General features: G+C 41.5%; 2 protein-coding genes across 4 annotated transcripts; both read right to left on the bottom strand.

The window, feature by feature from the left end:
• Positions 1 to 31,507: 31,507 nt before the first annotated feature.
• Positions 31,508 to 113,920, bottom strand: JADE3 (jade family PHD finger 3). The gene is made up of 11 exons (XM_083361505.1): positions 113,431 to 113,920; positions 79,006 to 79,065; positions 76,683 to 76,765; positions 75,572 to 75,729; positions 74,375 to 74,565; positions 71,817 to 72,028; positions 67,556 to 67,723; positions 62,538 to 62,654; positions 61,468 to 61,938; positions 60,621 to 60,738; positions 31,508 to 34,623 (listed from the first exon to the last, which is right to left on the bottom strand). Exons 2-11 carry the CDS (start codon positions 79,052 to 79,054, stop codon positions 33,731 to 33,733), a joined length of 2,460 nt encoding a protein of 819 aa, XP_083217631.1. The 5' UTR covers positions 79,055 to 79,065; positions 113,431 to 113,920; the 3' UTR covers positions 31,508 to 33,730.
• Positions 113,921 to 125,048: 11,128 nt separating this feature from the next.
• On the bottom strand, positions 125,049 to 138,025 carry RP2 (RP2 activator of ARL3 GTPase). Of its 3 annotated transcripts, XM_083361998.1 has the most exons (7): positions 137,786 to 138,025; positions 132,289 to 132,385; positions 131,720 to 132,063; positions 131,143 to 131,250; positions 130,373 to 130,487; positions 127,919 to 128,004; positions 125,049 to 127,251 (listed from the first exon to the last, which is right to left on the bottom strand). In XM_083361998.1, exons 1-7 carry the CDS (start codon positions 137,918 to 137,920, stop codon positions 127,168 to 127,170), a joined length of 969 nt encoding a protein of 322 aa, XP_083218124.1. In that variant the 5' UTR covers positions 137,921 to 138,025; the 3' UTR covers positions 125,049 to 127,167. The 3 variants fall into 3 exon arrangements, with proteins under 3 accessions (XP_083218124.1, XP_083218122.1, XP_083218123.1); XM_083361996.1 differs by having other exon boundaries at positions 131,720 to 132,385; XM_083361997.1 differs by lacking the exon at positions 131,143 to 131,250 and having other exon boundaries at positions 131,720 to 132,385.
• Between the last annotated feature and the right edge of the window lie 6,154 nt (positions 138,026 to 144,179).

Raw genomic sequence — 144,179 nt, forward strand, 5'->3', positions numbered from 1 at the left:
TTAATTTGAGTCCAGCCTCTCTAAATTTCCCTAGTACCTGTTCCAGACGCTCAGCTAAAATTTCTTCAATTCTTCCAGCTATCAGGACATCATCAAAGTAAGGGCATACACCAGGTATGCCCTTTAAAGTCCTCTCCATCACCTCCTGGAAGATGCCTGGAGCTGCTGCAATACCAAATTGCAATCTGTGGACTCAGAACGCCCCCTTGAGGGTAACAATAGTTTGAGCTTCAGCAGCTTCCCTGGAAACAGTGAGTTGCAAATACGCCTGCGCCAAGTTGAGCTTGGCAAAGATGGCGCCGTCCTGGATCGTCGCGAGGACCTGTTTCACCGTCGGGACGGGGTAAGCATGCTTTTTCATTCCTAAGTTCAGGGTGGCCTTGTAATCAGCACAAATCCTCACATCCCCATTAGGTTTTAGGGGTGTGACGATTGGTGTTTCCCACAAGCCACCCTCTACCGGTTCTAATACGCCTTGGCCTACAAGCTTTTCGAGCTCGGCCTCGATTTTTTGCTTTAGGGCAAAAGGCACCCGTCGGGCCTTAAGCCTAATGGGTTTTACTGCCGGGTCTAGATTAAAATTAATTGGGGGCCCTTTATATTTACCTAAAGACCCATCAAATACGTCTGCGAATTCATCGCAGACAGATTTGAGGGTCTTATTATTAATGGTATTTATTCCCCCGACCCAAATTCCCAGGGCTGGGAACCAATTAAGACCAATTAAACTAGTTCTATGGCCTTCGGTGACTAATAAGTCTAAGAAGCCATTAAACCCTTTATAATTAACTTTAAGGGTGACCTTCCCTTTAATATTTATTGGGGTTTTTTGAAAATCCGCTAATTGAATTTTAGTTGAACTAAGTGGAATTTTACGGCCACTTTTAAGTTCAATATGTTTAAGGGTCTCACTGGAAATTATTGATACTGAGGCCCCAGAATCGACTTCCATTTTGCAAGGAATTCCTTGCAGATGGACTACGATTTTTAATTTTGGCCTCAGAATATGGTTTATTTTTGACTTCCCTATGTGGTTGACCCGCGCCACCTCCCCGCGGTTGGGGTAACGTGCCAAAGGTCTGGGGGTCTCATTGCCACTATAGTAGGGGGTTACCTTACCTTCGGCCCAAACGTCGATTTCGTGAAGACGATTGTCGCGAGGACGACCCCGGCAAATGGCCTGAATGTGGCCGGTCTTTCCGCACATTCTGCACTTAGCAGAGCGGAATCTACATGTTGCTCTGGGGTGGTTGCCCCCGCAGCTTCCACATCTGGTGTCACTGTCGCGCGGTCTGGTCGGGTTGTCTCTTGGTTGTCGTTGCGGTGCTGTTGTTTGAAATCGGCGTCCCGGTTCTGGTCCTTCGCTGCGAGAGGGTCTTGCCGCCATTTTCCCAAACCTTCGGGTGACTTCGGCTATGTCGGCTTCCCATTGTTGATCCACCTCCCCACTGTCCACACGGCTTTCTAGATTTATTTCGGCTGAAGCAGCCATGCTATTGCGGGTGGGGGTCACGACTTCCATAAGTTAAGTTAAAAGTTCGTCAAGGACTTCTTGTAGATCGCCGGTGGGCTTAGCGATAATACGATAATACGATTTTGTAACTGTTGATCTCGCAAGCCCAGCACCACTCTATCTCGAATCCTAATTTCAAGATTATCATATTTACAGCATAAAGCTGCTTCTCTGACCGCAGCAACAAATTTCGTGATTGACTCGCCCGGTCTCTGATTGCGTTTTTCGAAAATACGCCTCCAATAGAGTTATGATCTTTTCGGCGTAAAATGTACTTTTAATTTGGCTAGTAAGTCAGCGTATGAGACGCTAGATACCGGCATAGGTTGACAGAGTCCAACGGCAACCCGGTACACGGGTGTGCCACTGATGGTCAATAAGGCAGCAGCCTTCTTCCGGTCGTCGGTTATGCCGTTAACGAGCAAGAACCCTTCGACCTGTCCAACATATTCTTCCCAATCCTCTGGGTAGTTTGGATCGAACTCTTTCAAAGAGCCAAGTTGCGCCATTCGGAGGTTTGTTAAATTCCGCCGCGGCCGCTAGCGGTTGACTGTGTATTTTTAAATTTTACCGCCTTATGCTCAGCTGATTGTCGCCGATCCTTCACTAGTCCGCCGTCAATCCCACCTTCGTCGCCACTTGTTAGGTTCAGACAGACGAATGACTCAGTGAGGTTTAACAGTAAGAACGTTTATTAATACACATATGTCAACTGTCAACTGTCAGAATAACTCCGGCTTATATACTCGGGCCGTTTGAACTGTATCCAATCCCCAGCCCAGAATTTCCCATCGTTAAAACATTAACCAATAATTGCAACCGGGCTTCCCGCTTCAAAGAAACCTTTTGCATATAAGCTACTGACACAACAAGTACCATGTTTAAAAGATGAAAGACAAAATAAGGAATAGCTTCCTTTAACCATCTAGCTGTATTCTTGAGTTAAGCATTGGGAATTGATGTGGCATTGTTGTTAGTTGCAAAGTCGTGTCCGACCCATCGCAACCCCATGGACAACATTCCTCCAGGCCTTCCTGTCCTCTACCATCTTCTGGAGTCCATTTAGGCTCACGCCTACTGCTTCAGTGACTCCATCCAGCCACAAAATCTCTGACGTCCCCTTCTTCTCTTGCCCTCAACCTTTCCCAGCATTAGGCTCTTCTCCAGTGAGTCCTTCCTTCTCATTAGGTGGCTAAATTATTTAAGTTTCAACTTCAGGATCTGGCCTTCTAAAGAGCAGCCAGGGTTGATCTCTAGGACTATTTATTTAGCGTATGGCTGGTCACACACAATATTAAAAACATTTCATGTTTACAAGTTAAAACAGTTAAAACAATTAAAAAGAAGCAGTAATAAAACCTAAGAGGAAAACAGAAATAACATTTCAGAGTTTGATGTCGAGTTTGGAAATCCAGTCAGTAGCTACTGTTGTTACGCAGAGGAAGTCCTTAAAATCTCCTGGGTATTTTCTATTAGTGCATTCCCTCACTATATGTTGAATAGTCTGTCGGGGAGCCCCGCAATCACATTGCACTGAAGATGTCTTCCCCCATTTATACAAAGAATCGGCACACACCCTATGAGTCGTTCTAATTCTATTGTATGTCACCCATATGTGTCGGGGTAGATTAAATCCTGGAGGTATACTATTAGGATTAATATGCTCAGAAATATTTTGGGAGGTATAGCTACTCCATACTTCCATCCACTTTTGTGTGATGCTCTGATGTTCGGCCAGCAGCTTAAGCGCTGTGAGGAGTGGTGGATTTCTTGACTTTAATCGACATTTTAAGAGAACAGAGGTATAACCATGAATGGGTAGGGAGGAGTTTAGCAGGATCTTACTATACTCCCGAATGAGAGCTTCTTGTCGTCGTAAGTGCGGGGGGAGTATATGGCTAAGAACTGGTAGCCAGTGAATAGGTGTAGATTTTATGCACCCAGTAATTAATCTCATTGTATGGTTAAGTTGAACATCGACAAGTCTTGTATGTGGGCTGTTTATCCATACAGGTGCACAATATTCCGCTACAGAGTAGCAAAGCCCAAGGGCTGCGCATCGAAGAGTTGGAGCTGAAGCTCCCCAAGTTGTTCCACATAGTTTTTGCAGGATGTTGTTTCTGCTGTTAACCTTGGCAGCCAAATTCTGAATATGTTTTTTAAAAGACCGAATCCTGTCTAGGGTGACCCCCAGGTATTTTGGCGTAGCCTCATATGGGAGCAATTTATTATTTAGGTATACATTGAGTTCTCTTTTTGCCAATTTATTATTAAGGTGGAAACATGATGTAACTGTTTTGCTTACGCTTAGGATTAGCCTCCATTGGTGGAAGTATGTGCTCAGAGTTGTAAGGTCGGCTGTAAGTACACCTTCTGTAGCTTCGATGTCCTTGTGGCTATATGCTAATGCCAGGTCATCAGAATAAGAGAACTTTGTTGATAGCGTAGATGGTATATCGGAAATATATAAGTTGAATAAAGATGGGGCCAGTACAGAGCCCTGAGGGAGTCCATTATTCAGGTGTCTTTGCTTACTAATTTTATCACCCATAATAATTTAAAAGGTCCTTGCTGAGAGCATGTTATTTATTAGGCGGCCCATGGTCCTACAAGGAACAGCGTGGAGGAATTTGCTTAATAGTCCATCCCTCCACACTGTATCGTATGCTGCTGTGAGATCCACAAATACAACAGATGTTTTCAATTTATTCTGGTAACTGCTTTCAATGTGGCTAGTAAGACTAAGGACTTGATCGGCACAGCTCCGATAAGATCTAAACCCAGCCTGTTCAATCGGTATTTGTTCGTTAATTTTCTGTCCAATTCTGTTAAGTATCAGCCTTTCAAGTAGTTTATAACAAACATTAACAGAGCAATGGGGCGATAGTTTTCTGGCTTGTTGCTTTCTTTCCCAGGTTTTAATATGCCGATTACCTTGGTTCTCTTAAATTCTGGAGGGAGCTTACTGGAAGTTAGGATATCTGTGTAGAATTTTGCCAGCCATTCTCTTGTGTGAGGCCCAGAGTGGATGATAAATTCAGGCATTACTCCATCAAAACCAGGAGATTTTCCAGCTTTGACATTCTTCAGGGCAGTATCTATTTCAGCCGCTTGGAAGGTTCGAGCATATTCCTGGCTAGGCAAGCACAAAATTTTTAAGTGCTTTAATTCTCTTTTCACTAATCTAGTATGTTTCTTATCATGGGGTACTCTAGTTAAGTTGACAATTCGAGTTGCTATTTGATCTGGAGTAACCTCTTGTTGTTTACGTTGAGCTGGTTGGCCTCCTTCCAGTTTTTTCAGTAGGCTCCATGCCTTCCTGCTTGAGTGTTTAAAGTCTAATCCAGACATAGTTTGCTCACATTTCTTTCTGCGTGCCAGGTCAAGGTTATGAAGAAGTTCATCGGCTATCTCAGCATCACCATTCTCTAGATGTTTTTGGTGCAGGTTTTCGCAAGTTTCATTCCATCCTGGGATGTATTCCTTACGGAAGCCACATGGGATGGATTTTTTAGCCGATGACATAATTGCTCCGACAAAGCGATAGTAGCTTTTACTAACTGCTGGGATACGTCCTATTATGTTCTCAAGGTCCATTATAAACTTTTCCCAGTTAGCCATCTTTAAGTTCCACCTTGGTCGGGGTATAGATCTGATAATAGGTATCTTTATTCCTGTCTTAATGGTAATAGGTCTATGTTGGCTATGGGGGAAGGTTGGCAGCACTTGCCGAGAGGCAGGTATAGGTTTGGTTTTATCTTGTGTAACAAAACATAAGTCTGGGTTATACTCTTTCTTCCATGCAGCTGATTTAAAAGTGCCTCGATCTTTAGCATCAAAAATTAAGTATAGGTTATTCTGCTCTGCCCATTCGCAGAGGGTCTCGCTGTTATCATTAAGCATATATCTCCATTGAATATGATGGCTATTGAAATCTCCTATATAGATGCCCAGGTATGGAATCCTTGGGAGAACTGTGTTAGGCCAAGAGATAGTAGGGGGCTTATAGATGTTCATGACTTGGGTATCTCCAATCTTAATTGTGATAGTGTAGATATTATCCTCACTGCTTGTTTCCAATAAATATGCATTTTCAATGTTATTACGCACATATGTTATCAGGCCATAGGTTTGATGAAAAATAGCGCCTAAGACGTCATATCCAGGTATTCTTCCTCTGCTTTTAAGCTGCTGTTCATTCTCAATGCATGTTTCCTGGATCACAGCCAAATCGACATAATTTTCAAGTAGTAGTTTGGAGAGATGTTCACATTTTGATCTACTACTGCCTTCGATGTTAAGTTGGCATATACATATTGAACTTCCAATATTCCTAATCATTTTGGTATTGGTATTTGTTATATCTCTTATTTCTGCTATTTTTTAGTCCTTACAAGGACTGTGGACTGTAGGGTTGTGTGTGAAGCCAGGAGATCCTCATGGATGTCTGGCTGCCAGTCCGTCTGTTACTCATTTAGCACCACACAGGAGGCACGTGTGGCTTAAAGATTGCCACAGACGTGAGTAACTTTGCCTCCCCCTCTAGGACTGACCAGTTTGATCGCCTTGCAGTCCAAGGGACTTGCAGGAGTCTTCTCCAGCACCATAGTTCAAAGGCTCAGCCTTTCTTATGGTCCATCTTTCACAGCCATACATTGCAAACGGGAAGACCGTAGCCTTGACTATATGCACTTTTGTTGGCTTTTTAGTATGCTGTCTAGATTTGCCATGGCTTTCCTCCCCAGAAGCAAGTGTCTTTTAATTTCTTGGCTGCAGTCCCCATCTGCGGTGATCTTGGAGCCCAGGAAAATAATATCAGTCACTACCTCCATTTCTTCCCCATCTATTTGCCAGGAATTGAGAGGGCTGGATGCCATGATCTTGGTTTTCTTAATGTTTAGTTTCAACCCAACTTTTGCACTCTCCTTCTTCACTCGCAACAAGAGGCTCTTTAGTTCCTCTTCATGTTCTGCCATTAGAGTGGTATCATCTGCATATCTTAGGTTGTTGATATTTCTCCCGGCAATGTGGCATAACTAGTTATAGTGTATACCTTTTTTTAATGAAAATTATCAGCACTTTTGATCAGTGACGTCATCAAAGTAAACAAACCAATGTGGTGTTGATTATGTCAGCAGATCAGGGCCCTATGCGGAAGTAACCGCCCTATTTTCAGATGAGGCGAGCGGAAGTGACGTGTTGGCCTAACCCCATCAGGATAAGCAAGAATAACCCTAGCAACCCTATTTCCAGATAAGGCATCTTGAACCTAACCCCATCAATAAGTCAAGGCAGTCAAGCCTCTGGGTACATGATTAGCTTAACCCTAGACTAATTCTATGGACATTCAAAACAAACAGAATAAGCTAAATAAAGTAAATAATTAACAGAGGCCTGTGCTTTTGGGAAACAAGCCCTACTTTGGGGAGCTGTGAAATAATAATTAAAAAAATGCTTTTTATTTCTAATCATTCTAGCCTAATGATGCTTTTAATTTTTGTGGAGTTTTAAAAATCAGCGCCTCAAAAGCAGGGAAAAAAGGAGGCCCTAAAAGGCGGTCAGGTCTTGCATTTAACCCCCTTTTTACTAAAAGGTATTTATTTCTAGGAGGTTTTAAAATCATTTTCTCGAATGCAGGGTGGGGGGGGGAAACCATTTAAAATCCGCAGCTGGTTTTTACCTTTGTAAAAATCTAAAGTCACATATTTTGTCAATTGAGCCCTCAAATCCACATGTACATGTAACCGTATGAAGCACAGCCTTAATAAAATTTATTCTGCACCCCCTACAGCTAAAAGACAAGGAATATTAACAGGAATTAAAATGCTCGCAAGGGGCAACCAGCCAGGTGGGAAGTAGACTTGTTCGGGCATGTTAGGGCTGCGGATCCGGGCATGGGTATTTGTGCCTGATAGTAAAAAAAGGGGGTTAGGCCTTGTTCGGGACTTGCCTGAGCATGTCATACCCCGTGATTCTGGACAGGCGCAAGGCTCAAGGACGTGTCATAGCATGCGCAGAGGAGATTGTACAGGCAGGTCTGAACAGCTAGCGATATAATTCCAGCAGTCTTTTGAAGATGGCAGCGAGTGTCACATGGGCTGACACAAGGCCCCAACCAGAAGAATGTGACAAAATCTGTTGCAGGGGTTATGATAAAGATATTTTTTTATTCAGGCCCATTTTGCCCGGCTGTAGCATGATGTAACTTCAACGATCAGGTGCAGAGTACTTACCGTACAGCCTGTGAAATGATGAATGACATTACATTATGTCCCTGCAATGGTAAATAAAATATGTTTTTATTTATGTTAATGTAAATGCTGCTGGCGCCGATATCACACTAGCAGGATGTGCTTTATATTTTGCAGACTCCGAATTAATAACGCCTAGACAGCAAACACTTCAAGACACCCCGATTTTATATTCCTGTGGTAATCGCAGCGGTCACAAAGCTTCTGCAGATTTTTCTGATCTAGACTATAACTGGGGTTCTGAGCTATGACAGAGACCACGCTACCAACCCTGTGAGTTAAAGAGCTGCAATTTGTGTAAAGACTGGCTTGCTTGCGACTGTGGACATGGATTGGGGGCTACAGGCGGGTCACCGTTGTAAAATAGTGTGTTATGGGGGTTTATCTTCTGATTCTGATAGTGGTGATGAGGGGTATTTTTCTGATGGTGAAGCCATGCCACCCCTCTAAACTCTGTATAACCAATAAAAGACTGTGTTAATGTCAACGCTTGACCATTTGTCAGTTTTCTTTCAGTATAATGATGCATGAAAAGTTTCTAAGCCATATTTATTATACACCAGGATGTGTAAGTAGTTATGGAGGTGTGAATAGCCTTTTTCAGGAAGCTAGAAAACATGATTAAAACCTGACCATGAAACAAGATGTGGCTGTCAGGCCAAGACGCTTATACGCTTCATAAGCCTGCAAGAATTAATTATCCTAGAAATAAAACAGTAGTGTCTGGCTTAGATCATCAATGGCAGGCTGACCTCATAGATGTCTCCAAGTTTTCTAAGGAGAACCATGGAAAAAAGTAGATCTTAACAGTTATTGATGTGTTATCTAAATATGCCTGGGCCTCCCCTTTAACTGATAAAACAGGGAGGGAAGTTACAGCTGCCTTCCAGAATATCTTTGAAACAGGACGCGCACCCCGAAAAATACAGACAGATGCAGGTAAAGAGTTCTTGAATATCCCGCTGAAGAAACTTTTAGCACATTATGGCATTCATCATTTTGTCACTCATAGTGAAACTAAAGCAGCCGTTATAGAGAGGTTTAATAGAAACCTAAAAAACAAACTCTGGAGATATTTCACAGCTAGAAATACACATCAGTATGTAGACATTTTGGCAGATACTTTTCAGGGGTACAATAGCATTTACCATCATAGCATTGGGACTGCTCCGAATACCGTAAATTTGTCTAACGAAAGGGATGTGTGGATGAGGCTTTATGGGGTAGCTTTAAAAAGTAAAAGAAAGAAAAAATGTCTTAAGGTGGGGGATCATGTCAGAGTATCCAGACTGAGGGGTAAGTTTGAAAAGGGCTATCAGCAAACCTATACAAATGAGATATTCATCATCAAAGAACTAGAGACAAGGGGCGAAAGAGTTGTGTATAGATTAAATGATTACACGGTTGACCCAGTAAAGGGGGCTTTTTACTTTGAGGAGCTCCAAAAGGTTCCTGCTGACCAACAGCGCATATACAGAATAGAGAAAATTATCCAAAAGAGAGGGTGGGGGGGAGACACAGAGAGTTTCTAGTCAAATGGACTGGATGGCCAGAGAAGTTCAACAGTTGGGTTAAGGAGACTGAAGTACAACATCTTTGATATGGAGGAGTTTTACATCACCCTACCCAGCAATGCATCAGCAGCAATTTTCCCCCAAAACAAAAATTCTAATTTTACTATTCAATTAGCGAGATCATTGGATCTTCCAGGATCGTGGGAAGTAGGGCTAGCAGAGATACAGTATCCACATAGTTGGCACACATTACCTTCTCCTGAATATTTTGAAATTGCTAACGAGAGAAAGAGATGGCATTTTTCTTTGAGAAGCGGGTACTATAACAGCATCCGACATCTGTTAGAAAATATGAACAAGCTTATATCAAGCATCAAGGATGGACCTAAAACAACCCTACATTATGATTCAGTGGGTCAAAAAATTAATCTTAAAGGAGATGAACTGCACACCATTCTAGTTAGTGGAGAACTTGGACATCTGTTAGGTATGTTCCCTGGATTCAGCACCTTATATGTTTACACAGACATTGTAGAGCTCCAGATAGTGGGTGACTTCTATGTGCCATTACTGCTCTGTGTGCCTGTGCGAGGGCAAGACAATGATTTTGTCACAATGACCTATGACCATCCACATTATGTACCGGTCAGCAAACATCACATCGATACCATTACCATAGAAATCAAAACTGATCAGGACAAAAATGTGCATTTTTATCACGGGAAGGTGATTGTTAAGCTTCATTTTAGGCCTCGGAAAAGTGAAGGATGGTTGTGATCAAGGAGCACGGGAACCCTCAAGACTACGTGGCTTACTACAGGGCACAAGCTGGTGGCGGCCTTCCAGGCTTCCGAGGAGCCCCTATTATGTACGGGACAGGTTTAGGGGGTCTGTTCCGTGGGCTTTTTTTGAAAAGCAATGCCTTTTTTGAGGTGAGGATTAGAAATCATTAAGCCGCATGTGAAATCTGCTGGCAAAAACATTGCCAGAGATGTTGCGGGTCATCTTGTATCCCGTGTTGTTGAGAGTGGGCAGGATGGATCAGGGATGATCATAGCCAGGAAAAATTATGCATTGGGCCCGCCTATTCTGTTTAAAAAGAGAAGACTTGTGAAAAAGACCCACCATACCAAGAGGAGACATGCGCAGAAGAGGAAGCCCTGTGACAAGGAAGACATATTCTAATACAATATGGCATTTATTCATTCTGCTTCAGAGGAATGTGTTAAATCAGAACTGGATCTTTTTCAACTGGCGCCTACACAGACCAATATTGAAAACAGTACCTATGTCGAGATCCCACCTTTATCAGCGCTGACACCCAATGCTACCCTAGAATTTTTTATCATGGGGCATGGTGAGCATTACATGGATTTAAACAACACCGTGCTGTATGTGAGTTGCAAGACTGTAAAGGCTGATGGATCGGATATTGATGACGGGGCTAGGGTGGCCCTGACCAACTACCCCATAGCATCACTGTTTAAATAGCTGGATGTTACCTTGGGAGATCAGCTCATTACACAGAGCCATCATTGCTATTCTTACCAGGCCATGATTGAACTGATTCTGAACTTTGGTGGTGATGCACTAGGTACCCAATTTACAGCTGGTGGTTTTTACAAAGATGACTCGGACCTCATGGAGAGTACTCTACTGACAGCCGCTGGGAACTCTGGTTTCAAAGCAAGAGCAAGACACACGGCCGGTAGTCGTAAATGGGACCTGCTAGGGCCTCTGCATAGCGATCTGTTTTTTCAAGACAGACTGCTAATTAACGGTGTTGATGTGAAAGTCAAACTGACAAGAAGCAGAAATGAATTTTGCATGATGAAGGATGGCAATGAGAATTACAAAGTGCAACTCTTGGCGGCTTCTCTCTTTGTAAAACATGTAAAAGTAGCCCCAGGAGTGTGCCTTGGTCATGCAGAAGCTTTGCTCTCCTCCAATGCCAAATACCCCATTGATCGAGTGGGGATGAAGGTTTACAGCATTCCTGCAGGTAGCCTTGTGTGTAATCAGGAAAATCTATTTCTGGGTCAGCTACCTAAACAATTAGTGATTGGGTTTGTGGACAATGCATCTTTTAGTGGGGATTATGAAAGAAACCCGTTCAATTTTCAACACTGCAATGTCAATTTTGGTGCCTTGCATTGTGATGGCAAGCAGATTCCTGCAAAGCCTCTTCAGCCTGATTATGAGCATGGTCTTTTTGTGAGAGAGTACATGCAGATGGTGCAGGCCACAGGCAAAGGCATGAAAGACAGGCCGCTGTTAATCAGCAGGGAAGAGTTTAACCGAGGGTATACTTTGTATTGTTTTGACTTGAGTCCTGATCAGGGGTGCTCTGAGCACTATTCTTTGATCAGGAACGGTAACCTCAGAGCTGAAATTAGATTTGCACAACCCCTCCCCAACACCGTCAACATGATTCTCTATGCAATCTTTGAAAACCTTATTGAAATAAGTCACACAAGGAATGTGCTCTTTGATTATATGTGAGTATGGACACACTGCAACTCCGCCACTTGTTCTCTGGAAATAAAGCCTTTCTAGGGGTCTACCCTTGTGACCTGCTACCCCAGAGACAAATCTCCAAAAGACCTTTTGGATTAATTGTAAATACCCACCCTCACACTCTGCCTGGTGAACACTGGCTGGCCCTCTACTTCCCATCTCCTGGATATGGCAAATTTTTTTATTCTTATGGAAGACCGCCAGATAGCCCTGACTTTCCTGGCTCCATAGTGATGTTTTTAGAGCAGCAAGCTGAGAAGTACACATTTCACCAACGCCAACTGCAACACCCCAGCGCTGTGACCTGCGAGCAACACTGTGCGTTTTTTCTACTGAACCAGACTAAAGGAGTAGACTATGAAAATATTTTAAAGATGTACTCCAATGTTGATATTAAAAATGATCAAATGGTAAAGCTGTTTGTAAAAACTATAAAGGTGGGAAGGGGACTTGGAACCTGTAACCGTCACCAGTGCATGCAGACATGCCTGCCTTACTGTAAAATAAAGAAAAAGACTTAAACGTTTTTACTTGTTTCACTGTGTTTTTATTCATTTTACAAATTGAGCCAGTCACCAAACCTGAACCTACTTCTAGGGTTTAATGTCCAAGGGCTAGAAGGGGCACCGGTAAACAGAGGCTTCTGAGTCCCAAAAGGGGCTGTCATAACAGAGTCGGGGCTAGTAGCAGTTTCATCCTTAACAACCAGAGAATCTTTCAACTTTTCTATTTGCTCTTTAACAGCTGTAGACCCCAACACAGAGGTCGGAACATTCACCTCAGCCATAGCATTCATAAAGTCATCCCAGCCTTTAGGTTTCCACTTCTCAGTAGGGGCTCAGTGCTGCGAGGCTCCTTTCACCAAGTCTAAAATATTAGTACCAGGAATAGGGACCCCTTTGTATAAAAAGGTACCGCGATCATCCCAGGTTGAGATGTCCTGATGCTGTTTCATTTTGTTCAGCAAAAGTTCCACATTTTTCCTGTAACGGGTGCTCACACAGCTTAGGATCTCGGCCATCGCTGTGTCCTGCGGAGATGACTGTGGCGGTTGTTCTGGTAATGTTGGAAGTGGCCAAGGTTCTTCCGGTGGGTAAATGAGATTCAGTCTGTCCTTTTCAGACTCATTTTGCCTGGTTAGTCTTAGATACCTCTGCAATGCAGAACTGTAGAGCTTAATCTTGTCATCCTCACACAAATCAGCTCTCTGAAGAACGGCACACATCTCAGCATCCATCTGGTTAGTGGCTGTAGCCCCCATAGTAGGGGGCCTGCCCTGTAGTTGCTCCATCTGATGACGACACCAGATACATTTTCTCGGCATGATCCATGGTTTATCCAGCTAACAGGCTAGTCAACAGCGGAATAGCTGCCCCTAGTAAGGGACCGATAAAACCACCCGACTGAAGTATGATCTGCTTCTTCTTTTTGAGTGAGACCTTTCTATCGCTCAACTTTTTAATGACACCTTTCTTTCTCTTTAGAGACCGGAATTGTGAAGGTTGCAGAGGAAGGTTTCCTTTTAGGGTGTTCAGAGCTATTTCTGCTATTGCCCCCACCAGGTCATTATTAGCATTGCATAAGTTGGCTTTTCTCTGTCTTGCTCTGGCCTTTACTAAGATTTTTAAAAGCCCCCAATTTCTACGTACCCTCTCTGACATCTTAAATGATCTAGTGCTAAGGTAACCGAGCTACTGCTTTTTACACTTCTTTTTCATTGTGTAAACAGCAGGCCAATCAGGTGGGAAGAGGCCTGTTCTCAACCTGTAGGATTCTGGAGTGGTGGCTGCCAAATCTACCAAAAGGTACCCATGTGGTTTGCGAGTGGCATCTTGGAATACTTCTAAAAAATACTTTGTGTTAGTGGGATACATCTGCCTGGCCAGTGTGACAATTTGCATCTGATCACGGGGGTTGCTGAATAAAACCAAATATTTGGAATTCAGAGCTATTGTTCTCATTTTCTTACCTTGAAAAAACAGGTTTTGTAGTATGAGAATAATGCTCAGGTTTCTGTGATGAACGTACTGTGTAAGCCTTCTCTATTTGATCGCTCTCACTGGCCGGCTAGAGTAATTTGATTTGGCGGAAACAAATCATCATCTTCAAAAGAAGATGGAAGCCCCTCCATAAACTTAATATAAGGGAATTTATTAAGCAGTTCTTTGTACAGAGGTTGCCAACAGCTATAAAACCATACAATATTTTGAGGCAATTGAGACAACGCGACATCACCATGTTCTAACATTTGTTTGATAAAAAAAGATTTGCCAGAATTGGACGGACCGCTTATAATACAGGAGAAGGGATGTACAAATTGTGCAATATTTTCCACCATCCTTAATAGCCGTAAGGCACCATACAGTAATCCTCACTCTTTAATAATCTTTTATTATACACTACTGTTAGGGTTTTATGGAGGACTCTCATTTCTAGGGTCCACTGTTTCTTAACCTAACAATCCCCAACTGTTCTACCCTGATCTCTTTTTTTCTTTCTACAGAGACAGACAATAATCATCTACCAAATCTTTCAAGCTGTCAAAATTAACCTTATTGCTATTGCCACAGTTTACTGTGATTCCCTTCACCTTTAGCACCGCTTCACCATTGGACAAAGCATAAGCATACATTTTGGGACCAGCCGCAACAAACTCTGTTACCGTAGTGTTTGGCGGAATCTCACTTGTCAGTTGACCTAAATAATCACCCAAATCATGTCCCCTCTCTACTTATAAAAATGACTGAATCAGTGTCATGGTACAGGCACCTATCGCCCAGCCCATCCAGTAGCCTGTATAATTCCAGCCGTGCATAAGCTGTTGTAAAGCTGGCAATGAATACATTAGTGCATGTGGTTTTGGTGGGGTGGTTCTTGGCTGTTTTCCACGTCACAACGGCTGTCTCCGTATCCACAAACTCTCATGAGGAAACATCTTAATAGGGTATAAAAAGATATTTGAATGGTTCCTCAGGATTTGTTGCCACGAATGTGGTCAGGTGATTGGTGCTCTGCCCAAACTTGCCCCACAGCGAGTTTAAGAAGAGTTTTGCAATCTGCCTTTTAGCAGGATTTACTTCAATGTGGTCACGTCGTAAGTGGACACCTTCCATCTTTTCATAATCCTGAATATATTGCTCTTTATGCTGTTCTGTTTTGCACCAGTCAGGGTAACCACTGGCTTCCTGTTTCTGTCTGAGATGAGTGTTCATATAACCTGAAAATAGCCCATTTGATGTTCTTTCAAAATGCCAGATCTCATAGATTTCAACAATTCTGTAACCTTTTTCTAAAGCTACATTCAATTCAACAGTACACCATGTCCCAGTCACAGCTCTTTCCTCATCACTGTGTTTACAGGGGGTGGTTTGCAGTTTTTCTGTGCAGGTTGCGCACAAACTAAACATTAATTTGCCCCCTGATTTGTGGGGTAGGACAGGGAAATAGGGTACACTTTGACTTTGGCTAACCCAAAATATTGCTTTATGTCCCCAAAGTGTTGGTAGATGATTTGTGGATGGCCGATTGGGTACTCCTTGGTCTTATACACAAAAGGGTACAAACTGGTGAAATCGTTGTATAAGATTTGTTCACCAGGTTTTGGTTTGTAGTACAGGCATGTGGCATTTGTTTTGCCACCAAAAAAAGCATCTCGAGGATTCAAAGGAGTTGGGAGCTTATTCTCAACTAGGAACTGCTTCAAAGAGGTGTCAGCCTCCACCGAGGCCCTCCATTCGTGTTACCAAATGCAGCACACAGCATAACCCCGGCTCCTGAGGTCCTCTTCTTTAATCCTAGTATGATTGTGCAGGCTACCATATGTTGAATCAAGTAATTTATTGAAGTCTTTTTCAGAGTAGCAGACAGGGCACCCATGAAAAAAACAACCATGAAATTCAAAAGGTGTGGGAGTTCCATTTATGACAGCAAAACCATCCAAAAAATATTTGCCTACTTGCTTTTCACCCCACTTCAGAGCATGCTGAATACTGAGATTCTCAGTGCGCTCTATATGCATCAACCACTGAATCGCTGGAGATGAATACCTTTTCTGTGTCTTGTGATAAATGTCCAAAGGTGCTAACGCAATGGTATCGGTCTTCAAATACATGAACCGGTACTGTGCCATGCAGACAGATGCCAATGTGATATATTGGAAGGGGTCAATGCATCAAATGTCTATCTCCTCAACAATATCCCCCCGCCCCTCTTGAGAAAGTCAAGTTTAGTCATTTCCATCACCTGTTCCCTAAATCGAATACAGGCCTCTCTTAATATATCTACATCTTGTCTGCAATAGTAAGCCAGAGCCTTCTTTAGTTTAAACACAGTACCTGTATTAGCAGCGTGCCATTTCATGAATTCTTCTTTCTTCCCTAGGCATCATGGTTTCAGGGCTATAATACTTGGCTTCAGGGAGTGGTCCCACATAGTCTTGATTGGCCATTGTATTGACCAAGTGGGGGAAATACCCTTTGCTGCCTCGAAACCCCATAGCTTTGGGTAATTTGCTTAATTTAAGGGCTAAAAATGAAAGACCATCAATAAACTGAATCTTATAATCCGGAAGGGTAATACACAGCAGTTTCCCCGCCCCCTTACTTATAAGTTAAACCCTAACCTTTTCACGGATCAGCTGCCTCAGTGCTAGGTACCTGTCATAACCTTTGGAGTTGTGAGCGATAAAAGTACATCCTTTAAAATTAAGATTTATAAACTCCTTTACAAACTGTTCCAGGCATCTAACAACATAACAATCCCAACTCACAACATCTTTATCATACCACTCCTTCAACATATCCCTGGCATAGACATAACTAGGTATATGGGTTCCTGTCTCTTGACAGCATTCAAAATCATAAATGATGTATCTTTCGCCAATTCGCGGTTGGACCAACGATTTTAGAAAGCATAAATGCCCATCCAAGCTTTCAACCTTCTCAGAGCACTGTCCGCACTTGATTTCCTTGCACTTTTTGTGGGGGGTAGAAACATAAACCCCACACATTTCACAATATGCTTTATTTTTACAGTCAACCTTCCCCTCCCTAGCGAGTTGTGTGTGTCTTTCAAGACACACCTTAGACCGGCAAAGCACTTTGCATCTACAACAGTGCGTCTTCTCTGCCTCTACCTCCTGACATTCTTGGTTGAGGCATGCTCTGCAGATATATTGACAGCCGTGACTAAATTTGTGGTGGTAGGGTGTGTGGCAGAATTTACAGAAATAGCATTCACCCAGGAAGCCCTTAATATTTTTGATGACATAGTAATGCTTGTCGTGTAACAATATAAACACTATTTTTTCTTGCTGTGGGCTACCTGTGACAAAAAACTTCCACGCACCCTGCATATAAAACAAGATCTTTATAGTGACCCTTAAATCTTCTTCAAAGAGGTGTATCTGAGAAAAGTCAATCCTGTTTTCTGTGGAAACACCCAGCCTGCTGTGAAGTTCCCTGGCCCTGGTAATAATTTCTTGATTTCTATCATCCACACCAATCAGCTGGCAAAACACAGAAATTCACCTTCCACATTGAAATCTACTAGGTGTTGTCTTTTTTTCTTCAGCACTCTGCTGAGCAGTACAGTGTTTAACTTCCTAAGACCACCCCCCTCCCTGTTCTTCACAATAGTAACCACTAACAGTAAATTACCACACCCCACCCCCCCCAATATCTCTGCCTTGCTTTGAAGCAGATTTTCAACAGTGGTCAGAAAATCATCAGCATTTAAATCATTCACACACCTCCTAAGAGAAAAGAGAGGATGATTTAGCCCTTCTGCATCCAACCAAAGTTGAACGAAATTGTTTGGACCTATGTCCCTGGCAACATTATTCAAAAGAGTCTGTACCGCATTATGAATAGCCTCTATAGCATCTACAAAAGACTGGATTTGGTCAAGGTTAGCAAATCTATATCAATGATAGTGTTCCACAGCCCTGAAATTTCAGATAGGTTTCTCCCATGCCTGCACCATATCCAGATAAACATCGTTCATATTCTGAGCGTTTGCAGAGTTAGGGGCTTGTAGCGGGGGCATAGAATGACATGTCTCCTCTTCTGGTGGAGATACAGGCATAGATTCACAACTATCGCTGCCTGCTGGGGATGCGGGAAGTTCACCTCCATGCATTTTTGCTTTTTTGCAGGCCGGCTCTGGTGAAACAAACAAACAAACAAACAAACAAAAGGCTATCACCAACATTCCTAATAACGTAATACCACCCCTCTTCCCTTTTGTTTCTAAAAAATAATAATAATGGTTTTGTAGTTGGATAAAATGCTAGATATTATACCTCCTAACAGCATTCGTGCTGTGTAGCTTGTGGAAGGCTTTTGGAGATCACCTTGGACTCCTTGGAACTCTGTTGGAATTGTGAAATCCACAAATGGCTGGTCGTCCTCCCATTCTGAAGGAAAAGAAAAAACCCCAACATTCAGAATTGCTGCAGAAATGCTTATAAGAATCTAAATGTATGAAAGTATGAAAGACAAATACCTTCATATACCCTGAAACATTCTGAGTCTGTCAATTCATTCTAGTGAAAGAAAACAAGCAATCAGACAAACAAGCAAGCAGATAAGAATGTTACAAACTCCATTTTGCATCTAAGTGTTTCAAAAATTAGGCATACATTAGTAGGATTCATTCTGAAAAGGTTCTTCTTAGCAGATCAAATGGCTCTGAAGGTATGGGTATGACAGAAGCCAGCAGACATGACTGTCCCAGTAAGGGACATGCTTTTATACAGGCTGATGATGTCACAAATTAATCCCATCAGAGTTAGTGAGTTCTTCTCACCTTTTTTTGCAATACTGCCCCCCTGCCTCATCAGGAAAACCTGATTGGATAATATCACATGAGCTTTGATTAAATTGTATCTCTGTGTTTAACACCTAACAAGGTTAAACAGGGGGCCACCAAAAGAAAAAAACATAATACATCTTTCATGTCATTTGTAAAGCACATTTTATTATAAATTTCATAGCGTTAACAGTTTCTTGTAATTAATTTCTGTTACATTCTGACATATGAACCTCTTCAGAGACAATGGCATTTCAGCTTCAATCTTCGACATTAATGACAGTGGGTTACGCATAAGTGCTATATGATGTATGAATTTCTTGAGCTCACCAAGGGAATCTCTGGTGAAATATAAGTTATTCAGTTTGTCAGAAATACTGATGATGACCCAGAGAACATGAGGCATAGAAAGTCTAAAGCATAAGCTGCTAATAAGCTCTGTTTCACTGGTACCATCCGCATGGTCTTCATCTGATTGTAGACACCCCATTAAACAATGGTGTAATATTTTAATGATACACGCTTTCAGAATCTGAGGCATGTTGACATTTTGAGATTCCACTGTTTCTAAAACAGGAAATAAGGTAGAATTAGTCTAGCCGTTTCAACTACCGGTAATCAATATATTGTTTTCTTAATTTTTATATGTACTTACCATTTGAAGTTTTGCAGAATCTGCAACAACAAAGCTTTATATGTTTGTTGTCTTCAATGAAGACATATAGCTCGTGTCCTTTTCTTATTCTACGCCCACGCTTGGGAGGTTTGGGGGTCAAATTTACATCAAACAAATCTCCATCAGTATTTGCCATCTTCAAAAGACTGCTGGAATTAAATCGCTAGCTGTTCAGACCTGCCTGTACAATCTCCTTCGTGCATGCTATGACACGTCCTTGAGCCTTGCGCCTGTCCAGAATCACGGGGTATGACATGCCCAGGCATGTCCCGAACAAGGCCTAACCCCCTTTTTTACTATCAGGCACAAACACGCTTGCCCGGATCCACAGCCCTAACATGCCCAAACAAGTCTACTTCCCACCTGGCTGGTTGCCCCTTGCGAGCATTTTAATTCCTGTTAATATTCCTTGTCTTTTTGCTGTAGGGGGTGCAGAATAAATTTTATTAAGGCCGTGCTTCGTACGGTTACATGTACATGTAGATTTGAGGGCTCAATTGACAAAATATGTGACTTTAGATTTTTACAAAGGTAAAAACCAGCTGCGGGTTTTAAATGGTTTTTTTCCCCACCCTGCATTCGAGAAAATGATTTTAAAACCTCCTAGAAATAAATTGCCTTTTAGTAAAAAGGGGGTTAAATGCAAGCCCTGGCCGCCTTTTAGGGCCTCCTTTTTTCCCTGCTTTTGAGGCGCTGATTTTTAAAACTCCACAAAAATTAAAAGCATCATTAGGCTAGAATGATTAGAAATAAAAAGCATTTTTTTTATTAAAAAGTTTTACAATACATTTTATTTTTAACAAAACAAAACCCCTCCCAACCCCCTCCCCTCTCCCCAACCCTCCCCAACACCTCCCTCCCTTCCCCCTCCCCCCTCCCCGACTTCCAGAGCTAAATACAGGGTATAAAAATACAAACAATCATAATCTACCTTATGCAAACAACAATAAACTATTAAATCTATCGCACTTTAACTCTTATAAAATAACTACAAGCAATATAAATATCACATCAATACTTATTCAAATGCTAGGTGAAACTTTTTAGTCCCATATTTATACTGGGTATAATCAATCCATTTTTTCCAGTCCACAATATATCTCTGTTGCGAATGGTCTTTCAAGTATGCTGAGATCTTTGCCATTTCTGCCAGGTTGGAAACTTTTAAAGTCCATTCTTCTATAGTCGGCAGTTCTTCCTTCTTCCAATATTGCCCTACTAAAAGTCTTGCTGCCATAATTAAATTCAACATCAACTTAGTGTCCACAACAGTAGTATCAGTAATAATGCCCAGTAAAAACAATTGCGGACAAAACTTTATCCTTTTCTTAAATATCTTTTGCATGTTCCACCATATTTTAATCCAAAAAGCTTTAACCTTTTTACAGGTCCACCATATATGAAAATACGTTGCATCTTCACCACCACACCTCCAACATTTAGGCTGGCAGTTCGGATACATACTTGCTAATTTTTTAGGATCTAAATGCCACCTATAAAACATTTTATAAAAGTTCTCTCTTAAATTTTGAGCTTGCATAAATTTTACATTTCTCACCCAAATCTTTTCCCAAGTATCCATTGTAATGACGTCTTAAAAATTCTGAGCCCACTTTATCATACAGTCTTTAACAAGTTCTGTCTCTGAATCAATTTCTATCAATGCAAGATATATCCTTTTAATATGTGCTTGACCTTGATCTCTAATTTGCTTTACCAGATTTTCATCAGTCATTGAAAAACCAATTTTCTGGTCTTCTTTCCACCTGGCCTGTAATTGCCCATACTGAAACCAAGTTTGTACAATCTTTTCTTCTCTTAAGATAATATACAGCTTCAAATACCATACATTCCTTTCCAAACTTAAAATTTCCTTATATGTAGTCACATCATGTTTAAACCCAACACTTATATTTTCTATTGCGTGTTTCGGTATTGCCCATATAGGTATCTTATAATTTAACTTATGTCTATACTTTTTCCAAACTCGCAACAGAGCATGTCTTAAAATATGTACCTTGAACACATTATCCACCTTCTTATCATACAATAAATATGCATGCCAACCAAATAACAAATCATGGCCTTCAAGATTTAATAATCTCACTTGTGTTAAATTAATCCAATCACTTATCGCTGACAAAGCAGCAGCTTCATAGTATAGTTTAAAATTAGGCATTTTAAGACCACCTCTCTCACGCGTATCCTGCATAATCTTAAATTTAACTCATGGCCTTTTCCCTGCCCAGACAAATTTATTAATACCCTTTTGCCATTCCTCCAAGTTTGAATCCTTTTTAAGAATAGGTATCATTTGAAATAAAAATAAAAATTTCGGCAAAACATTCATTTTCACTGCTGCAATTCTTCCCAATAAAGATAATTGTAGTTTTTTCCAGCTATCCAATTATTTTTGAACTTTTCCCCATAACTTTTCATAATTATTTTTATATAGCTTTACATTTGAGGGTGACAAATATATCCCCAAATATTTAACCCTTTTAACAATTTCAAATCCTGTTAGCTCTTCTAAAACAGCCTTTTGTGATACTGTCATATTCTTAGACAACATTTTAGTTTTTTGTATGTTAACCTTGAATCCAGAAACTTTCCCATATTACATTATTATCTCCATCAGTTCTACAACTGAATCTTCAGGCTGAGTCACCGTAACAACCAGATCATCTGCAAATGCCCTCAGTCTGTAATCCTGATCTCTTATTTGAATTCCCCTGATTTTTTCCGAATCCCGTATTTTAATCAATAATATCTCCAATGTTAAAACAAATAGTAAAGGTGACAACAGACACCCCTGCCTTGTACCCTTTTCAATGTTACATACTTCCGTCAAACTATTATTAACTATTATACGGGCTGTTTGCTTTTGATATAGTGCCCTAATTGGTTGTAAAAATTTATCCCCAAAATTCATTTTATCTAATACTTTCAACAAAAATTGCCAATCCAATTGATCAAAGGCTTTTTCAGCGTCCAAAAAGATCAACGCTGCAGGGATCTGATTGTTTCTTTCCAGAAATTCCAACAAATCAACTATATGCCTCACATTGTTCTTCATTTGTCTACCACTTATAAACCCAGTTTGGTCACCATAAATTACTTGTTGCAATACCCTCATTAATCTGTTAGCTAAAACCTTAGCAAATATCTTGTAGTCCGTATTCAAAAGTGATATTGGTCTATATTTTTTTGCTTGGGTGACATCCTGATCTTCCTTCGGAATCAAAGAAATAAAAGCAGTTTTCCAGGACGGGGGCACCCCTCCTCCCATTTGAATTGTCTGAAACAATTCCCTTAATGGCTTTACCATCTCTAACTGTAAATTTTTATAATACACAGCAGTCAATCCATCCGTACCTGGCGCCTTACCCACTTTCAATTGTTTAATTGCTGAAAAAATTTATTCCTCAGTTATCAATTGATTCATCTCTTCCTTTTGTTCTTGTGTAAGAACAGGAATATTAGCATTCATCAAATATACATCAATATCTGCCTCACTAATCTTATCTCTAGCATATAACTTAGAGTAAAAATCAACAAAAGTCTTCTTAATAAGACTCTGCTGGTACACTACCTTACCCTTATGTTCTATTCTATCTATATTAGAAGCCCTTTGTTTCTTCCTTAACAAATAAGCTAACCATCTACCTGGTTTATTGGCATTGCAAAAAGTATTATGTCTAGCATACCGTAAGTTAGTTGTCACTTGATCAGCCATCAACTTGTCAAACTGTCCCCTTAATAAATTAATTACCTCTTTAATCTTCACATCCGATGGATTCAAAATTAAGGCCTTTTCTTTTTCCCTAATTTCATTATCTAATTCCTTCCTCCTGAATTCCAGATTGCGTCTATATTTGTTATTCAAATATATTAATACACCTCTCATATAAGCTTTACTAGCATCCCAAACCATTTCAATAGAAGTACCCTTATACATATTAATTTTAAAAAAATCCTTCATCTGTTTTTTACATTCTTCCACATTTTCCTGATTTCTAAACAGGTTCTCATTTAGACGCCAGGAGCGCCTATCTCTATTATCCTTGTCTATCTCTAACCAGACTGGACTATGATTAGACATAGTTCTTGGACAGATCTTAATCTTCTTAATCCTGGAAAAGAAATCATTAGTAGTTAGTATAAAATCAATCCTAGAAAAAGATTGATGTCTATCAGGAAAAAAAGTATAGTCCTTCTCTTGCAGATTCCTTTCTCTCCAAATATCTCGCAGTTCCAAATCATCCTTCATTTCAAAAAAGGATTTAGGCACTTTAGCATGACTTGGAACACTTTTAAAAAAACCACTCTTGTCCATTTGTACATCCAAAACACCGTTCCAGTCTCCCATAAAAATAAAAGATTTATAATCCCACTGAGTAATCTTGCTGTGTAGTAAACTATAAAAGTCTGCTTGTTGTTGATTAGGAGCATATAATCCAACCAGAAGTGTTTTCTTGCCTTCTATTAACAGTTCAATTATAACATATCTTCCTTGTTTATCTGCTTCAATTAACTCCGCTGTCAAGGTATTCTTAACATAAACAACCACTCCATTTTTCTTATCTGTTGCAGAGGCAATAAATTGTGTACCCAGTCTTGAATTTAATAAGTACTTTTGATCCGTAAATCTAATATGTGTTTCTTGTAAACAAATAACATCATTCTTAAATTGTTTTAAATATTGAAAAACTTTCTTTCTCTTCTGTGGTGAGTTTAAACCATTAACATTCCAGGTTAGAAACTTTGTCGCCATCCTTCGCGACCCAAAGCTTTTGGAGCGCTTCTTCCAGGATCACCTGCACTTTCTTAGGTCGCGCTCCTCCCACAGCTTCACTATAAGTAAGTTTAGGAGGTGCCATCATGACTTTCTGCTGGTCTTGTTCTTGCTCTCGTCTCATTCGTCTCGAAGCAGCACGCGTCATCCTCTGGTCTCTGGCCTCCTCCGATGATACTGAAATTTGATCCACTCCTGTAGCTTTCTCATCCATCTGTGTTGTTCCTTCCTATCTGCATTTTTTTAAATTATTATTTCACAGCTCCCCAAAGTAGGGCTTGTTTCCCAAAAGCACAGGCCTCTGTTAATTATTTACTTTATTTAGCTTATTCTGTTTGTTTTGAATGTCTATAGAATTAGTGTAGGGTTAAGCTAATCATGTACCCAGAGGCTTGACTGCCTTGACTTATTGATGGGGTTAGGTTCAAGATGCCTTATCTGAAAATAGGGTTGCTAGGGTTACTCTTGCTTATCCTGATGGGGTTAGGCCAACACGTCACTTCCGCTCGCCTCATCTGAAAATAGGGCGGTTACTTCCGCATAGGGCCATGATCTGCTGACATAATCAACACCACATTGGTTTGTTTACTTTGATGACGTCACTGATCAAAAGTGCTGATAATTTTCATTTAAAAAAGGTATACACTATAACTACTGACATACATGTGCTGTTATGTTATTGCATGCACTAGTCAGGATTGGAAGCTTACCTGGCACTTTGCTTATTGTCCTTGCCTGAAATGACTGACATTTTGGATTTACAAAACTGGAATTTGAGACTAAGGCATGTTACATGGAGGAGTGTGAGATGTTTAGGATTAGGATGATTTGCAAATTAGCAATCTTTTTACTGTGCATGTCATTAAAAATTATTTGGGTTATCTGTAGCTTGGAATGGACTTAAAGTAACATGAGGTTGGGACATCTGAAAGTTCTTCTGTTACAGAAAAGCAGGCAGCAAACTCCCAACTGCTTCAAGAGATGGCCTGCAAAATAATCAGGTAGTTGATCGTGGCTGCTTGATACAGGATGAATGTGCAGATTTTCCACCCCTGTGATATTTTGCAAATAGCATCTGCTTTGAGATCTGCTAAATCTACTACTGGCTTTAAACTTTCCATTTCCAGTAACTTTTGCCAAATGGCCAATGAGAAAATATGTTGAGAGTTGCAATACAGTAGTAAATATAGAGCCACATGTTCTTATCTCTGCAGGATACAACCCTTCCAAGATTAGAATTTGAGAACAATGACTGTACTGCACATACTTCCAGAAAATTAGTCAGAAATTATTCAAGAGTGCAAAACTCTATGTTACTAAACTAAAAAACAGATATCAGCATTGCTTGTGTTATTTATTTTAAAACATAACCCTCACCTCCAATAGCTACTTTATTCACCATTGAGCTGTAACACAATTTCCAATTTCTTTCTTCTAATACTATGTATTTTTCCCCTTAGAATGAAGCTTCCTTGGGTAAAGCAAATGATCAGAAAGAGAATGGTCTGATCTAGCAAAAAGAGCAGCTTTTTATCAAGTGGCCCATTCTAGTAACTTAATTACACAGCTGTTACACACAAAGCATGTACTGTATGTGTATAGTTGAGTTAACTAGAACAGGGATCCCCTACCCCTGGTCTGTGGACCAGCAATGAGCTAGAAACCGGGCCACTCAAACAAGTGAAGCCCCATCCACGGGATGCTAGCAGCTTGCGAAACCATCCCCCTCCAGTCTGCGGAAAACTCTCTCTCCATGGAACCAGTCCCTGGTGCCCAAAAGATTGGGGGCCGCTGAGCTAGAAGAAAACTTCTAATTTAATGCAGGAAGCTGTGAGAAAAACAGAACAAATTACTAATATTTTTCTTTTGTTTCCATTAACAGACTATTATTAATTATATTTCATATTTTTAAATTACCCATCTCCCTCATAGAGGGCTCTGGGCAGTGTACAATATAATATACCAATAAATAAAATAACGTAAAAAATAGCATTAGAACTTAAAAAATAAATTAGGATTAAAAATTAAAAATTAAAAGAATAATTGCAAACATCAAAAAGGGGGCAGAATACTAAAATGGCCATGTAGTGTTAGATTATTATAGGGAGGGGGATTCTCAAGGGACTAGCCAGCCCCATGATTGCATGGTCCTCTGTATTCCCACACAGGGCTGCAGCAATGTTTTGACCCTTTGTGGAAGGCCAAATCATTGAGACTTTCCTCACCTCTGGGAGCAAGTTATTCCACAAAGCAGTGGCACAGAAGGCTAGCTTCCCAGACCCCGCTGGTTGAAATTTTTTGATTGATGGGGTCTGTAGCATACCTTCCATGCCTCATCCCTTAGATGGGCTGATGGGATTGGGCAAAGCTGGTTTTGTAGGTAACTTTACAGGTGATGGCCAACACCTTGAATTGGACTTGGAAGCAAATAGGTATCCAGTGCAGTTCACAGAGCAAGGATGTTATATGGGCCCTTAATTGGACAACCAGTATGACTTATGCAGCCACATTCTGTACTAGCTGAAGCTTCTGGATACTTTTAAGGGGTAGCCTCATGTAGAATGTGTTGCAATAGTCCAATCAGAAGATGACCAGGGCATGAGTGACTCCCAGTCAGGCAAGGACATAATTGGCAACCAACACAGAATTGGGCAAAGGGCCTCCTGGCCACAGCTACTACATGTTCTTTGAGCAGGAGCCGTGAATCTAAGAGGACCCTCAAGTTACATATCTGGTCTGTCTAGAAAAGTGCAACCCCATTCAAGACCAAAGATCATAAACTCCTGGGTATAGAGGAGCCCACCCACAGCCACTCTGTCTTATCGGGGTTCAGTTGAATTCTGTTGTTCCCCATATAACCTTCAGGCATCATGAAGATTCCAACATTTACTTCATCTGGGACAGAGATATATAGATGTGTATCATCAACATATTGGTGATACATCATCACCAATATTTCATATTTCATGCACTGTACCTATATGTTTTCTTTAAATAAAACTGTATCTCTATAGGACTGCTCCAAAAGATGATTATGGTACAAATGCCTACTTCTGATGCATTTTTCTCCTTTCTCCCAGTTCGCCTTGCAGGACACAATATTTAACTGACAGATCTTTCCTAACAAAAAGTGATGAGGAATCTATTTCATGGTCTGCTCCTTCTCACATTCCTGTTAATGTTTATTGCCTTAGTAAAACCACCTGATGCAGCTGCTAGTCAACCTTGCAGAAAGGAAACCTGAACATTAGCACAGCTCTTTTCCCCATTGACAGACACCAGTAAAGGTACAAAGTAGAAAGAGCATGCATTTCTTCCACCATCTACCACATATCAAGGTTATTATCAGTCTAGATCAGAAATGTCAAACCCGTGACATCATGTGACATTGTGCAATGTATCAGGAGAGTTTTGCCATTGCCGGCAACGGGGTAGACATGGCTTCTGGATGACGCATCTGGCCCATGGGCCGACAGTTTAACAACCCTGGTCTAGATCATCTTTCCCAAATTATTGTTTTCCAGATGAGTATCTCCAATGATTTGTAACCAGTTATTTATTGGTTACTACAGTACTGTACTTATGTACTACTACATTAAAACTGTTGCTTTCTCTTGTACCTATTACAATTCTGGTATACTAATACTACAAAAAGAGAACATCTGAGAAAGATCTCTGTAGCTACATAATGTTAGTTCTCAGAAAGTATATAGAAAACAAAGCTGGAAAAAAGTGGGGGGGAAAGAAGCAAATATTTTAAAAGGCAGTAATCCTATTTTCCAAGGACCCCTTGGGAGCAAGTACAATCCAGTTAGTATTGTCTTGCAAATCAAATCTATGACATCCACATAGTGCAGTGCAGACACCCAATGTTTTTAATTTTACTATGACTAGTCAAAAACTGAAACTAATTTTTGGCAACTCATTTGATTAGTTACAACTAAAACAAAGCACAATTGGTGTTGCTTGAGAATAAAGATTATTGTATGTAGGTGAACTCTTGATGTCCCAGTTATGTGCATATCTATAAATAAATTTTAAAAACCAATTCAGTTCCTTGGGTTCCATATAGCGAATATTAACAGAACCTATTTCAGATACTTTGTTTAAATTAGAATAATATGAAGTTCTAATGCTTCTGAGTCCAAGCAGGGGTTGGAATCAAGTGATCTGAAAGTCCACTTCCTACTGTACTGGATTTGTTGTGTGCTGCACTTAATCACCAAGCCTCTGTTCCCTAGTATTGCATCTTTGAAAGGCTGCAGGAAAGTACAGGCTTTTGGTGGTAATATTTGTATGTTAGAATTATATTGCCTGCTCTTTCTGTCCAATTTAGGAGAGCAGTACATTATTACATGTAGTCCTCATGACCACAACTGAGCCCAAATTTTCTGTTGCTAAGTGAGAATTTGTTAAGTGAGTTTTGCCCCTTTTTACAACATTTCTTGTCCTAGTTGTTAAGTGAATCACTACAGTTTGATAAGTTAGTAATCTGCTTGTTAAGTGAATCTGGCTTCCCCATAGACCTTGCTTGTCAGAAGGTCATTAACCCCAGGACGCTGCAATGGTCATGCGAACCACTTTCCAAGCATCTGAAGTTTGATCACATGGCCACAGGGATGCTGCAACCGTTGTTAAGTGTGAAAAAATGGTCATAAATCACTTTTTTTTCAGTGCCATTATAACTTTGAATGGTCACTAAATAAACTGTTGTTAAGTCGAGGACTACCTGTGTTATTATTATTTATATATTGCCTGACTTGCAAAGACACTGAGTGGTTTACAAATTATGAAAAACATTTAAAAACACAAAAACAGCACAAAATAAAAAGGAACAAAAATGGCAGAAATAACAGATCCAGATGGGAACAAAGGAAAAGAAGAAAAGGGGCTTAAATCACACTGCCTGGACAAAGAGCCAGGTTTTTAAGGCTCTTCAGAAACACCCAATAGTATGGTAGACATTCAAATGTGGGGTAATCTATTTCCAGAGTATTGCTACAGAGAAGGTATGCCTCTGGGATATTAGTAGATTGCATTGTTTTAACCAGAGAAACCTGGACCACGCCAACCCTGACAGATTGAATCAGTCAAGCAGATACTATGGAAGACAGGTAGTCCTTCAAGTAACCAAGCCAGATGCCATGTAGAGCTTTATAGGATTGGATTAAAGACTTTCTGAGGGACCGGCTACAAACAGTGAGGGTTGGGTCTGTTTCATCCACCCCCGAAGCTTTGCATGGGCTCGCCACAGGGCTGCGTGCTTAGCCCCTACCTGTACTCACTGTACACATACAATTGTATATCGTCCAACTCATCCACCGCGATAATGATAAGTTCACAGATACCACCGTAGTGGGTTTTATTATAGGTGGAGATGAAACAGCGTACAGGGGGGAGATACAAAAACTATCCTTATGGTGTTTAGAGAACAAATTGCACCTGAACATTGGCAAGACAAAGATGGTGCTAGACTTCAGGAGGAAAAGAGAGGAACCTGCCCCACTTTACATCAGGTGGGGGGGCTGTGTGGAGTATCCTCCTTTAAATTCCTGGGAGTCTACCTCTGTGAAGATCTTACCTGGAAAGCCAATACAACCCAGGTGGCCAGAAAGGCCCAACAGAGACTCCACTTCCTCAGGATCTTGCGGAAGAACAGGGTAGAACAACGACTAATGACCTTCTCTCTACTATAGAGAGCGTCTTCTCGCACTGTATTGTGGTTTGGCATGCTGGCCTGACAGCTGTGGATAGGAAGATATTACAGAGGGTGGTGAACAAAGCACAAAACATCATGGGCTGTCCCCTGACACCACTGGATGACATTGCCAGGGCTCGCTGCCTTGGAAGAGTGAGGAAAATTCTCAGGGATGACTCACACCCTGGTCGGTACCTCTTTACTCTCCTACCATCAGGTAGGAGATACAGAAGTATAGCCAGCCGTACCAACAGGCTGAAGAACAACTTCTATCCATTGGCTGTCAGGCTCCTGAACGGGAAATAACTGTGCAATTAGTGTTGTGCAATTAGCTCACATGGTGTAACAAGATGGTGGGTTTGTTGTCACTGTGAGTTGGGGGGGGCACGGAGGGAGGCTCAGCCAATCTCATTGTACACATGTTGTGCTTTGATAATAAAGGTTCATTCATTCATTCAACCAGCACCTTAAATCGCACCCAGAAGCAAACGAAACCAGTGCAGCTCATGAAGCAAAGGTATTACATGGCATACTGAATCACGTCCATTACTGTCCATGCCACTGCATTCTGGACCAGTTGAAGCTTCAAGGTGGCCTTCAAGGGCATCCTTTTAGGGTATTTTGCAGTGAAGCTGTGAAGTGACCAGGACATGAATGTCTGAAGGGTCCCCAATCTAGGAGGAGACACAACTGGTCCATCAAATGACTTTCTGGTTAAAGCTGCCACTTGCTCACCAAGCAGGAGCTGAATCCAGGAAGATCCCCAAATTACATACCACTCTTGAATGGGGAAATGATAACCCATTCAAGGTCAAAGATGGAATACCCTCACATCTTGGTGATCCAAACCCCCCCCCCAGTCATTTGGTCTTGGAAGGACCAAGTCAGAGACAGTTCCTTTCCATCCAAACACACACAGCCTCCACACCTCAAGAATCTATTTGGCCAGACCAGAGTTAAAAGACATAATTGGATATCTTCAGTATATTGATGACACCAAACCCCGTATCAGCAGATAATCTCACCCATCAATTTCATGTATATGTTGAAGAGGAAAAAGAAAATAAAACCTTGTGGCAATCCATTCTTTTTATTTAATATATACTTTTTATGTGTGTTTTTAATTTGTCTTAGTTTCTTAGGTCATTATAACTGACCTACTTTATATTTAATATATTCCTCTTTTTAATTATTTAGTTTATTCTTCATTTAGAAGCTATCTTAGGATCCCTTTGTTAGGCCAAACCTGTATGTTACACATTTCCCAAAAGAAACAATAATGCCATGATCTTAAACTAATTGCAAGAAATAGTAGTAAGTAGTGCTCCAACATTCCTATATTACTTGGTGTAAAAGCAAGCAAATAAAAACTACTGCTCTAAATTAGAAGGTTGCATGTTTTTCTGAAAACAAGTTATCAAAAACTCGTAAGAGGCATTCCTTCTTTCCTTGTCTTACATAACATGGGATACCTTTGGCCTAGTAGTTAAGGCACCAGGCTAGAAACCAGGAGACTGAATTCTAGTCTCATCTTAGGTATGAAAGCCAGCTGAGTGAGTTTGGGTCAGTCACTCTCTCTCTCAGCCAACCCACCTCACAGGGTTCTTGTGCAGCAAATGGGAAGAAGTAGTATTAAGTATATTCATCACCTTGAATTATTTATCAATAAATGCAATAAATAAATGTCTTTTCTAGGGTAAGGTATTTTTAAAAATGTTTGATTCAGAACTTTTGTTTTATTCACGTACTGATTTAATAAAGGAACAAAATCAAATGCACAGAATTCATTAAAACTCATACAAACTTATTTATATTTATTTCATCTATTTTTGATCCTATAAAAATTAAGTCATACATTATCAAATCTTTATATGGAGACTATCCTGGATTATGTGCAAGTACTTTAAGGTCCTCAAGGCCACTTACACACACCTGGGGTTGCCCGTGTGTTTTTTTTTTGAGGAATGTTACTAGTTTTTCATGAGTTAATTAAAGCACTAAATGCAGTCTTCCCAAGTATTAGTCTCCAGATGATCACAATGAAAAGGGTAAGGTTAGCAGTTTCATAATTTAATGAAAAAAAGTATTGTAAAAAGGAGACGTCAGTACATTTTTCAAAAAAACTGAATTTGGGTATGTGTGTGTGTCAAAACAAGAAAACAAAAGGTAACACTGCAAAGTTAGCCAGAACATTTGTGAAAAGTAGCAATTATATTTTGGAGACAGATACCTGAAATTATGAAGTTAAAGGATCCTTCATGTATCTATGGAAATCATATAAAAGTATTACAGAAAACACTATTGCCTGATGAGATTTATTTTAAATCATTAACCTAAAATTTGCAAAACAGTTGTAGCTTGTAGAAGCACCTTTTTCCCCCTCAATGCATGAGTCATTGACTGTCACGTTTTCTCCCCCTGGCTACTGAAAAATTGTACCCCAATTCAGTCAGAACCAGTATGTAGAGAAATGTATTTTCTAGCACCATTCTGAATGGCTCAAAACATAAAGGCTACTCTTTCTCAACAAACTTAAAACAAAATACAACTGCATATTTACACCAAAGGAAATGTCTTAAAAATACAGCATTTTAAAGACAAAAAATAGATACAAAATTTGACAAAAACAATTTTAAATATGCTTAAAACAAAAAAGTACAGACCTGCCAAATTAATTATATAACTTTTATGAGTCAATTTATTTTCCTAACTACACTGAATAGTATTAAGGCTTTCAAGGACATCAAGGCCCTCATTTGTTGTTATTAGATTCCAGATGTACAGCAATTATTGTTGTTTCACATTATGGCATTACATTACTTAATAGGTGATTGCTCCAAAAATAAAATGATTTTTTATTCTGATTAAAAATCGGCTGTGCAGCAATGTATGCATTAATGAACAAAAGAATAAATTATGTAATGAAGTTGTGTGCATTTTATAATATTACAATGCGTTAGTTTAAAAAAAAATAAAGTAGCTATGAAGATGTTTGGGAATAAAAAATACTTTTTCACTTTTGATTATTTAAACCTAGAATTCAATGTACACAGACCTTTGCATAAACTGATTTTAAACATTTTGGCTCAGAAATCTGAACATATTTGTTAGCTTACAAAAAATACTAACACGTTGGGAAGGAGATAAAGTTTTAAGAATATATGGGAAAATCTGGCATCACCAGTCATTGCCTGAATATGTTAAAGAAATTAAGTACTTCTAGTGTTAAGCATTATCCATACAGCAGCCATTTTTACTGGCTGGCTACATACCCTATTTTACAAGTGAAATGCACAACATTACTATGTATAAAGGGATTAAAAACAATTTTGAAATACTAGAAGGTAAAAGGTATTTACAGAATACAGCAAGGAACACAAATTTTAGGAGTTAGCTATTGGGAAAAATCTAGAGGTCATTGTGTGTTTGGCAGCATTAACTGTGGAGTTTATAAATCTTCCTCAGTAGTTTATATGATATATTCTGATGATATATAATGCTTATTTGAAAGCAGGTCCCACTGAGTTAAAATTGGTCCTATTTCTAAGGAGTTAGGATCATATAATTTGTTCTAATATTGACTGAGAACATGATTTTTTTTCTAGTAGTCACGACTCAATTCAGGAAAACACTTTAGCAGACATTATCATTAATGTCAAATGTCACAATTCTTCCAAAAGCTGAGCTTGAAGCATTTTCATGAAATGAGAATCTATTGCAGCTGGAACAAGAATTATCTGGTCACTTTGTAGATTGTCACAGGATGATGAAAGAGCTTTTTGAGTTTTTGCCCACAATGGCTTGGGGAGGAGGGAGCAATCTCCTATTGTACAGTTTGGAGAAACACTGTCACTTGCTTGTGGACCCTGCACTCTTAACCTGGAGATTTCCCAAGGTTTATAATCACTACTTAGACACCCACAAAGCTGAGCTATTTTCATTTTCATGGATTTCTATCACCTTTGTACTGAACTATGAGAAATCAAGTTTCTTTTCTTTCTATTTTGACAATCTCTACTGAAGTCTTTATTTGGGCTTTCTCTGCCTAAGGTACTTTTCCTCAATTTGATCTGCCCTTTATTCTCTTCACTCTCTGTTTCAGAATCACTGAGTTCCAGATCAGGGCAATACCCATCATTGTCTTGATAAGGAGCACTCCCCATTTGATATTCAAAAGTTTGTTTGCCCCATGGACGCTCTCTCACTGAAAGCTTTCTTGAGGGTTTTTCACACCTGAGATCTTCTGTAGTCCTCACCAAACTGTTGGTTGCTTCTTTGAAGGACCTACTAAAGTGTTCCATTGTGGATTTTCTGAAGGTACTCTGGCTAGCCAGGTGGGAAGGGAGTACAGAATGTTGTTCATATGGTGTTTGGCTAGAGCTGTCTCTCTGATTGATATCTCCAACTCTGCTCATTAAGCCATTAGATTTTTCTAATTTAGAGTTGTGTTGAATTTTCCCATTTCCAACAGAAGACTGTCCATGCAATGCAGCTTGAAGTGCCAGGGATTTGCCAGATGATTGCCCAGGATAGATAGGTTCTGATAAATTCTCAGACCCAGTATCCTTTGCCTCAATTCTAGGTTTTGTAATGCCTTCCAGTAAGCCATTGCTTCTCTTTTCAAGCTGAAATCTTGAGTAGGACTTCATATTTGAAATAAACATACCCTTGGATAGTGTAATACCTCTTTTGTTATAAATCATGGCATTGTTATCAGGAGAAAGTGATTTGGTACCAGTTTTTAAGTTACTTTTGCAATCTCCCAGTGATTTTGGCATTTTTAATTTTAAAGTGATTCGAGGAGGAGGGTAGAACAATGTATTCTCTAGTGCATTTGTCAGGGAATGACCTAAAAGACATAAAAGTAAGAGAAAGATATTTAAGACCCAACATTTATCATGAAAACATATATATCCTTTATGAAACTGTTACATATAGAAACCTCATGCATATATAAATTGCAATTTTTGAACATTCCCTATTTTTCTCTTTTTATTTATTTGTTAAATTTATTTGCTGCCTATGTTGCTATGGGGCTACTCTAGGTGGCTTGCAACAATAAAAACAGAAATGAAATGTAAACATAACAGCAGCAAAGTAATTGAACAATACAATGAAAAAGAAAACAATGAAAACACATGATATGAAAATATGATGGGCAGGTGAGGAAGCAGGAAGCGAGGGGTGGGATTTGCTATCAATCTGGTAGCCACCTCCATCATAGTGCCTCCCCAACTGGATCCATAAGCCAACCGGCAGAACCAGGTCTTTAGGTATGGAGGATAGGAGGATGGAAACAGATCTCACCTTGGATGGTAGGATATTTATTATTATTATTATTATTATTATTATTATTATTATTATTATTATTATTATTATTATTATTATTATTATTATTATTATATGGTGGGTACAATGGCAGAGAAGGCTGTTCTACTGGATCCCGATACTCAGAGCTCTTTGACCAATGAGACGGTTTATCAGGTAGCCTGGACCTATGCCAGGTCATAACCAACACTTTGAACTGCATGTGGAAGCAGACCAGTAGCCAGTGAAGTTCACAGAACTGAGGTGTAAAATGGGCCATTCTAAGGGCCCCAAAGACTGCTGCACTGAACCAGCTGAAGCTTCAGAATGGATTTCAAGGATTTCAATACAGAATGCATTACAGTAATCCAGATGAGAGATGAGGGTGGATCTCTCACTCCCTATCAACACCAACTGGGACCAGCGAAAGGAGCTGAACCAGTGCAACTTGCATAGCTGGCCCAAAAGGTTACCATGGTTGATGGTATCAAAAGCCACTGAGAGGTCAAGGATAGCAAGAAAGGTTGCACTATTCCATCTCGCTCACACCAGAGACTGTCCACAAGTGCGACCAAATCTGTCTATCTCATAGTCATGCCTAAATCCTGACTGAAAGGATTCCCTACCAAGAAAGCAGAACTCTTGAAACTTGCTTCATTTCAAAAGGAACTTTTATTGGGAAGTACAGAGCAGGAAAGCTAGGCAGGATCTGAGGGTTTCCCACCCAAATCAATAGGTAAAACCCACATAATAATAACCCCACCCCAACTTCCATCCAGTCAGTTCAAACAGGCCAATCCATAGGTGACAATGAGCTGTGGGAAACGGACCAATAAGGAGCCTCTCTCAAGGTTCGCAGGTCTTCGCAGTTTCCTCCTTTCGCACCAAGATAAGGCAGATGGCACCAAGGCATTGCATTCACACCCCAAAGAGGATACATCAAAGCAGTTAGAGGAAGTATGCATTACAATCACAAATTCTTTCCCCCCCTCCTCCCCCCCAGGAAGAATGGCTGAACCCAACAGCTAAAGCACAAAGAATATCAGAAAGGGGGAATTAATAAATGAGGGTTCTGACATGCCACCCCTCTAGAAAAATGAGATATCTACTGGGAGATAGCGAAAATAATAAGGGGGAGAGAGCTGAAACAACAACGTTAATCAGGCTTATCCAGATAACAGGCATGGAACCTTTTTAGCAATCTAGGGGCTCTGACGTGTTTCTTGTATAGCCACTCATTTTGGGAAGATGGGAGGTCTTTCCATGCTACCAATTAGCATCAACCCACGATGTTTCCTGGAGTCTAATATTTCTTTAATTTCAAAATGTTGTTCCCCTTCTACTATAATGGGCTATGAGAGAGAGGCTCCTGCTGGCCTTAAGGCAGAAGTTAGCTCCCATTCAAGGAGGCTGCAGTGAAACACAGGGTGAACTTGTCTTAACGTTTTTGGGAGTTCCAATTCCACTCTTACTGGGTTAATTATGCATTTTGTTGGAAATGGTCCTACGAATTTTGGGCCCCGCTTTTTTGAGGGACTTTAGGAATTTGGTCAAGAGATATACTTTCCCCCCTATTTTGAATGGTTTTGGTTCCTTTCATTTTTTATCTGCCTGTGCCTTATAAGCTTCCCTCGCCTCATCCAAAGCTTTTCTAACTGCAGGCCATGTGTTTTGTAGCTGTTTAATCCACTCATTCAGGGAGGGAATGGTGGGTTCGCTGCCAGGTAACTCAGGCATCAGGTTGAAGCTTTGTCCTGTCGCCACCTGGAACGGGGTATAACTGGTGCTCGAGTACACTGCATTGTTGTAAGCTACGTCCGTGAAAAGCAGCAACTCAGTCCAATTGTCTTGTTCGTAATTTATGAAGCACCTCAGATATTCTAGTACTGAGTTCGAATGTTCTATCTCACCATTTGTTTGTAGATGATGACTAGATGACAGGCTTGACTGGTGCCAAGTAGGTCCAAAAAGGCTCTCCAGAACTCTGAAGTAAACTGGACCCCCCTATCTGAGATAATTCGTTGTGGGGCCCCATGTAGATGGTAAATATGCTGTACAATTTGGCCAAGACTTTAGTGGTAGGAATTTTCTGGCAGTGGGGCGCAGTGGTGTTTTCCCGGGTTTTCCCCCAGTCCACTTTCAGGATTGGCACCTTTGAACAGCACTCAGCTACTAGATGGCCTTCTTTACCACATCTGAAGCAGGCGGTCGAGCGTAGGTTCACGGTCGGGGTCTTAGCCATCTCCTCCTTCCATTCTGGGGGAGAGCACCTCCAAGTTCAATCCACTCACCGTTGGCTACGTACCAGGTAGATTTCTGCCTTTTTGTCCTGTACCAGCCTGCTACCGGCCCTGCAGAAAAGGCAGGGACAACCCCTTTTATAAGAAGGCAAGAGGCTGGAATTAAGCCTGCCAAATTTATTGATACAAAAACAAACGGAACAAGACACGAACCAAGAAACAGGAGCTTTTCAAGCGGTTGCCTTCAGCAAACCAGCCCTCCCACGCATTCCCCTTTTATACAGTTCAGGGCGTGGCTTCTCTCTGCCTCCTTCCGAGGTGCCTCATTGCCTTCCTCTGTTTACTCCTGATTGACTGCCTCCTGCGTCGGGCGTCCTTGAACAGGGCCAGCTGTGGGTCATCTTCATCCATGCTGTCAGGCTCACACAGCTGGGTCTCCGCCATGACCAGGTGGGAGGGGCCTGGCTGAGGGCTCTCACCAGCAAGATCTTCAACCCCCTCAGCAAGCTCTTCAACACCCCCCTCCTCCGCTGAGTCGTCCCACCCAACTGCCGAACCCACTGGCTGACCCTGAATCACAACACTTTTCTGCCATGATGTACCAACTGTGAAGGCGCGCTGGATCCCCCCCGAGTGATGCAGGCCTGGTAAAAGTCATCATTCAGCCCGTCTTTGAAAAGGCCAACCAGAATTTCTTCTGGCCAGTTAAGGCAGCTTGCCAGGTCTCGGAACTCCTCGGAGTATTCGACCACTGGTCGCCTGCCCTGTTTTATTGTTTTGATACATTCCCTAGGCTTCCAATCTGCTAGGGCAGGGGTGTCAAACTAAATTTCACTGAGGGCCGTATCAGCATTGCAGTTGCCCTCAGGGGGCCAGGTGAGTATGGCCAGGGTGGGTGTGGCCTACTGGGTGGGCGTGGCTAGAGTGAGTATGGCCTACTGGGTGGGCATGGCCAGCTCTACATTGTTCGCATCAAGGGTGCCTATGGGGGCCTGGGCAGGAGTGGGACAGATCGGAGGGTCTCTGGCAGAAGGAGGGTCTCTGGGCCAGGGCCAAGGCAGTGGGGGCCGTTCCCTCACTGTTTCCAGGATGGCTTCACGGGCCACATGAAACCACTTCACGGGCCGGATCCAGCCCCCGGGCCTTGTGTTTGACATGTCTGTGCTAGGGGCTCCTCAAATCTCCACCTCAGGGCTGCCATGAACACGTTACAATTATGGAGTTTAGGTGCATCAGCGTTATGCAGGGTCACCATCCACCTGGCCACAATGCCCTCCAGGGCTAGGGTTACAATCCTGACATTTCTGTGGTCCCCAGGGATGTCCTGCCCATATTTGCGCATGTAGCTCAAGACGTGGGCTAGGAAGAAGCCCAACTGCTGGGGCGATCCATTGTACTTTACCCCCAGGGCTGGGACTTTGCAGTCAGGTGGATGAAGTCTCTTCCTTCTAGTCTGGCATCGGTCCCCTCCAGCTGGGGTGACATGGGCTGGGGTGGTGGCCTCAGCTGCTGCTCCAACGATTTCTGAAGCGCTCGTAGAAGTGCCGGGGTTCACGAGCTCACTCTCCCAGATCTCTTCTTCCTCATCCTGTCCCATGGCTATCGAGTCACAGCAGGGATCGGCCTCTTCCTCCTGGAGGTTTTTGAATGCCTCCACCAGGATGCCGATGGCTTGCTTAAGAAAATGGTCGGAGCACGCTGGCCTCTAACCCTTTACTGATGTTGAGTGATCTCTCAATCTTGTGCTTCCAACCGGGTTGTAGGCTGCCATGTTTGAAGGTTACGTTTCTGCCTTTCGTGTCCCAGTTGTCCTTCTTCCCCACCTTGATTGACCATCTCGGTTTCCCCCGGGTGTCTGCCTCAACAGGACAAGTCTTCAGGGGAGCCTCCTCCAAGCACTTGCTTTCCCTCTTCTTACCACCATGATTAGACATTATCTTGAACAGTCCCCACAGTAGGAATTGTTCTCCAGGTTGACCACTTTGCAGATCCTGCCTAATGTAAGGACCTGCCTCCGTTTCCCTACCAAGAAAGCAGACCTCTTGAAACTTGCTTCATTTCAAAAGGAACTTTTATTGGCAGGTACAGACAGCAGGAAAGCTAGGCAGGATCTGAGGGTTTCCTACCCGAATCGATAGGTAAAACCTGCGTAATAATAACTCCACCCCACCTGTCCATCTGGTTGGTTCAAACAGGCCAATCCATAGGTGACAATGAACCGTGGTAAACGCGCCAATAAGGCACATCTCTCAAGGTTCTCAGGACTTTGCAGTTTCCTCCCTCCACACTGAGATAAGGCAGATGGCCCTGAAGCATTCCATTCGCACCCCAAAGAGGATACATCAAAGCAATTACAGGTAGCATGCACTACAAACACTTTCCCCCCCCTCCTCCCCTTCCAGGGACAATGGCAGAACCTGACAGCTAAAGCACAAAGAATATCAGAAAGGGGGAATTAATAAATGAGGATTCTGACAGGTCCAGAAAATCCATTTCATCCAGGACCCTCAAACTGCTAAGCAACCTCCTCTTCTACCTTTTTTTCTAAAAAGGGTAGATGGGAAACTGGGGTTGAATGATAGTTTTTTTAAGGAGAGGACAAACCAAGGCCTCCTTAAAAGATCTCAGAATGTCCCCTCTTGCAGTGAGGAATTTATCACTGAATGAATCTACCTGCTGATAATCATTCTGCAGGCTTTCCACAGCCAGGAGGGACAAGCATCTAATTGACAAGTAGTTGCACTGACAGCACAGAGGACCCTGTCCACTTCCTTAGATCCAACAAGACCAAACTGTTCCCAAATTACAGAGCAAGACATCTCCCTAGGCATCTCATAAGGACTTGCATGATGCATGAGTTCTAATTGGAAACAAATCCAAGCAATTTTATCCAGCAGGCATTCAACAATTCTTTTGCACAGCCCTAAAGATGATAATCTGAGCCCACCTGGCCTAGGAGGGACTGGGTGATCTGGGACAGGGCCAATGGGAAACACTGTAGAAGCAATAAGAGTGGACAATAGGAAAACTTCCAGTTTGACATTGTAGTGATAAAGACATGGGGAAAGCGATGCTCCATGCTCCACAGCTGATTTCTTTCTGCCAGGGGCCCCTAAAGGGCTGAAAATCACCCTGGAGAGGCAACAATAAAGGAGGGAACCCTCATCGATCATGGGCAGATGGCGGTCAGCCCGTTTGATCCAAGGAAATCCCTCCAAACTGACAGAAGACAGACCACATTTATACAAACTGTCCTATTGACAGTTGCAAAGGGCACAAATTAGCCCTAACAGATTAGTAACACCATGTCATAGAACTGGGTGAAAATTTTTTCTTCCTCTCTCCCATTTTTTTAACACTATTCCCTGGAACAGACAAATTCCCCAAAGGCAAGAATTCCCCAGGCATTTCCCCTGCCCAACCAGAGAAACAAAAATGGCAGGAAGAAAACTTTAAGAGGGATGGGAACAGAGAATACAAAACGATAAACCAGAATTAATATAAAGACATTGTTTTGCTAAACTAAACAATTTCAAAATCATTAATTTGTGCTTGAAAAATAGCAGGATGAGACTAATCTTATGAATAACTTTCAATTTAAATCTTTACTATTTGGGAGAGAGTGACATTTAGTGGTGAAACGGAAATAAAATCTTTTAGTAAGTTATGTCTGGGATAGACTTGGCATAGAACCCAGACACAGATAAGCAGCCAGCTGGATGAACTTGAAAACCTTTACAACTGTAATAAACAGCTGAAGACAGAAAGAAACATGACTCTATGTGATATTCTATCATCAGCATATAGAAATATATTGTTTACTGTGGATAACAAATGTCGGTTGATCTGGGATTTTAAGAAACATCTAGAGACAGAGGACAATATGGTTTTTTACCACCCCTGGTTTGGTGGGTCTTACTGACTGGTTTAAGACCTGCTGGCCATTCTGGATTACAAACATCGCTTATCTACAACTTTTGGATTCTGGATTCCGGTCACGAGGGCTGTAGTAGACTTTGCAACTTCCCCTCCAGACCTGATGCTGACAAAGCTGGACTACAAAACTCTTGTTTTCTGTGGCACACTAGACAAGAACTATAAGAACTACACAACATGATGTTAAACTTAAAACTGTGCAATGGTGTATTGAATATGAGATTTGCTTTTTTTGCAGATAAGGGGCACAACGGATTGATGATAGAGTAATTGGGGGGGGAATAAAAATAAAAATGACTGTCCCAAACCTTGCTAAAACTGCTAAAACAACAGCTTCAGCACCATCATCTGGGACACCCACTCCAGTATATCAGAGATCTATTGAAACAATACTTCAACAAGAAATAGTGAACAATTTTCAAAAGGCAATGCAAACAGCACTACAATCAATTCAGGAAGCAATCGTCTCACATAAAGGAAGACACAAGAAGAAACTATGAGGAGACAAGAAATAATCTGGACATGATAAATGAGCAGGTCTTCAATATAAATTCACAATTAGAAAACTTCCAACAAATGATTACAAAGAATTAGCAAAGAATCCAGAAAATGGAAGAGAAATCAGAAGAAACTGAGAAAAAGATGGAGGAAATAAAAGAAGAAAATCAAAGATTAGCACAGGCAAATAAAAGCTTGGAAGATACAGTTGCAGTACTGGAGATGGAGAAAGCATCACATTTTTTAAGGCTACAGAACATACCTGAAGACAAGGAGGAAGACCTAACAGAACTGATTACTAACTTGTTTGCTGAAGTGCTGAAAGGTGAAAAAAATGAAATGGAAGGAGAATTGGATCAAATATATGGAATTAACTCAAACTACGCAAGGAGACATAGAGTTCCTAGGGAGGTGCATGTTAAGTTTCATGAAAAAAACAATGAGTTCAAATACTGAAAAGAGTGAGAGATGAACGACTGATATATAGGAAAAAAAGAAATTGTGGCCCTGAAACAGATCCCTAGGAGTATAAGAGATTCTCGAAAATACTACCAATTCTTGACTACAAAATTAAATGAAAAAGGAGTGAATTTCAGATGGCTGGTCCCGGAGAGGATCCTACTTAATTGGGACGTGAAAAGATATAAATTGGACTCCATCTTTAAGATAGCAGAGTTCTATGAGAGACACATTTCCTTGAAGGAAAAACACAAGAATCACAAGGGAATATGAAAAACAGAAAAAGTTAGTAACAGAAGACACAAAGACCCACACAAAGAGAAGATGAAGAAAAAGAAAATACAAATCAAGAAGGAGAGAAAGTGATAAAAGAACAGAGACAGGAAAGGATCACTAGGAGAATAAAACCTAAATATAAGTAAAGAAGATAGAAAAAGAAAGTGGAATTCTTTCAATGAATATAAATGGATTGAATTCCCCATCAAAAAGAAAAAAAATCTTTACACGATTACGGAAACTAAAAATAGATATAATTTGACTCCAAGAAATGCACATAAAAAAACAAACCACCATAAACTGTTGGAATGCCCCAAAATTGGGAAATTTTATTTTACATCAGCACACCAAAAGAAAAGAGTAGTTTTATATGTAAAAGAGACACTGGAATCCAAACAGGTCTATTCAGATGAAGAAGGAAAAATTTTAATGGTAGAAATAATGATAAATCAAAAGCAGATATTGATGATAACAATATATGCACCAAATAACAAACAAGAAGAATTTTATCAAAAATTACATAGAAAATGGCTTCCGGTTCTGGATTTTCGGTGCTCCCAGACACATGAGGGAATTGCTCCTCATGTTGCCTGGATTTCTTCATCAGGGGGCCCCTGTAAAGGGGGTTGAAAGTCACCCTAGAGGGGCAATGAGCGGGGAAGAGGTCTCTCCAGTCGGCGGTAGAAGGCTGGCAGCCCTCCCACTGGCTCGGAGCTACTCTCCAAACCGAAGAAGCAAGGATCAGCCACTCCCATGGCCCATCATTTAGCCGTTTCCTGCCGAAGCCAAAAGCACAACAAAGCACTTGAAAGCACTTGAAAACTGGGTGAGAACTGCCTTCTTGTTTTCCTAATTGTCTACTTTCCTGGCCAAAAGCGTCTCGAATTTGCTTCCCCCTACGAGGAGAGAGGGACAGGATTTCTTTTCCCCACCGTTCTTAAGAGAGGCCTTTGTCTACATTGGGAGAGAAAAGAAAAAGCCTTCTTTATTTATTTATTTTAATTCCATTTATATCCCGCCCTTCTCCGAAGACTCAGGGCGGCTTACAAGCTTAGCTTCTACTAAATTATACTGATTTATTGGACTTACTGCCTTTCTACTTTTGGCCCAAAGTTCCTATATTTACAGAAATGGACTATTCTACTTATTAGTCTAAAAAGGGGGACAAAAAAAGAAATAAATAAAAATACTGTCTGAAAAGGATTTGAAGTACTCTGGGGATATTTAGTGAATACTATTGGCAAACAAGCTTGCTTACATTTTGGACTGACCTTGGCATTAAGATAAAAACCTGAAACAGCAGGAGATGAATTTGGCTTAGACTTGTGGAGGTGGACTATTACTGATTTTTGTTTGAAAAATAGCCTCCTCCCAGCACTATTTATAATTATTACAAAATGGAGAAGGATCAGCCACAAACCTCACTTGACTATAACCTTATACTTGAAACAATCTACAGTCACTGAGATGTCTATCTCCAGATTTAATAATTTACATGCCAACCTTAAGTCATAAATTGAAACCCAGACTGCAACTAAAGAATTTAGTTGAACTCCCCCGTAGCCTGGGCTGCTCCCAGCTGGCCAGCGCCTCTGCTCCTGATTTCTTGGAGCAGAGCCAGGCGTCTGCGACCACCCCTGCCTGAAGGAATGACTATGGATTAAAGGAGCAGGCAGAGCGGTACAAGAGGAAAAGGTGAAGAGATTATATTTTACTCTCCAGCTTGATGGACTTTTTTGGATTTTAAATCTGAAGTGAAAGTGCGTCACAATTGGTAAAAGATGGCGGCTAAACCACCCCCTAAAACTCTTCGGAGTGCTGGAACTTCTCCGGTGCAACAATCATTACTGCAGGCGCTGCATCCTCCTGATGTATTGACATCAAAGGACTTACAAGATGCTCTTGAAAAACACACCCAGGTAATTTTGGAATCAATTAATGATAGATTTGCACAGATGGAGGAGAAATTGGAGAAATTGGAGGAGAGGATGGAGGAGAGGATGGAACAGAAGTTCAGAGTGATGAAGGTAGACATCTTGTCTTCAGTGTATAAAGTGGCTGGATGTGTGGAAGAATTGGAGGAAAAGCTAGAAGATTTGACTCAAAAGAATGCTATATTAGAAGCAAAAGTATTGGAGAATGAAGACAAAATGGATAAGGAACTGAGTCTTGCTCAATATTACCAGATGCAGTTTGCCATTAGAATTAGAGGCTTAAAGGAGAATATTAAGGAAGATCTAAAGCAGCTGGTTTCTGAGGCTTTCGAAGTAGTATTGAAACAGCCAGCATCTGAAATAAAAGAAGGCATGGATAAAGTGTTTCGTGTGAATTCATGGATTGCTAGACAGAGAAAGTTGCCTAGAGATGTGGTGGTATATTTTGCAAAAAGGGAAATTAGAGATGAAGTTATACGAGCTGCTTATGATACTAAAGTTGTGATTGCTAATCAAGAAGTTTTGGTCTTAAAAGAAATTCCTCCAAAGATTTTAAGGAGAAGGAAGGATTTTACATTTCTTGTGCAAGAGCTCAAGCAAAGAGATATAAGGTTCAGATGGGAGATCCCAGTTGGGTTGATGGTGACGCACGAAGGTAAAAGGTACCGTCTGGTTACTGTGATGCAAGCGCGTGATTTCTACAATAATGTTTTAAAAGCAACGCCATTAACACTTCTGGAAGCTGAAAAGGGATCTGGAGAAGGAGTGCATCAAGAGGCCGAAGATGGTCAGATAGAAGACAACGGTGTTGGAGGAGATCAAGATACAACTTCGTCGGATGATCCTATAGAACAGAGGGTGACGCGTGCTGCCGCAAAACGATCTAAAAAGAGAAAATAGCAGGATTTGCAGAAGTCTATGGATTTTTTTACAACGTATTTATAGTCAAGTAATGGGAGGTGGGAAAAGATTTGGGTGTAGACGCAATATATTTTTATATGTGGTGGTTTTCTGGAAAGGGTGAGGTTTTTTGGATTAAAGTTTGGTGGAATATACAGAAGATTCTTAAATGGAGGTTAAAGTTTTGTTTGCAATCTTTTTTTTTGTTTGGAATAATTATAGATGTGGCACTGGAAGAGGAACTGCCGATTACAGAAGAGTTGACTTTAAAGTTTTCTGATTTGGTTGAGGTGGCGAAGATTTTGGTTAATTTGAAAGATTATCTGTAAGAACGTTATATCATGGAATGGACAAAATGGATGGAGTTTATTTAGGATAAGTATAGGGTTAAGAAGTATTATGTAGTATTTGAATAACTCTTTTTTCCTTTTTTTTTCTTTTTCTTTTTTTCTTTCTATCTTGGGGTTTTTTTTCTTTTTTTTTGTTTTTAATATATATTTAATATTATTAAGGTTTGTTTTATCCTATATAAGCTAGAGAGTGTTTCTTTTTCTATCTTAGTTTTTTATATATATTTAATATTGCTAAGGTTTGTTTTATCCTATATAAGCTAGAGAGTGATGGATTTTAGAATTTATAGTTGTTAGTATATGGTTGTTTATGTTTGCTTTTTTATATATATATATACCTTGTATTTAGCTCTGGGAAGTCGGGGGGGATGGGGGGAGGGGGGGAGGTAGGGGGGGAGGAGGGAGGGGGAAGGGGGGTTTTTTAAAGGAAAATTGTATCTTAAAACTTTTCAATAAAAAAAAAAGAAAAAAAAGAATTTACACTCCAGAATACAACAAAATTGGAAGGTATTACTATTGAGACAAAGGAATATAAGCAACAACTATCCAAAGTACCAACAACTTTAAAAGTACAAGGAACTATCACTATGGCAAATAACCTTAAGGACCAACAACAAACTATGGGAAAACCTATGTGCAAGATAGTGATGCTAACATAGAGGACGTGGAAGATCAGCAAAGACACTTTCCTGAAAGCCTGGATAGCCAAGCATTAATTACAAAATTGGATAAGACTCTTTACTTAAAGCAGATGAACCCAGATGGAAGAGGAATCCAGACCGAACTTAAGATAAAGTTTTTAGAGCAAATACAGAGACTAGAACTAACAGGGCAACAACATAATGATTACAAATGGTTTGGTTTTTGTGGACCATTGATGGCTAGATGGCCTCCTTCTATTCAAATAATATGTATTGGAGCGAAAGGAGACCTATCTGGCAATTCAAAGGCCTTGGTCTGGAAACGAAAAGAAAAAGAAAAGCCAGAGTTAGATTTAAAAAGTGAGTTCTTAGAGAACCATTAAAGAATATGCTTTTAGTAATCAGTGACCTATCAGGATCTAAAATAGAAAATGTTTATGAGATAGAACTAGAATGTGTTTATGTATCTATTAGGCGTACTTTAGACATTATAATTTGTGCACTGACATAATGGAAATTTGGTTTTAGATCTCACGTTTGATGTTAAGACGTTTGATTATTCTATTTAAGAATTAAGAATTAGCTAAAATTTAAAACAGAATCTGGTTGTGTATAAATAGTTGTAGATCGATAAACATAGGTTGTGGTCCTGTCAGTAACATGTGATGTATTAGAATGTGAAATGTTTATTAGGTAGAACATAGCTACTCAGCCACTGTGTACAAGTTAGATGCTATAGCTTTTGCTGTAATGAAATAAGGGAAATTTGGGTTGTGGATATTATTTGGGATGTTAATGGATAAATTTGAATAATATAATTAAAATTAAAATTAGGTAAACTTTAATAACAGGACATAGATATATCTTAATGAAATTGCACTGACAAATTTTTCAACTGGCCATGCTATTTCTAGAAATTTATTAGTTTAAACTGGTTGTATGAAATGTTAAGGGAAATTGAGAAGGATGTTTTTATAATGTAACCTGAATTATGTACTGAAAATGCTGTTACTGAATCTCTGATTACCCAGTCATCATGATGCTTTCTAAATATGTAGATTTTAACTGAAAAACCAATAAAACTTGTTTAAAAAAATTTCATAGATAATATTGGAAATGGAACATCAAAATATTTGCTTGATAGGAGATTTTAATGCCATTGTAGACAGAAAATTGAACTACAGAAGCAGTAAAATAGGAAAAAAGGGAAGAAAGACAATCCCTAAGGCGTTCATTAGAATGACAGAAGAAATTTCTGTACAGGATTCATGGAGGGAAAGAAACCCAAAAAAGACCCGGTACACATTTTATTTGAACAGACACAAATCTTGGTCTAGATTTGATGTGATATGGATGTCCCCTGAGCTAAGAATTAATATATATGAGATTGAAGTAGAACCTAATATTTGGGTGGCCCATAATCTGATAAAGTTGACTTGGAATGAGGTAAAGAAGAAACCAAGATGGACTTTGAATCAATCCCTGCTAAAAGAGAAACAATTTGTAGAATTAGCAATGAAATAAATGGAATTCTTCTTTAAAGAAAATAAAAAGGAAGAGACATCAACTCAGAATGTATGGGACATAGTCAAAGCATATTTTAGAGCAGGGCTTTTCAACTGGTGGTACGCGTACCACCAGTGGCACTTGGTAGGTGGTACATGACTATCCTAGAGAAATGGTAGCGGAAAGGAGAGGAATAAGCTGAAGTGGCGGCAGCGCCGCACAAGTCTGAAGGAGAGACAGCTGGAGCTGTAGGGCTGTCAAGGATTGGCAGAAGCCCCAGGATAAGCGCTGGGCTTCAGCTGATCAGCGCTTTTGGAAGCTGGAGGTGCCCTGAAGAGAAAAGGAGGAGGAGGGAGGGGGAGAGAGGAGACGATATAAAAGGAGGTATTGGTGGGAAAGGGCCAGTGAGCGGCTACCCCTGGCCTCTGGGCACACGAAGAGGAGGCGGCTGACCACTGAGAAAGAAAAAAGGCAAGAAAAGCTTCGCCACCTTCCCCGTGCACCCCCAGCGGGCTGGGGAGATGACAGCAGGGGGGCCCTTGCTGGCTCTAGGCCTGCCCCATGGATCTAAGGCTGTGCGCGTTCTGGCTTTGATGGCTCCCACCAGTAGATCAGTGCCACGCCTGCTCACTGACCTAGCCTCGCAGCCACCAGGCTTCCCTTTCACCAGGACCGCCCCTGCCTGCGTGGGATAGCTACAGCCAGCAGCAGCATGGCCACCGGCAGCTCTCCCCCTCCCGTCATCCCTTGGGAGGAAGGAAGGAAGGAGCTGGGAAAGGGAATGTGTTCTGAACGCTTCGCAGGCTTATTTTTTTAAGCTGCCTGAGGCTCCGGGCAGAGGTTTCCCATTTTGAGCCCTCCCCTCCGCATCGTTGCCTCTGTGCCTGAAGGGCCTCTGCGTGGCTCTCAGCTTGCCTCTCCCAGACCCATGCACGTGTTTGTGTGTGCGCATGCATGGGGGGGATCTCACTCCTTGCAGCCCCATGCTGTGACATTGGGAAGGAAAAGAACAGGAGAGACAAGAGAAGCTGCAATGGGAGCTTCTTGCAGCCTTCCACGGGGCTGGGGGTGGGAGCTGAGGGGGGTAGGACACGATGCAATTGGTGGCATGTTGAGAAAAAGAAACAAGTACTCCAAAAATAAGCTTTCATTAGTTTGCAGCCTGCCATCGCAGAAGATCTCTGTTGAGGGCCTGGGGCTGCTAGGGGTGAGACACCCACCCACCCATGTGCACACACACACACACACTCAGACACAAACACATGTGCAGGTCTGGGAGAGGTGAGCTGAGAGCCACGCACAGGCAACGACAGGGGAGAGAGGTCAAAATGTGAGGCCTCTGCCCACCGCTGCCTGCCTGTTCCTACCTGTGCCTGGAGCCTCTGGCAGCTTAAAAAAAAGCAGGGGAGGGAGGGAGAGAGGAAGATTATAATGAGAGGGAGGGAGGGTCTGAGGGAAGTTCTGCTTTAGCACTTGGCCACGACCAACCCTGCTGCCCTTTTGCCATCCCATTGTCCACTCCTCCTCACTCTCCCGGTGGTCTACCATCCTATTGCTGAGGATGCTTTGGTTACAAAGCCAGGTCTTGCATGGAGAGGGAGTGGGCCTCCCTCTTTACCCACATATTTTGCCCTCCCACACACACAATAAGCAACCAGGCCAAGGAGAGTGAGCCAAGCAGCAGCAGCCTTGAGGAGAAGGTAAGTGCAGCTGGGTGCTCCCTTGGAGAAGGCTGCGCTGAACTGGGTGCTTGCCCTCCACTTCCCAGAGCTCTGGGCAGCCTGAACTGTCAGGGGTTGTCCACATGGCCTAAAAGCAAAGGAACCGCCACTAACGAAATTAAAACCGGTACTTTTTCCCTTTTTTTTTAACTGTTATTAGATTATGGAAGAAAATACAGAAACACAAAAGCAAACAGGAGAACACAGTGAGCAAGAAGGGGAAAAAAGTAAGGGGGAGAAAGGGAAAAGAAAAGGCATTGACTTCCAACTTCCTCTGTTGCAGTAGAATGAAGCCTTAACATCAAACCTCAACTTTTTACTTTTCCATAATAGTATAAACTAGCTATTTCTATAACAACAAATGAATCTAATCAGTAAAACCCAAAATCCCACCCCTTTTTCAGTCATCAAATTTTTGACACCTTGCCAAGCACTGATGATACTCGAATATTGTCATGTCCTAAAAGTGGTACAATCTGTGAAAAGGTTGAAAAGCCCTTTTTAGAGGGTTAGCAATAACATATGACTAAAACAAATAAAGAAAAAACAACAACAATTTACAACATTAAGGGAAGAATTTAAGACACTGGAGCCAGAATTACAAATATATCCACAAAAGAAAACTGTGAAAAGACAAATGGAGACAATAAAACACAAACTAAACCTAATAGAGTCAGAGGAATTGACTCAACAAATTAAAAGGGCAAAAGAAAACTTTTTTGAAAATACAAATAACACAGGAAGATTGTTAACCTATAAACTGAAAAAAGAAAGAGAAAAGAAGATAAATAAACTGCAAGATGAAAAGGGCAGTTTACAATTTCAAATTGATACAGTAAAAAAATAGTTAAAGAATTTTATAAAAAAATTATATGATACAGAAGAAATTTCTCGGGAAAAAATAATACAATGTCTGGAAAATGCTAATTTATGAAAAATTCCAGAGAACCTGAAAAATATACTAAATGAAAAAATTACAATGATAAAAGTGACGAAAGCTATAAAAAGCCAGAAAAATGATAAAAACCCAGGAGGGGACGGGCTACCTGCAGAGATCTATAAATAGAGAAAAAACCAAATTATAGTTAAAAACCTTACAGATAAGCAAAAAACACAACTGTCAGAAAAAATAGACTTACAAATAGTTAAGAAAGTTAAATATTTGGGAATATATTTAACAGCAAGATGTACAATAAAAGACGATAATTACATAAAATTACTAAGTCAAATAAAAATAGACTTGGAAAAATGAAAAAATCTACAATTATCAGTGCTAGGAAGAATAGCTACTGTGAAAATGAATATTTTACCAAAACTTTTTTTATTCCAAACAGTACCTATAAAAATAGAAAAAAAGTTTTTTGATGATTTGAATAGATAGATGGATCTTGAAATTTATTTGGCAAGGAAGGAAAGCCAGAATTAAACTGAAAGTGCTGCAAGAAGCCAAAGAAAATGGAGGATTTGGACTACCAGATTGGGTCCTATACTACCAAGCATGTGCATGGCTAAAAGAATGGATAAACCTCAGAAACAAAAGGTTGTTATATTTAGAAGGACATGACTCACAACTTGGGTGGGACGCATTTTTATGAAAAAAATATAACCCATAGATACTTTCAAAACCATTACATAAGAAACACATTATTATCTGTATGGGGAAAGATAAAGCCAAAATTTATATGAAAATCCCAGGATGGCTATGAGCGATGGAAGCTTTTGCTCACCCAAACTTAGTTAAATTTGAAAAAAAAACATATAAGGATATTCTGAATATAGATGGGAAATTATATCTAAACAAGAGCTAGAAGACCAGGGCACTGATTTATCATGGTGGCCCCAATTGCAAATGCAATCGAGGTATGACAAAGATATTAAAACATATGCTTTTTATAAAGATCAGACAACGTTTGATCAGGTGTTCTTGACTTCTGATGAAAAAATGATTAAAAAATCATATATATTTTTATTGAATTTAAAAATGGAAGACGAACAAGTGAAAGAAACAATGATTATATGGGCAAATGTTTTTGGATATAATATAGAATTAGAGAACAGGCAAAATCTTTGGGAAAGAAATTATAAGCTGACAATGGCTATTTTGTATAAAGAAAACTTTTATAAAATGTTCTATAGATGGCATTTTCCACCTGTTAGATTAGCAAAAATGTTTAAAAATATGTCTGGTAAATGTTGGAAACGTAATCAAAGTCCCGGTACACATTATCACTTGTGGTGGACAAGTGTTGAAGCAAAAAATGTAGATTTTAAACCTGATTTTTTTTATTAGGCATAATTCCAGAAAAATTTGATGAACAAAATGTATACTTAACACTACATGTATTAACAGCAGCAAGGATGGTATTTGCGCAGCACTGGAAAATGAGATAACACCATTGGAGGAAGCGGTAATTAAGAAAATACTGGACTATGCAGAAATGGATAGACTTACATTGAGAATCAAGGAAAAAGAAGCTACAGAATACTTTCAAACACGGAACTTATTTTATCAATGGTTGGAAACACGAGAGAGAGAGTGTAAGGACCCACCTCAATCCACATCTTAGGAAATAAGAACTCTTGGATGCAAGTTTAGTCCAAAAGGAAAATGTTTACTAGGATGGAATCGATTGTGGCAATACAAGACGGAATCTAACAGTTACATTTCAATCCTATATAAAACATTCCCATTTCAGCCCCTCCCCTCATCCATTTGGTCAGGCTCCCATTATTTGCTTAGGTGTCAGGCCCTTCCGTGGGAAAGGGAACTCTCCTTGTTTTTATGGTTATTGCTTTCCTTTTCAGTTGTAAATGAAGATGCGATCCAGATCTGTCTCTCCCCCTCCCTCCCCCAGTTCAAACGTTTCCCTGTTGTTTGAAGATCGCCTTAAGTAACCATCCTCTCCCCCCCCTCGGAGAGATGGCAGAATCCCCAGAATAAGCACAATGTTCTACCTATACATTTATGAAATGTGATATAAATGGATTCTGACATTCGGCTCTCCTTTCAGAAAAAAGATGAGTCCTTCTGTGGGGAAAAGAAAACATATAAATGTTAGCCTGGTTTGTTCGGATATTCTGTATGAAACCTCTTAAGCAACTTAGGTGCTTTAACATGGAGTTTGTTAACCCACTCATTTTCTGAGGAGGGGAGGTGTTTCCATGCCACTAAACATTGTATCGTTCCATGGTGTTTTCTGGAATCTAAGATTTCTTTCACTTCATAATGTTCTCCTTCCACCATGATGGGTGGTGGTGGTGGGATTTTTGCTCGTAGTGGTGATTGTTGTTCTCTCTTTAATAGACTGCAGTGAAAGGTTGGGTGTATTCGTCTAAGATTTTTGGGTAGTTCTAATTCAACTGTTACTGGGTTTATGATTCTTTTAATTGGAAAGGGTCCAATATATTTTGGTCCTAGTTTTTTACAGGGTTGGAGTGATTTCAGGTATTTTGTGGATAAATATACCATCTCTCCTACCCTAAATGGTGCGGGATCAGTTCTTTTTTTGTCTGCCTGTGTCTTGTATGCTTTTCTGGCATCTTCCAACGCTTTCCTAATGATTGGCCATGTATTTTGTAATTGAGCAATCCATTCCTTCAGATCAGGGATGACCGGTTCTTTTGGGGTTAGTTCTGGTATTGGGTTGAAACTCTGGCCTGTAGCTACTTGAAAAGGGGTGTAACCTGTGCTTGAGTGGACTGCATTATTATATGCTACTTCTGCGAAAGGCAGTAGGTCCGCCCAGTCAGACTGCTGAAAATTAATAAAGCATCTCAGATATTGTTCAAGTATATTATTAAGTCTTTCAGAAGCTCCGTCTGTCTGAGGATGGTGACTAGATGACAGTCCTTGGGTGGTTCCTAAGAGGGATAAAAATTCTTTCCAAAATGCCGACGTAAATTGCACCCCTCTGTCAGATATGATGCGTTGTGGTACCCCGTGCAATCTGTAAATATGCTGTACAAAAAGTTTTGCTAATGCTTTTGCGGTCGGGATTTTTTGGCAAGCTATGAAATGTACTTGCTTAGAGAACAGATCTGTGACAGTCCAGACTACGGTGTTTCCATTACTTTCTGGCAGTTCTATGATAAAATCCATGGCTATTTCTTTCCATGGGGCTGAGGGGTTTGCCACCGGTTGTAACAGACCTGGCTGTTTCCCTTGCAGTCTTTTGGCCATCGCGCAAATTTGACAGCTACCCACATAGCTTTCTATGTCCTTTTTCATAGATGGCCACCAAAATTGCCTTAAGTTAAGTGTAAGGTTTTACAAAGCCAAAGTGTCCTGCTGATTTTGTATCATGGCACAGTTGCATGAAATTAATTCTCTGTGTGGCAGGTATATATAGCTTCTCCCCCACCCATGGCAGTCCATCTTTAATTGTGCACACATGTTTATTTTTCTGGAACCATTCATCACTTTCCAAAGATTTCCTGAATTCTATTCCAGTTTGGCTATCTACCTTCGGCTTCATTTTTTCTTGCGCCCTGGTGGTGACTGGTGCTGCCAGTTGTTGTTCCGGTACAAGTGGTTTAAAGTCAGTAACTCTTGTGCTGTTAGATTGGGGCATGCGGGATAATGCATCTGCCAGGAAGTTCTTTCCCCCCGGTAAGTGTTTGAGAGTGAAATTGAATCGGTGAAAATGTTGGGACCAGCGGGCTTGCTTAGGAGTGAGCTTCCTGGGCGTTTTTAGTGCTTCCAAATTCTTGTGGTCTGTCCAGACCTGGAAAGGTATTTTATTTCCTTCTAAAAATTGGCGCCATGTTAGTAATGCCCACCTCAACGAGAATGCCTCTTTCTCCCATATTGGCCAGCGTTGTTCTGTTTCTGTGAGTTTTCTGGAAGTGTATGCGCATGGTTGCAACGTCCCACCATCATTTTCTTGTAATAGTACGGCTCCTACCGCTACATCACTCGCATCTGCCTGTATTACAAAAGGTTTGTCGGGATCTGGGTGTTTTAGGACAGGTTCAGCAGAAAAAAGTCTCTTTAGCCTCTCAAATGCTGCTTGACATTCCATTGACCATTTTAGAGGCTGGCTGGGTTTCACGGGTGACCCCCCCTTCGTTTTCAACAAATTTGTGAGGGGCATGGGTATTTGGCCAAATGCGGGGATGAATTGGCGGTAGAAATTTGCAAACCCCAGGAAACTTTGCAATTGCTTCCGTGTGCGGGGGGGTGCCCACTCTAGTACTGCCCTGACCTTCTCAGGGTCCATTTCGATGCCCTCTGGAGATATGCGATATCCCAGGTAGTCGATTTTTTCCTGATGGAATTCACACTTCGATAATTTAGCATATAAATGGGCAGCTCACAACTACTTCAGGACTGCTCTGACTAGTTTGATATGTTCCTCTTTGGTTTCTGTGAAGATAAGGATGTCATCGAGGTAAACCAGGACCCCCTTATATAGGTGCTCTCTCAGCACGTCATTAATTAATTGCATAAAGACTGCGGGGGCCCCTTGCAGTCCGAATGGCAATACTTTGAATTGATAGCACCCCATTGGGCAGTTGAATGCAGTCTTCCATTCGTCTCCTTCCTTGATCCTAATACGGTAGTATGCTTCCCTCAGGTCTAGTTTGGTAAAAATCTTTCCTTTCGATAGGTGGGGTAGCATATCCTTCATTAGGGGAAGGGGGTACAGATTACATTCACTAATTGTATTTAGATTCCGGTAATCCACACACAAGCGGAAAGACCCATCCTTCTTCTCCCTGAACAGAACCAGGGCGGCTACTTTGGGTTTGGCGGGCTCAATAAATCCTCTTTCTAAGTTTTTCTTTATGAATCTTTCCATTTCTGCCATTTCCCTTGGGCTCATGGCATACATCCTGGGTTTTGGGAGTTTTGCCCCAGGTTTGAATTCTATAGCACAGTCAGTGGGGCGGTGGGGGGGAAGAGCTCATTTGCCCGTTCCTCACTGAAAACTTCAGCAAGGTCCCTGTATTCCTCCGGTATCTCTGGTAACCTCTTCTCTACCCCCACTGCTGCTGCCTCCTCCCTCCGGTTTGGGGTGTGTGTGCTTTTGGAGTCTAAGTTCTTCTGCCCCCCCTTTTGGAAATTGAGTTCTGCTGTCCTCCAGTTTATCCCGGGGTTCCATTTCTTCAGCCATTCCAGTCCTAGAATCATTGGGCATTCCATGCCTGGGGCCACTATAAACGTTATGTCCTCCTCATGGGGCCCCAGTGATAGGTGGATTGGTAAAGTGGCTAGGGTGGCTGGTCCCCCACGCTATAGTCCCATCTAATTGACTAAAAGAGATTGGTTTTTAGCCTCCTCACTGGGATGCTCAATCTCTCCACCAGCGTTGGGCTGATAAGGCAGCGGATGCACCCAGAGTCTATCAGAGCTTTTATTTTGGCTGCTTCAGGCATAGGGGAAGCTAATATAGTCACTGTCTTAAGTATGGGTGGAAGGGGTCCACTTACCAATGGTTCTCCCTCTGAGCTGTCTTCCGAGTTGTCCACCGTCCCTGCAGTGCAGGCCGGAGTCCAATCCCAGTTCCTGGCAGGAATTGTGGACTCTACAGCCTCTGTCCCCTTCATGGAAGATTCTTTTGTGTTGCCTTGGGGCTTCCCCGGCTTCTTGGAGGATGATGCCTCTGGTTTTCGTGGGGGGGCTTTTGAACGACATTCTGCAGCACGGTGGCCCTCTCTCCCGCAGTTGAAACAACCCGTTGATTTTTTGGCTGTGGCTGGTTTTTCCCCCTCACGTGTTTGCTCGGGTGGCAGGCGGCCCCATGGTTTTCCTCTGCGGTGTCTCTTCAGTAGGTCTATTTCCACTTCCTCCGCCAGGATGTACCAGTCGTCGAGATGGGGTGGGTCTCCTTGAGGCAGGCAAGCGTCATACAGGTCGTAGTTTAGACTGTCTTTGAAGTGGCTAAGGAGTATGTCTTCTGGCCAGTTCAGCTTGCTGGCAATGGCTCGGAATTCTTGGGTATAATTAGCCACTGCTCGCCTGCCCTGCCTCACCGTTTTGATTCTCTCCTGGGCCTTACGGTCAGCCAAAGGATCCTCGAACCGCCGCCTCAAAGATGACATGAATCGGTTGAAGTCGTCGAGTTCTGGGGCGTTGGAGTCATGCAAGTTCACCACCCAGTCCGCAGCCGATCCGTCCAGGGCGGATTGCACAATTCAGATGCGTGTTTTGTCACTAGGGATATGCCGGCCAAACTCTTCCATGTAGCTGAGGACTTGGGTTATGAAGAATCCCAGTCGTGATGGCTCCCCCTTGAATTTGACTTCCAGGGGCGGGAGTCTTTGGCTGGAGCATTGTCTGCGCCATGGCCGGTATCGCTACTCATCCTGGTCCCCGTCTGTGGTTCTGGGGGGGGTGGGTACTGCTGAGGCAGCAATTCCTGTTCCATTGGACGGCCCCGGGGTTTCAGGTGCTGGATCCCCTCTGTTACCTTTCCAGTTGTGTCCCCAGGCGCTGCCTCAGTTGCGATTTTCAGTTCTCTCCTCCCTTAGTGAGCTCAGGGTTGCTTTCATCAGATCAATGGCCTTTTCCAGGATCCGCTCCTCCTCACTTGCGTGCAGGGAACTCTCCATCTCCTGCCTCCATTCCGGTTGGTGGTTACTCCGCCTCAGGGTCACTTCTCCCGAAGCCTTTTCCCACTCACTTTTCCTTCCAACGCTCATCGACCACCGGGGTTTTCGGTCGTACCGCTCCACCGCTTCTTCCCCGGGGAAATATGCTGCTTCAGCTTCCCATCGTCTCTGGGATTCCATTTGGGGGGAAGACCCCCTCTCCATGGGGCCTCCCTCCTCTCTTGCTTCGTCGCCAGACATTGTATTTGTTGCAAAGTCCCCCGGTAAGGTTTTCCCTTCCAGGTTGACTCTTATAGCAGATTCCGTCTACTGTCAGGACCCACCTCAATCCACATCTTAGGAAATAAGAACTCTTGGATGCAAGTTTAGTCCAAAAGGAAAATGTTTACTAGGATGGAATCGATTGTGGCAATACAAGACAGAATCTAACAAAGTTACATTTCAATCCTATATAAAGCATTCCCATTTCAGCCCCTCCCCTCATCCATTTGGTCAGGCTCCCATCATTTGCTTAGGTGTCAGGCCCTTCCGTGGGAAAGGGAACTCTCCTTGTTTTTATGGTTATTGCTTTCCTTTTCAGTTGTAAATGAAGATGCGATCCAGATCTGTCTCTCCCCCTCCCTCCCCCAGTTCAAACGTTTCCCTGTTGTTTGAAGATCGCCTTAAGTAACCATCCTCTCCCCCCCCCTCGGAGAGATGGCAGAATCCCCAGAATAAGCATAATGTTCTACCTATACATTTATGAAACGTGATATAAATGGATTCTGACAGAGTAAGAACTTCACTTTTTTGACTAAGCAAAAGTCAACCCAGACAACACGTTGTTCATTAAGCACTAATGAATTGTAATGATAGAAAACTAATAAAATACTTTTTTTAAAAAAGAGTGGACAACTAGTCTTGTTTTATGAGACAGGCCTTAATAGTTCTCTAAGTCGTGTCCAGTTTGAGTCATCATTCATTTTTCTCTAGCGGCACGCTAAGCATCTCTTAACCCATTTCAGAACCCTCAGTTCCTCTATGAATCATAGGGAATTACAGATGCAAAGGGTCAAGAGTGTCACATAGGGGCAATCTTGTCCAGAGCCTCAGCGGTCTTTTACTAAGGTTTTGGTCTTTTACTAAGGTTTCGGCAGGACTGTGCAGCAAATTCTTAGGGATATCCCTCAATTTCTTCTGGGACCCATTTGGGTCCAGCAATCTCCAAGGCGGATTGCTCAAATGGGGGGATGTAAAAGAGCCTCAGGGATATCAAGGACTGATCTGACCATAATCTTTTTACTCCATTATAAATAATAATAATAGTAATAGTAGTAGTAGTAGAAGTGTTGGAAGGGACCTTTGAGGTCCTAGTAGTCCAACCCCCTGCTCAGGCAGGAAACCCTATACTATTTCAGACAAATGGTCGTCCGGTCTCTTCATACAAACTTTTAGCGTTGGAGCATTCAGTTTCTCGGGGCAGGTTGTTCCACTGATTAATTGTTCTGTCAGAAAATTTCTCCTTAGTTCTAGGTTGCTTCTCTCCTTGACTAGTTTCCATCTGTTGCTTCTTTTCCTGCCTTCAGGTGCTTTGGAGAATAGCTTGACTCCCTCTTTTTTTGTGGCAACCCCTGAGATATTGGAACATTGCTATCATGTCACCCCTAGTCCTTCTCTTCATTAAACTAGACATACCTGGGGGTAATTTTGCAAAAGAAGAATATAGATTTGGATAACCTTTGAATAAAAATATTAATTTGAAGAAATAATTGGGGCCAGGCCTCAGAAAAACAATAGAAGGTAGGATACAGAGAAAAAGGATAGTCCATATCTGATGTGCAATCCTAGACAGATTCTCTCTGAAACAAAGCTTCACCAGATGTCTATTCCCACATTCTAGTATATTTTATAGTCATCCAGAGTTATTTGCACAGTGAATGTAATACAATTATCGTATTTTTCGGACCATAAGACGCACTTTTTCCCCCCAAAAGTGAGGGGGAAAACAAGGGTGCGTCTTATGGTCCGAAGGTGATCCATATGGCCAGCCCCAACCTCCGCAAATGGAAAGCAAGGGAGATTGCCAGGAGCACAAATCGGCACGTGCTGAGAAACGCCAATCTCGCACTCCTGCAATCTCCCCCGCTTGGTTTCAGCTTCCATTGCTACAAGAGAAAGCAGGCTGAAACGGAGCGAGGGAGATTGCCAGGAATGCGATCTCGCACTGCTGCAATCTCCCTCGCTCTGTTTCAGCCTGCTTTCTCTTGTAGCAAGGGAAACTGAAACTGCGCGAGATCGCGTTCCTGGCAATCTCCCTCGCTCCGTTTCAGCTTGCTTTCTGCAAGAGAAAGCCGGGCTGCAGGGCCGCCTCCGTGGGTACTGCTCTAACACAGAGAGGGAAGGACAAAGAGGGAGAGAAGGAAGGAAGGAAGGAAGGAAGGAAGGAAGGAAGGAAGGAAGGAAGGAAGGAAGGAAGGAAGGATGGGAGAGGGAGGGATGGAGAGAAAGAGAGAGAGAAAGATAGGGAGAGAGAGAGAAGGAAAAAGAAATAGGGAGGAAGAGAAAGTGGGAGAGAGAGGAGAAAGATAGGGAGGAAGAGAAAGAGGGAGAGAGAGAGAAGGAGAAAGAAAGGGAGAGAAATAGAGGGAGAGAGAGAGAAAGAGGGAAAGGGAAAGAGAGAGGGAGAGAAAGGGAGAGGGAGAAATAGAGGGAAAGAGAAAAATAGAGAGGGAGAGAAAGAGGGAGAGAGAAAGGAGAAAGAAAGGGAGGGAAATAGAGGGAGAGAAAGAGGGAGAAATAGAGGGAAAGAGAAAAATAAAGGAGAGGGAGAGAAAGGGAGAGAGAAAGAAAGAAGGAGGGGGAGAGAGGGAGAGAAAGAGAAGGAGAGAAATTAAATTAGTAACATGATTGTTAAGTGAATCTGGTTTCCCCACTAACTTTGCTTGTCAGAAGGTTGCAAAAGGTGATCACATGACCCTGGAACAATATGACCATCATAAATATGAATCAATTGCCAAGCATCCGAATGTAAATCACATGACCCTGGGGATGCTGCAATGGTCATAAGTGTGAAAAATGGTCATAAGTCACTTTTTTCAGTGCCATCGTAACTTTGAACAGTCACTAAGTAAATCGTTGTAAGTCAAGGACTACCTGTACTTTATCATTTTTTTTTCCTTTTGGGGGGGAGTGTCAAGTTTTTGACACCTTGTTGGGCAACTGGTGGTACTCGGACACTGCCTTGTCCTAAAAGTGGTACAATGGATGAAAAGGTTGAAAAGCCCTGTTTTAGTATACTGATACTATTTGGTTCAGAATATTTTTTTCTTGTTTTCCTGCTCTAAAAACTGGGTGCGTCTTATGGTCAGGTGTGTCTTATGGTCCGAAAAATACGGTACATACTGTAAATTGAACTATAGCATATAAGTATTATATAACTCGTTCTCATGAAAAGGAATTTTAAGATTACTGTCCAGTGAAAATAGGGTTTTTAAAGGTTGAGAGAGATATAAATATATAGAAAATGCCTGTTATGCATTCATTACCTGCAGCAATTTCCTGATTAATAAGTTGGACTTGTAAATTGAAGACCTGTTCATGTGCTTTGCTATGAGAAAGTTTTATTTTTTCTCTTCTGCTTACCATGTAGCAAAGATTCCTTACCTACAGAAAACACAAAATCAAGCACCTAAAAAAGCTTGCAAAATATTTTTTTAAACCATTAAGGATAAATTCCTTGACAAAAGATTTATATCTGTATACTTAAAATTATTTACCAAAATGGAATCTAAAGATTCAAATTATATTTAAGTATCTTTGCTTAAAACAATTCTTTTTAGAACTCAAATTGTAATTAACCATGCACAAAAGTAATTGCTTCACCTGACAATAATCTCTTTCGATTTTCAGGAATCAAAAATGGACACCCATCTGGTTACAAAGGAATATAGGATCTCAGGAAGATAATTTTCATTTATGATCTTTGCAGTTTATCTTGCAGTTAATACTGTATATAGTCTTATGTTCTCCTGAGCACTTTCTTTATAATCCATTTAAATTACTCTATTTTTTCAAAATATTCCTCTTTATAACTAGTCCCATTTTACTATCCATTCACAAATCATTCTTTTGGATACTTTAAATGTCCACAATAAAAAGATTATCAGTGGCCATGTTTGAGAATCAATTAGTCCCTTCCCTATTTATTGGACGCAGTTTCTAAAATGAGAGTTAAAAGGGAAGTAAAAATCTCATCAATGATACAGTTTTTCCCAACCTTTAAGATATCCTTAAAGTATCTTCCATTTTAATTATTACTCTATCCCTCATTCTCCAGTACAGATTTTTTTTCTTATTGCAACAGCTTCCTTTAAAAAAGCATCAACTACTTACCCTCTCTAAATCCTGTCTCAAATGCATAAACATCCTCATTCGAGTATGAATGCTATCTTCTTTTGGCTGAATCAAGCCATTTTCTTCATCCTCCTTGGGAGGAAATAATGGTTTATTAAAGTTACTCTTCCTTTTTAATTTCCAGTAATTAAAGGTCAAGTCCACAGTGAGCTTCGGAAGCCCCAGTTCTGCTGCAACATCATCTATTCTCACAAGTGAGTAGAACTCTTCCTCCAGTTCTTGAAGTTTCTGAGCACGCAAACTGGTTTTCTCACTCTCAGTTTGCTTCTGGTCTACTGTGCTCTTGAAGTTCTCTGTATCAAGTATCAAATTTTGCTTGGTTTTGCTATGCTTTAGACAATATGACTTGAACTTGACTTCATCACCATCATCCAGGATTGTTTTCATTTCTAAGCTATGTTCAAAGGCACATGTGACATGAAAGGCAGTGATACAGCTCTTCACAGAGCACTGTTGAATGAAAACAATCAAGCATCAACAGAACAGACACTGGAAATCCCCTTAATAAAGCTTTTGAAATTATAGTGGTCCATGTCTCCTATCACAGAAAAAACTCAAGAAGCACTGCTTCCAGTAATGCACTTGATCACTTCTGGAATTCCTCCTAAATTGCCCCCTAAAACTAGTTCACTCTAAATAATTAATCGCTTCCTGACACACAAATAGTAACAATTCAAGATTTGAACAGAACTTTTAAGCAAATTATCTCTTTAAAGAAGTGGCATGTTTTTCTGTATGTGACCCACAACTCCCAGAAAAAACCATGTACCAACAGTGAACATATGCATCCACACACATGCCAAATCTCTTTTTTCCCTATCAAACTGGAAACCCTCCACAATCCTATGAATGCCTGGCTAACTTGTTTAATGTCCAAGACCAAAGATTTCTAAAAGCTGCTTACCTGGGAACAAAGTGGCTGCTAAACCTGTATTATTTCCTCATATTATGAGAAAGATATTTGATACCAATCAGAATGAGGTATGCTAGCTAGTGAACCATTTCAATTCTTTAAGCTCAAAGATTACAGCATAGAAATCAGCACATACCTGGATACAAGCACCAGTTTTCACTTTGCATAAACTGCAAACTAAAGCCCATCTACTTGGAGGAATGTGGGACACTTTTGTAATCGGTTCCATCCTTTCTGGACAAGCAATGCTTACCTACAATGCAAAACATCCAAAACTACTATATTTTTCTACTTTAGCAAAACATTTAAGCCACAGTAGTAAAGGTACTGGGATATGTTTATAAATGGAGCTGAAAATGCTAATAAATTAAAATGAAATTAATTAATTCCTGACAAGGTTCTCAGGATAGCTAATACAGTAAAAATATAATAAAATATTATAGCTTTTTTCCTCTGAATAGAACTGATTAATAAATATTATATAAACAGCCACAAGAGTGAACTGATGGAATAATAATCATGATACAAATAGCACAATTTCCATACTAGCACAAATTGCTAGTACAAATCCAAGGATGGGATTTGTATCATGATATCACCCGTACTTCAGATTTTCATCACTGTGGCTCACTGGGTGTACCATGGCTTATAAAGGAAGTTGAGGTTTTGAGCATCACATGTGTCCAACAAAAGACTAGGTTGGTTGGGTGTGGCTAGCCATTGGAGAAGACCCCAAAGTGAACCAACTACACTCATCCTGACCCAGCTTTTTGCTGATGTCTGCCAATTATTTTTAACTAACGTCCAACTAACTGGGCACATTAATAATAAAAAAAGATGTCTAAGGAGGGCAATCCTCAACATGGTAAAGGAATTAAAGCTATGAATCAAAGACAGCTGAGTCAGCACCCTGTATTAGTAGTAAAGTAGTAAAGAAATGGTGATGGAGAAAGAGGAAAATGCCCCATATTCTCTCACAAGTCCAATCAAATTACAAAACCCAAGAGATATAATTGTAAGGGTTGTAATAAGGTAAAGAAAAAAGCTTGAGGACTAAAAATATAAATAAAAATGGAAATAAACTGTTATTTTTCCAAGATGTCACAGTACAAAGAAGAAAGGCCTTCAAAACCTCTAACAGAAGAATTACTCAAAAGAAAAATAAGATAAATGGGGAGGTCACTTTCATGCCAAATGGATTTCAATCACAAGGAAAACAGATTATTTTTATACTCCAGAGATTAAACAGTCTTAATAAACCTAAATAATGCTTCATAGTGAATTAATAACTAACAAGCTGTGAGATTTAAAAGATTCTTATAACGTGAGAAGATATGACAATGGAATAATTCAGTTTATAACACTCATAAGTTGGTTGCTGTTTGTAACAAAAATGTTTGATATTGTTTATATTAGTTGGGAAATACTTAAGATAAAATAGAGAGGATAGCAAAGTATTATTTGGAAGTTAAAATAAAGATGATTTGGGAAGAAAGAGGTGAGAGGTGAAAGCTTCATATAGCACTCACCTAAACTAGTTAAGAGGATCTAATTTGTCATCTGTGAACTCTATTCACTTGGGTTCTGGATAGTGAGGGGGAGAGGAGTAAGTGGAGAAGGAAACTGGGGGAAGCTGTGAAAGAATAGGGGACAAAAAGGATAGCTAATCAGAGTAGGATAGTTGGGGTTTCATTGTTGATAATTCGTTTTGTAGGAATGATAAAGAAAACAAGAATACCAGAAGTATAATGGGAGAAGGATAGGATGGTTTCATTAAATGTTAGGGGATAAGCTGATTCAATAAATAGTAGAATACTAAAAATTCTTCAATTTAACTGTAGTTATCTTACAGTAAATATATTTCAGAAGATGTTAGGATAAATATATTGGAAGGAAATTTCTTCCAGAAGGAACTAGTAAGACAAGAGGGGTGGCCATCCTAATAACCATCCTAATAAAGTAGAAAAGATTCAAAAAGAGAGGAAAGATTTACGTACTTTTATTAAAGGGAAGCTCAACAATTGGGGTTATAAATCTTAAAATTAGCCTGGGAGAGTTTTTTTTATTAGCAAAAGATTTAAATATTTATGTAGGTATAAAGAACAATCTTTATTTTTATTTATTTTTTTATTTTAATTCCATTTATATCCCGCCCTTCTCCGAAGACTCAGGGCGGCTTACAAGCTTAGCAGTAGCCTTCATTCTATGTATATGCCTGCTTATTAGGGCTTTCACACACCCCCAAGTGGCATTATTACAAAGTCAGCTTAATTGCCCCCAACAATCTGGGTCCTCATTTTACCTACCTCGGAAGGATGGAAGGCTGAGTCAACCTTGAGCCTGGTGGGATGCGAACCTGCACTAATTGCAGGCAGCTGGTGTTACTTAAGGAGGCATTAGCCCACTGCTCCACCGAGGCTCTTTAGCATTCAGGAGATTGCAGACTTTGATGCAAAAGCATCAAAGAATTGCTCAAAACTAGAACTTTCTAGATAAACTTTCAGTGAGTAATTAGTGCACTAAAATATGGCCAATTGCTCTTATGAAAAAAATTGCCAATAATATTCATTACCAATAATACTGACATCTTGGTGAATTTTTATAGTATCTGGAAAGATTATATAAGTTTTATGTAAGTTACATTAATAACTCTTCTTTTGATAAATTGCTCTGGTTGAATGTTAAGATATATTTTTCTCTGCTGTTAGCTTATATTATTGTTTCTTCCTGCCCTACAGAATATTAAAAATGAAAAATAAAACAAAAAGGACTCATTAACTCGATTTTTGTATCTGTCTTTACACAAAGGGAAAAAAACAGTCCAACCTATCAGAAACAGTACCATAAAAACAGATTAGAAACACAAGTTAAGATAGGTAAGAAAATGGTAAGAGAGCACCTGTCTACCCTAGACGAGTTCAAATCACCAGGCCCAGATGGACTACACCCCAAGGTTCTGAAGAAACTGGCAGATGTGATCTTAGAACCACTGAACTATATCTTTCAAAGATCCTGGAGCACTGGGGAACAACAGAGGACTGGAAAAGAGCTGATGTAGTTCCCATCTTCAAAAAAGGGGAAAAATGGATCCAGGAAACTACAAACCTATCAGCCTGACCTCAATATCTGGAAAGATTATGGAAACACCTAGAGGCAAACAAAATCATTATCAAAAGCCAACATGTGTTTGTCAAAAACAGATCATGCCAGACAAATCTTATTGCATTCTTTGACCAAGAGACAAAATTAGTGGGCCAGAGGAATGCTATAGTTATAATTTACTTGGACTTCAGTAAGGCATTTGATAAAGTAGATCACAACCTACTACTTGATAAGATAGAAAAATGTGGGTTAGACAGCATCACCACCAGATGGATTCGTAGCTGGCTGACTGGCCATACTCACGTGTAGTCCTCAATGGAACAGCATCTATATGGAGGGAAGTGTGTAATGGGGTGCCCCAGTGCTCTGTCCTGGGCCCAGTGCTCTTAAACATCAATGATTTGGATGAGGGGGAAAAATGGGGAACTCATCAAGTTTGCAGATGACACCAAACTTGCAGGAATAGCCAACACTCTGGAAGATAGGCTTAAGATACAGAAGGATCTTGACAGACTTGAACATTGGGTGCTATCTAATAAATTGAAATTCAATGGGGAAAAAAGTAAGGTTCTACATTTAGGCAAGAAAAACCAAATGAACAGGTACAGTATAGGTGGTACCTTGCTCAATAGTAGTAACTGTTGAGAGGGATCTCAGAGTCCTAGTGGACAATCACTTAAATATGAGCCAGCAGTGTGCTGCAGCTGCCAAAAAAGCCAACACAGTGCTAGGCTGTATTAACAGAGGGACAGAATCATGATCATGTGAAGTGTTAATACCACTTTACAATGCCTTGGTAAGGCCACACTTGGAATACTACATCCAGTTTTGGTCACCACAATGTAAAAAAGATGTCGAGACTCTAAAAAGAGTACAGAGAAGAGCAACAAAGATGATTGGGGGACTGGAGGCTAAAACATATAGGGAACGGTTGCTGGAATTGGGTATGTCTAGTTTAATGAAGGATTAGGGGTGACATGAAAGCAGTGTTCCAATATCTCAGGGGTTGCCACAAAGAAGAGGGAGTCAAGCTATTCTCCAAAGTACCTAGAGGCAGGACAAGAAGCAACAGATACAAACTAATCGAAGAGAGAAGCAACCTAGAACTGGACTACTGCAATGCTCTCTACATGGGGCTGCCCTTGAGGACCACTCGGAGGCTCCAACTGGTACAGAATGCAGCCGCGAGAGTTGTGTTGGGAGTCTCCCGATACTCCCATGTTACACCTCTGCTCCGTGAGCTGCATTGGCTGCCAGTTGTCTTCCGGGTGAGATTCAAGGTACTGGTAATGGTGTTCAAGGCCCTACATGGCATGGGTCCAGAGTACCTTAGGGAGCACCTGCTGCCGGCATCAACTTCCCTCCGCCCTGTGCGTTCCCAGAGAGGGCCTCCTCAGGGTGCCACCGATCAGAGAATGTCGTTTGGTGGCCCCCAGGGGGAGGTCCTTCTCTGTGGGCGCCCCGGATTTGTGGAATCGGTTGCCGGTGGAGCTCCGGATGGCACCCGACCAGCGCGATCTGAAGACGCATTTATTTGAACAAGCCGGTTTGGCCTGATGGGGCATGGGTTGGGTTTTTATTGTCATTTTAATATATGTATTTACTGTTTTTTAGCTTGGGCATATGTTTAATTCTTTTTAACTTTTGTATTTTTTGTATTTTTATATGGTTGCCCTGTTCACCGCCCTGAGTCCTCCGGGAGAAGGGCGGTATATAAATAAAATTATTATTATTATTATTATTAACTAAGGAGAAACTTCCTGACAGTTAGAACAATTGACCAGTGGAACAACCTGCCTCCAGAAACTGTGAATGCTCCAACACTGCAAATTTTTAAAGAAGAGATTAGACAGCCATTTGTCTGAAACGTTATATAAATTTTCCTGCCTGAGTAGGGGGATAGACTAGATGACCTCCAAGTTCCCTTCCATCATCATCATTATTTATTGTTGTTGCTATTATTATTAAACTATGCTTCTTGTATCACAGAATCTTTTCCTTACATATAAACAGTGTAGATGAAAAGATGGCATGTAATTAATATAGTCTTACCTCTGGAATCCAGAGAGCACAACTCACATGTGCCCACTTAGTCCCCGTTCTTGTAGCTTTCATAGCTCCACCCCTCTTTGGACACAAGAGACACTGAGGATGTATACCTAAAACACAAGTACGGCAAAGCCAACTCCCCTCAGGAACTTTTAGGATGCCATAGCATGCCTGGAGATAAAAAAAGAAAACACTGTTTTCTATAAGAAAGAAGTATACTGTATGTTATTTACCTTTATCCATTTTAACCACAGCATATTTTTACACAAACGTATTTTCAAAGCAGAAACACAATGATCAGAAAAATCACTTTTTCATTAATAAATTATATTTTATTTTATTCTTAGTGATAAAAATGAAATATCCATAAAGGATATTTAGGTGTGGCTTCTCAGAAGAAAATGAAACTTGGGTAGCAACGTTTCTTCACTACCAGCCCCATTTTTCAATATAAATACATACAAACAAGGAATAGACTACTAATATAAACTAATGATTGTTTGGTAAGTATTATTGATTTAGGAAAGGACTTTTTTATGGTACCTAAGTATGATTTTTAAATTTTTACACCATTTATAAAATAACCTGGGAAAGTGCTCTAATTCAGCGTTCAACTTTTGGGGTTGGCGGCCCAGCACGGGAGAGAGGGATGGTTTTGTGCAGGTGGCAGGCATGTGTGCACAGCTTTGTGTGAGCACCCACTGCTCGTTGAGGGGGGCTGCACATGCACGCACACTTATCCGCTGCTGGCGCAGCCCAGGGGTTGGGAACTCCTGTTCTAATTGATCTTAGGAGTAAAGAATGTCAGACTGTATACAGGTAGTTGTATTTGAAATGTTCTACTTTTATCCACTAGTGGGCACTCTTGGCTAAGCATACATTTATAAAATGAACTCCCCTTTTCATGAGTGTTCTAGTATTATTAACCAGGAAGATTCTATCTATGAAGTTTAGAAACTCATTGCTTCCTGTCCTGTTTCTTTCCCATTGTTCATAGACCTTTCAAAAGATAACTTTCCTTAATAACTTTATGAATTCTTAAAAATATTTAAAAAATCATACTTGGAAATCTAATTCCTTATTCAATGTAAGAATTAAACTCTCCAAGAGATCTACTTGAATGCAGACATATGTTCAGCCAAGACGCATTCAGAAATACTCTTTTCTTCCCTCTATGATAAGCGCAAGATTGATCATTACATTGGCTGCATTCAAGGTCTGAATGCCCATCAATATACAGTACAAATCCAGGCACATTTATTCAGAAATCCTGGATTATTTCCCAAAGCACATAGGTAGAAGAGGCCTTCAGAGACTTCTCCCCAATACTAAAAAGACGTCTTTTTACGTCTGACCCAGTTGGGGACTGTACTCATCTTGCCTAAAATTCACAGGAAGAAATAACTGCTATTCAGATTTCAACTTGTGGCAAGAGCTAAAGCAAGAGAGAAGTACTCTACTGCTGATTTCCAGAGAATGCCTTCTGTGACTCTTTTCACTTGACCCTTTTCCAGGGGCCTGGAAATCATGTAATGCTTTTTAAAAGTAGCATTGCTAATGTAGTGAGGACTAATAGTAAAATAGGGCAAATGGCAAATGAACATTTGTACATTCCTCTGCCATACATTCTGCAATGTGATTGGTGGACAATGTAAGGACGCTATATGACAGGGAAAGAATTTTGAACTCAGTGGACCATCCACTCGGAGGTGCAGCAAAAGTTAAGTTGTGGGGAATATTAAGGTAAGATGTTTCTGTATCAGCATACTTTCCACCCATTCAAGGATAGAAAAAAAAGTATATTGCCAAGGATGTGAGGAACAGCCATTTGATTCAAGTTTAATACTTCTTTTCCCCCATATGATGACCTGAACTGTAGACTGCACCTAAACTGAGATAATTTGTACAAAGATGTAATTATTACTTCCAATGATTGAAACCAGCAGTTCTATTGATGTAACTGAAAGTTGGATTTTCATGCTTTGTCACTTTTACCTCTTTTAGTCCCATCTCCTGCTGAATCAGTCAGCAATAATCAATGCTGTTTATTTGATGTTATTTTCCAAAAACTGTACTTTTGCCAAAACATGGATGTAGATTTTTTTTGCTAGGATGGTGATCATCTTTATATTTTATATATTGTACCCTCTCTATGTGCTTTCATGTATGCATATAGTACAGTAATACTTAGTTCAGAGATTATATTTATAATGATAATTACTTTTATATTCTTCTGATTTATATTTAGTTCACAAAATTTGATTAACGTTTGCAAACATTGCTCAATATTTACTAATAAAACAGTATCTGAATAAATTATTACTGTATTTCTTGGCATGCTTCTGAAGTCTTTGAAAATAACCAGAATGTACTGTATTTAAAGATCAACAATGGTAATGCACATTCTTACCATGTAAGTTTCTTCTTTTTCAACTTTAAAAGTTGCTGTTTCTAGTTTAAATTCATAATGATGCATGTCTCTACCAGCAATCCTGCATTTTCAATATACCGGTATTTAATTCCACTAAATATAATGTATTTTATACAATCCTCAATATACATAAAAATCCACTTTCACATCTCTACATTTTACTAGTTTTCATATCCTTAAAAGAACATTCCTGCTACCTAATACATTCCTGTATCCAAGTTATGCTATGCTCAAAAGAGTTTCACATTTCTGAAAAATCCTCTCATTTATTTTGGAAGAACATTTTAAAAACATGACTCACCACGGTTATCATAGAGATTCATTATATCTTTATGCTGTTTGTTTTAGACAGAATAGTAAACATAGATATTAGCTACTCATCCAGAATAATTCATGTATTGTACAATACGTTGAATTTTTAAAGTGCCTATCACAATTTTATTAATTTGCAGTCTTATTGAGCTGCTCTATAGTGAGATAGGTGCCATATAAGTTGAATATTCAGTATTTTTACAGATATACAGTATAATCAGATCCTACGCCTTTTATTCTTTAAATTGTTTGCATTTACTCCACTATATACCGTATATGAAAAGTATACCCGTTTAGATAATTATATCATGGTGTACTGGGGGACTGTACTGTACTACTGCAACATGCTCTATATGGGGCTGCCCTCGTAAAGCATTTGGTGCAGAATGCAATGGCAAGGGTAGTTAATGGTGCCAGTTATTCAACAAATGTACCACCACTGCGCCACAACTGAATTGGCTGCCCAGATACAGGTCAAGCTGCTGGTAGTTATGTCTAAAGACCTGTATGGCTTGGGACTGGGTTACTTACTCAATCTGGCAAGGAGCATGCTCTGGGTACCAGCAGCTGAGGAATATCAGCTGGTGGAGCCCAGGCAAGCCTTTTCTGGTGCCTGCCTTTTGTAAGGCCTTGAAAAGTTGGGTCTGTGTCTCAATGTGGCGTCCCAGGTGTGTGAGGGAATTGGTTCTGGTTATGTTAATGGCAGCTGCTATGGGTTTCTATTTTTTTATTTTATGTGTTTTATCTATTTTATTGTAAAATGTCCCAAATGTAATCTATATAAATCAGCTAAACAAACAAATACAATACAATACAATACAAAAAGTTGTTCCAGGTATATTTCAAGGTATGTAATATATTCATAGTTTGTGTATACTGTAATTTCATTTATTTTTAATGCAAATATTTAGCTTCCAATATTTCAGTTTCACTACATCTATCACTTATCAATTTTTCTTTGCATTTCAATTTTTTCTCCTGACTTATGGCACATTTTTTAAATATTTTCACTTGTGTTTTTTTTAATGTGATTCTTCCCCTAGTTCTAAAATTTTGTCATAACATCCGTTCTTTTATGACAATTTACATCCATGATTTACTGTAAATTTTCATTCACTTCATGCTGTTGTTCACATTTTCCGTTTGTTTCATAATAATGTTTATATTTTCTATGATAAATTTTGGATCCCTGGAGTCTTTTATTGCTATTATTTTCTTTTATTCTCTATCAGGGATATTTCCTGATAGCATGTTTCATCAGAGTACATTTTGGTACTCAGTAATGTTTTCTATACATTATTGATACAATGTTCTGCTAGTGTTACCACTAACTGTCCAAAACTACTGATACAATAGAGCTTATAGTGTACCATTCTATTATACTTAATAGTCATCTCATTACATAACAAAATTTCATGTTTTCTTATTCTTAGCATATTTTAAAAAAACACTTAAAAATCTTACACTTAAGAAAAGGCTGAATGTTGCCTTCATATTGGCAAAGAATTAAACCTAACAAACCTGATGCACACAGATGTTACATTTATCACAAAACACCATATCATTTCCATCTTCACTATCAGGAGATCGGCATACATCACAGATTACATCTTCATCATATTCTATACCAAGCCCTTCCTCTGTTTCAATGGCATGATTCATATTCTCATGACAGTGACGTTCCAGGACTTCTACCAATTTCTCCATGGTATTTTCATCAAGCTGCCCATATCCTGCCAAATGGTAAAAATAACCATTAAAATAGTTACACTGAATTGTGCTCCAATTATGTCTCTTCAAATCTTTCATTTTCAAAGTATAATTTCCATTTAGCATCACACATGATGCTGATTTCACTCTAACTTGGCCTTATCAGATTTGTTTTTGTTTGTAGAATTAGTTGGAAAGAAAGGTGAACAACCACAAATAATGCCAAGAATAATGAAGAAGATATGACATTAGGGCAAACTCAACTTTAAAGCAAGCTTACATTCTGGTTTATAAAGAGAGATGACTCTCATATACAAATCTTACTATGCCTTATAACTGCCTTAAGTCCCAAAAACCTTGTTACTATAGCCTGTCCAATTAGGAATGGAAGAAAAGGGCAGTCTGTGACAGATATAAATGCAGGTGAATACAGCTGTAGTCAGGAGGCAACCTCTTTAAAATAACTTGTCACTAACAGATGCAAGAATCAGAACCATGCATTACTATATCAGTTTGTATAATTCTAAACTAATGAAATAAGCTGTTAAGCACATGATTACTAAGAATTATGATGTACTATACTTGATGCCACTAATTTTAAACTAGCTGATACAGTCCTTGAGTTACGCATGTAATGGAGCCTACCCACTACATTCGTAACTCGAAAACTCGCAGAGTGAATATTGTAACTTGAACGAGATTACTCCCTTGCTCGTTAAAACACACGCAGCTCATTAAGCGAACATGAGGTATCTCAGGATGGGGAAGGCCATGGAGGGCCTAGTGATAGAACAGGCCCCGAAGACCTCTCCAACCCACTCAGATACCCCTCCCTTCCTGCCGCACTGGACTCACCTGGAAGATTCATCTCCTTTCTGCTGCACTTCCTGCTACCGCCCAGATTTGAGACCAGGAGACGCTTCTGCACCCCCCTTGTGGCCCGATCCAGGCTCTGGAGGCCTTTTCCAGGCTACTGCCACCCAAATCTAAGGCCAGGGAACGCTTCCGCACTCTGCCATGGCCCGATCCAGGCTCCAGAGGAATTTTCCAGGTCCGTATCGGGTCGCAGGAAAGCTGCAAAAGCATTTGTGGCCTCAGATCCGGGCGGCAGCAGCCTGGAAAAGGCCTCTGGAACCCAGATAGGGCCGCAGAGGGATGAGGAAGCATTCCCCGGCCTTAGATTCCAGTGGCAGCGGCCTGGAAAAGGCCTCTGGAGCCCGGATCAGGTCGAGGGGGGGCACAGAAGCGTCTCCCAGCCTCAGATCCGGGCCGCAAAGGCCTAGAAAAGGCCTCTGGAGCCCCAGAAAAGGCCTCTGGAGCCCCAATCCAGCTTCTGGAGGTATGTGGAAGCGTCCCCCAGCTTCGGTTCTGTTTTCTGTTGCAGAGAACAGAGGCCTAAAGTACCATGAAATCACACAAGATCAGTACCGTGAAATCTCACCCTACTGATCTTGCATGATCTTGCATTACATTAGGTCTCCATTCCATATGAACTGGCCAAAGGCCTGGAGCAGCCAAGAAAGCGAAGAATCTCGATCTTCGTAGGGTGAGTATTGAAGGCCTGATGCCAAGGGTGACCCGGGGCAGGCGGTGGGGAGGCAGGGAATAACCAGGGTGAATGTTGCAGAGCCACTGCGGTCATTCGTAAGGGCAAACGACTGCTGTGGTGCTGCAATATTTGTAACATTGGGACTTGCTTGTAAGCACTAGGGGGTGCTCATCACATAACTTTGAACAAGCATTAAGTGATCACTCGTAACTCGGGGATTACCTGTATATTATACAATTCATATTAATATCTTTATATATAAAACAAATTGTAGATCTCTATACTACTAAACTATCATTTCTGTAACTATCAACTGAGTGAAATCATGCATCATAGGATAAAACATTTTCAACTAAGGTACCTCATATGGGCTAACTTACAGAATGTGTCCAAAATCTGGGACCCATGACTCCTGTGGAACTGAAAATTTTTATAAAATGTTATATTCTAAAAATTATCATACAATAGTTTACAACAGATACAAAATGTCATAAAGCATTTCTTCTGCTGTTTGGATGTGTTATACAATTCAATGTGGATTATTTTCAAGACAGATACATCTCCGAATGTATCCCAACTTTTCCAATGAAGTAGTACAACAGAAGTTTTGTTATTATTGAAAGCACTGAGGAATCTGGTAAGGAAATAACTCTGAAAAGATGACTCAACAGACCAGAAGTTATCCAGTATTCTTTTAAATTTTACAAACCTATAATACTGGAAAAGAATGATAGAACCAAATATCAGTGTATGTATATTTTATTTCAGAACATTTGTCAAATTATCAAATGTTAAACAATTATTATTTTTGCTTTCTCACCCATTTCAGCAAGTTCCTCATTTACTTCCTGAAGCCAGAAGATATCCATGTCATCCAAGTCATATCGACACATTGATTCTGCCAATTCTAGAATGTTGATGTAGCCAGGTTCAGCAGACTCTTGGCTTGAACAATGGATGTACTTTCTGGGCCGTGTATAAAGTACTTGCTTTACTTTTTCTGCTACAATTCTAAGCAGCAAAACATTATAGTGAGCTTTAAATCCTCTGGTGGAAGAATTCTTGAAAATCAAGTAATAATGACAAAGTGTTCCATTCTTCAGGACCCTTAGGCCAAAGTACAATGTTAACAATTTTAAAATTTTCACAATATTGTTATTTACTAAGGGATCACCTATGGATAACTTACAGTATTTGATCACTAACAATTTGGTGGTTCATTAAACCACCACCAAACCAGTGCCACAGTAGTATGTTTAAACAAAAACATAAACAAAATCAGTACTGAATAACAGTAAAATACTTCCTAAAATATGCCTTGAATTATGGCTATTGAATATACAGTATACAAAAACATTAGATCAGCTTTGAAACAAGAGTCTGGTGACAAGGTCAATAGTTGTATGCCTAGCAATAACAGGTAATAAAATAAAGGATTGTAATGATCTGGTTTTGGTATATCCTAATATCTAGAATTATTATTCTGTTAAGATGTCATCGGTCAAAATAGAACTACCCTGGCATACCTAGATGAAATAGAATTAGACAAGCATTCAGAGGTTTTTCTGGATATGACTGCAGAACAAACTGGACATGACTGCAGAACAAACAAGATGGTTTTCTAGACATCAATAGGCCACATGCAGTAACAAGGTGCTTGGAAGAAGGGGAGCTAACAGTCCAAAAGATTTCACAGGATACATTTCTGGGGAAGCACCAGAACCTAAAAACTACTGGAAAAAAGGCCTGCTGAAGTAAACTGTATAAATTGCTACAGTCAGTTCTGCTTATAAGAGAGCATTTCTCAGGCATTCCCTCTGGATTAAAATTTCAATTCTGCCTTCATTTATTTTATATTATTTTCTGCATAGTTGAAGCAATACATGTTATTTATTTCTACAAATGGAATATATTGCAGCTGATACCATCATGGGATAGTAAGATTGTATGTTAATATTACTTTGGGATGGAAGGACAAAAATTATGTGCTTTAGTAAGGCAGACATGTAAAAAAAACCTGAGAGAAGGTTTTGGAATAGTTTCTGGGCTTGCAGGGACTTGCACACCCTTTTCCCATTCTTGTTTCCAGGTATCCGCAAACAAGTAATATTCATCTGGGTTAATATGATGAGAGTCTGGCAGTTTCATGGCACTGATGAGGTCCTTTCGAAACACCTGAAGGCATAGTAAAAGATAAAGAGATAAAGAAATAACTCATTAAAACTTCATTTTTTAAATTTAATGATAAAATTACTAATGTACTATACAAAAAAGCCTTCAAAACCATATGATTTAAGCTTACAGCAAGCATGGCATCAAAATTAATGTTTTTACTAACTCTGCATTAGTAGAAGAAATACAATTAATATTTATTTACATTTTCATAACTTGACCCAATCTAAGATTTTAATTGGCATACAACCAGGAAAAAACAGTAAAAAACCAAAACTAAACAGGAAATAACTAACCACCCCAACACAATACATGGAGATATGTGTCCAAAACAATCAATCTAACAAGATTCAAAACACAGTGGAATAAAGTTATTTTGGTAGCTGTACAAGGAATAGTGTGCTATAGATCTCAAAAGGAACAGTGTTCCACATCATGCAAGCCATTACAGAAAAGGCCAGCTGTCTTGCCAAAGTCCTGTGTCTTTTCTGTGGGAGAGGATTTGCCAACATCATAAAATATTCTTACTGGACAAGCAGATTTGATCTTGATAAAACAGTGCCATTTATCCTGCTGCTTTGCCATTTACTTATGACCAGAACTTTGAATTGAGCCCAGAACTTTACAATTAGCAGATATTCCTCAAATTACAACTGTAATGGAGCCTGCCCATTAAAGTTATAAGTCATAACCATCACAAAATGGGTCACGTGGCTGACCCAATTTTATGATGTTTTTTGCGGCAATTATAAACCATTTAGTTTGACATAACTGTTAGTATCCTGAAATAAATTTTATAAATTATAAGTCTAATATAATAAGTTGGTTGTTCATTCATATTAATATAGATTCAGTAGTAAACAAAAAAGATTGGGATATGAAGCAGCAAACATTCAGGTATGTTAGTAAATAAATTATTAAAGTAAAACACTATGAAACAAAATACAAAGCCTTACCTCAGCAGGCTTTTTTTGTTCATTTGCTGGTATTTTTGATTTGCTTCTGTATTTAGAACAAAAGGAGAAAGAAGTGGAAGGACCTATATGAACAGCAAGAAAAAGGAAGAGAATTAAAAAGAAAATTGAAATTTGCCTAGAACAGAAACTATTAAGACAAAGTTTATTAAATATTTTTAATGTCATAGTAAAGTTTGCAGATAAGAAAAATTTTACCGCCTTCTTAGCTCAATTTCTGATTTTTCATCTAGTTCTCGTAGATGTACAAAAGCAAGAATTTCTAAATAACCCAAACATTATCAAACTATCAAGTTATGTTTGCTGAAAAAGGCAACACACATCCCTTTCTGTTTCCCCAGTATATGGGGGAGGTTTTCTAAAATGTAATTTTTGCACACATGTATATTTTAGATGAGGACAATATGTGCATAATTTTTATTTATGAAGTGGGTAAAGGTGATATTTGTGTTTCTGAGTACTTTTAATGGAATGTGCATTTGTTTGCATTTTAAAGGTCTATTCTTCCATGAATTTGTGATTTATTTTTTTGCTAAAAGTATGTACGTGAGGGATAATTTTGTATTTTATTTGTTGCAACTATGTGTGAGGGGTGAGGATCCCATATTCATTTTTTATTTAGCATTTATACTTTTCATTCTGTAAACTGGACATTCTATTCAGCTTTGGCAAGACATACATATATGCCTTCAGATTTGGAAATTAGGGTTTCCAATTGCCTGCCTCTTCATTGCACTCAAAGAGGAGCAGAGCAAGGGAAAAAAAATTCTTAGAGGAAGAGCCAGAGAGCACAGTTCAGCCTTTTTAGATGTTTTGGCTTATATCTCAATTGACTGCCAAGAGGCTTGAGCATCCCACAAATCAGAAATGAGTCATGAACCAGCTTCAGAAAACAACTTATAATACAAGAAGACTTGATTGGTGCATCAAACCTCAGTTTCAAACATTGGTATTTTGCCAGAACTACACTACAGTTCATTGTCTGAAGTGAGTTCAAATATTCAAATAAATTAAAACTACAAAAAAACTGGTTTATCATTAAATGCAAATTAGACGAACATATACTTCAATTTCCTAAAATTATAGGAAATACCCACTATTTTCTACCAATGTTGTCCATTACAATTGTAATCATTTCCATTGTTAGGAAGCAGATAAACAATTAGGAAGAAGTTGCCCTAAAATCATTATTTTGTTATAGATTCAAGAGGTAAATAGAAATATTCTATAGTTCCAAAACTAGCACTTCTTGACTTCCCTACATCTCATAACAGAAGAAATTGATCCATTAACCATAAACAAGAATATCTGCAATGTCCTGTTCTGGGTGTATTTTCAAATTCCATCAGGTAATATGACGCCTAGTGAATTACTAGGAAGTGTGGTAGGTTAATCCAGACAAGCAGAATTGTTTTCAATTCTGAGATAACCATCTTTAATTTTTGAGTTTCAGCTGGAAATATAAGGGCACCAAGAGGACAGACTAAGAACATTTAGTCTGTCTACTTCAAAAGTAGTTACCCACTTTGTTTCTATCCTGATCCCTATATAGATAAAGGGAATTAGTATTTTTCTTAATTTGCACTATTTTTTTATCTATATATTTTCAAACTTCAATAAAAACATTACTTAAAAAAGATTTGCAAGAATGCCAGATGATTTCTAAAACAGCAAGTCCTGCATGCTGTATGAATTTTAGCAGCTGATGTTTGAGAATTTGCAGCATTTTTTCCAACAGCTGTGCCACTGCAGCCATAATAGCAAGATGACAAAACGTGGAGCAAAAGAAGATCTACTCTCTCTGCTTTAAAAGAGAAGCTGGTCAATTGCTTACACACATAAAGAACTAGTAGCACTATAAAGTGCCAATTGGAATCTAAACTGGTATTTAAGTTTTATTTATAATCATTTTAAATTTTGAGAAAAATCTACAAACTATAACCAAGCATTTCCACATATAGACGTGAGTAAACCAGCAAATCTCATTTGGAAAATAGAAGCCTCAGGATTACATACTAGAATACATGCAACCTGTAAGAATTATGCAGTTTTTTACATTCTAAACAAAGGCTTTGAAGAAACTGTACTAACAGTTACATTTAACTTCTCTTTGTAATGTTTCTAATTTTGTTTTGGTCTTCTTTGATATTACTAAATACCACAGTACACAAGAAGAAATGAAATCAAACAGGAAATGCAATTATTTTTATAGCTGAAGAAAAAATATAACAGTTTGCCCTCAAACCAAAGAAAGAAACCACAGGAAAAGTTACAGATCAAAGGAAGATTAGATCACTTTATTTACTTTCATTGTCTGAACTGTCACTGCTGCTTAGATGCCTGTAGCGTTTCATCCTGACGCATCCTATAGAGTGAAAACAAACAGTTAGCAAAATTCTTCCTGTAAGGAAAATAAGCAGCCATATGCCTTAATTCTGCACCCAGAATTAGTTTTGCTGTGCAATAAAATACAAGTATATCTTATTTGTTTATCACATGTATAAAGCTGCTTAATTACAAAGTAATTACTCAATGTCTTTGGGGAAAACCCAGGTTTTAAGGTTCCATTTGAATGAAACCAGGATAGTGGTAATGCAGATCTCAGGCTGGGGGGAGGGGGGCAGAGATACTGTTCTAGAATCCAGGTGCAACAACAGAGAAGTTTGTTTTCTAGGTCACAAAAGATAACACTGTTTACAGACACTGTCCAGGCAAACTGTATTAAAGCATCCACTTAAACCAACTGTATCAGTTAAAAAAGGGGTCCCCAACCTATGGGCTGCGGCCATCAGGCCACTGCCACTTGGCCACCGGGCCATGTGAAGGGATGGCCAGTGCACATGCATACACACTCATCCTCCCACAGTTGCACTAGAGCTGCCCTGAGAGTCCAACCAGCACTAGTGCCGCCCCGAGCATGCCACCAGCACTAGCGCCACCCCACCCCAGAGCATCCCACCAGCACTAGTGCCGCCCATAGCATCCCAACACTAGAGCCGCCCCATTTGCAGCATTTGCGCCCATGCAGCTATTTGCATATGCACATGCAGTCGCGTGCAGCCCATTTGTGTGTGCGCACTTAGTGGTGCCTGCATCCCTTTCCGGGCTGCCAAATCAAAAAGATTGGAGACCTCTGAGTTAAAATACACATTAAGATAAACTAAATTCCCCCAGATCCATTAATGACTAACAATTATTAATTAGGTAGAAAAACGGATTCAAACTATAAAATCACTAGGAATAAATTATATATCTCTTTGTTCTATCTTTGGAAATATTCACCATTTAATCCACATTGCAATAATTCAATAGTTATTTACTGCTTTCTCTTATTGAACTACCTGCCTATAGGAGGATCTCTCCTCTTATTCCATGATGCTATTTTTTTTATCAGTGTGTTCCAAAAGCTTTTTAAAAGCCCAAGCAAACAGACTTCATCAGTGTGGTTCATGTTTCAAAAAAATCCGAAAAATTAGCATTATTTCTTAGCAGAAGCTATGTTAATTCTTCTATATTGGTATTTTTTTGCTATGTGCCCATTAATTTTATAGCAACTAATGGTTTTATAATTTAAAGTGAGATTCAAGTCTGTGTCAGTATTTGCTTTGGTTTTTTTAAATTAGCATTTCAATGGACACATCATAGCTGCCTTATACATAGGCAGATATTAGGGTTGTTATATACTTTCTGTTAAAAAACCAATGGTACTTTTATTTTAATAATTTAAGAATTCTCACATGATACGTGGTCTAGCATTTTAAAGATCTTATCACCATTGCCATTCTTAATTCCTTGGATTTGCTTCTAGAAAATGTTCAGAAAATAGTATCTACTTGCTTCTCTTTATTTTCCTGATTATTCTTTACAGACCATAAATTCCTGTCTAATCAAACAGCTGAGCAGGTTTCCTAGACAGCTACATGTTTGTGATGTATTTTAATTGTTCAGTCTTTGTGTTTAAAAAACAAATTTAGATATGTTCTCATCTGCATACAGCAGGGGTATCAAACTCGATTTCATTGAGGGCCACATCAAGGTTGTGGTTGACCTTGGGGGGCCGTGTGGACATGGCCAGCTCAACATCACCTGTGTCGGGGGGCGCCTATGGTGGCCCGGGTAGGGCTGCGGGGCCTTGCTGTGCCTCTCAGGCCATGCAGAGGACCCTCAGTGATGCAGGCTGCCTGGAGCTCTGGGCAATGAGGGCAAGCACCCAGTCCCAAGGGAGTGCCCAGCTGCGCTTACCTCCTCTTCAAGGCTGCTGCTGATTGGCTCGCTCTCTTTGGCCAAGTTGTTCATGGTGTGTGCGGGAGGGCAAAAAGTCTGTGTCAGAGGGAGGCCCACTCCCTCTCCTTGAGAGACCCAGCTTTGTAACCAAAGCATCCTCAGCAATAGGATGGGAGGCCACCAGGAAAGGTCAGGAGGAGGGGACAAGAGGATGGCAAAAGGGCAGCAGGGCTGCTCATGGCCAAGTGCTAAGGCAGGACTTCCCTCAGACCCTTCCTCCCTCTCATTATAATCTTCCTTCCTTCTTCTTTCCTTCTTTCCTTCCTTTCCGTTTTCTTCTTTTTCCTTCCCTCTTCATTCTCTTTTCCTTCTTCCTTCCCCTCTTTTCTTCTTTTTGTTTTTCTTTCCTTTCCCTTTCTCCTTTCCTGTCCCTTCTTGGATGCTCAAATGCAAAAGGGAAAACATTTCTCGATCCCTTCTTGTCTTGTGATCAAATACTATTTTTGCTAATAGTCTGTGGCCACTTAAAAGACTGAGAACAAACCAGGCTCAGTTTATCCAATGCTTGCATTTAGTGGGGGCATCCACAACAGTACAGAAAAACTGTCAAAATGGTGGCTGTGACAGTTGATCAGAGCTCCTCCTTTTTTATGTGCAACAGCTTTAGCATTTAGGAACAGAGGTAGCTTAGTTGCTCTTCTATTAATACATAATCCTTAAAAGGGGTCTCTTGTAGGGACCCTGCCTTGGTCTAATTCAGACTGGAAATACAGTCAGGTCCAGAAATATTGGGACATCGACACAATTCTAACATCTTTGGCTCTATACACCACCACAATGGATTTGGAATGAAACAAACACAATGTGCTTTAACTGCAGACTGTAAGCTTTGATTTGAGGGTATTTACATCCAACTCAGGTGAACGGTGTAGGAATTACAACAGTTGGCATATGTGCCTCCCACTTGGTAAGGGACCAATAGTAATGGGACAGAATAATAATCATAACTCAAACTTTCCCTTTTTAATACTTGGTTGCAAATCCTTTGCAGACAATCACAGCCTGAAGTCTGGAACGCATAGACATCACCAGACGCTGGGTTTTATCCCTGGTGATGCTCTGCCAGGCCTCTACTGCAACTATCTTCAGTTCCTGCTTGTTCTTGGGGCATTTTCCCTTCAGTTTTGTCTTCAGCAAGTGAAATGCATGCTCAATGGGATTCAGGTCAGGTGATTGACTTGGCCATTGCATAACATTCCACTTCTGTCCCTTCATAAACTCTTTGGTTGCTTTTGTAGTATGCTTTGCGTCACTGTCCATCTGCACTGTGAAGCGCCGTCCAATGAGTTCTGCAGCATTTGGCTGAATGTGAGCAGATAATATTGCCCGAAACACGTCAGACTTCATCTTGCTGCTTTTGTCAGCAGTCACATCATCAATAAATACAAGAGAACCAGTTCCATTGGCAGCCATACATGCCCACGCCATGACACTACCACCACCATGCTTCACTGATGAGGTGGCATGCTTAGGATCATGAGCAGTTCCTTTCCTTGTCCATACTCTTCTCTTCCCATCACTCTGGTACAAGTTGATCTTGGTCTCATCTGTCCATTGGATGTTGTTCCAGAACTGTGAAGGCTTTTTTAGATGTCGTTTGGCAAACTCTAATCTGGCCTTCCTGTTTTTGAGGGTCACCAATGGTTTACATCTTGTGGTGAACCCTCTGTATTCACTCTGGTGAAGTCTTCTCTTGATTGTTGACTTTGACACACATACACCTACCTCCTGGAGAGTGTTCTTGATCTGGCCAACTGTTGTGAAGGGTGTTTTCTTCACCAGGGAAAGAATTCTTCGGTCATCCACCACAGTTGTTTTCTGTGGTCTCCCGGGTCTTTTGGTGTTGCTGAGCTCACTGGTGCATTCCTTCTTTTTGAGAATGTTCCAAACAGTTGTTTTGGCCACGCCTAATGTTCTTGCTATCTCTCTGATGGGTTTGTTTTGTTCCTTCAGCCTAATGATGGCTTGCTTCACTGATAGTGACTGCTCTTTGGATCTCATCTTGAGAGTTGACAGCAACGGATTCCAAATGCAAATAGCACACTTAAAATGAACTCTGGGCCTTTTATCTGCATATTGTAATTGGGGTAATGAGGGAATATCACATACCTGGCCATGGAACAGCTGAGAAGCCAATTGTCCCATTACTATTGGTCCCTTACCAAGTGGGAGGTACAGATGCAAACTGTTGTAATTCCTACACCGTTCACCCGAGTTGGATGTAAATACCCTCAAATCAAAGCTTACAGTCTGCAGTTAAAGCACATTGTGTTTGTTTCATTCCAAATCCATTGTGGTGGGGTATAGAGCCAAAGATGTTAGAATTGTGTCAATGTCCCAATATTTCTGGACCTGACTGTATAGCAAAGGAAAATATTTCCCTCCCACTCTGCTTTGTCCTGTCCTGAAATAGCTGTTTACAACACACAAGGAGGGGATATTTTTCTAAGAGTTCACAATTCAAGAATACCAATGTTAACTTGGATTTCCAATAAAGTCCTGTCTGTGACAAAAGAGAACACAAAATTGCTTTCGCCTTTGAGCCCAAGTCTCAATGGATCCAGGATTGAAGCAGAACTACGTGAACTGGGGCATCTCCAACCAAGTTGCCTTTCCTTCCTTCCTTCCTTCCTTCCTTCCTCCTTTTCCCCTCCCAACCTTCCTCCCTCCCTCTTCCCTCCTTTCCTTCCTCCATTCCTTCCTTCTCATTCTCATCTCTTTCCTTCTTTCGCTATCCCACGCAGAAGGGAGGGGACGGTCCCGGTGAAAGGGAAGCCTTGTGGCTGCGAGGCTAGGTCAGCAAGCAGGCCATGGAGTTGCTGGTGGGAGGGAGGATGGCGCTGGCATCCATCCTCTGGCACCCATCAAAGCCAGAACACAGTCAGCCTTAGATCCACGGGGCAGCCTTCAACCAGTGAGGGGTCACCTGGGTGAAGTCAGCCTGTGGGGCAAGACAACCAGCAGGGATGCTGGACTCTGCTTGCTCGCTCTCTCTTGCACACGCGCCCAGGGGGCAGAGTGGGGGCACCTGTCGCTGGTTCCAGGGCTGCCCCGTGGATCTAAGGCTGGGCATGTTCTGGCTTTGATGACTTGCACCAGGTTGTAGATCAGTGCCTGGTCAGCCTGGGCTGGGCCGAGGTGCCACAGGCCGGTCATTCACTGTTTCCAGAGCAGATCCCAAGGCTAGTCGGAACCACATGGTGGGCCAGATCCGGCCTGCGGGCCTTGTGTTTGACATGTCTGGCATATAGCATGCTGATGATAATCAACTTTACATCTCCAGCCCGGTGACCCAAGTGCCCTCTCACAGTGCTTGGAGTCTGTGGGGATCTGGATGGGTACAGACGTAGGCTGAACCTGGTTCCAAGTGGCTTTGGGTGCACAGGACTTTAACATCTTTAGTTCTGGATGGAATTGCACTGCCCTAGATAGACCTGGTGCGCAACTTGGTGGTTCTCCTGGACTTATGACTCCTGTCAACAAGCAGGTGGAAGTGGGCTTCCGGTTCCGGATTTTCGGTGCTCTCAGATGTGTGAGGGAATCGCTCCTCTGTCGCCTGGGTTTCTTCATCGAGGGGCCCCTGTAAAGGGGTCGAAAGTTGCCCTGGAGGGGCAATGAGCGGGGGAGAGGTCTCTCCAGTTGGCGGTAGAAGGGCGGCAGCCCTCCCGTCGGCTTGGAGCTACTCTCCAAACCGAAGAAGAAAGGATTGACCACTCCCATGGCCCATCATTTGACCGTTTCCTGCCAAAGCCAAAAGCACAACAAAGCACTTGAAAGCACTTGAAAACTGGGTGAGAACTGCCTTCTTGTTTTCCAAATTGTCTACTTTCCCTGACAAAAGCTTCTCGAATTTGCTTCCCCCTGCAAGGAGTCACTGAGATGTCTATCTCCAGATTTAATAATATACATGCCAACCTTAAGTCACAAATTGAAACCCAGACTGCAACTAAAGAATTTATACTTCAGAATATAACAAAATTGGAAGATATTACTATTGAGACAGAGGAATATAAGCAACTATCCAAAGAACCGACAACTCTAAAAGTACAAGGAACTATTACTATGGCAAATAACCTTAAGGACCAACAACAAACTATGGGAAAACTTAATACTCAACTTTTGACTCCATCAAAAGAGCCTATAACTTTAGAGGTATATGCTAATATAGAGGACGTGGAAGATCAACAAAGACAGTTTCCTGAAAGCCTGGATAGCCAAGCATTAATTACAAAATTAGATAAGACTCTTTACTTAAAGCAGATGAACCCAGACTGAACTGAAGATAAAAGTTTTTAGAGCAAATACAGAGACTAGAACTAAAAAGGCAACAATATAATGATTACAAATGGTTTGTTTTTTGTGGATCACTGATGGCTAGATGGCCTCCTTTTGATTCAAATAATATGTACTGGAGCGAAGGGAGACCTATCTGGCAATTCAAAGGCCTTGGTCTGGAAACCTGATTGGCAAAAAAAGAAAGCCAGAGTTAAGATTTAAAAAGTGAGTTCTTAGAGAAAAAATAAAGTATAAAAATTTATACTTTTAGTAATCAGTGATCTATCAGGATCTAAAATAGGAAATATTTATGAGATAGAACTAGAATGTGTTTATGTATCTATTAGGCTTATTTTAGACATTATAATTTGTGCACTGACATAATGGAAATTTGGTTTATAGATCCCACGTTTGATGTTAAAAAGATGTTTGATTATTCTAAGAATTAAGAATTAGCTAAAATTTAAAACAGAATCTGGTTGTGTATAAATAGTTGTAGACTGATAAACATAGGCTGTGGTCCTGTCAGTAACGTGTGATGTATTAGGATGTGAAACAGACAATGTTTATTAGGTAGAACATAGCTACTCAGCCACTGTGTACAAGTTAGATGCTATAGTGTTTGCTGTAATGAAGTAAGGGAAATTTGGGTTGTGAATATTATTTGGGATGTTAAAGGCTAAGCTTGAATAATATAATTAAAATTAAGTAAACTTTTATAACAGGACATAGATATATCTCAATGAATTGAATTGACAAATTTTTCAACTGGCCATGCTATTTCTAGAAATTTATTAGTTTAAACTGGTTGTATGAAATGTTAAGGTAAATTGAGAAGGATGTTTTGATAATGTAGCCTGAATTATGTACTGAAAACTCTGTTACTGAATCTCTGATTACCCAGTCATCATGATGCTTTCTAAATATGTAGATTTTAACTGAAAAACCAATAAAACTTGTTTAAAAAAAAACAAGCAGGTGGAAGTCATGGCCAGAACAGCCTTTACGCAACTTTGTGTTGTGCACCAGTTGTGGCCCTTCCTGGATCAGGAGTCCTTGCGGTCAAGCTCTGGTCATCACACGCTTAGACTACTGCAATGTGTTCTAGATGGGGCTACCCTTGAAGAGTATTCAGAAGATAAAGCTGGTGTAGAATGCAATAGTGCAGACAGTTCTTGGGAGCCTCTAGGGTGGCCCATGTTACTTCATTGTTTCACAAGCTGTACTACTTACCAATTTGCTTCTGAATCCAATTCAAGGTGTTGGTTATCACCTTTAAAGCATTTCATGACATGGATCCAGGTTATCTTAAGGCAGGGCTTTTCAACCTTTTCACAAATTGTACGACTTTTAGGACATGACAATATTCAAGTACCACTACTGCTTAGCAAGGTGTCAAAAACTTGATGACTAAAAAAAGGGGGGGATTTGGGGCTTTACTGGTTAGATTCATTTGTTGTTACAGAAATGGCTAATTTATAATATTATGGAAAAGTAAAAAGTTGAGGTTCAAGGTTAATGCTTCATTCATATTGCAACAGTGGAAGTCAGAAGTTTATTTATTTATTTAATTAAATTTTTATACCGCCCTATTCCCGAAGGACTCAGGGCGGTTTACAGGGCAGCATAAAATATAATATAAAAATAGTATAAATTAAAATAGATTAAATTACATAAGCCCAACAATTAAAACAATATTAAAAGCAAAAACCCCTTCAGTCCAGGCCTGATAGATCAAAAAACCAGGTTTTCAGATCCTGGCGAAATGTACACAGATTGGGGGCGGTCCGAAGTTCCACCGGTAAATCATTCCAAAGGGCAGGCGCGCCCACAGAGAATGCCCTCCCCCTGGGGATCACCCGCCGGCACTCCTTAACCGTTGGCACCCTGAGAAGGCCCTCCTTGTGGGAGCGCATAGGACGATGGGAAGATGATGCCGGCAGCAGGTGTTCCCTTAGATCAGGGGTGTCAAACTCAATTTCATTGAGGGCCGCATCAGCATTGCGGTTGCCCTCAGGGGGCCGGGTGGGTGTGGCCTACTGGGTGGGCGTGGCTAGAGTGCATATAGCCTACTGGGTGGGCGTGGCCAGCTCTACATCGTTGGCATCAAGGGTGCCTATGGGGACCTGGTCAGGAGTGGGACAGATCTGGGGGTCTCTGGCAGAAGGAGGGTCTCTGGGCCAGGGCCAAGGCAGTGGGGGCCGTTCCCTCACTGTTTCCGGGACGGCTTCGCGGGCCACATGAAACCACTTCACGGTCCAGATCCGGCCCCCGGGCCTTGTGTTTGACATGTCTGCCTTAGATAATCCGGACCCAAGCCATTCAGAGCTTTATAGGTCATTACCAGCACCTTGAATCTCACCCGGAGGGCAACCGGAAGCCAATGCAGCTCACGGAGAAGAGGTGTTACACGGGAGTATCGGGAAACTCCCATAACAACTCGCACGGCTGCATTCTGCACCAGTTGAAGCTTCCGCGTGGTCCTCAAGGGCAACCCCATGTAGTAGTCTAGCAGTAGTCTAGCCGGGAGGTCACGAGCGCATGGGTGACTGTGCGTAGAGCATCTCGGTCCAGATAGGGCCGCAACTGGCGCACCAGACGAAGCTGGGCAAAAGCCCCCCTGGTCACGGCTCCTATATGGTCTTCGAAATTGAGCCGTGAATCCAAGAGGACACCCAAGTTGCGAGCCCTATCGACGGGGGGGTAACACCTCACCCCCCATCATTAGTGATGGAACAACCTGGTTAACCTGAGATGCCGGTATGCACAGCCACTCAGTCTTTGCAGGATTGAGATGAAGCCTGTTTCTCCCCATCCAAACCCGGACCGCCTCCAGGCAACGGGACATCACGTCGAGTGCATCACTGGGTTGGTTCGGGGTGGAAAGAAAAAGTTGGGTATCATCAGCGTACTGATGATACCCCACCCTGAAACCACGAATGAGCTCGCCCAGCGGTTTCATATAGATGTTGAACAGGAGGGGAGAGAGGACCGACCCCTGAGGGACTCCGCAAACGAGAGATCTCGGGGCGGCCCAGGAGGTATGAGGAGAACCACCGCAAGACAGTGCCTCCCACTCCCAATCCCCTGAGACGCCGCAGTAGGATACCATGGTCGATGGTATCGAAAGCCGCTGAGAGATCTAAAAGGACTAGGACAGAGGAACATCCCCTGTCCCGAGCCCGCCAGAGATCATTCACCAGTGCGACCAATGCCGTCTCCGTGCTGTACCCAGGCCTGAAACCCGATTGGTACGGGTCAAGATAATCAGTTTCCTCCAGGAACAGAGAAAGCTGATGCGCCACCACACTCTCAACAACCTTCGCCAAAAAGCGGAGGTTGGAGACCGGACGGTAGTTATTTAAAACAGCCGGGTCCAGGGCAGGCTTCTTGAGGAGGGGTCTCACCACTGCCTCCTTCAAGGCGGCAGGGAAGATACCCTCCTTCAAGGAAGCAGATATTACTGCCTGGAACCAGCCTCGTGTCTCCTCCCGAGCCACATAGACCAGCCAGGAGGGGCACGGGTCCAGTAAACAAGTGGTGGAGCTCAGCCTTCTCATGATCCTGTCCACGTCATCGGGGGAAACAGAATCGAACTCAGTCCAGATAACATGCTCAAGACCGCTTGATTCCTCCATGCCTGACTCTGCCCAGTCAGAGTCCAAACCGGTCTGGATCTGAGCGATTTTGTCCACCAGATGATGACTAAACTCCTCAGCCCGTCCCTGTAAGGGATCCTCCCTCATCTCCCGATTAAGGAGAGAGCAAGTCACCCTAAACAGGGCGGCTGGGCGATTATCTGCGGACGCGATGAGGGCAGCGAAGTAATTAGATTTCGCTGTCCTCATCGCAGCGAGATAAGACCTTGTAAAGGCTCTTAGTCGCAATCGGTCAGATTCAGACCGGGTGGATCTCCAACCGCTCTCTAGACCCCATCTCTGACGCTTCATCTCCCGGAGCTCCGCAGAAAACCATGGGGCCCAACGGGATCTGTGCCGGGTCTGGGGTCGCAAGGGTACAACACGGTCGAGTGCCTCGGTGGCCGCCCTTTCCCAGGCATCCACCAAGGCATCGACCGGGCTGTGAGTGAGGGAGTTAGGTAAAGACCCAAGCACCATCTGGAACCGTTCTGGGTCCATTAGGCGCCTGGGACGGAACCACCTAGTCGGTTCCACAGCCCAGCGGCGAGGGGTGGCACAGTGGAAGACCAGCCGCAGGAGATAATGATCGGACCATGACAGGGGGACAATAGTTGGCAAGCCCCCTCCCAGATCATCCAACCATTGACCAGATAGAAAAATCAGGTCAAGAGTGTGACCCGCCCCATGAGTCGGGCCCTGAATTACTTGGGTCAGGTCCATGGCCGTCATGGAAGCCATGAACTCCTGAGCTAACTCTGACGACTATCCCAGGGAAGGCAGGTTGAAGTCGCCCAGAACTATAAGTCTGGGAAACTCCACCGTCAACCCTGAGAGGGTGTCGAGCAGCTCAGGCAGGGCCATTGCTACACAGCTGGGCGCCAGGTATGTTAGCAAGAGGCCCAACTGAGCAAACCCCTCCTCACTCTGCTAGCAAAAGCCTCTCGCTTGCTCATTCACATGTTGCTCGCACAAACTTCTCTTGCTCTCATTCACACACACATTGCTCGCAAAAGCTTCTCTTGCTCATTCACACACACGTTGCTCCACAAGCTTCTCTTGCTGTCACACACATTGCTCGCTAGTTTCTCTCTTGCTCATTCACACATGATCACAAAAGCTTCTTTCTTGCTCGATTCACACAAGTTGCTCGCAAAAGCTTCTCTCACTCCATCACACACAAGTTGCTCCACAAGCTTCTCCTTTGCTCCATTCACACTGCTTGCAAAAGCTTTTCTCCTGCTCCATTCACACACGTTGCTCCACAAGCTTCTCTGTTACTCCACTCACACATTGCTCGCAAAAGCTTTTCTCTTGCTCCATTCACTCAAATTGCTCGCACAAGACCCTCGCTCGCTCTTTCACTCACTCTTCGCTTGTAAAGGCCGCTCACTCACTCTCTCCTCACTGTTTTGCTAACAAAAGCCTCTTCTCTTCTCTTTCTCCATGTGTTTTTTTCTCTCCCTCCAAAACCTGCTCCTTTTATAGCTTCTCCTCTCTCCGCCTCCTCTTCCTCCTTTTCCCTTCTGGGTGCGCCAGAAGCTCCAATCAGCATGCAGCTGCACGCGCAGATCCTGGGGCTTCTGCCGAGCCCTGCAACTTCAGCTGGTCTGCTCCAGGTCTCTACGGCGCTACTTTAGCTGTTTCCCTCCCCTGCTACACTTGGCTAGGGGTTGCGTACCACGTGCCAGGTGTTAAAGCACCACCAGTGGTACACATACCACTGGTTGAAAAGCCCTGATCTAAGTAATCATTTCACCCCAATGAGATTGGCCTGTGCTGGCAGAAGAGGCATACTATAGACCCCGATGGTCAAAGAATTCTGGCCGGCAGGTTCTAAGAAAAGAGGCTTTTCTGCTGTGACTCCTGCCTTTTGGAACATTGTGTTCCAGAGGTGAGATCCATATCCATCTGGCAATCCAAAAGGACCTAAAGACCTGGTTCTGCCAACTGACCTAGCATTGCAATGAAAGTGCCTTATTCTGGAGGTGGTTAACACACAATGACAAAACCACACTTCCCTGCCATGTGCTTCTTGCTCCCTTCCTCCCCATCTTTGTCAATTTAAAACTAAGTTAATGCTGCTATTTATTGTTTTAATGGTTTTTAATGACTTTAGGCAGCCTAGAGTCACCTTCAAGCAAGATAGGCAGCATGTAAGATGAATGAATGAATGAATGACTATCTCTGGGTAATTAAATGATCATATAAAAATAGACCACAGATCTGCAAATAATAACATGGAAAATTTCTTAGGCTCTAATGTTTAACAAATATGAAGCAGAAAGTAGAATATTTTCTTTTATTTATTTATTTATTTATTTTATTTTATTAAACTTATATACCGCCCTTTTCCCGTAGGACTCAGGGCGGTTCACAAGGTTTTTTTTTAAAACAATGCAACATTACAAAAATTAAAAACAATTAAAATAATTACACTAACCTTGAAATATAACACAATTACAATTAAAAATACAATTAAAACCCCAGTTAATACTCTCAGTCTAGGCCAGAAAGCTCGAAGAGCCAGGTCTTCAGGTCCCGGTGGAATGAGCGAAGGTCAGGGGCAGTCCTAAGCTCTGCAGGCAGCTGGTTCTAAAGGGCCGGCGCACCCACAGAGAAGGCCCTCCCCCTGGGTATTGTCCGCCAGCAATCTTTTACCGGTGGTACCCTGAGGAGACCCTACCTGTGGGAGCGCACAGGACGAAGGGAGCTTGATGCCGGCAGCAGGTGTTCCCTCAAATATCCCGGACCCAAGCCATTTAGGGCTTTATAGGTCATCACCAGCACCTTGAATCTCACCCGGAGGGCAACCGAAGCCAATGCAGCTCGCGGAGTAGAGGTGTTACATGGGAGTATCGGGAAACCCCCATCACAACCCGCGCGGCTGCATTCTACACCAGTTGAAGCCTCCGAGTGGTACTCAAGGGCAGCCCCATATAGAGAGCGTTGCAGTAGTCCAATCGGGAGGTCACGAGCGCATGAGTGACTGTGCGCAGGGCATCTCGGTCCAGGTAGGGCCGCAACTGGCGCACCAGGCGAACCTGGGCAAAAGCCCCCCCTGGTCACGGCTCCTATATGATCTTCAAAGCTGAGCCGCGAATCCAGGAGGACACCCAAGTTGCGAGCCCTATCAACGGGTGGTAACACCTCACCCCCCATAAAGATGGACAAAACTGGTTCATCCGAGATGCCGGTATGCACAGCCACTCAGTCTTGGCGGGATTGAGTCAAAGCCTGTTTCTCCCCATCCAAACCCGGACCGCCTCTAGGCAACGGGACATCACAGCGAGGGCATCGCTGGGTTGGTTCAGGGTGGAAAGAAAAAGTTGGGTATCACCAGCATACTGATGATACCCCACCCCGAAACCACGAATGAGCTCGCCCAGCGGCTTCATATAGATGTTGAACAGGAAGGGGGAGAGGACCGACCCCTGAGGAACTCCACAAACAAGAGACCTCGGGGCCGACCTCTGCCCTCCTTTCAACACCGACTGCGAGCGGCCCAGGAGGTAGGAGAACCACTGTAAAACAGCGCCCCCATTCCTAACCCCCTGAGATGCCACAGTAGGATACCATGGTCAATGGTATCAAAAGCCGCTGAGAGATCAAACAGGACTAGGACAGAGGAAAAATCCCTGTCCCGAGCCCGCCAGAGATCATTCACCAGCACGACCAATGCCGTCTCTGTGCTGTACCCAGGCCTAAAGCCCGATTGGTACGGGTCTAGATAATGTTTCCTCCAGGAACAAGGGAAGCTGGTGAGCCACCACGCTCTCAACAACCTTCGCTAAAAAGCGAAGGTTGGAGACCAGACGATAGTTATTTAAACTAGCCTGGTCCAGGGTAAGCTTCTTGAGGAGGGGCCTCACCACCGCCTCCTTCAAGGCGGCGGGGAAGATACCCTCCCTCAAAGAAGCAGTTATTACTGCCTGGAACCAGCCTCGGGTCTCCTCCCGAGCTCCATACACCAGCCAGGAGGTGCACAGGTCTAATAAACACGTGGTGGAACTCAGTCTCCTCATGAACCTGTCCACTTCATCCGGGGTCACAGGATCGAATTCAGTCCAAATGGCATTCTCAAGACCGCTCAATTTCTCCCCGTCAGTCTCTGCCCAGTCAGAGTCCAAACCGTCCCGAATCTGAGCAATCTTGTCTGCAAGATGATGACTAAACTCCTCGGCCCACCCCTGTATTGGCTCCCCCCTCACCTCCTGATTAAGGAGGGAGCGGGTCACCCTAAACAGGGCGGCTGGGCAATTATCTGCGGATGCGATGAGGGCAGCGAAGTAGTTAGAGTTCGCTGTCCTCATCGCTGCGAGGTAAAGCCTCGTAGTGGTTCTCAACCGCAATCGGTCAGATTCAGACCGGCTCAATCTCCAACTGCTCTCCAAACCCCGTCTCCGACGCTTCATCTCCCGAAGCTCCACAGAAAACCATGGGGCCCAACGGGATCTGCGCCGAATCAGGGGTCGCAAGGGTACAACACGGTCGAGCGCCTCAGTGGCAGCCCTTTCCCAGGCATCCACCCAGGCATTGACCGAGCTGTAAGTGGGGGAGATAGGTATAGACCCAAGGGCCGTCTGGAACCGTTCCGGATCCATCAGGCACCTGGGGCAGAACCAATCAGGAAAGGTTTACATTCATAGTTCAAAGAGGCCAGATATGCCGCCCACAGGTGGTATCTGTCAAGGTCAAAAGAGATTTTTCTAGAGTCTGGCCTTCAAGCCAAGTCTTTTAAGCAATAACAAATTATAATACCATACTTCATCACAAGATGTCACCAATGCCATTTAAAGCTTTTTAAATCCAAAGTCTTTATGATAGCTTTTCAAGGTTTATTTCTTTTCTTTTTTTAGATACAAACAAACGTCTCCAGTAAGAATAGGAAAACTTTTAGTCCCCAAGTTTCAAAAGCATATGCATCCAATTAGATTAGAATTGTTATTATAGTTGCTCTGTTTCCCCTGGGTAGTTAGTCGCTGCTATTCTTAGAGGGTGGGGTAGAAATTCCCTTCCCTCTCTCCTCACAGGGGGAAAAGTACTTTGGGTAGCTTTTAGAGGAAGAGATATTTAAAAACTTAAAGAGAAAATCAAATCTCACCCAGTTTCATTTGCGTTGCTTTAAAGGTGCTTGGTGGTGATTTTGACTTCGGCTGTGAGCAGCTTAGTGATGAGCCATATTGCTATGGCTGGTCTTTCTTCTGCCGGTTTGAAGAGCTGCCCCAGATCAAGCAGAAGAGCTGACACCCTCCCGCGATCAAGCGGGGGTCTCCTCCTTGTCACCCTACAGGGCGACTTTCGACCCTTTCCAGGGTCCCCCAGCTAAACGAATTTGGATGTGGAAGACAGAAATCGCTTTCCGCAGGCGCCGCGATGGCAAACCGAAAGTCAGAAATAAAGTGTTATTAACCCACATTAGTATCCAGTTTATTATACTGCTTGAACTTGTGGGTTAACAATGCACAATAAAAGAAGAGAATCTAATTTACATAAAGATTCCATTACTCCTATTATCTGCAAGATATTGATACAAGAAAATCTTGGAGTATTGCTTATTACTTCATTAAACTTAAGGTTTAATCAAAACATTCCAGCTGTTTGCACTAGTATTAAAAAATACATGATCAGATGATAGTAACAAAAATACTATTATAATGAAGCACTATTCTCACAAGAACCTCTGTCCATTTTGTGCCTAAAGGTCTCCCTCTATAATATTTTCTGGCAAATTTCAAATTCCAATACAACAACAAGTATTAGAAGTTACAACATGTTCAATGCCATTTCAATCCTACTATCACAATATTTAGGCTGTTCCAAGTTCAGAATATTCCTATTAAAATTGGATCAACATTGGGATACATCTTAATAAGTAAACCAAGCTCATTTTGAACTTAAAATATAGTTTTCATGATTGAAATGTTTTAAATATGCACAAAACAATAAATAATATGCATAAATCCAAAGTCTACCAAGAAATGGAAAAAAGAATATAAACAACTAAAATGAAATGAAATGCTAATCATATTAATTGCAGCCATGAAGTTCATAAAATTAAGATCAGTTTGTCACAGAATGATTTCTATAGATTGAGGAATGTCTGTAGCAGAAAAAAAGATATTGGACAGTCTTTTCCAGCTACGAGCTTTCTAAATCAGGGCTTTTCAACCTTTTCACCCATTGTACCACTTTTAAGATATGGCAATATCCGAGTACCACCAATCGCCTAGCAAGGTGTCAAAAACTTGATGACCAAAAAAAAAGGACTTTTCAAAGTTATAATGCCACTGAAAAAAGGGCCCCCCAAGCCACAGCCGAGCAAGACACCTGCCTGCCCACCCGGCGGCACTCTTCCTCCTGTTCGAGGTTTCTATTGTTGTGAGCATTTTTGTTGATGATTGGTAGCGTGGGTTGGGTGGGGGGTGTTTGGTTTTTATTCCCTCCATCTGCTGGGTGGTTGCAGCAGGTTTTGGTCACTTCACATGACCCTGGGACACTGTGACCGTCATAAATATGAATCAGTTGCCAGCATCTGAATGTAAATTACAAGATCCTGGAGATGCTGAAAAATTCCAACTGATCGGCACTTCTGGGCTCAGCAGAACCACCAAGATCAGTGCTGCTTTCCAGATGATTGGTGCTTCTTCAAGGCTCAGCAGAAGCACCAGATCAGCGCCAAGCTCCAGCTAGAGCCTGGCGCTGATCCTGGCGCTTCCCCTGAGCCCTGACAGCCCTGCAGCTCCAGCCATCTCTCACTCAGGCTTGTGCAGTGCTGCCACTGGTTCAGCTCATTCCCCTTCCCCGCTACCATTTTTCTAGGATGGTCACGTTCCACCTGCCAGGTGCCAATGTACCACAGGTGGTACCCATACCACTGGTTGAAAAGCCATGTTCTAAATATATTGGACTGCGACTTTCTTCAACATAAGTATAGATGTACTGAAATTGATCCATTAGTATTACTTTAAAGTTCTCTTCAATCATTACATAAAACATACAATATAATGAACACTACATCTAAATGAATACAACCTACATTTATTAACAATTATCTATGGAACCAAAATATTATACTGGAATTGGCTTTATATATTAGTGTCCCAATAACCTATGCTTAATATATTTCAGAATCAGAGATAAACTAAATATAAAAATAGCAGTAGTTCTAACAGTGATTTTAAAAAATTACACAATTTTTGCAAAAAAATTCAGCAACTGGTTTCACTTCCAAAAGAATGCAATAAAAATGTGAAGTAAACATTTCCAATCATTGCCATAAACTCCCAGACTTTCCTTTTTGATCATTTTCCGTTTTACTTTTCTACAAAAAAAGAGTTCTCACAGAAAGACAATTTAAAAGTTACTATAACGTTATTTTAGAATGTTCTCTTAAATTACTTTTAAAACAAATAACTCAAAAATTTCTAATTGTACAAGTGAATTATTTCAGTCAATAGCAGATTTGTATCCAGTGCCAATGTTTATTTATTTATTTATTTTATTGAATTTGTATACCGCCCTATTCCCGTAGGACTCAGGGCGGTTTACAGGGCAGTTAAAACCATGAAATACAAAAAAATAAAATCAATTAAAACAATTAAATTAAATTCAAGCCCCAAGAGTAAATCTAAAACCCAGTTAAATTAACAACACCACAGTCTGGACCAAACAGATCAAAGAGCCAAGTTTTCAGGTCCCGGCGAAATGAGCACTCCTAGGTTCCGTGGGTAGTTGGTTCCATAGGGCAGGCGCACCCACAGAGAACGCCCTTCCCCTGGGAATAACCTGCCGGCATTCATTAACCGGCGGTACCCTGAGAAGGCCCTCCCTGTGGGGGCGCACAGGATGATGGGAAGATGATGCCGGCAGCAGGTGTTCCCTTAGATAGTCCGGACCCAAGCCATTTAGGGCTTTATAGGTCATTACCAGCACCTTGAATCTCACCCAGAGGGCAACCGGAAGCCAATGTAGCTCACGGAGGTGTCACACGGGAGTATCGGGAAGCTCCCATCAAAACTCGCGCGGCTGAATTCTGCACCAGTTGAAGCCTTCGGGTGGTCCTCAAGGGCAGCCCCATGTAGAGGGCATTGCAGTAGTCTAACCGGGAGGTCACGAGCGCATGAGTGACTGTACGTAGAGCATCTCAGTCCAGATAGGGACGCAAATGGCGCACCAGGCGAATCTGGGCAAAAGCCCCCCTGGTCACGGCTCCTATATGATCTTCAAAACTGAGCCGTGAATCCAGGAGGACGCCCAAGTTGCGAGCCCTATCTACGGGGGGTAATACCTCATCCCCTATTGTTAATGATGGAGAAGGCTGGTCAGCCCGAGATGCCGGTATGAACAGCCACTCAGTCTTGTCAGGATTGAGACGAAGCCTGTTTCTCCCCATCCAAACCCGGACTGCCTCCAGGCAACGGGACATCATGGTGAGGGCACCACTGGGTTGATTCGGGGTGGAAAGAAAAAGTTAGGTATCATCAGCGTACTGGTGATACCCCACCCCGAAACCACGAATGAGCTCACCCAGCGGCTTCATGTAGATGTTAAACAGGAGGGGAGAGAGGACCGACCCCTGAGGGACTCCACAAACGAGAGATCTCGGGGTGGACCTCTGTCCTCCCGTCAACACTGACTGTGAGTGGCCCAGGAGGTAGGAGGAGAACCACTGTAAAACAGTGCCCCCGACTCCCAGCCCCCTGAGACGCCGCAGTAGGATACCATGGTCGATGGTATCAAAAGCCGCTGAGAGGTCTAATAGGACTAGGACAGAGGAACAACCCCTGGCCCGAGACCGCCAGAGATCAATATGTAATTTGGTGCTATCTGAACAAGTTTGGAACACTACTAATTCTTTCCCTTTTCCAGTAAGTCATTCTGTATTTTTTTTAATTGCTGGTAAACCAGAGCTTACATCTGCTATTAAACTTGAAGATTACAAAATGGGGAAAAATATCGCAATGCACAAAGAAAGGAGCAATTCAAGAACACAAGTTTTTTCTATGTTCAAATTACGAGGCTGCATGCTTCCCAAATAATTCTGGGTGCTAAGAGGGATTTAAAAATGTAATACATAAAGATCGGTGAAGTCCCATATAGCAACGGGGATAAGTCACATACCACATATTAACAGTTGGTGCAACATCTTGGCCCAGTGCCAAAAAGAACCAAGTCCAAACCCTTCTAAAGGCTAGCACTTTCCATTTCATTTTAATGCATGCTGATTAGCGTACATTTAAAGTGACGATAACATTTTTCTATTCTATTCACTTCTGGACCCATCCGTGGTTTTTTTTTAATCCCATTTATATCCCGCCCTTCTCCGAAGACTCAGGGCGGCTTACAATCTAAGAAGCACAAATCAATGTGCTTAGCAATAGCCTTCATTCTATGTATATGCCTGCTTATTAGGGCTTTCAACCCCCCCAGCGGAATTTTTACAAAGTCAGCTTATTGCCCCCAATAATCTGGGTCCTCATTTTGGGGACATGATGCTCCATAGGGCAGAGACTGTAATAGAATAACTGAGAAGGCATGCTGTCTGAGTGACATAAAATGGCACTGTTTGATAGATGAGTCTTGCAGCATGTCCAATCTTGTTGGGTAGGCAAATATTCTTGGCCCTGTGCAATATATGGTTTTATGGGTGATCAGCACTTTGAATTGCACTCATGAGCTCACTGGTAGCTACTATGACTTGTGCAGTAGTGGGGTTATATGGATGTTCCTGTAATTACTCACACTAATGTGTTCTGGATCAATTGTAGCTTTTGATCTTCAAGAAGCACGCTCCATGTGAAGCACACTGCAGCAATCCAGATGAGAAGCAACCAAGTGATGACTAACTATGCATAGTGCTTCCTAATCTAGGTATGGACATAACTGGCATATAAAATAGATTAGTGTAAAACCCCTCCTAGCCATCCTAGCTATTAGATGTTTGAGAGTTTAAGAGGATTCCCAAATTGTATACCAGTTAAACCCCTTCATAGATTACTGCCTTGTCATGGCGAAGGGGCTTGCGTAATTCAATGAAGCTATGAGCTATGCCGTGCAGGGCCACGCAAGACGGACAGGTCATAGCAGAGAGTTCTGACAAAACGTGATCCACTGGAGAAGGAAATGGCAACCCACTCCAGTATCTTTGCCATGAAAACCCTATGGACAGTACCAAAAGGCAAAACGATATGATGCTGGAAAATGAGCCCCTCAGGTCGGAAGGCGTCCAATATGCTACTGGGGAAGAGCAGAGGGCTAGTACTAGTAGCGCCAGAAAGAATGAAGCGACTGGGCCAAAGCCGAAAGGACGCTCAGCTGTGGATGTGTCTGGTGGTGAAAGGAAAGTCCGATGCTGTAAAGATTTTTTCTCCATAGGAACCTGGAAGGTAAGATCCATGAATCAAGGCAAGCTGGACATGGTCAAACAAGAGATGACAAGACTGAACATCGACATCTTAGGTATCAGCGAACTAAAATGGACAGGAATGGGTGAATTTAATTCAGATGACCATCAGGCATACTACTGCAGGCAAGAATCTTTCAGAAGAAGTAGCCTTGACTATGGAGTAGCCTTCATAGTCAATAAAAGAATAGGAAAAGCAATACTGGGATACAATCTACTGCTAAGCTTGTAAGCCGCCCTGAGTCTTCGGAGAAGGGCGGGATATAAATGGAATTAAAAATTTTAAAAGAGCCTTGGTGGAGCAGTGGCCTAATGCCTCCTTAAGTAACACCAGCTGCCTGCAATTAGTGCAGGTTCGCATCCCACCAGGCTCAAGGTTGACTCAGCCTTCCATCCTTCCGAGGTAGGTAAAATGAGGACCCAGATTGTTGGGGGCAATTAAGCTGACTTTGTAATAATGCCGCTTGGGGTGTGTGTGAAAGCCCTAATAAGTAGGCATATACATAGAATGAAGGCTACTGCTAAGTTTGTAAAGCCGCCCTGAGTCTTCGGAGAAGGGCGGGATCTAAATGGAATTAAAATTAAAAAAAATAAAAAAATAAAATGACAGAATGATCTCAGTTCGAATCCAAAGCAAACCATTCAATATCACAGTAGTCCAAGTCTATGCCCCAACCACCAGTGCTGGAGGATGAAATTGACCAGTTCTATGAAGCCCTACAGCACCTTATAGAACTAACACCAAAAAATGATGTCCTTATCATCATGGGGGATTGGAATGCTAAAGTAGGAAGCCAAAAGATAACCGGAATAACAGGCAAGTTTGGCTTTGGAGTACAAAATGAAGCAGGGCACAGGCTGAATTTTGTCAAGAGAATACGATGGTCATAGCAAACACTCTTTTCCAACAACCCAAGAGATGGCTCTACACATGGACATCACCAGACGGTCAACACAGAAATCAGATTGACTATATGCTCTGCAGCCAAAGATGGAGAAGCTCTATACCAGGGGTGTCAAACTCAATTTCATCGAGGGCCACATCAGCATTATGGCTGCCCTCGGGGGGGCCGGGTGGGTGTGACCAAGTGGGCGTGACCAAGTGGGTGTGGCCAAGTGGGCATGGCCAAGTGGGCGTGGCCATCTCAATGCTGCTCACTCAGCGCAGCTGACTCGAGATACCTGGATCAGGAGAGAACAAGTTGCACCGGCTAATTTGATGTGGGGACATGTCATTGCCCCACAAGCTCTTCACCTCCCCAAACTTCTGCAGCCAAGCATGTGCACATACACACGCACTATATTCCACATTTAGGGGCTTTTATCCACAGAGGATGGAAAGGGCCTTCTTCCCAAGCCCAGGCATGATTGGTAGTTTGTTAGCTCAGATATAGATAGCCTCCTAGTCTCCAAGCTTGAAGTGTGTGTGTGTGTGTTTGTGTGTGTGGGGGGGGGGGTTTCCTTCTTCTGCCTTGACAGATCTCTGGAGAGCAAGAGGAGGCAGGGGAGCAGCACTTCCCAGTCCTGCATGCTCCTCTCCAGAGATCTTTCAAGGCAGAAGAAGTTGGAGGAAACTGCTTCCTGGAAACTTTCACCACATCAAGCATCATGGTTGCCTTCAAAGGGCCAGTTGCATGTAGGACCATTGTATCATATTAGTTCAGAAGTGTATTATGCCTAAGAGTGGGGCAAAAAGGAATAAAATTTCAAATATGAACAAATAAATTATTTATTTCAAATAAATCTGCAAAAACACATTTAAAACAAAGAAAAAAACAAGCTTTTTAGTTCTCATGCCATTTTGTCCGAACTGGATGTTTGGCATCTTTTCCTGGCTACAAGTTCATCCACGTTTGGGGATAGGTTTTGAGTGGTGGATACTCTCAGGATAGAGTGGAGGTGTGCATCCGTGAGCTGACTTCTGTGTGCGCTTTTGTTCACCCTCATGACAGAGAAAAGTTGCTCACAGAGGTATGTACTCGCAAACATGGAGAGCATTCGAGCAGCTTGTAGGCGGAGTTGGGGCATTGTTTCAGGGATGAACCTGGTGAACTGTGCGGGTCCTACAGAATCGTACTTTCCCTTCAGTGTGCTGTTACATTGGAGTTCTATCAACTCCATCTGGATATTTACAGGAACACTCTCCACTTCAACTGAAAATGGATTGCTGAGCAGTCCAAAACTGAATTTCTGTTTTTCAAAATCAGCAAAGCGACGTGTAAACTCCATTTGAAGTGTGCTCAGTTTATTAGCAAACTCAGCATTTGAGAAGGCAGTGGTGGAGACCTGGTTTTTTATTGTTTGGCAACTGGGAAAGTGACTCAAGTTTCCTTGCTGCATGTGAGTCTCCCACAGTCGCAGCTTTACTTGAAAAGCTTTCACAGCATCATACATGTCTGTGATCACACGGTCCCGTCCCTGAAGCTGTAGGTTTAGTGCACTGAGATAATTAGTAATGTCACATAGAAATGCTAATTCACACAGCCACTTTTCATCCTTCAATTCTGTGCAGTCTTTTCCTTTCCTTTCAATAAACTGACAAATTTCCATGCGTAATTCAAAAAATCTGTTGAGCACTTTCCCTCGACTTAGCCATCGCACCTCTGTGTGATAAGGGAGATCACCAAGTTCAGAATTTATTTCTTCAAGAAAAGTCTTAAATTGACGGTGATTTAAACCTTTGGCTCTTATAAAGTTAACTGTCTTTGTTACAGTGTGCATTACATGGTCCATTTTCAGGGCTTTGCCACATAGTGTTTCTTGATGTATAATGCAGTGATATGCTGTCAGCTCACCTGTGCAATTCTCACTCTTCATTTTGTCTCGCATCCTTCCTACTAGTCCACTCTTTTCCCCGCACATTGAAGGTGCTCCATCTGTTGTGAGTCCTATAAGTTTGTCCCAGGGTAGTTTCATGTCATGTATACTTTTGGATACTGCTTCAAATATGTCCTTCCCTGTGGTAGTGCCATGCAGTGATGTTATATCCAGAAGCTCCTCCGTAATGCATAAACCTGAGTCCACTCCACGGATGAAGATTGTCAGCTGTGCTGTGTCAGAGATGTCAGTGCTCTCATCCACAGCAAGGGAATAAGCAATAAATTCTTTTCCCTTTTCAACCAATTGTCCTTGCAAATCAGTGGCAAGCTCACATATCCGATCAACAACAGTATTTCTGCTTAGGCTTATGTTTGAAAAAGCTTGCTTTTGGTCTGGACACATGACTTCGCACACTTTAATCATGCAGTGCTTCAAAAACTCCCCCTCTGTAAATGGCCGGGCTGATTTGGCTATCTCTTCTGCCACTATAAAACTAGCTTTCACAGCAGCTTCACTTTGTGATTTTGCTTTTCTGAACATATGCTGCCGTGACATCAGGCTCTTTTTCAACTCTTCCACCTTCTGTGCTTTCTGCTCCATGTTCAAGTTTTTGTACTTGTCCTGATGCTTCGTCTCATAGTGCCGTCTAAAGTTATACTCTTTAAATACAGCCACAGTAGCTCCACAAACAAGGCACACAGCCTTATCTTCAATGTCAACAAACAGGTACTCTGGCTCCCACCTCTTTTGAAAGCATCTTTTTTCAAAGTCCACTTTCCGTTTGGCCATTTTGGGGGATTTAAATATTGGCACGCAGGTCTTCTTCCCTGCAGATAAATATATGGATGAGACTGGACAGAAAGCTCAAAGTCTCAGGTACTGTGTGAGGCAAGCAGTTGTGAGCACACTAGGTAGGTATCCTAAGATGCTGCAAGTCCAGATGTTTGGAGTAGGTTTAGCAACATAACAGCATCTGTGGAGAGAAAGCAAGAAAGCAGCCCTCTTTGATACAATTGAAATTATATGTTTTATGCAAGAGATCCTGTATGGATGGAGGAAAAAATCAGCAATCCACCATCACTCAGAAGCTGGTCTAGCAGCCACAAGGACTACTCAGCCTCCATTTCTGATCAGATTCTGATATTTGCAAGGGGGGGGGAATCAAGACACATCCAGCTTTCCCAAATAGGAAACAAGGAACCACTTGCTCCATTTTTTCCCAACAACTCTCCTATGTCCATGAAGCCCAGAAATAGAGTTCAAAATCCCTGAAATATCTATCCAAAATTTAGCTTTTGCAAGCAATGCTGGTTAGTTCTCTCAAGGTCTGTCAGTCTGTCCTTTGGGGGAAACCCAAAGCACCCCTCCATTGATTTCAACTTATTTTCCACCAAGAGACTGAGCATAATGAGGTTTGGGGACCCAGGGGGCAAGGGGATGGGGCTCATGGGGGCACTGGCAGGGATGGTCCGCGGAAAAGGAGGCCAGTGACATGTGATTCAGGCTGGGAACATGCGGGGGAGGGGGAGAAGCAACTCCAGTACAGAGGGATGGACCCAGTCTGGGCACTGCCCAAGATTGCAGGAGGGCGGCTGCTGCTTCACTCTTGTGGCTCCGCAGAAGTGGCTCCGCTCCTAGGGGTGCGCGCGTCTGGGCTGGGGCGCTGCAGGATCGGGCCGGGCGCCTCGCCTCGCCCTCCGCAGCGCCCGAATGGGGAAAGAAACAGCTGAGCTCGGCTCCCCTCCCGCAGGCGTGTCTGGGCTGGGGCGCTGCAAGATCGGGCCGGGCGCCTCGCCTCGCCTCGCCCTCCGCAGCGCCCGAACGGAGAAATTAACAGCTGACCTCGGCTCCCCTCCCGCAGGCGTGTCTGGGCTGGGGCGCTGCAGGATCGGGCCGGGCGCCTCACCTTGCCTCGCCCTCCGCAGCGCCCGAACGGGGAAAGAAACAGCTCGGCTCCCCTGCCGCAGGCGCGTCTGGGCTGGGGCGCTGCAGGATCGGGCCCGGCGCCTCACCTCGCCCTCCGCAGCGCCCGAACGGAGAAATTAACAGCTGAGCTCGGCTCCCCTCCCGCAGGCGTGTCTGGGCTGGGGCGCTCCAGGATCGGGCCGGGCGCCTCGCCTCGCCCTCCGCAGCGCCCGAACGGGGAAATTAACAGCTCAGCTCCCCTCCCGCAGGCGTGTCTGGGCTGGGGCGCTGCAGGATCGGGCCCGGCGCCTCGCCTCACCCTCCGCAGCGCCCGAACGGAGAAATTAACAGCTGAGCTCGGCTCCCCTCCCGCAGGCGTGTCTGGGCTGGGGCGCTGCAGGATCGGGCCCGGCGCCTCACCTCGCCCTCCGCAGCGCCCGAACGGGGAAAGAAACAGCTCGGCTCCCCTGCCGCAGGCGCGTCTGGGCTGGGGCGCTGCAGGATCGGGCCAGGCGCCTCGCCTCGCCTCGCCCTCCGCGGCGCCCGAACGGGGAAAGAAACAGCTCGGCTCCCCTGCCGCAGGCGCGTCTGGGCTGGGGCGCTGCAGGATCAGGCCGGGCGCCTCGCCTCGCCCTCCGCGGCGCCCGAATGGGGAAAGAAACAGCTCGGCTCCCCTGCCGCAGGCGCGTCTGGGCTGGGGCGCTGCAGGATCGGGCCGGGCGCCTCGCCTCGCCTCGCCCTCTGCAGCGCCCGAACGAGGAGATGAAACGCCAAAGCGTGCCGGCAGAAGTAACAGAGCTCTTTCTCTGGCATCCTCAAGTCCGCCTTTCTTCCTGGGCGCCTCATCCCCTCACCAGAGACTGTCCACCCCCACCTGGACAGCAAGTAGAAAAAGGTCCTACTCACCTTTCCACTCCTCCTGTTTCTTCCTCCGTTGACTCCACGTGCAGTCCAAAGAAGCAAAGAAGTTTGGCAGTCCCACAAACCAAAGAAGTTCATTCAATCAATTCGAACTTTGAGATTTCCTTTTTGTGAGCAGTTTGAATTGATCGATTGAATTTTTTTAGTCCCACTTTTTTTTTGGAACTGGGAGGAGGCTGCCTGGGCTCTGGCCAATGAGCTGTCGAGGGGCTAACGAGCTGCAAATGTTGTTGCTGGGCTCCACCAGCCCACGTGCACTTGCCTCCTACTGAGCAGGTGCTCAGCCGGGCCGGCACCAAGGTGGTGGGGGCCGGACCTTTGTAATTTCTGGGAGAGTTGTGCGGGCCGGATTCAATCATATGGCGGGCCGTTTGTGGCCCGCGGGCCTTGTGTTTGACATGTCTGCTCTATACAGTCAGTAAAAACAAGACCAGGAGCTGACTGTGGCTCAGACCATGAGCTTCTCATTGCAAAGTTTAGACTTAAACTGAAGAAAGTAGGGAAAAGTACTAGACTTAAACTGAAGAAAGTAGGGAAAAGTACTAGGCCACTCAGATATGAATTAAATCATATCCCTGTTGAATATACAGTTGAGGTGACAAATAGATTTAAGGAATTAGATCTGATAGACCAGGGGTGTCAAACTCAATTTCATTGAGGGCCGCATCAGCATTGCGGTTGCCCTCAGGGGGCCGGGTGGGTATGGCCAGGGTGGGCGTGGCCTACTGGGTAGGCGTGGCTAGAGTGCATATGGCCTACTGGGTGGGCATAGCCAGCTCTACATCATTCGCATCAAGGGTGCCTATGAGGGCCTGGGCAGGAGTGGGACAGATCTGTGGGTGTCTGGCAGAAGGAGTGTCTCTGGGCCAGGGCCAAGGCAGTGGGGGCCGTTCCCTCACTGTTTCCAGGATGGCTTCGCCGGCCACATGAAACCACTTCGCGGGCTGGATCTGGCCCCCAGGCCTTGTGTTTGACATGTCTGTGATAGACAGAGTGCCTGAAAAACTATGGACAGAGGTTCGCAACATTGTACAACAGGTAGCAACCAAAACCATCCCAAAGAAAAAGAAATGCAAGAAAGCAAAATGGCTGTCTAAGGAAGCTTTGCAAATAGCTGAGGAAAGGAGGGAAGCGAAAGGCAAGGAAGAAAAAGAAAGATATGCCCAATTGAATGCAGAATTTCAAAGAATAGCTAGAAGAGATAAGAATGCCTTCTTAAATGAACAGTGCAAAGAAATAGAAGAAAACAATAGAATAGGGAGGACCAGAGATCTCTTCAAGAAAATTAGAGAGATGAAGGGAACATTTCATGCAAAAATGGGCATGATAAAGGACCAAAACGGCAGGGACCTAACAGAGGCAGAAGAGATTAAGAAGAGGTGGCAAAATTACACAGAAGAACTATACAAGAATGAGCTTAACATCCCTGATAATCACAATGAGGTGGTCACTGACCTTGAGCCACACATCCTAGAATGTGAAGTGAAGTGGGCCTTAGAAAAGCTGAGCAACAACAAAGCTAGTGGAGGTGACAGTATTCCAGCTGAGTTATTCAAAATCTTAAAAGACAATGCAGTAAAAGTGCTACACTCAATTTGCCAGCAAATTTGGAAAACTTAACAATGGCCACAGGATTGGAAAAGATCAGTTTACATTCCAATTCCAAAGAAAGGCAGTGCCAAAGAATGTTCAAACTAACGCACCATTGCACTCATTTCTCATTCTAGTAAAGTTATGCTTAACATCCTACAAGCTAGACTCCAGCAGTATGTGGATCGAGAACTATCAGAAGTATAGGCAGGATTTCGAAGAGGCAGAGAAACTAGAGATCAAATTGCCAACATACGCTGGATCATGGAGAAAGCTAGAGAGTTCCAGAAAAACATCTACTTCTGCTTCATTGACTATGCTAAAGCCTTTGATTGAGTGGATCATAACAAACTGTGGCAAGTTCTTAAAGAGATGGATGTACCAGACCATCTTATTTGTCTCTTGAGAAACCTATATGCGGGCCAAGAAGCAACAGTGAGAACTGGACACGGAACCACTGATTGGTTCAAAATTGGGAAAGGAGTCCGGCAAGGCTGTATACTTGTCGCCCTGCCTATTTAACTTATATGCAGAGCACATCATGAGAAAGGCAGGGCTTGATGAATCAAAAGTTGGAATTGCCGGAAGAAATATCAACAACCTAAGATATGCAGATGATACCACTCTAATGGCAGAAAGTGAAGAGGAACTAAAGAGCCTCTTGTTGCGAATGAAGAAGGAGAGTGCAAAAGTTGGCTTGAAACTTAACATTAAGAAAACCAAGATCATGGCATCTGGCCCTCTCAATTCCTGGCAAATAGATGGGGAAGAAATGGAGGTAGTGACAGATTTTATTTTCCTGGGCTCCAAGATCACTGCATTTGGGGACTGTAGCCAAGAAATTAAAAGACGCTTGCTCCTGGGAAGGAAAGCCATGGCAAATCTAGACAGCACACTAAAAAGCAGAGACATCACCCTGTCGACAAAAGTGCGTATAGTCAAGGCTATGGTCTTCCCAGTTGCAATGTATGGCAGTGAAAGTTGGACCATAAGAAAGGCTGAGCGCCAAAGAATTGAGGCCTTTGAACTGTGGTGCTGGAGAAGACTCCTGCGAGTCCCTTGGACTGCAAGGCGATCAAACCGGTCAGTCCTAGAGGAGATCAACCCTGACTGCTCTTTAGAAGGCCAGATCCTGAAGCTAAAACTCAAATACTTTGGCCACCTAATGAGAAGGAAGGGCTCACTGGAGAAAAGTCTAATGCTGGGAAAGATTGAGGGCAATAGAAGAAGGGGACGACAGAGAATGAGGTGGCTGGATGGAGTCACTGAAGCAGTAGGCGTGAGCTTAAATGGACTCCAGAAGATGGTAGAGGACAGGAAGGCCTGGAGAAACGTTGTCCATAGGGTCGCGATGGGTCAGACACGACTTCACAGCTAACAACAACATACCAGTTACACTGTGAGAAAATACCAGTTACACTGTGAGAAAATACAATCCCATCCAATATTAACCTGAAAGATTTTCAGCACCAGTGGGCCAACTATCAACAGTCATTCAGTCTTGCTAGGATTGAGTCAGAATTGTTTCTCCCTATTCATATTCCTACAGTCTCCAGACACAGAATCTTGATGGCATCACTTTGGCAGATTTGATATAAATAATTGACTGTCATCAGCATATTACTGAAACTATCTAACCCTATACCTCCAGGTAATCTTGCCCAGCAGCTTCCTTAGTTGTAAGTCATATAGATTTATAAAACAAAAATTAACTACTCATTTTTCAAGTTATCTTCCATTTTTCTACAGGTAGTCCTTGACTTACAACAGTTCATTTAGTGACTGTTAGAAGTTACGATGAGACTGAAAAAGTGACTTATGACCATTTTTCACACTTATGACCATTGCAGCATCCCCATGGTCACGTGATTTACATTTGGATGCTTGACAGCTGATTCATATTTATAACCACTGCAGTGTCCCAGGGTCATGTAATCACCTTTTGCAACCTTCTGACAAGCAAAGACAATGGGAAAGCCAGATTCACTTAACAAATGTGGCAAGAAAAGTTAAAACTCACTTTAACAAATTTCTCACTTAACAACATAAATTTTGGGCTCAATTGTGGTTGTAAGTTGTGGACTACCTGTATTTGTAGAATGCTCAAACTGACTAAGAAAAGAACTATGGGAATACAAACAAAACCTAAAATCAAGAGAAATAAAACATTTTAAAATATACAATTCCAAAATCCAGCTTGTTGAAGAAATAAAGTGGCATATTCTTACAAATTCTATTTTGAGTTCATCTGAATAGAACGTGATGAATAAATTATAGTTACAACATTGGTTTATTTTAAGATTTGACAGAAATTCTATGTTCCTTTTTGCAGAAGTAAATTGTAGAGATTTTTATACATTTGATTTGGGCCCATTTTATTTCTAAGTCACATTTAGGAAGTAAATAAAAGAAACAGGTAATAGCCAAAAACATTTAAATGAAAGAAATTCACCTCTTTTAAAATACATTGTCTGGTAAAGTACAAGGTAGTATGAGAATCACAGAAATGGCAGTACAGCAATATATTCCACAAAAAGGCTTAAACTACTGCATAATTTAACTATCCCATTGAAATTTTCAATTTTATAAAGAAAGCAATTCGTTGCTTTTTATAAATAACTTCAGAACACCCACAATTGTGCTTTGAAATAACAAAATTGAAACATATTGTATTTTTACATTATTAGTTATTAAATAGCTGTTTTGTTAAATAATGGTTAAATGTGAGATAATACATTTATTACTCTATCTTAATAAGCTGTGATTTGGATGAAACAACAGATTTTGTTTATTATTGCTGTTGTTTTGTGCAAATCTAGATTATCATTTTCTTCTGACACATTGCTATATTTTAGAACTGAAGTGTCCAACACAAAAGTTTACCAAATAAATTTAAATTTGTAAAATATTCCCAATACCATTTGCATTCTGAAGACAGCTGCAGCTAAAAGAAATCAAATTAGTAGTTCACCTTTACATTTTGTTTAGATAGCCACACATTGTTTCAACTCTGTTGTTTAAATACTTGACAATATTTACATTTGTCTTTGGAAGAACTCTCTTTTCATTACCCCTTCTATTCAGTTACATGCTAGAAAGAAGGACTTCTGTATTCATATCCTTCCGGACCAAAGCAAGTAACACTGTTCTTTTTTTACTCCTATGCTGCATTTGAGCAGACATCCTTTCAATGAATAGGTACCCTGTGTCTAGCTGGTGGGAAAGCTGTGGGGAATAACTAACAGAAGCAAAATGATTATTCCTGATCCTTCTGTTTTTACTGCAGTCTACAAGGTCAGGCACAGTTTTCACTTTGTCCATTAATTCCTTTTCTGTCAATAACTATATAAAGTATTCAATAATCCTAGACATACTTATTTCAAGAGTTTATGCGAAAATTTTATTCAGTCCAGAAACATTCTGAGAGCACTATGCAGCCAAATAGAGAATTCCCATGAGGACTTGGAAACTGACACCTTTCACTTAAAAACTGCATTGCATCCATTATACAAATCCCACCGACCACAAATTGCAATTTATGAGCACCATGGACAAAAATTATTTCTCCACATTCAGATATAACATTTAGTCTGTAATATAGGTTATATTTATGGGATAAATACGAGTTCAGATAGTGTGTTTAAAATAATCATCTAAAGTTTTTGCTTTATCAAAATATAATTAAAATTGTTTTACAATATGAACTTTAACTAAAGTAGAATTTTTAAAGGAAAGTAAGAAAAATACTGCTTTAGAAATGCCTCAAATGCATAAAATCCACTATCCTCTTATATTATTGTCTTATCTGTTTTCTGCCAGAGATGTTTTCTGAAAACTAAATAAAAAACAGCTAACTAAATTCCTTTATCTTTAGTTGCATTTTGTTCTCTGAAAGTTTCTGAAGAAATGCAGTAACCATCATATAACCATCTGCTAGCCTGCCCCTTAATTCCTTTTTTGTGTGCTCTAACAATATATTTATTATAAATATTTATTCCAATTTCTTAATCAAATCATTAATATTTTACATGCTATATTTAATAAGATCTTCATAGATTTTAAAAAGAAAAAGTAATGTTCAGACAATGAAGAGGACACACCAAAAGCTTTTCACTTTTTTACATAAAAGTTTCTTGTCATATATAAGGCCACTAAATTTCTTTTTTAAAAAGGAAAACAATTTGCTATATAAAATATACTACCATATAAAACTACTTCAGGAATTTTCTTCTTAACTAGTCTAGAATTTTTTTCTTTTTCCTGCAGGGTATATTTTAACAGTAACTTTCAGGGCATATATTTGAACTATGTTTTAGTTCAGCATTTCCCAAACTAGTTTTTGGAGCACTAGTGTTCCCCAGGAATGTTTCTATAGGGAACTCAAATAACTGATTGCCTGGTTTCCTGGCAACTGAAAATTCTGAGTGGATGACTGACCAAAGAAGATGGTTATTATATGCTTTTAACCTCCAAAGTGTTTTCTTGCTTTAATAGGCTGAAATTTTCCATTTATTTGCTGTGAGATGAGAAAGTACTTTCTCTTCTCAATGTAGATTAGATATAGAGTGTACTGTTTGCTTAGGTCTAACCTCAGCTAGAATAAAAATTTAATAAACTTCCATTGAATTATTTTTCAAACAGTTTAATTCAAGAGTATTCAAATGTGGTGAAACATCTGAATGGTTCTTTTTGTTTCATATAATTTGAATCCAGATTTTTTAGTTTGTTTGTTTCAAAAAGGAGATACAGAAATCAATTTGATCCTGTGCAAAATATAAAGATTCAAGTTGTTTACATTACTCTGAATATTAAGCAGATTTATTATCAACAAAAGTGAAACATTTCCATTAAATAACTTTTGTGTAGGAATAATCAACATAGAACATTTTTGTCTGTAATAGTGAAGTGGTTTTGCATGGTAAAGTGCATATTTTACTGAGAGAATATCAACTTTTAAAAAATTATTACTATTTTTTAAAAAAGATTTGTGCTATGACTGCAGCACAAGTCATAGTCTGTCCTCATCCAGACTATCAATTCACATTCCCTACAAGGAACATCAGCCCTAATGTCAGATGTTCTATAATGTATTCTGAAGCAGAGGTTATGCTGGTGAATTAGAAAGTGATATACTCCAGTTCCTTCTTCTGCTACAGCAGATTTGGTTTTTTTAAAACAAGGAGCAAAATTGGAGAGCAACTCCACTGAAGCATGGACCAAGACAGGGAAGAGATGGAACTTCATTACTCCAAGTAGTTACTGATAAATGGCGAAAAATTTCCAAGTAGTGGTGAAGTCCAAATGAATAAAGCAGAGCCACTCTTTTAGAACACGGGTCCTCAACCCCGGTCAGTGGCATGCTAGAAACTGGGCTGTGCAAACAAGTGAAGCCCCATCCCCAGGATGCAGTTAGCACATGAAACCACGCTCCTCCAGCCTGCAGAAAAACCTCTCTCTCCACCGAACCAGTCCCTGGTACCCACAAGGTTGGATGCCCGTTTTAGAATACTTCTATTTGACAGAAGTAGATAACACAAATATCCAAAAATTTATATTACAACTTTAATGTTTTCTCTGTGGTTCTTCAGTCTCATTGTCTCATGTTCTTATTTGTCATTTTTCTTACCAGTTACGGAATTGTTGATTCTTACTTCACAGGCATTCATAATTTTTTTTAATTACATTTTTTTCTTTGAAGTTGCCTTATGATTTGTAATATACTGAGAACTTTTTATTTTTAGCTGACCAGTGCCAGTACCTACTCAGAGCACTGTATTTTCTTTTGAATGTTTCTTCTTAATCAGTACCTTGTGATCTAGGCAGTTCTGAATATTTGCATTTAAATATTTAAAGCTTAAATTAATGTTTACATTTTATTTTTTCCTTTTCTAAAATAAGTATCGTTTTTCTTCTTTTGTGAAAGAAGATACTGTATCTGAAAACATGCTGGGTTGTTTTAACTCAAGACAAGAGATACTGAATAGTAATGAAATTATGTCCATAGGCTCACAAAAAGTTGGAAACGACTGAACAACTGTATACAATAACAGCGGATTTCAACTCTCGATTCAAGCTACTATCGGAATGGAAATCCCATGCTCCTGGGCCGTACCAGTTTCAGAAAAGCCGAAAATCTTTATTACAAATCTCCAAAAAGCAACTGTGAAGTGGGTGCTATAAAGTCATGTAGACTACGGAAGAGATTGCCCAACAGAACCACAACCTAGCGAATCGATTTAACTCATTTATTGCACACATTCAGGAACCTACATGAACGGTATCAACATAGTAAACCACGACAGATGTGTAAATCGCCCAAACCAGAGTTAGACCTAAAGGCAGAAAATAAAGTACTGCAATAAAAAAAGTAACTAAGGGAAGGATGTTCTACCTCGCTTCTGGGCTGCTGTAACACCGCCCCCCCCCCCGGCTCGCCGAGGAGGGGGCGATGAAGCAAGATGAGAAAACTTATCCCTCCCCCCTTCAGGCCGGAAACAGCCAACGACCACCTGCCCAAAACACGTGTTCCCTCACAAACACGGGCAGCGATCCCTGAGGCGGCGCTTAGCACTGCGGCTCCTCCCCTTCTCGCTCACCTCATGGAGGCTCGGCCCCTTCCCGCCCCGCCAGCGTGACTCCAGCGGCCAGGCCTTGGCGCCAAGCGCCTCCTGTGCGTGGGAGGGGGTTCGCGGCGCGACTCGGCTCAGCAGCGCGATCGGCGATGTGGGTAAAACGCCACCCCGAGCTCGGCCTAGAACCGACTCGGCTCCTTAATCGCGGTCCCGCAGACCGGCCGAGACGGCGAGGGCCGGGCGCCTGAAGCTGTTTCCGGCGAACTCTTGCTGCCCCCAGCCCTGGCCGCCACCAAGGGCTCCTCTTCCGCGGCGCTCACCTTGTGGCTCTGGAGCTGGCGATGACCACGGTTTGCGCTCCACCAGGCCTGGAGCTCGGGTCTTGCTCAGGCTGCTGCTATCTGGCGTTGCTCATCGGTGTCCCCGTTCTTCAGTCGCAGCGGCTCTGCCCCCGGGCCTGCCTGCCCTGACTACGGCCCTGCAACATGCCGCCTGCTCCCCTTCTCTTGCCTCTCGTGCTCCGGGGGAAGCGGGCCCTTGCCCTTGTACTCTCCCTCTTGGCAGGCCAGGCGGCGGTACAAGAGCCCTATTGTATTATTGACACTACTGCTGCCGCCACCACCGCCTTTCAGGCTCCGCCTCTTCCCCTTCCCTTCTCCCACCCTGCCGGCAGCGGCTCAGCTCTTGTCTCGCGGTCGAGCCCGGTCGGGCTGCCTGGCACCTGCATGGCAAAAAACAAAAAACAAACGCTCCGCCGCCCCCGGATTTCTTAGCGATCCCCAGCAGCGCACAGAAATCTCGGAGGTCCATTATCCGCTGTAGCCTTCCAAAGCTTGGTTAATCTGTGTTATTAAACATTTTTTAAACCTCAAATTATTGAAAAATCGGTGTATGACCACTGTCTTCAGTACACTGCTTCAGTAGCTTTTATTTTTCTTAGCACGTTCCTTCACCGTGTAGATTGAAAATGCTTGCTTCCACCAGATAAATTTTATAATTATATACATGTTACAACTAATAGCGTGGAAAACAAACTAATGCGTTGGGTCCATATGGAAGCAGCTAAGCTGAATAATTGCATTTATGTTTTGCTGATAAGGATCAGGATAAGTTGGGATAGAGCAAAACTTTACATGTGTCTACTACCTAGGTCATCTGCAATGAAAAAAGGGAAGTGTTAGTACAGAAACAATTTTCCCATAACATTAATCACATTTCTACAATTACATGATGTACATGCCATCATTATATAAAAATACTCAGATGCTTTCAGTTATAAGCCCACCAATTCAGATCTAGCATATGCTTAATGATGTTTGTGTGAAAATATGTCTTCTATCAAAAAATCCATAGTCTATATCGGGTGTGAAAATGCCAGCCCACGGGCTGGTTTCATCATACCAAAGCCGCACCCACCCCATTGCCGGCAATACAAGAAGTCGTGATACGTTGCAACATGTCACATGAGGTGGCGAGTTTGATATCCGTGACCTATATATTGAGTAAAACCATTTAATACTGTAGCTGGGATGCATTATCCTAATAGTAATAAAAAATACATTAAACAGTCTATGATGATCAATACTTGAACTTTCTCTGTTAACAAAAAAACTTCGCACATTTAGGGAAGCACTATTACATCCCAATTTTGTCCCATAACCTGTGAGATGCTAAAACAGTTTGCAGCATGGTGCCAAATTCATGTTCAATTATTATTTGTAGAAAAGGAGGCTCCTCCCATATATGAAGTCAATTTATGCATACGCAAATCATACAATAGCTGAATTATAAAACTACAGCAAACTTATCAACCTAATTTGGAAACTAGATAACATTAATCCTGTTTGATGTGTGGGCAATTAAACTGGAGTAACATAGACCTCTAAAATGAAATGAAACTTAGTGATGGAAGACTTTTTAAGCGATGCAGAAAATATTTTATCTAGTATGTGCTTCTTTGGCTAGATACATGAAGCCAGAAGATATTGGCAAATCACTTTCAAAAACATCATGAATACTTTACCAGGAGTAAAGACTAACTAGAAGACACATTCTCAAAGCCATATGGAAGCTTATTGCAATATTGTTTTTGTATTCAATATACAAAGTTGTAGGATTTAATATGGAAGAACCATTTTCAAGCTAGCAAAATTCTCATGATTCTCAGCCATCCTGAGTTATGATTGATAAGGAATTGCTGAAGCTGTTTTAAGTACTTCCCCATATGGTAATTTTTATACCTTCATATAATAGTATTTGCAGCCTATAGTATACAACCAGTGCTCTTGATAAACATAGCTCTAGAATTCATCATAACACACTGCAATTTAGAGCAAATATACCATGTGTAAGATTGCTCTGTGATCAAACATTTTATTAAACTAAACGTGAATGAAAGTTTAAATACCAAAAGGAAACTGCTGGATCAAAGCAAGTCTACCTGCTACAGCCTTGGCTACACTACTCATCTAGGAACCAGTAATATATTCTCAAACAGGACATACATGTGACAGTAATATCCCAATAATATTTGCTGGTAGTGAATTACTTTTAGGATGATATATCACCAGTGTGAACTTACCTTCATAAATCCAACCAATCTATTAAAAAATATAATTTGGTCTCCAGTTAGGCACATGTAAAACATAACAAGCTGATTGTCTTGTCTTGTTTGAAGTTTAGAATACTCAGCACATCCAGATCCACAGTAAAAGATTTTATTCTCCCCGCTGCATAAAACTCATTGGTTTTGTACCAAGCTGAGACAAATTCCCAGGATGGTGGGGAACGGCAGAAGGTGCACAAGCAGAGGGCCGTATCGTCACCGGGAGAGTCATCTCCGCTCTGTACAAGCGGTGAGACGCTCCGACCCTCTGTACTTCCCTTGAGGACCCAGGAGCGAAGGTGTGCAGCCTCCTGTGCTCAGGCTGGTCTACCTAAATGCCAGGTCCGTAGCTAACAAGGCTCACCTCGTTCGTGACCTAGTGGAGAGTGAGCACACGGACCTGGCTTGCATCACGGAAACCTGGCTGGGCCCAGAGGGTGGTGTCCCTCTGGTTGACCTCTGCCCGCCAGGTTTCCAGGTGCTGCACCAGCCTCGGGCACATGGGAGGGGCGGGGGAGTGGCAGTTATCATCAGGGAATCCCTTAGCCCGCGAGAGACCACCGTCCCTCAGATAGTCGGGTGTGAGTCTCTCCTTCTGAGATACGGCCCGGGGGCGCAGTTGGGCCTGCTGCTGGTGTACCTACCACCTAATCATGCAGCGGCAGCCCTGCCCAAGCTACTCGATGTCCTCTCAGGGTTGGTGGTTGAATTCCCAAAACTCATGGTCTTGGGCGACTTTAACCTACCGTCCCTGGGAGGATCGTCCGAACTAGCTCGGGAGTTCATGGCGGCCATGGACCTGTCGCAAATAATTTCTGGACCGACTCATGAGGGAGGCCACACCCCAGACTTGGTGTTCTTGTCTGGACGGTGGCGTGATGATATCGGTGGGGGTGCCACGACCGTTACGCCCCTGTCATGGACCGATCATCACCTCCTACGGCTAGACTTCCCCTTTGCCACCCCCCGCCGTGGGTGCGCGGTGCCAACCAGATGGTACCGCCCTAGGCGCCTAATGGACCCTGATAGGTTCCAGGCAGCGCTTGGGGACGCACATGCACTCCCTGCTCACAGCTCGGCGGATGCTTTAGTGGAAGCCTGGGAAAAGGCAGCCACGGAGGCTCTGGACCGAGTTGTACCCCTGCGGCCTCTGACCCGGCGCAGATCCCAGCGAGCCCCATGGTTCACCGCGGAGCTCTGGGAGATGAAGCGTCGGAGACGGGGCCTAGAGAGCCGTTGGAGATCCAGTCGATCCGAATCCGACCGATTGCGATTAAGAATCCTCACCAGGTCTTATCTCGCAGCGATAAGGGTGGCAAAATCCAACTACTTTTCCACCCTCATCGCGTCCGCAGATAATCGCCCGGCTGCCTTGTTCAGAGTGACTCGCTCCCTACTGAACCAAGAGGTGAGGGAGGAACCCTTGCAGGGTCGAGCCGAGGAATTCGGTCAATATCTGTTGGATAAAATCGCTCGGATTCGAACCGGCCTGGACTCCAACTGGGCAGAGTTGGAAGAACAGGACATGGACTGTCTTGTTGACGTCATCTGGGAGGAATTTGATCCTGTGACTCCTAAGGAAGTGGACAGGATTATGAGGAGGTTGAGCTCCTCCACATGCTTACTGGACCCGTGCCCTTCCTGGCTGGCTTATGCGGCTCGAGAGGGGACACGAGGCTGGTTCCTGGCGGTCATCTCTGCTTCTCTGAGTGAGGGTCACTTCCCCACCGCCTTGAAGGAGGCGGTGGTGAGACCTCTCCTCAAGAAGCCCACCTTGGACCCATCCTCATTGAATAACTTTCGTCCAGTCTCCAATCTTCGCTTCCTTGCGAAGGTTGTTGAGAGCGTGGTGGCGCAGCAACTTCCTCAGGTCCTGGATGAAGCGGTTTATCTAGACCCGTGCCAATCGGGCTTCAGGCCGGGCTACAGCACGGAGACGGCATTGGTCGCTCTGATGAATGATCTCTGGAGAGCCTGGGACAGGGGCCATTCCTCTGTCCTAGTCTTATTAGACCTTTCGGCGGCTTTCAATACCATCGACCATGGTATCTTGCTGCGGCGCCTCAGGGGACTGGGAGTGGGAGGCACGGTTCTGCGTTGGTTCTCCTCCTTTCTCCAGGGTCGCTCGCAGTCGGTGTTGGCAGGGGGACAGAGGTCGACCCCGAGGCCTCTCGTTTGCGGAGTCCCTCAGGGGTCGGTCCTCTCGCCTCTCCTGTTCAACATCTACATGAAACCGCTGGGTGAGATTGTTAGGTTCAGACAGACGAATGACTCAGTGAGGTTTAACAGTAAGAACGTTTATTAATACACATATGTCAACTGTCAACTGTCAGAATAACTCCGGCTTATATACTCGGGCCGTTTGAACTGTATCCAATCCCCAGCCCGGACTTTCCCGCCGTTACATTAACCAATAATTGCAACCGGGCTTCCCGCTTCAAAGAAACCTTTTGCAAATAAGCTACTGACACAACACCCCTTCCCCCCAGTTGATGTTATTTGTTGACGTAATCTCTCAAGTATTTTGGTGGCTTGTGGACCCTTGATGGGTATCTATTGGACTTGCAACTTACATCATTGTTAACAGACTGGCTAATTGTTATGGGCCTAGAATTTTGGGTCACTGGCTCTGAAGATTCTCTAATAGCTGATTGTTGTTGCTGTTGTGGCTGTTGTTGTTGTTGTTGATGTTGATGTTGCTGTTGTACAGGTACTACTGGCCTTTCCATAGTAAACAACTCCCAATCGATTTGACTATGCTGTGGAGTTGCTACAGCTAACCAGGGTTGAGTTTCCACTTCCCCCCCACTAACTGAAGAGTCATGTTGGTTAAGCCAAGATGCAGTATCACTCGTGTTCGATTTGACCCCCATTGACTGACACACTTTCGGGAACCCTCTTCCTTAATTGATCAATATGTCTTTTGCTTACTCTATTCCCTTCCCCCTCAATGGTGTAAGACAACGGCCCCGTTATGTCAGTGACTACCCCTGGAACCCATTTGTCCCCCGGTCCATAGTTTCTGGCCCAAACTAAGTCTCCAATGTTGAGGGACCTGTTTGGGATGTCAGGTTCTGCACTTGAGGGTAGTCTGTCAGGGTGTAACCTGTCCAGTTTAGTGGTTAGCCGTCTGCCCCACCTCATTTCTGCAGGGCTTTTCCCAGTAGCCGTGCAAGGGGTTGTGTGTTGGGTCAGCAAAAAGTCTGCAAGTCTTTGGTGCCAGTCGCCTCGGATGATTCACTTAAGGGCGTCTTTAGTGGTTCTAACGTTGCGTTCAGCCAAGCCGTTGGTGGAAGGGTGGAAGGGTGCCGATGTTGCGTGTCTAATCGAGTTGGCCTTGAGGAAATCCTGAAATTCAGCAGAGGTGAATTGGGGCCCATTATCAGATACAATCACATCAGGTAACCCATGAGTGGCAAAGAGGCCCCTCAAAACCTGTATTGTTCTAGCAGATGACATAGAAGTAACAGGCACAACCTCCAACCACCGGGAGAAGCTGTCCACCACAACTAGGAAGGTTAGGCCTTGAAATGGCCCCGCAAAATCAATGTGAATCCGAGACCATGGATTCCTGGCCATTTCCCACTTATGCGTGTGCGCGTGTGCCTGTTCAGGCCTAGAGCGCTGACACTGATAACACCCTGAAACACACTCTTCTATTGCCTTATCTAACCCCGGCCACCACAAATGACTTCTGGCTAATGCCTTCATGCGGACAATCCCTGGGTGACCTTCATGTAATTCAGTTATAACAGTATTCCTGTGAAGTTCAGGAATGACAACTCGGTTACCCCACAATATACAACCCAAGTGAGATGATAATTCATCTTTCCTTCTAAAATATGGAGTGTAGTTAGGGTCCGGGTTTTTACTTGGCCATCCACCTAGTACCCAGGTCATAATCCTATTGAGAATACGGTCCTTTTTAGTGGCCTCAGCTATTTCTCTAGCTGTTAAGGGGCATTCAGGTATTTCGTGTAGTGACAGAATTTGTCCAACCGGCGCAGGGTCACCATCAGTGTTAGTTAAAGGTAGTCTGCTAAGAGCATCCGCATGACCCATTTCTTTACCTGGTCTATGTTGCAAGGAAAATGAATATGCAGAGAGGAAAATTGACCACCTCAGCATCCTGGGAGACATTATTTGGGGTGTCTGTTTATCAGTGGTAAACAGTCCCAGTAATGGTTTGTGGTCAGTGAATATGGTAAAGTTCCTACCATAAAGGTAATCATGGAACTTTTTTACTCCTGCCACGATAGCTAATGCTTCTCTATCAATCTGTGCATAATTCCGTTCAGCTTTGGTAAGCGTCCTGGAATAGTATGCAATTGGCTTTTGATTGCCCTGACTATCCATGTGGCTGATGACAGCCCCTACACCATAAGGTGAAGCATCACAAGCTAAATAGATCGGTTTGTTCTCAATAAAATGTGTAACCGTGGATTGGCTAGATAGAATATCTTTTAAGGTTTGAAAACTGATTCTATGTTTTTCTTGCCACTGCCATGGGGTTTTTCTATCTAATAGTCTGTGTAATGGTTCAGCGATGGCAGCTTTATGTGGCAAGAAAGTGTGATAGAAATTGACTAATCCTAAAAAGGCTTGTAATTCAGCCTTGTTTTTAGGTTCAGGGGCTAATTTAATTGCTTTAATTTTTTCAGCTGTAGGGTGTATTCCCTTTTCATCTATTCTAAACCCTAAGAATTCAGTGGATTTAACTCCAATACAGCATTTTTCCTTTTTTAATTTGAGTCCAGCCTCTCTAAATTTCCCCAGTACCTGTTCCAGACGCGCAGTTAAAATTTCTTCAGTTCTTCCAGCAATCAGGACATCATCAAAGTAAGGGCATACACCAGGTATGCCCTTTAAAGTCCTCTCCATCACCTCCTGGAAGATGCCTGGAGCTGCTGCAATACCAAATTGCAATCTGTGGACTTGGAACGCCCCCTTGTGGGTAACAATAGTTTGAGCTTCAGCAGCTTCCCTGGAAACAGTGAGTTGCAAATACGCCTGCGCCAAGTCGAGCTTGGCAAAGATGGCGCCATCCTGGATCGTCGTGAGGACCTGTTTCACCGTCGGGACCGGGTAAGCATGCTTTTTCATTCCTAAGTTCAGGGTGGCCTTGTAATCAGCACAAATCCTCACATCCCCATTGGGTTTTAGGGGTGTGACGATTGGTGTTTCCCACAAGCCACCCTTGACCGGTTCTAATACGCCTTGGCCTATAAGCTTATCGAGCTCAGCCTCGATTTTTTGCTTAAGGGCGAAAGGCACCCGTCGGGCCTTAAGCCTAATGGGTTTAACTGCTGGGTCTAGATTAAAATTAATTGGGGGCCCTTTATATTTACCTAAAGACCCATCAAATACATCTGCGAATTCATCGCAGACAGATTTGAGGGTCTTATTATTATTAATGGTATTTATTCCCCCGACCCAAATTCCCAGGGCTGGGAACCAATTAAGACCAATTAAACTAGTTCTATGGCCTTCGGTGATTAATAAGTCTAAGAAGCCATTAAACCCTTTATAATTAACTTTAAGGGTGACCTTCCCTTTAATATTTATTGGGGTTTTTTGAAAATCAGCTAATTGAATTTTAGTTGAACTAAGTGGAATTTTTCTGCCACTTTTAAGTTCAATATATTTAAGGGTCTCATTGGAAATTATTGATACTGAGGCCCCAGAATCGACTTCCATTTTGCAAGGGATTCCTTGCAGATGGACTACGATTTTTAATTTTGGCCTCAGAATATAGTTTATTTTTGACTTCCCTATGTGGTTGACTCGTGCCACCTCCTCGCGGTTGGGGTAACGTGCCAAAGGTCTGGGGGTCTCCTTGCCACTATAGTAGGGGGTTACCTTACCTTCGGCCCAAACGTCGATTTCGTGAAGACGATTGTCGCGAGGACGACCCCGGCAAATGGCTTGAATGTGGCCGGTCTTTCCGCACATTCTGCACTTAGCAGAGCGGAATCTGCATGTTGCTCTGGGGTGGTTGCCCCCGCAGCTTCCACATCTGGTGTCACTCTCGTGCGGTCTGGTTGGGTTGTCTCTCGGTTGTCGTTGCGGTGCTGTTGGTTGAAATCGGCGTCCCGGTTCTGGTCCTTCGCTGCGAGAGGGTCTTGCCGCCATTTTCCCAAATCTTCGGGTGACTTCGGCTATGTCGGCTTCCCATTGTTGATCCACCTCCCCACTGTCCACACGGCTTTCTAGATTTATTTCGGCTGAAGCAGCCATGCTATTGCGGGGGGGGTCGCGACTTCCAGTAGATTCATAAGTTAAAAGTTCGTCAAGGACTTCTTGTAAATCGCCGGTGGGCTTAGCGATAATACGATTTTGTAACTGTTGATCTCGCAAGCCCAGCACCACTCTATCTCGAATCCTAATTTCAAGATTGTCATATTTACAGCGTAATGCTGCTTCTCTGACCGCAGCGATGAATTTCGTGATTGACTCGCCCGGTCTCTGATTGCGTTTTTCGAAAATGCGCCGCCAATAGAGTTCTGATCTTTTCGGCGTAAAATGTACTTTTAATTTAGCTAGTAAGTCAGCGTACGAGACGGTAGATACCGGCATAGGTTGACAGAGTCCAACGGCAACCCGGTACACGGGTGTGCCACTGATGGTCAATAAGGCAGCAGCCTTCTTCCGGTCGTCGTTTATGCCATTAACGAGCAAAAACCCTTCGACTTGTCCAACATATTCTTCCCAATCCTCTGGGTAGTTTGGATCAAATTCTTTCAAAGAGCCAAGTTGCGCCATTCGGAGGTTTGTTAATTCCGCCGCGGCCGCTAGCGGTTGACTGTGTATTTTTAAATTTTACCGCCTTACGCTCAGCTGATTGTCGCCGATCCTTCACTAGTCCGCCATCGATCCCACCTTCGTCGCCACTTGTTAGGTTCAGACAGACGAATGACTCAGTGAGGTTTAACAGTAAGAACGTTTATTAATACACATATGTCAACTGTCAACCGTCAGAATAACTCCGGCTTATATACTCGGGCCGTTTGAACTGTATCCAATCCCCAGCCCGGACTTTCCCGCCGTTACAACATTAACCAATAATTGCAACCGGGCTTTCCGCTTCAAAGAAACCTTTTGCAAATAAGCTACTGACACAACAGAGATCATTCGTAGCTTTGGAGTAGGGTACCATCAGTATGCTGATGACACCCAGCTTTTCATCTCAACTCCAAACAGCATCAGTGATGCCCTCGACGTGATGTCCCGCTGCCTGAAAGCGGTCCGGGAATGGATGGGGAGGAACAGGCTTCAACTGAACCCGGACAAGACTGAATGGCTGTACGTACCGGCAAGCCAGGATACTCAGAGCATCCCACCCCTTAACATTGGGGATGAGTTACTACCCCCTGTTGATAGGGCCCGCAACCTGGGTGTCCTCCTAGACTCACAGCTATCCCTGGAAGATCACATAGGAGCTGTGACCAAGGGGGCCTTCTCCCGGGTTCGACTAGTGCGCCAACTACGACCTTATCTGGACCTGGATGCCTTACGTACAGTCACCCATGCCCTTGTGACCTCTCGCCTAGACTACTGTAACGCTTTCTACATGGGGCTGCCCTTGAGATCCACTCGGAAGCTTCAACTGGTGCAAAGTGCAGCGGCACGGACACTTTTGGGGGCCTCCCGATACTCCCATATCACACCTCTCCTCCGTGAGCTGCACTGGCTTCCGGTTGCCTTCCGAGTGAAATTCAAGGTGCTAACAATGACATACAAAGCCCTACATGGCATGGGTCCGGACTACCTACGGGAGCACCTTCTGCCAATATCAACACCCCACCGTCCTGTGCGCTCCCACAGAGAGGGCCTCCTCAGGGTGCCACCGCTCAAGGAATGTCGGCTGGTGGCCCCCAGGGGGAGGGCATTCTCAGTGGGTGCACCAGCCCTCTGGAACTGCTTGCCAACTGAAATCCAGATGGCCCCCGACCTCCGCGCCTTCCGGCGCGACTTAAAAACTTACCTGTTCCAGCAGTCCGGCCTGGCCTGATAGCTCTAATTGGGGTCCCAGTTTGTTTTGACTATTGTTTTTCAGTATTGTTTCAATCTGTATACCTACCTTACTCTGTACACCGCCCCGAGTCCCTCGGGAGAAGGGCGGTTTATAAAAACGAATAAATAAATAAATAAATAAATAAAATCATCAAAAGATTCTGCGTACTATGTTCACAGTTATTTTATTAACACTGTAGTACCACTGTTGCTTTTCCCTGGTTGAACAGAGATATGCAAAATAAATAGTGACCTGAGCTTACAAACCTTGTTGCGTACCTAGTAAACTTATTGCTTTTTCATGTTTAGCTTAGGAAAATTAAATGACAGGCTAGAATTTTTTGCTGGTCTGAGGACTTTATGATTAGATTATTGAAGTACAGATAGGCATTGACTTACATCCATTCATTTAGTGACTATTCAAAGTTACAACAGCACTAAAAAAGTGACTTAAGACCATGTTTCATACTTAGATCTTTGCAGCATCTCCATGTCCACGCTTGCCGATTGGCATGTATTTATAATAGTCACAATGTCCCAGGATTATGTGTTCACCATTTGTGACCTGACAAACAAAGTCAATGGGGAAGTCAGATTCACTTAACAACCGTGTTACTAACTTAACTGCAGTGATTCACTTACCAGCTGTGACAAGAAAGGTTGTAAAATGGTGCAAAACTCACTTTACTGTCTTGCTTAGCAATGGAGGTTTTGGCCTCAATTGTGGTTGTAAGTCAAGGATTACCTGTAGCCATTTCCCCAGTTTTTAAGGAGCTTTAAACCTCTGCCACCTATTCATCTTCCCGTTAGATTTTTGTACAGTGTGATTATCACCATCAGATCCAGCAAAATCTATCTCAAAGACAATAAAATTACAAGTAGTCTTTGTTTAACAACCAGGTAAGACTTCAAAAAAGCTACTTATGAGCCATCTTTGAAGTTATAACACTTTCCCCCCCCCCATCATGTGTCACATTTTGAGCAGTTGGCAACCAATTTATGACCAGATGCAGTGTCTCACAATCACGACTATGATTTGCTACTTTTGCTATTTTCTAGCAGAAAAATGGCAAAAAAAGTCCCTTGGATATGCTGGATTCAGTTAATAGCTCATGTGGTGCACTTAGCATAACAACCATGATTACTTACTTTACCATCATTATAAAAACAATCATAAAATTGAGCCCAGTCATATGGTTCCTTGATTTACAACCACAATAACTTAAAACTGAAATTCTGGACTTTGTTGTAGTCATAAACTGAGCCTTTATAAACTTAAAAGATTTAAGAATTTATTACATGTGCAATACTGACCAGGGTCTTTTTTTAAAAAAAATGCAATATACCATTTCACATCATAAATAAAGGGAAGTTTTCATTTAAGTATTTATTATAAAACACATTTCACAGATGCTAGACAAGTTGCATATAAAAGCTGTAACATACTGTATAAATTTTTCTTAAATTCTATAATATAGTACCAATAAATTCAATTAATAAACAATATCAAATACATAACAATTCAGAAATTAAGTCATGTCCTTCCATTTTGATAATATAAAAACAAGTAAATGTCTGTTATGCTTCCATTGATTAAATTGCTAATGCAGAAATTTTCTTTTCTTTTTTCCTCTTACAATGTTTTCTGTTAAAATGTACAGGCAAAAATTCTATATACAGTCTTTATCCAACATAAAGTGCTAATATAGGAAAGAAACCAGTATTTACATATAAAACATTAACTATATAAAAATAATAATTTTGCAATTCTGAAAATTATCAAACTTTCAGACACCAGTAAATTTGCAGTATAATCCTTAAGCATTTACTATATTTCAAGGAAGCTCCCGGGCAGCTACAGCATGGCTAAAAGCCATTTTGCTATAGTCTGAACAACTGATAAACTGATTGTATTATTATTTTTTAATTCTCATAATTTGTATTTTACCATCTAAACCACTTCAGTGGTACAGTAATATATCTCAAATACTGAGAATGGATTTGAGTAGATGCTTCATTTTAACCATTATTTATTATTAAACATAGTAAATTTTTGAGGAAATTTTGTAGTGGCCTATGAGTTGAAAGGATTATGTTATTTAATTATGTGTATGGGTTTGGGGCGGAACAGGCTTGTGAGATATGCCTACATTTGGGTTTCTTTTTATTTATTAATGAATGGATGTTGATATTAGAGTTCCTCTGTGACCTGTGTTCTGCCTTACATATCTTCTGAGATTCACAATTTGCTTACTGTTATTCTGAGTTTTTTGCAGTCAAAAGCAGTTATGACCCCCACACTACTCCCTATATTTGGAGAGGAACTCGCTCGGCTTGTAAAAAAGTAAGAAATTATTTCAGAAAATAAGGTAAAGTTCAGCCTGGGAAAAGATGCTGTTCTTGCATCTCTGTGGCTCAGAAAAAGACTTCGATAGGATGCAAAGAAAAATAGGAAGAATCATAATTTAACAGCACAGAATTTGAAAACTAAAACAGAGCTTGCTGGAGAAATAAACCTCTTTTGTGTGTAAGGATTTAGGCAATTACATTTTAAAAATCCTGGCTTGACATTATGTAAAATCAAACTAGTAGGGTTGAAAATTGAGATTTATAGATTACATATAAACAGAAGAGAGTCATACATACTCTAAACTAAAAGCAAGTTTTCAACCTTTAATATTGAATATTAAGTAAAATGGGAATCAGACCTACAGGTCACATTCATTTCTCTAAGATCTGCATTTACAAATTAAATATATTTGGAAAAAATATATACAAAAATCTGAACCAGGACTCTCACAGAAATTCAGCAAGAAGAGCAATAAAATCCCCTATTTGGAGATTCTCGTCAGAAGCCATAGCAAAACCTTGGTTTCCACAAATGCCATTTCTTGGATTGTTATGTCCTTCAAGATTAATCAAACACCAAAAGTCACTGTTGGACTGACAGCAAAACTTAAAATAACTGTTTTTGCTCATTGTTGCTAATTTTACACTAATGAGACAAACCAGCCAGAATTAAAATCTTTTGAATAATATTGATTTCATGTGAAGTGTTCGGAAATTTCAGGACATACTAATAGTTAGTAATGGTTGTTCAATGTTATAAAGCATACCGTTATCAAAATTGAGTTTATGCTCAAAGATTTATACATAAAAAATCTTCAATATGCACCAGCTTTCTAACATCTATACTTCCATCTAGTGTACCATTATAGCTGAAAATATTATATTAAAATATAATATGCAGGAAAGAATCATATTACAGTTAAGAGGGATTACAGAGTTACTTCAATTTTATAGAATTAGTGAAAAATCAGTATTATAAGGAAAAAGCAAAAAAGGTAAAACATTTCACTTAATTCAGAGTGCTGTACAAATCTAATGTTCAACTCAATTATCACGGTAGACATTTTTCAGTAAGGTGCTTTTGTTTCTTTCACATTCCCATCTGCATATCAGCAAAATTATAGAAACTGTCTATTGCTCTTGAAGCAGATAACTTGTCTTCAGATACAAAAACCTATATTTTAGGATTAAAAAATAAAGAACAATTATGATTTAGAACACAAGTGTTTTACTCCAGACTTTTAATTTGTTTCTTTAAATAAGCCAGTCAACTGGTTTAGATTAGAATGCTAATCTAAAACTGCAAATTGAATGACACAAACATAATAGAAATATATTCTCATTTTCAAAAGATTTTTGAAATTATATTATCTGACCCCTTAAATGATACAAACTTGGTATCTTCACCTCAAGATCTAATTATATATATTAATTATTTAATTAATTTTGGGCCCAGTAATTATGGGCCCAAAGTTAATTGAATAATGCTAGAAGAATCACCATGTATTTATTAAAAGTATTAATATCTAAATTCTAAATTCATAATATATACAAAAAAATACAAAACATATTACCGTAAAAATTTAAAACAACATTTTTCATTGCCCCAGTCACTAGGCAATGACAATATTGACAATATAGTTAGGAAAACAGATCTGACCTTATAGAAGCAGAATGGATGTATCTTTGACAATATAGTTAGGAAAACTAATTTTTTAAGAGGAAGGACAAAATTAATTTCAATTTTAAAAATTAAAATTCTGTGGAAAAAGTAGTATCCTGGAAAAACAGGCTATCATTTCCAGAAAACACTTTCAGGGACAATCTGCACCACTACTAACCTTAGCTCCACTAAAGACATTAACAACAATGTCTTGACAGGCTGCTATAGAACCATCCCCATTCAACTCTAAAGCGACAACAGGACCTAAAAAAGGAATAATTATGAATTAATATTTTGACGTTAAGTTGTATTCATCTCTGTAAGCCTATGAATACTAGAAATTGTACAAAACAATCGTTTCTACATTGCATATCTCTCCCAAATCTGCTCTGAAATACTGGGAAAAGATACCAGGTACAACCCATGTATTTTTCTGATGCATCTCCCATTAATTTTTGATATTGTCAACTATGTTACCTTTTTGAATTAAGTAAATTGAAGATACTGTATTAACTATACTTGACTCCTACTTGCATAAACAATACTAAATGGCGGTATTTCTGACAGATTGTTGTAGAATGTCATAGACATAGAGGACTAACGTGATCCCTAATACTATTTAACATTTATATGAGAATAATCTTCAGGAGGTTTGGAACTACACCTCATTAATATTACTTTATTTTAAATTATTTATATGACTGCCAGACTTGAAAGTTATTACTTGGGGACAACTTCCATATGAAAATTTATGCTTACATCACTACAATGTACTCTATGTGAGGTTTTCCTTCCATTTGATCTAGAAGTGGCAGTGATGTAGATTGCAGTAATCATATTACTGAGTAAGGTATATCATCCTGTAACGTCTGCCAAAGAATCTGAACCAAGATCAGGGTTTTGCTTAATATGTATGTTTGAACCAGAATCCTGATGGGTCACCTTTAGTGTAACATCTGATCAAATGCGGAGTTTGTGGGGGAGGTTCTGTTATGTCTGCCAAATGCACACAATGTCATTTTGTATTCTCTCAGATGGGCTTTCTACGTGGTTGTGCCTCCACTATAGAATGATCACCCCCGGAAGTTTATGAGGCACTTGTTTTACAGTATCAAGGTATTTGTTGAAGACCTGTCTCGTCACAAAGACCTTTTCTGTTGGTTGGGATAAGTGTGTGTGTGTGGGGGGGGTTGTTTCCACTTCTGTTTTCAACTCCCGTCACTTTTACATATACGGTATATTCTATTTTATTGTATAGTTGTTATTGAATATTTTATATCCTGTAAATTCTGTAGATCCTGTATATAGAACAGGATAAGAATAAATTAAAAACATTGTACATCCCTCATGTTTATGACAGAAAAAAGGGACTAAATATAAAAAGTATATTTACTAGTAGTAAATATTTCCCTTCACTCAAATATTACCTTTAAGTAGATTTTACAGTCACTGAGAATAAGCTATTGCTGAAATTGAGCAAATGGGTAGAGGATCAAGTGGCTGTAGACATCAAGATCCATCTTTTAAGATCAGCCACCACTTGGAAAGGGCTGCTTGCCTAGTGGACTTAATTTTTCTTGTAATGCTGAAACATGGCACCTTTTTTCCCTTCACTACCCTTTTCCATATCATCTCTATCCAGTTTGGTTTCTATCCACTCTCTCCTTCTATCTTCATGTAGCTTTATTTACTGTTTTATGGTGGAAAGAGAATGTATCTGCATATGAGAATATTCCATTTGACAATATGATTGTATAGTTGGATGAATCTATTCTATAAATAATGAACCTTATTCTATAGACAAATATAGTGATACATTATTTTATTGACTTGGATTTTCTTGGAATGCAACTTCTATCAAGTATGTAGCTGGGAACACATGTGCACACATTTGTTAGAAGTCTCCAGAAATGATTTTAGCTACAGTTCACTAGTCTAGCTTGACAAGGTACAGAAAGTGAACATCATACTGGATATTGTCAGTTTATACTTATTCCCTACCTACTTTTTTTGAGTTGGGAAGGGATTTTCTTAAACTCAGAACCAAATTTTGTTTTGGATAAATAAGGTATCTTCAAAACAAAGTCTAAACCTTATAACATGGTAGAATTCATTGCTCTTTTAAATTTGTAGAATACAAGGCTACTGGAATTGTTACTTTGATACAACAGCACCTACTGTATCTAGGACTAAATACGGTTCTGTGACATTGGAACAATGCATGCTTATTGGGAACCAAAATTTGCTCCTGCTTACTCTTTTATATTGTGAATTACATATGATGTAGAGTTGCTATAGCTCTGATAAATTATATAGCTAAAAATGTATTATTGCTGCTGATCAAAATCAAGTCCAGAAATTCCAGAAACTTTATCAAAATTCAGTTTTGCAAAGAGACCAGCATATTCCTGTATTCCCTTCAACAATGTTGATAGTACAGCTTTTACAAATAATCTTTACCTGTTACCTGTAATAAAAAAAATTGGTATGAGCTTCACCAGTAAGTAAAATGTGCCACTTGGTGACAAGGTATTTTTATGTAGAGTATAACTTCAATTGCCCTCTGCCTTAGGAATTACATTCAGATTTAAGTAAAAATTTTAATTTTTCAAGGTTTTAGTTTTAATTTTACCTTTGTCAAGTAAAGGAATGAATTCAGATGCTCTTTGCTGGAACACTCGTTGAGCATCATCAGCTTTCATTGAAACTTCTTTTGTCTGTAGCAGCCAAAAGCCTTTGCCAGTCATCTATTGGATTTCAGTAAGAATTGGAATATATATGAAATATGTAACATAACATATAGAAATAATCCTTAACAAACCAAAATTTTTACTTTTATTCAAATGTTTCTTCCTGCACAGTAATTTCCCATATTATTTAAAGCAATCTATATTGTCTAAATCACAATAAATTGGGTTGGTGAGTGGAAACATATAACATTGAACCATATCAAGAGCTCTGCATCTTTATAGTCAAGAAAATGAACCATCAATCATTGAGAAAGATTAAGTCCAATGGAGAATAGTTTATTTATGACAATGTATAATAATTCAAATTTAAATGCCCAGATGATTTAATTTGGATTATGTTATAAGCAGAAGGATGAACTCAATGATTTATATGACTCCTTCTAATTATGATTCTAAAGACTGTCAGACCTTGACTTTTACAAGTGCAAATTTCTTACCATTAGCTGCTTCCTGTTAATTTACTATTATTTCAGAAGCAAAAAGTAGCTCTCCTAAATTCTGGAAATTTCCAATTCCTTCTACATCTTAAAAAAAAAGGATGCACAACTCCTGCTGGTTTGAGGTCCGTATCAGCTTTGTGTAAAATATAATGTAACAAGCAGCATCAAAGCTCTTTAAGCATTTGCAAAGGCTTAAGGTATCTATTTTGTACCTTAAGACTCTTTATTAGGCAGTGAAAATCCAACATACGGCACCTCCCACTCTGGTTGCTAAAGAAATTTGCATGTGGCTCCTGGACTTTCTTTTTTGTACTTCTGCCCTAGGAAAACACACTTAGAGTAAAATAAGATTCCTATCCTAACTGTAGATCAAAGAATTTGGTTTGACATTTTTTGCAGAGGCACTGATCTTTTCTGAATTAAAAATGAGATACAGAAAAACATTTACTATGAGGATATTACAAACACCTTTTTACAAGATTTTCTTTAATGTTGTACCAGCAGACTTCAAATTATGAAGTGAGATTCTTCTCCCTCTGCAACTTTCATGTGTATTCTCAAATTTTACTCTAGATTATTCTCCTGTTGCATCCTACAGGTTATATTTTCAAACTGCAAAGCATAGGTTGTCAGTCATATAAAGGAACACGTTTCAAATCTGCATCATGTCAGGATTTGGTTATGCCTTGTAAAAGCCATTTAAAAGCTACAGATCTGTAATACTTTAATTTCTAAAAAGGCAAAATAGCTTTAAACCCAAAGTATAAAGTATAGCAAATTGCTTCCTACCTCATCAATTAACTTCCTTGCATTGGCAGTTGTATAGTCTCCAGCAAAGAACACTACAAAGCAAGATTCCTCACTTTTTTTTTGCCGTCCTCCCAGGGTTACTGGAATTATGCTCTTATTGACATCAGTTGAAATCCTCATGGCTTTTAATTCTTCAGTAGTTGGCAATGGTACATAATCTTGAACTAAAGCATCCTCAGCTAGAAGACCCCAATTATTTTCTCCTGAAACTGGTGTGAAGTCATGGATATTGCTCCATGTGTTGTTAAAGATGCTTAGCCCAGCATCTTTCAACTGCAAAGCCAGCTCTGGATAATAGTATTGGAAACATCCAAATTTCATACCTGTAGAAGATTCAATAATGGGCTGGGTGGTACAGCACAGAAATACTTCTATCTTTCTGCAGTCGCGAGTACGAAACTGTTGGCATGCCACAACACATTTACAGTCTTTGCAGTCACGCAAAAATACACTGCCTTTTACAGGTCCTAGAAAAATTTGGCAGTTTGTACAGTCATCAACAGTGATTGTAGCAGAATGATCAAATATATAAATATTGCAATTCTCACAGTCCTGAATGACAAACTGTTGTCCTGCAACTTTCCCAGGTAAACGTCCAACTGTTTCATTCTTGAGTCCAGAAAACATGTAATCTTTAGGATCAATCTAGAACAAAAACAATATTTTATAATCAATGTATATTCTTAAAAGACATGAACACTTTAAGTCTGGAAAAAATTAGAATCAATATTTACTATAATATGCAAATTTTCTAGTATTACCATTATTTTATTTCCTCTCTAAAGACAGTCACCATTTCTATTCCATTGTTGAAGAGACTGAAGGAAAGGGTTTTTTAGTCAGAGAATTTCTATTAAGAGCTTACAAACTATTAATACAGAAGGGTATTCTATACGATAGTTCAAATATGTTATTGATAAAATACTATTTGATTAAAAAAATCACAGCACAGCATAAAAAGAAAATCAAGTATCTTTTAGGAGAAGGAATGGCAGAATTTGGAGCGCAGTGTAAAGGGGGATCAGCTTAGAATCCCTATGTAGCCACAAGCAAACTAAGTCCAGCCAGATGCTGTTAGTTGAGAATATTCATGTGCATAGGCTTTTAGCAATAAATCATCTTAACTGTACCTTTATGTGTGGATTTGGTCTTTTGCACTTGTCATTTTTAGTGGTTTAAGTTTACTGATATATCAAGGATTTCTTGTAAGATGGTAATAGAATTGTACTTCTATAATAATATTGAAGGGTAGCATTAAACATTTCCATTTAAAGATATGGATTTTATCACAAAAGCATAACAATTTGTCTTAAAATGTAAATGTTATTTGATTTAATTAGTAAGCCATAGATATAGGTTCCAGGCCAGTGGCTCCCAACCTTTTCTATACCCTGCACCCCTAGAATGCTTCTGATATATTCTCGCACCCCTTACAAAAGTTCAAAATAATGGCAACGAATTATGCATATACACTATAATTTTGAGCCCTCTGGAATATTTTCTCACACCCCCGGTTGGGAACCCCTGTTCATATAATTCAAGTATCACATTTTGAAGGATCATATCACATATTCCATTCACAGAGAATACTGAAAAATGGAATATTTAGCCAGATAAATAAAATTTATAGGTTTTTTTATTTAAAAAGTTTTACAGTACATTTTAACTTTAACAATCCCCCCTCCCCCACCCCTATCTAACCCTCCCTATCCCTCTCCCCCATTCCCCCCCTCCCCCCCAACTTCCCAGAGCTAAATACAGGGTATAAAAACGAAAAACAAACATAAGCATCCATATGCTATCAACAATAAACTATTAATTCTATCACCCTCTAGCTCATGTAAAATGATTACAAACAATATTAATATTACAGATAAAAAAAGAAGAAAACAGAAAAGGAGCTTTACTCAAATAAGTCACCATCCTTATTCATATTAATTTCAAAAAAAAAAGACTTTCATCTACTCTTTACATTCTCCCACCTTTCTCTAATTTCTAGACAAATTCTGTTACGCGCCAAGAGCGCCTATCTCTATTAACCTTATTAATCTCCAACCAAACTGAACTATAATCAAAAATAGTTCTTGCATGTATCACGCCAAATGTCTTGCAGTTCCAGATCATCCTTAAGTTCAAATAACAAAAAGATTTAGGCTTAAAAAAAAAACCAGCTTTATCCATCTATACGTCTAGGACACCATTCCAATCTCCAAAAAAAATAAAATAAAAAAATTTAAAGAATTTATAATCCAATTAGGTAACCTTTATGTATAATAAGTTAAGAAAGGTCAACTTGTTGTTAATTAGAAGCTTGCGTACCCAATCTTAAATTCAGTAAATACTTTTGGTCCAAAACCCTAATATGCGTTTCTTGCAAACAAATAACATCAGTCTTAAATTGTTTTAATTATTGAAAGACTTTCTTTCTCCTCTATAATGAATTTAATCCATTGACATTCTAAATTAAAAACTTAGTCACTAATCTTGACGCCCCAAAGCTTTTGGAGCACATCTGAAATGGCCCCTGTAGCTTCTTTGGACCGCACCCCTCCCACAGCTTCACTGTAAGTACGCTTTGGAGGTTCCATAACTTTCTGCTGATCTTGCTCTTGCTCTCGTCTCGCTCGTCTTAGGGCGGCACGCATCATCCTCTGCTCTCCAACAGCAACCGATGAGACTGTAACTTGATCCCCTCCAGCACCATTCTCCTCTGTCACATCTTGAGGCTTTCCCTCGCCATGTCCCTTTGCAACTTCCAGAAGTGTTAGGGGGGTTGCTTTTAACACATTGCTGTAAAAATCACGTGCCTGGGCCAGAGTAACCAGACGATGTCTTTTACCTTCATGCATCACCACCAGTCCGACTGGAATCTCCCATCTAAACTTGATATCACATTTCTTAAGTTCCTGTACAAGAAATGCAAAATCTTTCCTTCTCCTTAAAATCTTTGGAGGAATCTCTTTTAAAACCAGGACTTCTTGTTCAGCAACTACCAATTTAGTATCATAACCAGCTTGAATGACTTCATCTCTAATTACTCTCTTTGTAAAATAGACCACCACATCTCTGGGTAACTTCCTCTGTCTTGCAATCCATGAATTTACACGAAAATTTTTGTCCATGCTTCCCTCAATTTCAGATGCTGGCTGGCCCAATACCACTTCCAAAGCCTCAGAAATCAGCTGCTTTAAATCTTCTTTAGAATTCTCTTTTAAGCCCCTGATTCTAATAGCATACTGCATCTGATGGTACTGAACAAGGCTCAATTCTCCGTCCATTTTGTCCCTTATATTTTCATTCTCTAATACCTTTACTTCTAATATAGAGTTCTTTTGACTGAGATCCTCCACTTTTTCATCCAGCTGCTGCACACATACAGCTACACTTTCAATTGTAGACAACATGTCTAACCTCATTGCTCTAAACTTCTCTTCCATCTTCTTCTCCAATTTCTCCTCCAGCTTTTTCAGCTTTTCATCCATCATATCAGACATTAATTGTGAATGCTTTTCAAAGGCATCTTGAAAATCCTTAAGCGTCAATGCCGGAGGAGGTGCAGGAGGAAGCAAAGCTTGCAACGAGGTCTGTTGCACCGGGGAAGACCCCGCACTCTGAAGAGCTTTAGAAGTTTTGGCCGCCATCTTTCCCCACTTTCACTTGTTGCGCACTTTCACTTTAAGGCTATAAAATCCATTGAGCTAGAGAGTAAAGATAAAAGTCCACATCACCTTGACCTCCTGTACCGCTCTGCCTGCATCTTGATACTCAGAGGTATTTCTTTCTGGCAGGGGTGGTTGCTAACGCCTGGCTCTGCTCCAAAAATCACGGAGCAGAGACGCTGCGCAGCTCGGAGCAACCCAGGCTTCGGGGGGGCTCAATCCTTCAGCCGCCCAAACTCTCAGCTCAGGCGGCCCCGGAGAGCTCAACCCCTACCTGGGGCCTCACCCCCTCCTCTTCTCCCGAGGAGGGGGCTTCAAATCCATCTAAACAGCTGATCGGCGCTGTTTACGATGAAAAAAAACACAGCTGCGGAGCGGACAGCCCGGAGACGGCTGTCTTCGGCGTCGCGTTGCCACCGGAAGAATCATAAAATTTATAGTTTTACACTTCATTGCACATCTAAGATGTAAAACAGGAAAACAGCAGATGCCAATTAAAATTAAACCAAATGGAATTGAGAAGCTGTGTCACAACTAATCTGAAAACACAAAGTTGTTCTGCTAAAATTGGCAGGATTGTGCAAATAATGACAGAACAGTATAATTCCACATGCTATCATCTTTTAAAGCAGCATTTCAATTTAGCTTAGCTTCCTCAAACATCAAAATGTTCCCCAGCATTTAGAGAGAAAAAAAGCTAAGCCTCCTTTAAATGGGTAACACAACCAGTTATATTATCCATTAAATAACATTTATAGTCCCCATTAAAATATTTTATTATATAGCCTTATCTAGCTTAATTTCAATTCTTCCTAATATTAGGACATTTGGCATAATCCACTCTAAAGCACCAGCTGATACAAAATGGCATAAAAATTGAAAGTTATAAACTATTTAAAAGTAGGATACAATAAATTTCTGCAATTTGTTTTTAACTCAAAATTCATTTATAAATGTAAATATATTACATCTATATTCAAGTCTACAAAAGTTACCGGTAACATGTATACTATAGGAATATAAGGGGCAGCTAATTTAAAAGGATGTTTGTTAGAAAATCAGGAAATACTGTATTTTTCGGGGGGGGGGGAATCACATTGTATTTCACTTATTTTCATAACTCAAGGAAATGAGTCAAATAATATTTCAAAATTTCCTTAGGCACCAAATGTAAAGGACAGTTGAAGGTGGCCATCTAAATGTTCTTAAATAAAGGAGAAAAAAACTCCTTGGTTAGTGTTATGTATCTTGAAAGGGAGGCTTCCATACAGCTTCACTTATTTTTTAAAAAAACCCTCTGGGAATATTTAAAGCTTGTGTCACTACCTGCAGTCTCATTCTTTATACACAAGAGATATCTAGATAGAAAACAAGGGAAGATCATTATATCTTAGATTATGTACACAAGAATACATTGATGTGCTCTGAACTGTCACTATCAGGTTTAGGTATTTACCAAATGCAGACTAAATTAAAACTGATAAAATAGAAGTCAACAAGAAAGGTTGTGGCAGTGCTAAACTAGTTTGTGATCGTTTCATCAACTTGTCTATGGTACAGTTCAAAAATATGAGCTAACACCTGTTTCCTTCAAAGGCTTCCTGAATTTTTTTAAATGTATTTCAATATCTTAAACTACAATATCAATAACTTTGCAGCTATATTGATCTATGACATCCATGCACTAATATATTGTAATCTAATTTAAATACCATTTATCTACCCAAACCCAAATCGCTGCTTCCGAAGGCTGACAATTTTCATATCATATCTTCAAATTCACCAGGACGGCTAAAGAAGGCTGGTAAAGAGTATCTAATCACACATCTTTGGAGATGACAGGAATAACCTTTCAAATCCTGAAGAAGCTGCAGATAATACCTATTTGCCACACAAGCAGTATCTGGTGTTTACAGAAGTAATTTGATAAGCCCAAGCAAGCAAGCAAAAACTTTGGGAAAGGTGGTGGGCTATTAGATGGGCTAAAGCAAGTTCCCCAACCCGGCACAACACCCAGAATTCTCATTCACCATAATCCACAGCTGATATTTTGAGAGTTCTGGTGCCAACAAAGCTAGAATGATATCCGTTTGAGGAAAACCGAAGTTAGAAAGATCTCCTGGGAACGAGAGAGGAACTGTTCGTGTTTCCCCAGTATATTATTTCGCAGTAAACGGAATTAACTGAATTGATTGGATTCACACGATACACTGATCCGCGAACTAGCCAAACTGGCGCGGATTGCGCAACACACACGAGCCAAGCCCCATTTATCCCAACATGTTGTGCAAACACAGCCAGCAAAGAAGAGGAAGTAGCCCTGTGCGCTCAGCCCTGTGCTCCCACCCCCAGGACAGCCGCTTTCAAAGGAGGAAATAGCGGTTACCTTGGCTCGCTGGTCCCAACTATACTGTGGCTGTTTGTCGGCCTCCGTGGACAGAGAGCCATTGCGGTCTCCGGTCTCAGCGCCCGCTTTGGTCTCTTTAACCTGCTTCCGCCTCTTGGAGAACAAACAGCCCATAATCTGTTTCTTCACCTTAGAACACAGACACGCGCACTACAAACACCTTCCCTTCACTGCGCCTCCCTCCAGTCCAAACAGCCCCAGCGGCTCCCGCGAAGGAACTATAACTGAATATGCTCCACCCTCCACTTAAAGCTCCTGCTTCCGGCTTCTCCCTCATCCGTCTCCCATGGCGACTGCGGCTCCTCCCTTCCCAGCATTTCTTCCAATCAGCATCGTAAGAAAGCTTTCCGTCAATCTGGCTCGCTGACTAATAACGAAGCATGACGTCGATCCCGCTGCTCGCCGTGAGTCTCGTGACTGGAAACCGGGAAAAGAATTGTCCGTAAAGAGAGCAGGGCGTTGACGCCGTGCTGCGCGCGTTCCGAGATGTGTTGCTTTTTCTGGCAGGGATGGGGGCAGGGAGGGAAGGATGTTTTTAATAATAGGCTCCAGTATGTGAATTGAACCATATGTCTTGCTCAAGCCTCGACTAGGGTGTGCACACAGGTTGCTCGGTGCGGGGAAAAAAGCATTCTGCTGATGCACAAAGGCACAAGGAATAGTGCTACCAGCCTTAAAGATCGTCTGCACGGGAACCTACGAATCCTGCTTTCCTGGGTGTAGTAAAGTATCGTGGATTATGCTATTAACTGGAATGGTCGGCTATTTTATATGTATATAGCGTAACCTGTAAAGATTTAATCTCTTGTCTAGAAAGTACCGGCAAGTTGTCTGTTACCAAGATGGATGTTCTATTCTGGCTCTTAAGGTATAATATTTTACTGTTTTAAGACAAACTTTTTTAAATTGCACATTAAAAAGTCAAATACTGTCAGCAGAAAGCTTTTTTATGTCCTTACATGGGAAGAAGCTTCTGCCAACTATGATGGGACTTCTAAGGAAATATAAAAGGTTGCTCTATATAGATTGTTAAGATAAACATTAGTATTCCATCCAGGGTTCTCACTTGAGGCGCACATGACCAGGATCAAATTATCATAATGGACACATTATGTAAATACATAGCTCTGAACAAGGCTCTCTGCTAGAAAAAATGGAAGCAAGGAGAAGAGGATGACCAGCAGTAAGCTTGATGGACTTTGTTACAGTGGTGATGGATGGAAGATTGGAAAGATCAAGTTAGGGACAGATCATGGAGAAAAAATTATGGTTACTAAGAGCTGACAATGTCTTAATGGCACATAATCACAAAATACCAGCATAGGTTTTTATTTGCTTTGTACCTTCAAGTCAGTCTTGATGCTGGCAACTGGCTGAACAAGTCACTTAAGGTTTCTTGGCAAGATTTTCAGAATTGATTTGCTCTTGCCTTCTTCCCATGTTCACAGAGTGACTGGTACAGAATTTCACAGTTGGCTTTGTGCTGGAGGCTGGACGAGAACTCACTGTTTCTTGCTACTCTAGTAAATCTACAGAACTAAAATCCCTTGTGCACATTTTAGTCAATAGCATCTGTCATCATTTTGCTAGGCAGATGAGATGATTAGACAGTATTCTGGCTAACTCCCAATGATTTTGAAATATGAAGTCCCTATTTAAAAATGTGTGAAGAGTTAAAAAAAATAGTCCTGTGTATACCGGTACTTAACCAGAAGTAAACAAAAGTAAAGACCTTAAGTTAAATCTCAGCTGCTTATCACAATCTAAATATATCCACACAGTCTTCTTGCTATTTCTTCTCCAGAGATGATTTTGTTCCCTCTCTAATATATGTCTCTAGCATTTCCTGGTGGTCTATATCATTCAAGTACCAAACAGGGATGGCTCGCTTTCAGATACAAACAAGTTACTAACCATGATAAGTACATCTAAATTCAAGATGTATGTGTCTGTATATGTATTAAAAGAAATAATTAAAATATAATTCATATCTGCTGAGGTAATCCGCTACCTATTTTTTTGCATGTTGAGAAGACTGACATGAAAAACATTTGAATCATTAATGCATTAACTTTAAAAATAGTTTCTAATGCTTTTGCTACAGAATAAATTACTGCATCCTATATGAATAGCATACAATTTATAATTTAGTCTGATTAAAATCAAGGAGAATAAAATTGTAACAGCTCTCAAGTGCAATATTAGAAAACTGGTTTATGTCAAGACAGCCCTTCTCTATGATATAATGAGTTATCTTTTGTAAAGCAGCACTTTAAATAAATACAAAGGAGATGGTCTGACTTCCAAGCCAAGGAAGAAAACAAATTTCACAGTATTACAGTCCCAGATCCCATTTTCTGTAGTCTAATTCAGTGCCCCCAACCTTTTGGTCGCTGTGGACCGGTTCCATGGAGAACACTTTTTCTGCAGACCAGGTGGGGGGATGTGGTTTCATGGTTCTGCATGTGCATGGATGGGGCTTTGCTTGCTTGCGCTGACTGATTCCTAGCAGGCTGGGGGTTGGGGACCCCTCATCTAATCAACATGTTCAAAGATACAACTAAACATTTGCTGATCATTCTCTTTTTCTCTGAATTAATTTCAAAATAATCCAAAAATGGCTAGTTGATTTTCAGTTAATAGAAGGAAATTATCTCTTAATCATCAGTTCTTGAAATTAGAATTCCAATGCAGCTGGTGAACTTGGAGTCAGATTGTATTGAAAATGTAACCTTAATAATAAATACTTTATGGTCCACTTTTGTATTATATATATTATGCTGCCAAGCATGTGATCAAGTATTTTAGATTCTGAGAAAAAAACTGCATAAATCCTTGTGTAGTTAGGCCAATAAAAACAATTATTCCAAAGGACATGTAAACCTAATTTATGCATGTTTAATAAGTAAATGCTACTGGATTTAATTGAGCATATATTCAATAAATTTGCATAGGACTTGCTGAGGTTTATATTAGAATCAGAATAACAGTTGGAGGGACCTAGTAGATCATCTAGTGCCCCTTGCCCATACAGGAGACCCTACACCATTTTTGACAGATGGCAGTCCAGTCTCTTCTTGAAAACTTCCAGTGATGAAACTGCCACAACATCTGAAGGCAAACTGTTCCATGGTTGATTGTTCTCACTGTCAGAAAATTTGTCCCCTCTAGGTTGAATCTCTCCTTGACCAGTTTCCATCCGTAATTCCTTGTCTAGCTTTCAGGTGCTTTGGAAAACAGGCTGATCCCCTCCTCTCTGAGCCCCTCAAATATTGAAATATGATAATGTTTCCCCTGGTCCTTCTCTTCACTACACTAGCCATGCTCAGTTCCTATAGCTCGGTTGTCAAACTGCTGGCCCTGCACTTATTTTTTTATAGTGTGGAGACCAAAATTGGTTGCAGTATTCTAGGTGTGATCTTACTAAGGCTTTATAGAGTGGTATTAGTAACTCACGGGATCTTGATTGAATCCCTCTGTTAATGCAATTTAGGATTGCACTGGCTTTTTTGGCTGCTGCAGCACATCATTGGCTCATACTGTATTTAATTGATTGTCCACTAAGACTCCAAGATCCCTCTCACAGTTGCTGCTATTAAGCTTGATTTCACCCAATCTATATGTGTAGTTTTTGTTTTTCTAGCCTAAGTGTAACACTTTAAAAGGTAAAGGTAAAGGTTCCCCCGCACATGCGTGCTAGTCGTTTCCGACTCTAGGGGCCGGTGCTCATCTCCGTTTCATAGCCGAAGAGCCAGCGCTTGTCCGAGGACGTCTCCGTGGTCATGTGGCCGGCATGACTAGACGCCAAAGGCGCACGGAACGCTGTTACCTTCCCACCGTAGTGGTCCCTATTTTTCTACTTGCATTTTTACGTGCTTTCGAACTGCTAGGTGGGCAGAAGCTGGGACGAGTAACAGGCGCTCACTCTGCTACGCGGCACTCGGGATTCGACCCGCCAAACTGCCAACCTTCCGATCGACAAGTTCAGCGTCCTAACCCACTGAGCCACCGCGTCCCCTAGTAACACTTTACTTGTCTCTATATTAAATTTAATTTTGTTAGAGAGGGCCCATTGTTCAAGTCTATCACAATCCATCTGGATCTTGACCTAAAAGGGTGTTGACTACAGTATTCCTGCCAGCTTAGTATCATCTGCAAATTTGATAAGTTGCCCTTCTATTCCCTCATCTAAGTCGTTTATGAAGAAGTTGAAGACTACTGGGCCTAGGAAAGAGCCTTCTGCTTACTTCCCTCCATGTAGACATAGTACCATTAAGGACAACTTGTTGAGTGTGGTTTGTCAGCCAGTGAAAAATCCATCTGATGGTGATGCTGTCTATCCCACTTTTTTTAGCTTTCCAAGAAGTAGGTCGTGGTCTACTTTGTTGAATGCCTTGCTGAAGTCTAAGTATACTATGTTCACAGCATTTCTCTGGTCTACTAATTTAGTTACTTAATCAAAGAATGAAATAAGATTGGTTTGGCATGATCTGTTTTTAACAAACCCATGCTGGCTTCTAGTTATAACTTTGTTTGTTTCTAGATGTTCGCAGATCTATTTTTTTTATTATCTTTTCCAGTATCTTCCCAGATATTGATGTTAGGCTGATTGGTCTGTAGTTTCCTGGGTCTGTTTTTTCCTCTTTTTTGAAGTTGGGAAGCAAATTGGCTCTTTTCCCCGGTGCTCCAGGATTTTTGAAAGATATAGTACAGTGTTTCTGAGATGACATCTGCCAGCTCTTTCATAACTCTGGGATGTAATGTGTCAGGTCCCAGTGATTTATATTCATCAATATCAGACAGGTGCTCTCTTACCATTTTTTTGTTTATTTTGACTTCTATTTCTAGTTGTCCTTTTCAGTTATGTTTTTGGTATGTTGGGCTATGTTTTTCTTTTTGTGTGAAGACTGATGTAAAGTATGAGTTAAGCAGCTCTGTTTTCTCCCTGTTGCCTGTTATTTCTTTGCCATCTTCTCTCTTTAGTGGATCTACAGTTTCCTTGACTTTTTTCTTGTTGTTAATACGTTGGAAGAAACTTTTTTTATTATCCATAATTTATTTTGCAAGTCTTTGTTCGTTCTGAGCCTTTGCTTTCCTGACTTCATCTTTGCATGTTCTGGCTGTCTGCTGATAATCGACCTTAGTTATGTGCCCCTCTTTCAATTATTTGTATTTGTCCTTTTTGTCTTTCAGTTGGTCAGAGATCTTTGTGCAGCCATGCTGGTTTCTTCTTGATATTTTTGTTTTTCAGTGGTATTGTGTTGGACTAGGCTTTTATGTTCGGACCATGTTTTCCCGAAAGACCCGGTCTTATATTATTTTTGCCTCGAAAAGGGGCATTAGGTTTTACTTTGGGGCAGTATCTTATATTTTCCATGATACCTGTGTCACCTTGCAGTGGCGGTACCAACAACCCCATCCAGCAGGAGCTCACATGGCTGCTACCCCACTTCTGTTGTGGCCACTCGTGGCAGGAGGCCGCATGGCATATTGCAACAAGGACAGGCAGTTGAGGGAGGGGGTGAAGCTGCCCCATGTGCCCTGCACCTGCTTTCTTCAGCTCCCCCCCAGCCAGGCCATTCCCCTCCCCGTTCTCCGTCCTCTTCAGTGGCGGCAATGAAGGGCTGGCGGCAGTCACGGCGCAAGCCATGGGAGAGTTGTCAGCGGAACCTTTCACCATCACTCCCCCCTGGTTCTGAAACGGCGGAGGGGGAACAGGTCTACCTGGCCTATCCTCCATACAGTAGCATGGCAGTCCAGCTTGGGAGGGGAGTGAAAGAGAGCAAGGAATGGCCTGGCTGGCGGGGCCCTGACGGAAGTGGGTACGGGGTGCGTGGGGCAGCTCCACTCCCTCCCCCACCTGCCTCACCTTGTGGCAGCCTCCTGCCGCATTGTGGCAGCCGGGTGGGACGGAGTGGGTGGGGTCCTAATTAGGGCTTATTTTTAGAGTAGGGCTTATATTAGACCCACCCTCACAAATCAGGGTATGTCTTTTTTGGGGGGTGGGGTTTATTTTCAGGGAAACATGCTATTTTTCAGAGTTTCCCAAGCTTGTTTTCCCCTTTAGGATTGTCATCCAAGGAATCTTTCCCAAATTCTCTCAGAGTTTGTTAAAATCAGCTCTTTTAAAATCTAAGACTGATATCATTATCTTCTATTGCTTATAGTTGCATTACATTGAATTCCAGTATGACATGGTCACTCTCACCCAAGGTTCCTGCAGTTTCAACTCCATTGCTTTTTCTCTGTTTGTGAGAATTAATTCCGGTATGGCTGTCCCTCTAGTTCCCTCCTCTACTTTTGGACAATAAAGTTGTCAGCTAGGTTGGTCAGGAACCTATTCAATTTCTCACTTGGTGCATAATTAGTCTTC

The sequence above is a fragment of the Vipera ursinii genome (assembly GCF_947247035.1).
Source record: "Vipera ursinii genome assembly, chromosome: 4".
NCBI classification, from domain to species: domain Eukaryota; kingdom Metazoa; phylum Chordata; class Lepidosauria; order Squamata; family Viperidae; genus Vipera; species Vipera ursinii.

What these genes read in the sequence shown, in the direction of transcription:
- RP2 (XM_083361996.1), bottom strand. Translation starts at nt 137,920, where the DNA reads ATGGGCTGTTTGTTCTCCAAGAGGCGGAAGCAGGTTAAAGAGACCAAA. An exon ending in GTTGGGACCAGCGAGCCAAG is followed by an intron (nt 132,386 to 137,785) that starts GTAACCGCTATT and finishes TTTTTGTTCTAG; the next exon opens with ATTGATCCTAAAGATTACAT. An exon ending in CATTCCTTTACTTGACAAAG is followed by an intron (nt 128,005 to 130,372) that starts GTAAAATTAAAA and finishes TTCCTTTTTTAG; the next exon opens with GTCCTGTTGTCGCTTTAGAG.
- JADE3 (XM_083361505.1), bottom strand. Translation starts at nt 79,054, where the DNA reads ATGAAACGCTACAGGCATCTAAGCAGCAGTGACAGTTCAGACAATGAA. An exon ending in TGAGGAACTTGCTGAAATGG is followed by an intron (nt 72,029 to 74,374) that starts GTGAGAAAGCAA and finishes ACCATTTGGCAG; the next exon opens with GATATGGGCAGCTTGATGAA. An exon ending in TAATCAGGAAATTGCTGCAG is followed by an intron (nt 34,624 to 60,620) that starts GTAATGAATGCA and finishes TATGTCTTTTAG; the next exon opens with GTCATTCCCTGACAAATGCA.